Source organism: Thermobia domestica, chromosome 6 (assembly GCF_964235325.1).
Source record: "Thermobia domestica chromosome 6, izTheDome1.hap1.1, whole genome shotgun sequence".
NCBI classification, from domain to species: Eukaryota; Metazoa; Arthropoda; class Insecta; order Zygentoma; family Lepismatidae; genus Thermobia; species Thermobia domestica.
Window position 1 is genome coordinate 41,584,747 of NC_137459.1, and position 144,179 is coordinate 41,728,925.

Genomic DNA, 144,179 nt, shown 5'->3' on the forward strand with positions numbered 1-144,179 from the left:
GGGCAATTGTTCCACCATCTAACATATCCAACCCCATAAAATGTCGCATAGCCGGCCTTGGCCCTTTCGGGCTGTTGCGCCGTACGGTTTGGTATATATTATGTATATTGTAAGTTGGCACAACTTTAACAAAGAATTATTATTACTATATTATTATTATTATTATTATTATTATTATTATTATTATTATTATTATTATTAATCATAGTGAACATACAATTTGGTTCGATGCAGCTACTTAACAGTATTAAATGAAATCATAAAATAAGAATATTCTTACTTTCTTCATTCTGAGAATTTCGTTCCATTCGCTCCCAGTCTGGAACAAATATCTCAGCCACTTCTCTCCAAATTTTTATTTTTAAATCACGATTCATGTAGTTCGGATCTCTTAAATCATAAGGCATGGCCTATTTTGTATTTCGATTATAAACGCCTCTGTGTTAAACACACTAACCATGATTGGAGATGTATACAGCACACGTTTTCAAACACAACTGAAAATTTCTCTTTGTGATTACACTTGTGGTTATCTGCTTCGGGATGGAGTTCGAGCTTCGGAGATAGGAGCTCAAATTCAAGTTATATTGTTGTTTCATCTTTTGCTTATGGATTACCATGGCACCAGTTAACTGTCAATCAAGTGTATCGCGAGAAGTGTATTTTTCGAAATTTCCTTGTATTTTTGTGAATTTTCTTTTGTTGTATACACACATACTTCATAATAGCAGAGTTCCAACCTCTGCACAAAGCCTCTTCCAAGCAGCTGTTTCTTGCTACAATCCCCTTGCCTGGCAACACGTCTTTCCTTTTTTCCTTCCTTTTGACACCTTTTAAACAGCAGGCGGTCTATTGTTCCGACCCGCACCAAATACGCTCGAGCCGACGTTTTCTCAGCGATTTTATTGCTTTCGAGTTTATGTTTAGCCACCCAGATTTAAATACATGGTCAGCGTATTCCAAACATACGCATGAGCAATAAATACGCTTTGCGATCGCCTCAAATAACCGGGGTCTTAGGCTAAAGGAGACGGTGATGATGAGAAATGAATGAAATATTGGAATATAGAGAGTGGGAGGAAACGGGAGAATCCCAAGAAAACCACACACACGGTATTTGTCCATCACAAATATGAATGCACACGAGACGAGTCGAGACAGAATTTTCCTGACAAAATTTGAGTCGAGACAGCTTTTCCAATAAAGAATAATACATTTTTCTAGTCGAGACATCACTTTTACAGCACATTTTCGAGACGAGACAGCCTCATATCTTGTCTCGTGCGCATCCCTAATCACAAACCTCACTTGGCTGTCTTAATAAAGTACAAGCACAATTTACTAGTAAATTATCGAGACAATTATAGTACCAACTATTCATAGGTTTATCAATTACTTCATATTAGAAGTTTTTTTTTTTTGCGCGGGAAGTTTAGAAAGTATTAGTAAATCCATCCGATATCAGCACAACTGCGAATATTTTGCGATTACTCCGCTAGACTTCTTTTGTCGACATCTCCCATATTCAATTCGTTCTAGTCACTTATGTAACACTCATTTTACTGATAAAATATGTTCCAAGTTACAAAATTTCATGTCTTTATTTCCAGCGGCTCAAAAGTAGCTCCGTTTATCTGATCTTCATCAGCTATATTGAGTTGAGTTGATTTTGAGTTCAACGTCCCGTTCAGCAGCGAGGCTATATTAGGGGTGGACCTATTGATTAACGTGGAATCCAAACCACATGAGCTCCTGCCGGGATTCGAACCCGGCTATCCCACGCCAAAGGCGCGTACGCTAACCGTTTAGCCACGGACGTGCTCTTCAATCATATTGAACAGTTCTAAGGTGAAAAACGAGTTCGCATTTTGTGAAACAATCCTCAATACATTAATTTTTGTGCTTATACGTTTAGTGAATCAAAACAGAAATGTAATAGTAGAAAACATGTTAACGTTCTTTTTCCCACATGCAGGTTCAGTTTTATAAAATCCTGTCCTAATTTATCCTATCAATGTAAAACTGAAAAGGGTAAATCCAATTCGAAAAGAAACTGACAAAAACTGTTCTTTTGTAACTGAGAAGTCAGAAAAATAAAATATTAATTTTATGATTATTTAGTACACCAACTTATTGAAGACTAGCTGAATATAACCATTCTTCGATTTTTTTTGAAGGCCTCCACTTATTATAGGGCAGTCGCAACTTTGCCTCTGCCTATATTTTCTATCTTTACTTTTATTTTCGTGTATCTCCCTTTTTCGGCTATTATTCCTCAGCAGTTGAGGTGAGGCATATTTTTCTAGCATTTCATTTAATACTATAAACCATGCCCTTTAATGTACCTTTTTTATTATTTTTATTTTTATTATTATTATTATCTTTCTTTACAAAAGCGTACAAACCTGTAAAAGAATATTACAAATATATATAAAATAAATTAGCTTTTTTCTTCGCATGGGTCAGATAAAATATATATGTAAACAAACTGAATGAAAAAAAATATCGCTCATTTTCTACTACTTTTACATATCCCGGTAAACGCCCCTGAGACCCCTTAATTGGGATCGTACCAAGTCTTATGCGAGAGTAGTAGGAATTGGGGATGCACTGACGAACTAATATTTGAGCGAATTAAATGAACAGATTCAAATTTATATCTTTTAATATACGAATTTAATCCCCTTCTATTGGCAAATAAGTCTATTGACCTAGGATGAAAGTCATATCATACTCAGAGAGACCTTGTGTGCATACCTCTTTTCCTGTCCATACCGGGCCCACTACTTCTCCTTTCGTTGGATGTCTTTTCACTTATGATCACAAAGACGACGAACCGAGGTTCTAACCAGAATCATCCGTAGCCTTCCTGTAGTCTGGATTTTATTCAGAGGTCACTTCCTAGGTTCAATTCAGCAGTTTTCTATCATTGAACCCGGCAGTACACTAAAGAATGCGGAATCCAGACAGGGTGGTATGATCAGAACAGAGCAATGTACTCATAGAAAATACTGTAAAACTTCAATGGGTCGTTCTCTCCAAGTATGATACAAACATTCTCCCGGTGGCCATCGAATACCAACCGTATTCGAATTTCATGTATAACAAGAAAATAAAAAAAATAAAATAAAATAAAACGAATACAGAATAAGAAATATCACTACAAAGTTCAATGTTTAAGAGAGAATAAATGAAAGGAATGAATATACATGGTCTGAATATACAGTTCGCAGACGTACTATTGCTTTACAGTCTATGGAGATGTAGGAAAACTGAGTTTAAATGTTAATTTACACTGTCTTGCTGAAGCATGGCATCACTGAATTAATTTTAAAAAGAAAATATTATAATAATCACAAAGTAGTAATAATAATTATCACCGTCACCAAATATCACATAACACTGTCACACTAATGTTTCAATCACAGAGAGCAGGAATAACGTTATCTCTGTCCACTATTAAGAACACAAGGATGAGTTTAATTCTAAAAACTTCATTAGGCTAGTGGTATTCTGAAATTTCATAAATAAGTTTTTGTACCACAATTGATGTAAACCAGTCTGTGCTTTTACCAAAGGTCTTATTCACGAGCACACCGGTCGATATTAGCGCAGTATATGGTGAGTGAACACAAGACGTTATGCAGTGATGATAATTCTTAAACATGATAATCACATATAAATCCAACAAAGATATACATAGTTTCATAACTATCTATTGGGCCAAAAGGGCATCGGAGTATGCACCACAAATAGCTCTCAAAGTACACATAACTCTCACTGTTAGGCCAAATAAACTTTATGACACTTGATTAAGATGAACGAGAGAAGAAATTTCAGAGTATGCCTTATTAATTATTACTTTAGGTTCTAAATAATCTTCGTATATAGAAAGGGGTGGAGGAAGGCATGGCAATGGAGAATCTTGGTTTGATATAGGAAGAGAATCCGTTGTTGTTTTAATTACTGGCTGAGATATCGTTGGTTTAGGACGAGGTGATTGAACTGTTTTCGTTTTGCAAAAGCAACAGAGATTTCTCAAGCAAAATCGAAAAGTAGAGAGAAGCAGGAATGCAAAAAGAAGGAACAGTAGTACTGACCAAGAAATTGTGGAGGCCAAATGAGCTGGTTTGTCTAATAAAAATGCACTAGCCCTAGATATTACACAAAACGACGCCAACACACGATGAAAATTCAGCAAATAAAGGATTGCCATGGTGAGCAAAAAATTCCATATAATCAACAAAACATTTGGAGCATTAGAATGCAAATAAATAGGAATAGATTTCGGAGTTGGAACAGTTCGGTAAGGTGTGATATTTAGGTGTGGAATCTGAGATGCCCATGATTTATCATAAACAAAGGAAACATTAAAGTGAGGTGACGTTTTATAAGGTGTGTTCAGAGGGAATTGCAAATTATTTGTCCAGGCAGCGGGTAGTGAATGGATTATTTTGTGGGTAGTTGTTTGATTTAGGCCACAAGGATAAATAGAGTGTATCGTTGTGTAGGAATTCAAAATAATTTTCACATGACAAGGAACGTGAAGTATTACTACTCCAGGGTCGGTATGGGTTGGAATAGAACTGTTGCTTCCGTGCTATTGGGATAAATAAAAACAGCGGATGGAGGAGGATGAATAATCGCATAAAGATTGATATCTAGCTCGATAACATCGGTAAGGTGGGATTCATGACAGGTGTAGGAGCAAGTCTGTAAATTGTCAGCCACAAATTCAGCATAACACATTTGACTAAGACAATACGAATAACCATCATGGCGAGTCACAGTAGACGGAATTTTACATAAGCGTTCTGAATGAATCTGACAATGTTGCAAGTCTGATTCTGTAATTACAATGAATGTATTATCAGCTGACAAGGCTGCATATGCAGGGTCATAAGAAATGCGGCAAGTCATATTGTCATGTGAAAAGGGTATTGGTAAAACAGAGTATAATTTGTAATTAACATTTGCCTGTACGATAGGAACTTTCAGTTGGATATGAATAAAATCTGACACAACAGAACAATGAACCAAATCAGTCTCGTAATATAAGTCTAAGAGATCCAATGGAATAGCAAGATCAAACTGATCTACCAAAATCCTTCTACGTAAATTGCTTAAATCTTGCTTAAGAATAGATCTCAATAAAAAAAAAAAAAAAAAAAAACTCTGGATCCCCCCGAGGCTGCATTTGGAAGTCAAACCCTATGGGAGTATCAGCATTCATCTCAGCGACTGCATCAACTATGGATTTGACACAAATATCGATAATTTTGGATTATTTTTACGTTTTGATGACCCCTCATATGGCCCCCGTTCCTTAGCTGACGGGGGCTAAATTTCAAAGTAAAAGCGATCTCGAATTTCACCATTGAGTTCAGCGACTACGAAACTATGGATTTGACACTAATATCGGTCATTTCGGATTATTTTTACATGTTTCTGTAACCCCCACTTGCAGATGAGTTCCGGGTCCAACACAATGGTAGCTGAAAATCTTTGAAATCTTTGAGTTTTACGTCCCACGGTTATGCCGGTTAGGCTAAAGGAGAAGATGATGATGAGTAATGAATGAAATGGTGGAATGAAGAAAGTGGGAGGAAACGGGAGAACCCCGAGGAAACCCACGCGCACGGTGTTTGTCCACCACAAAGTTCACTTGGCGAGGGCTGGGATCGAACCCGGGACCCCAAGCAGCAGAGTTGAACTCTCTCCCACTGAGCCACCGCGGCCCCCCGCAATGGTAGCTGAATTTGTAAGTCATAGCCAATAGAAGTGTTACCACTGATCTCAGCGACCTCGTAAAATATGGATTTGACACTAATATCTATCGTTTTGGATTATTTTTCCATGTCTTGATGATCGCTCTTATGGTCCCCGTTTCTTAAGTGATGGGAGCTAAATTTCAAAGTAAACGCGATCTTGAATTTCACTATTGACCTCAGCGACCCCGAAACTATCGGTCATTTCGGATAATCTTTATATATCTCAGTAACAGCTCCCCGCAGGCGACCCCCGGCCCGCATACAAAGGCAGATGAATTTGCAAGTCATCGCTAAAGGAAGTGTCACCATTGATCTCAGCGACCGAGAAAACTATGCATTTGGCACTAATATCGGTTATTTTGGATTATTTTTACATGTCTCGGTATCCCCCCCCGGTCACCCGTGACCCGGAGCCGAATGGGGTGAATGCGATTGAAATTTCATCGTTGATCTTAGGGGCCGCGAAAACTATGAATTTGACACTAACATCGGTCTTTTTCTATTATTTTTACATTTCTGCGTACTCCTCCCCTCGGTGACTTCCTTTCCGCAACCGAATGGGAGAAATGCGATCGGAGTTTTACCATTGATCTCAGCAACCGCTAAAACTATGAATTCGACACTAATAACGGCCATTTTCAACTACTTTTACATGTCCCGGTAAACGCCCCCCACCCTGAGACCCCTTGGTTTGATTTTTTTTAAAAAGACGCTTCGTCTTGGTCTGGGGTCTCGACCAAAATACCCGTGACCAAAACTTGGTAACTCTCGGGTTACTAGTATGGTCCTCAGGCCGCACACAGACAGACAGACAGACAATCACACAAACAAAGCCTTTATTTTATGTATATTAGATTGTGTAGGGAATAAATAGTTTTACTATTTCGTAATATCAAATACTTGACTTTGAACACTACGGGTAGAAACAGAGTTGGTTATGGAAAAAAGAATCATGTGTAGCAGGTAAGTTGTAACTATACATATATCAGAAAACAGTATTTCAATCTTATGCCCATTTGGTGGCCACTCAGAACTTCACCGGGGCCACTCATAGCGGTTGAAAGTGTAGAAGAGTGTAGCAATGATGTTTGAATCAGCGTTGCCAGACGCACGGTCTTTACCATACTCATATGGTAATTTAATTATCACGTACGGTATACGATCCGACTCCTTGGTCGAATGCAATATGTACTGTCTGACGGAAATTTTGTAGCGATATTTTATTTTTATACACTTCTGTCACGTTTTCTATCTTCCAGTTACTACTGGTTCACAACTCACCGCAACTGGTTGTAGTCAATGGCGGATGTAGACCGGGTGCGGTTGGGACTAGGCCCCCCACTTTCTTGAGTAGGCAAATAATTTAAGGTATTATTTAAATATTTTTCAACGTTTATAGTAAACTTATGATATACCTGTCATAGTCTCTTTTTTGGCTGCTCCCCCCCCCGCTGAATTTTTACCTCCTAGGTCCGCCTCTGGTTGTAGTGTGGTTTTGGGCGCTCACTTCCTCTTTTATCGTTCAGTAAGTAAAATGTAGGCAGTAATGACAGTGAAAAACCGAAATAAAGTTATTAGTTCTACAGTATATGCACATGTGTTTGAGTCAGTCACTGTCCAATGTAATAAATCCACATGTGATAATTTGATACAATACCAAAACAACTTGTTTTCTATATATTTCGAACACAAACATGTGTTCAATAGAAAGTGACAACACCCTTTGGAGACTGGAGGTGATAACTTCAGGTTTAATAATTGACAAGTTGGTGCTTTTTTTTTTTTTTTTTTTTTTTGCCATTCTGCAAAACTGACATTAAATTTATATTTTAAAATAATTGTCATTATACTGTATTACATTTACTGCTTTATTGTGCATAATTTCAAAGCAATAGAATAAGCATGGCTGGAAATGGTAAAGAAATAAAAGAAAAACTAATGTACGTTTAACATGCGAATAAGAAATTTTACAGAATATGGTTATAAGGATTATAATATGGTCGATTTCTATCTTGCGTCTGTTTTTCTTTTTTGTTTGTTTGTTTTTTACATTTTGTGAGTCTGGCAACCCTGATTTGGATGTAGTTGCCAGTTCTCAAACTACCCATCTACTGTGTATTCTTACACACACACACACACACAACTGTTCTCGAGTTTACACATGACGATGCGCAGAACTAGTGCGTGGCGGTAGTCTACACTCCAGCGTCTTGCCTGTGTAGTATGTGTAGAAGCGTCGAGAGCAGCAAGCAACTTGAAGGCAGTGTGCGTCCAGCAGCGTCCAAAGTGACAACTTGAATAGTGATCGCGAGTGCAAGGATATTGCGCTAATTGGAAAGACACGGGTTACATCGAAGCAGCTGATTAGAGATGGCGAAACGGGATCCGTCAAAAGGTGAGATATTAATTTCTAATTTATTATGTTTATCTTTTTATTGAAAATTGTCTTTTCTTTTCTCTCTCGCTCGACATTAAGCTCATGAAAAATTTTAAACGATTTCTGCGGAATTTCTTTCGATACGTGTTCAGCAAGAGGAAGATGAACAGAATCCCACAGCATCTCAAATTTTTGCTATAGATTATTTATCCGAAGAATAAATAAATATATGGTTGATCTTAATAGATCATATTTAAGACATTATTGTGTTTGCATTATATACAAAATTGGGAAATTTGCTAGCGTTACGGTGTTTGTTTTCTGATCTGTAAATTCATCGATGCTAGTAATGCATGCATAAACGTTGCTCCGCAACTTAAAATCCAAGAAGGCAAATAGAATATTTCGGTATTATGTCAATATTTAGAAATATATATCGCGAATATTGTTTTCTGATATTTTTCTTCGACATCTTCCTGAATTTGAAATGAAAGTGTGGGAAAAAGCAACAGCTAGTGATTGACAAATATGTCCGCGTAAGGGAAACGGAAAATGTTGTTTTATTTATTACTAAATATGTTATCTAGACAGTGGTGTTTGGTTTATTAATGTTAGAACATAGAAGAATATGTTTAGTGCACGTTATGTTCCTAGTAACATGTGTTACATATTTAAATAAATGTGTGCGTAACGTCAGGTAATCAGCAGCATGGTTATTTCCGACTTGCGATTTTTTTTTTTTTTTTTTTGAGTAATTTTAGCTGATTGTGCAAATTTTTTCTTAGTTATTAATTAATGCATGCTAATATGTTGCTCAAAATGACGACTGCTGATTATCCAAGTAATAGTGACATGTTAATATTAATTGTTATAATTTCGATTTTCTCGTTTTTATTTGTCAATAGTTTAATGAGCTAAGCATCTTAGTAGTATGAAGTTTTTTCGTTTAACATTTGTTCCTAATGTTACCTTTTTTCGGAGTTCGTGTTGTACAGATTTATTCAGATCTGGTGTGATTAACGCATGGTGGTTAATATAATTTTCTCGTGTTTCGGGTTGAAAATTTTTGGATAAAAGTGATCGCTGATTTTCTTTTTGTTTTTTCTTCTTTTTTTAAAAATAAAGGGATTTGTTTTCGGTGACTCTTAGGGTTAGCAGAACTTTGAAATAACCCTGAAAACAGCTGGGATAGAGTGAACATAGTCTGATATGTGTCACTTTGTAGTATGACAGATTTATTTGAGCCGGTACAGAAAGTGGGGCGGTGCGCAAGTTCAAATCATGACAGGGGGTACGGTGGTTCAGTGGTAGAGCGCTTACCTCTGGTTCGTGAGGTCCCTCGTTCGATTCCTGGCAGGTAATGTTGTGGTGGACAATATCGTGTTCGTAGATTCTCTCGTGGTACTCCCGTTTCCTCCCACTCTCTCATTCTACGAATTCCATCATTCACTTGCTTTAAACATCGTGTCCCTTAGCCTAACAGGCACAATCGTAGGACATTAAACTCAAAGATCTCATTTGATTTGTTTTCAAATCATGATATACTTCCATGCTTGTCGATCATGTTTCATTACATAATTTAATAACAAAATAATGTCCGTGTGTACCGTTGAAGGATCAACTTAGGTGAAAGACTGTTATACGAATTAAATGAGGTAACGCGGAAAAACAAGATTTTCGTGCTGATGCATGCTTTGTGTGAGTCAGGGGCGGATGTAGTGGAGCCGATCGGGGCGATTTCCCCGTCCCAGAAGATGAAACTTTCTTATTTGATATAAAAGTCAAACCCATCCCAGAGTTTGAAGCTCTTAGTAGCAGTATTACAACCTATCGCCCCCCCCCCCCAGGAAGTCCGTCCTGGAACTGCCCCTGGTGCGAGTGGTCCCAGGTTCGGTCTTTCGGTGTAGTCCGGACATCAAAAGCCCATCGGGGAGCCACTTGAATTAAGTAGTCAGACTTGGTTGGTTGGTTAGAAGTGAAATCTTAAATTTTACGTCCCACGCTTATGCCGGCTAGGCTAAGGGAGACGGCGTAGATGGGAAATGAAGGAAATGGTGGAATGAAGAAAGTGGAAGGAAATGGGAGAAACCCAAGAAAACCCACGCACACGGTGTTTGTCCACCACAAAGCTGTGATGGACACCTGGTTTGGCGTGAGCTGGGATCGAACCAAGAACCACATACACGAGAGGTGAACGCTCTACCACTGAGCCAGCGCGGCTCCTTACCTAGATTGGAGTTTAGCGTCCTCTTCAACACCGAAGCTCTACGAGACATGGACAATAATTTATGGCAGAATCCAAACCATGATAATGTGTTTGAATTTTCAGGATCTCTCACAAGGAATCGAACCTGGGACTCCGTCCCAAAAAGCGCGTTAGCCAGCCACTAGAACAGGACGCTATTATTATTATTATTATTATTATAATTATTATTATTATTATTATTATTATTATTATTATTATGGAGTAGTACCATCAGTGGCGGATCCAGGGGGCGTTCTCCCCCCAGAAGAGGAAACTTTCTTATTTTATATATATAAATAAAACCCATCCCAGAGTTTAAAGCTCTTAAAAGTAGCACTAAGTAGCAGTATGACAATCCTCCCCCCCCCAGAAGTCGGTCCTGGATCCGCCCCTGAGTACCATTCTCGTCTAAAAAGCCAGATATAATTGCTTCTTTACGAGCAGATGCTTTGACCAATCATCGTCCAACCTTGGGGTACACTATCTGACCGGCCGTAGCGTTTTACCAAGAAATTTTGCTTAGTTGTTGGTGCAATAAAATAGAATCTAAAAAGCAAATTCAAAGTCCAATGCAATTGTTACTAAATTTCGGTGTCTTATTTGTTCTTCCACTGTGTAACTCGATTAGTGAGTTGTGTTTGGATTTTTTTTTTTTTTTTGGACAAAGCAATTCACATTCCGTGGGTCGGATAATCCATTAAAGTACACTCCGGCAGTTCAGTTTTAGTTGGATGACGTGTGGTCAGCACATTTGATCCCATTGCCACTTTTTCTGACATTCTAGACCAAACTTCCGTACTCAGATTCATATTTCCCTGCTGGTCTTGGTCTTGTTGCTAGCATTCACGTCATTGGGTTCTGGTGTTAAGCGCCTTGAAAATAAAATGAAATGCAATGAAAGCTTTTAGTTCAACGTCCCGCGATTTTGCTTTTAGGCTAAAGGAGAAGCATTCACGATTTAGGCAAGTGAATGATGACGGAATAGGTCCTAATTGGTGGAATGAGAATGTGAGAGAAAACTGGAGTACCTCGAGAAAATCTACGGGCATGATGTTGTTCACCACAAACTTGCTTAGCCGGGGATTGAGTCAAGGACCCCACGCACCAGAGGCAAACGCACTACCATTGAGTCACCGTTCCGCCACGGAGAACTGGATAAAGTAAAGTGATTTCCCACTATAAGAGCCACTTGAAATTTGAACACATGGCGGTGGTTCTAGTTCCACCCTAAACTGTAGGTTCATGTCTTATGTTAGCTCGATGTTGAAGATTGACGCTAAATCACAATCCAACCGTTCATACATTCAAGTAGCTCCAATATGGTTTGACTGCACTTGTTCATACCTAGAATAAAATTCGGGACCACATACATTGAAGCCACTGCCGCCAACCATTTTGCTTCTCAGGAACTCTTTTCGTACGCCACAGAAATGAGTATGGTAAATGAAAATTAAATGAAATCTTCTCAGTTTAACTTCCCACGATTATACCCTTTAGACCAATGCAGACGGTGGTTAAAGTAAGTGAATGATGGAAGAATCGATGAAATGATAATGTGTGAGGAAACGGGAGTACTCCGAAAAAAAAAAACACAGACACGATGTTATCCACCACAAAATTATTTGGCCTGGGATCGAACCAGAGGCACCCCACACTAGAGGTAAATACTCTTATCACTGAGCCACGGTGCCCCCAAAATTTAATGAGATCTACTACGTTTACGTTCTTACCTTGGAAGATACAGTAATAGTCGAAAGTAAGAGATCGTGCAAGAATTTGTGGAATGAAAATGTGGGAAAAATTAGGAAAGCGCAAAGAGATCCAACAACATCGATGTTGTCCATCACAAGCACCAGAACCAGGGGCCCTCCGTATCAGAAATGAACGCCTTTCTGCTGAGCTACCATAGTCATCCCCGAGCGTAGGAGACTGATGCAATGACTCAATAATAATACAGTAATTTCTCAAGTGAAGAAGGATCGTGGGTTCGATACAAGGCATGTGAACTTGTGATGGGAAACATCGCGTTTGTAGTGTGCTTTCCCAATCTTTTTGAGTTGTACGTCCCACGATAATTCCGACTAGGCTAAAGGAAATGGTGATAAGAAATGATATGAACTGGTGGAATGAAGAAAGTGGGAGGAAACGGAAGAACCCCGAGAAAACCCACGCATACGGTGTTTGCCCACAACAAAGCTAAGTTTGCGCAAGCTGGATCGAACCAAGGATCCCATACACCAGAGGAGAACGTTCTACCACTGAGCCATCGCGGCCCCGAGTAATGAATGCAATGGTGCAATGAATAAAGTGAGAAGAAATCGGAAATCTCTGAGAAATCTCACGACACGGTGTTTCTCCACCACAAAAGTCCACTTGGCGCGAGCTGGGATGGAACCAGGGACCCCCAAGCACCAGAGATGAATGCTCTACCACTGAGCCACCGTGGGCCTGGTTTTTTCCAAAATCGTCCCGTTTTCCATCACCTTTCTGCTCCATCAGTTCGAATATAACACTAATTTTCGTCAATTATCCATTTTCTTCAGCATAATGGCGTAACGTACCGTGCACTAATTAATATTTCATTTTTTAATTCGTGGATACGAATATCTTTTTGATGCGAGACAGCAATCGTACTTCCTTACCGACTTTTTAGTCCTCTTTGCAGTACGTGATTCCAGGTTCGATCTCCGGTGCGAAAGCATTCTTGACAGCATTACTTTGGTTCGAATTCCACCTGAAACATTAGGTTTACGTCTCATATAGCCTTTGTGTTGAAAAGAGACGCTAACAAACAAATGAACGAACGAAACAAATACTAGTATCTTTTTGTATCATAGTGTCGGTTATACCTCCAATAGGGAAAACTCAGTGCTATTTTACGAAAAAAGTTTTTCTCTTTCTCTCTTTTTTCTTTTCTTTTTTTATTTTTTTATCGGTACGTTCCAGTTTTAATGCTTTAATCGCACAAATTGCAATTGATCGAATTTTATAGTCGTTTATGTTACTGTTGAGCGTTTTGTGACTTTTGTTATGGGTGCATACGCTGGCTTGTCTTAGGGGGGCCCGCGGTGGCTCAGTGGTAGAGCGTTCACCTCGGGTGCTTGGGGACCCGGGTACGGTTCCAGCCCACGCCAAGTGAACCTTGTGGTGGACAAGCACCGTGTGCGTGGGTTTCCTCGGGGTTCTCCCGTTTTCTTCCACTTTCTTCATTCCATCATTTCATTCATTACTCATCATCACCGTCTCCTTTAGCCAAACCGGCATAACTGTGGGACGTAAAACTCAAAAGATTTTTGTCTTAGGGGCCCTGGTAGCACCCAAAATTTGCCTGTATCCCCTAGAATATGGATATTTTTCTTGGATATATCACAATTAAACACGTAGCCGAACAGGCCCCAACTAAGTCGACCCCACTGTCCTGGGTTTGATTCTCTCTAGGGATGAAGAAACATGTCTTGCCTCAGCATCGTAAAGTAATGGAAGAGCTTTCAGAATTGCGGGGTTGTGAACTCCTCTAGAAAGCCAGAAATAACGACATGGGAGCTGATGAACTGATAATGTAACACATTATTATTATTATTATTATTATTATTATTATTATTATTATTATTATTATTATTATTATTATTATTATTATTATTATTATTATTATTATTATTAAAAGAAATTTCAGAACATAGACTACTGTGATGCGCGGTAACTTGGTGAAACTCCGATCGTATTAACTTATAAAACCACCCCATTCGGCTGTGGTCAGGGGGTCACCTGTGGGGCGGGGGGTACCGAGACATGTCAAAATAATCCAAAATGGCCGATATTAGTGTCAAATCTAAAGTTTTCGCGGTCGATGATATGAATGGTGGTACTCTCACAACCGTTGAGTTCCAACTATAGCTTCCATCGGCTGGGAAGCAGGGGGTCTCAGGGGGGAGTTTGCCGAAACATGTAGAATTAGTAGAAAATGACCGATATTAGTTTCAAATCCATAGTTTTCGCGGTCACTGAGATCAATCGTATTAATTTTCAAATTCACCCGATTCGGCTGCCTGGCGGGGTCACGGGGGAGGGGGGGGGGAGGATACCGAGGCATGTAAAAGTAATCCAAAATGATCAATATTAGATTCAAATCGTTAGTTTTCGCGGTCATTAAAATGAATGGTGATAATCTAAAAGGCGTTGACTTCGAAATATAACCCTCATCGGCTGGGGCCAGAGGCGATTTTTTTTTCAAAATTCGAACCAGGGAGTTTCAGGGGGTGTTTACCGGGATGTGTAAAAATAGTAGAAAGGTATCGATATTTTTTCTTTCGTTGTTCAGTTTGTTTACATAGAGATTTTATCTGACCCTTGCGAAGAATGGGTATTTCAGCTAGTCTGGAGTAACTGAAAAAGGAAAAAGGAGATGATATTGCTATTTTTTTCATTCAATTGAACTTTAGCGTCTCTTTCAGCACCGAGGCTATTCGAGACACGTATGTACAGTTTAGAGTGAAAACCGAACCATCGTAATGCACCTCAAATTTCTATGCTTTTCGATCGGGTGTTGGTCCTAAGACCTCCTGTACCAAAGACGGGAGCGCTAGTCACTAGGCCAGCCCTCTGTCATCTGTGAGAGAGTATTAGAGGGAAAAGATATGTCTTGGTATTTTTATTCTTCATTAGATAGGCTGAAAGAGTTTTGTTCTGGCTGTTCTATCTAGCACTGAAGTAGAAGGAAAAAGAGGAAGTGAGGAGAACGAGTGAAAAAAGAAGATATTTGAGCGGAAGAAGGAATTGATTATGGTGCTAATTTATTTTTCTCGACCTTGTACTTCTTTTCCTTCCTCCTTTTCTTTCCTTCTTACAATTTGTCTCTCCCTGTCTTTCAACCACCGCCATTCTTCTTCTCCATCTTATTTTTCACTACTCTTCCTATCTCGTTTTCTTAAACACTGGTCTCGCGTAGGGTAATGCTCTCGTCTTTGGTGCAAGGAGTCCCGGATTCTATTCCCGTCTGTTCAAAAATTGTAAAATCTTTTACAGGCCACCTATTCTGAATGAGGCCTTCCTGGGATTTCCTCATTCACACAAGGCAAATGCCGGGATGGTACCTAACATATAGGCCCTAGGCCGCTTCCTTCCTCGGATAATGTGATCGCCGAAGGACGTCATCTCTCATACACGACAGGCTAATAATGTCCATAGATGCCGAAAGCTCAGAAATCTAATCCCTAATCCACTTTTTCATACACTATCTTCATTTTTATTCTCTGGATGCTCGGTTCCCGGTGGGAAATCATGTAGTTCGGATACCATGTTAATCAGTAGTTCCCGTCTCATATAGGCTCGCTGCTAAAAGGGACGTTAAACTCAAAACCAACTCAGCTCAACTCGTTGTACACAGCGACTCACTAGTACAGCGCTCAATTGTGGTGCGAGTAGCCCCAAGTTCGATTCTCGGCCATGTTACTTTCTGGTGAAGAACATCGTGTCTTTTGGTTCTCCTTAGGATTCAGCTCTTTCCTCCCAAATTCCCATTCCACCAATTCTTTTATAAGCATTCACTTTGATTAAGTACCCGTGTCTCTCAGCCTAAAGAGCATAAGTGTAGAACGTTAAACAAAAAAATGTATTTCTTGTTCTCCATTTTACTCAAAAGTACTCCGTCTCCTTGTTATTCTCTCTCTCTTTCTCTGTCCGTTTCACACACACAAACACACAACCAGAGTTTGTTATCTATCTTTTATTTTCCTTATCTTTCTCTTATTAATCTATTATTTCTCTTTTATTCCCATTCTATCGCAACGGACGAAGGGGAGAGAAAGTGCATTCCCTTTATTTTTTAAAATAAAAAGCAACAAAAGAAAAACGAAATCTTTAAGTTATACTTCCCACGATGGTGTCTTCCCGTTGTGCCTACTTCCCGTTATGCCTACAGGCCCTCCAGCACTTTGTAGAAAATATTTTTAATGATCTTATCTGTAGGCAGAACGGTAATTCCCGTTGTGCCTACTTCCCGTTCTGCCTACTCTTTCGAGACGGGGAATTCTGTGCAGGGAGGGATCTTTTCTAGGGATTTTTTCTTTAGTAATTCTAATAGATTCTGTAAGAAGAATAACTATTCCTTTAAATTTCATCATATATTTTAAATGTTATCTTACTTGCTCTTCTCAGAAAAAATGACTAGGTACAGTTTTGTTATTAGCAGCGTTATTCACGTCTACTTTAGTAGAGATGTGTTTTTTTAATACTTACAGAGAAATGGAAAATTAATTGATTCAGTTACAAGAAAATAAACTTATTTCGGTCTAATATCAAGTCTTTCACAACAAAATTTTATTCAGTTTTCCAGTAGTTCATCTCCAACATTCTAAGGCTCGCAGTACGTAATAGGTGCTACAGTTCACATCCTCAAAATATATTTGGCCATATATTAAACAAACAATGCAAGAAGATGCATAATTCGGTCTCTTTTCTTTTTCTAAAAAAAGCCTTTGTCTTCTACATCACAGATCTTTTTCCGGCATCACCTCTATATATGATCAGGTGCTTTGTCCTCTATACATGATTCTGTATTACACGCAATATGTCGTACTTATATTGTAAAAAAAGAAAAAAATGGGACCGCAATGGCTCAGGGGTAGAGCGTTCACCTCTGGTGCATGGGGTCCATGGTTCGATCCCAGCTCGAGCCAGGTGAGCTTTGTGGTGGACAAACACCGTGTGCGTTGGTTTTCTCGGTGTTCTACCGTTTTCTCCTACTTTCCACTATTTCATTCATTTCTCATCATCACCGTCTCCTTTAGCCTAGCCAGCATTACCGTAGGACGTAAAACTTGAAAATTTCATTTCATTTCATTTATACTGTCAATGTAAATACTAAATACCACATATCGTCAATATACCCAATGTAATTTAAATAAAGATCTCATAATCGTTGTTCAAAATGTAAACAGTATGCAACCACATCTATGTAAGCCATCAAGCCTATTACACGTGGTTCCAGCCTTCCTAATAATCGTAAATATCTGTGATTTTATTCTGTATGTGACCACACAAATAGCATTTTAATTTCGATTATTTTACGGTAAAAATATTCTGTGAAATGTAATGGAAATTCAGAAGGAGCCTTCTTTGCGAATTTCTCAGAGTTTTCATTCTCACCGTCGTGAGTAATCCGATTGGGTAGAGAAGCGTGATTATCTAAGCAAACTCATCACCAACAAAACGCCGAACACGTATTTCATACTTTGACCGTTTCTGATTTTGAAAACACTCCTGTGTAGACTATAAGTCATTACTAGGCACCTTGCTTATCACACTGACACTAACAAATCATATATAATAACTTTTTAACGTAATAAGTAAAAGCTTGTTGTGATTCTTATTGAAACGTTTATGTTGCGAGCGGAGCAAGCAAGAAAATTTTTATCATATCTATTTCTTTGCAAACTAACAATATTGATTTAATCGGACGCCAATACGTTTTCAGGGCGACGCGTCGTTTACTGACTTCCCATATTTTTTCTTTCTTCTTGCTTGTTCGGCGACCCCTACTATTAGCGCTCAGGGCAACAGCCCCGCTCGTTCCCCTCTAGCTACGCATCTGATAAACTACTGGAAAACCGATTAAAATTCGGTTGTGAAATGAATTGATATTAGCCCGAAGTAAGTCTGTTTCGTGTTCGTTTCAGATACAATGTCAAACGGGTTACTGGCAACTGAATCAATCAATTCGAGGAAAGAGATATGATGGAGACAAACACTCTTTTTAAAGGCCGCCTTATGCATCCTCTTGCGTTGTTTGTTTAATAGTTGGCCAGACATGTCTTGGGGATGTGAACTGTGGCATTTTTTAGTACTGCAAGTCTTAACATGCTGGAGGTAAACTACTGGAAACCCAAATAAAATTTTGTTCTGAAATTGCTTGATATTAGATCTTTTTTTTTTTTTTTTAATGTTTGTTTCACATACAATGTCTAACATTCTTGCAACTGAGTCAACCAATTTTCCATGTATGATGAAACTTGTAGAGGTGGTGGTTGTTTTTACAGAAGCTTTTAGAAATACTAAAGAAATATTCCCTACAAAAATTCCTCCCTGCACATAATTCCCCGTCTCGAAAGAGTAGGCACAACGGGAAGTAGGCACAACGGGAATTACCGTTCTGCCTAGAGATAAGATAATTAAAAATATTTTCTTTAAAGTGCTGGAGGGTCTGTAGGCAGAACGGGAAGTAGGCACAACGGGAATGAACCCCCACGATTATGTCGGCTAGGCTAAACGAGACGGTGATGATGAGAGATGAATGAAATGGTGGAATGAAGAAAATGTGTGGAAACGGGAAATACCCCGAGAGAACTCACACACACGGTGTTTGTCCACCAGAAAGTTCACATTTCGCAAGCTGGGATTGAACCAAGGACCCCGTGAACCAGAGGTGAACGCTCTACCACTGGGCCACAACGCTCCCCGAAAAAGAAGAAGGAGACTGTTCTCTCGCTCTCACTTTTGCTGTCTCTGTCTATCTGTGTTTCTAGAAAAGAAGTTAAAGAAGGTGGAGCAAAGTGGAAGGGAAAAATGAGTGAATAAGCGAGAGAAAGTCGCCTGTATTGCATCTCTTTTATTCGTAGAAAGGGAAGGAAGAAGAGGAGACAAAGAAGATATTTATGTCTTGTGCTATATTTTCTTCTCGTGGAAAGGAAACAACGGTGGGGAAGATTTGATTCGATTTTGAGATTAATGTCCCTTTCAGCAGCAAAGTTATACAGGACGTAGACCTACTAATTAACGTGGAAGCCGAAGCACATGAGCTACGGCCAGATATCGAATCTGGGTCTCCCATACCAAAGACGTGTACTAACCGCTTAGCGACGAAAAAGCTCACGGAGGGGAAGGATGTATTGTTTGAAAGCTGTCAGTTTTGAGAAGAAAAGCGCCATGTTTGCAAGAAACGATAATATGTTGCCCAGTGGAGATAAAAGGGCAGAATGACGAACAGATGTTTTTTTTATGTGAATAATGTTGCCCTTAAAATGGAATGAGACGAGAAATAAGTTTGTTTTTGTTTTTGTCTCGCAAATTTTAACATGTCTAGTCTCATTTTTCTTTTGCCTCGTCTTCCAAATTTATGTATAGTACTTGACTTCTGGAAGTAATTTTAGCAGAATTTTACATTTAGTTACAGGAAATTCAATTGTTATATAACTGTTGCATAATTTAGCATTTCTTAAAAAAAAAAGACGAAAAAGAAAGGGAAAGAAAATCTTTAAGTTTAACGTCCCACGATTATACCTGTTAGGCTAAGATAGACGATGAATAAAGCAAGTGAATAATGATGATGATGATGGAATAATTGGTGGAATGAGAATGTGGGAACTGGAGTACCCTGAGAAAACCCATGGAAAAAACACAAATTTACTTGTCTGGGTATCGAACCAGGGACCCCACGCACCAGAAGTAAACGCTCTACCACTGAGCCAGTGAGCTCTCCTAAAAGAAGACAAGAAAGAAAGATCAATAAGGATCCATAATCTGTAACTTTCGTATCTTTAAACGTCGATAAATACTTCGATTTTCGTATTTAAAGTCAGTTACCATTTTTTCTAAGTTTTTATACCATTAGTCAAGTAACACTAAAATTGTGTTTGAAATCAAACTAGTGTTACCCGAGAGACGAGAAGTGTCTCGTCTCATTGGAAAGAGTAAATGCGAGAGAACCGCGTCCGATTCATGATAGGGAAACTAAGAAGTGGGGAAGAATGAAAATTAAAATACGTATCCTTTTAACAAATAGCTTTTCCCACTCTCTCTCTCTCCCCTCCCGATATAAACAGACTGAAAAATGAAAATGAAATCTTTGAGTTTTACGTCCCACGGTTATGCCGGTTAGGCTAAAGGAGACGGTGATGATGAGAGATGAGTGAAATGGTGGAATGAAGGAAGTGGGAGGAAACGGTAGAACCCCGAGAAAACCCACGCATACGGTGTTTGCCCACAACAAAGCTAAGTTTGCGCAAGCTGGATCGAACCAAGGATCCCATACACCAGAGGAGAACGTTCTACCACTGAGCCATCGCGGCCCCGAGTAATGAATGCAATGGTGCAATGAATAAAGTGAGAAGAAATCGGAAATCTCTGAGAAATCTCACGACACGGTGTTTCTCCACCACAAATGTCCACTTGGCGCGAGCTGGGATGGAACCAGAGACCCACATGCATCAGAGATGAATGCTCTACCATTGAGCGACCGTGGCCCTGGGTTTTTCCAAAGTCGTCCCGTTTTCCATCACCTTTCTGCTCCACCAGTTCGAATATAACACTAATTTTCGTCAATTATCCATTTTCTTCAGCATAACGGCGTAACGTACGATGCACTAATTAATATTTCATTTTTTAATTCGTGGATACGAATATCTTTTTGATGCGAGACAGCAATCGTACTTCCTTACCGACTTTTTAGTCCTCTTTGCAGTACGTGATTCCAGGTTCGATCCCCGGTGCGAACATTCTTGACAGCATTACTGTGGTTCGAATTCCACCTGAAACATTAGGTTTACGTCTCATATAGCCTTTGTGTTGAAAAGAGACGCTAACAAAGAAATGAATGAACGAAAAAAAATACTAGTATCTTTTTGTATCATATTGTCGGTTATACCTCCAATAGGGAAACCTCGGTGCTATTTTACGAAAAAAAGTTTTTCTCTTTCTTCCTTTTTTTCTTTTTTTTTTATCGTTAGGTTCCAGTTTTAAAGCTTTCATCGCACAAATTGCAATTGATCGAATTTTATAGTCGTTTATGTTACTGTTGAGCGTTTTGTGATTTTTGTTATGGGTGCATACGCTGGCTTGTCTTAGGGGGGAGCCGCGGTGGCTCAGTGGTAGAGCGTTCACCTCGGGTGCTTGGGGACCCGGGTTCGATCCCAGCCCACGCCAAGTGAACTTTGTGGTGGACAAACACCGTGTACGTGGGTTTCCTCGGGGTTCTCCCGTTTCCTCCCACTTTCTTCATTCCACCATTTCATTCATTACTCATCATCACCGTCTCCTTTAGCCAAACCGGCATAACTGTGGGACGTAAAACTCAAAAGATTTTTGTCTTAGGGGCCCTGGTAGCACCCAAAATTTGCCTGTATCCCCTAGAATATGGATATTTTTCTTGGATATATCACAATTAAACACGTAGCCGAACAGGCCCCAACTAAGTCGACCCCACTGTCCTGGGTTTGATTATCTCTAGGGATGAAGAAACATGTCTTGCCTCAGCATCGTAAAGTAATGGAAGAGCTTTCAGAATTGCGGGGTTGTGAACTCCTCTAGAAAGCCAGAAATAACGACATGGGAGCTGATGAACTGATAATGTAACACATTATTATTATTATTATTATTATTATTATTATTATTATTATTATTATTATTATTATTATTATTATTATTATTATTATTATTATTATTATTAAAATAAATTTCGGAACATAAAGTACTGTGATGCGCGGTAACTTGGTGAAACTCCGATCGTATTAACTTTTAAAACCACCCCATTCGGCTGTGTCAAGGGGTCACTTACGGAGCGGGGGATACCGAGACATGTCAAAATAATCCAAAATGGCCGATATTAGTGTCAAATCCAAAGTTTTCGCGGTCGCTGATATGAATGGTGGTACTCTCGCAATCGTTGAGTTCCAAGTATAGCCTCCATCGGCTGGGAAGCAGGGGGTTTCAGGGGGCGTTTGCCGAAACATGTAGAATTAGTAGAAAATGACCGATATTAGTTTCAAATCCACGGTTTTCGCGGTCACTGAGATCAATCGTATTAATTTTCAAATTCACCCGATTCGGCTGATTGGCGGGGTCACGGGGGGAGGGGGATAGGATACCGAGGCATGTAAAAGTAATCCAAAATGACCAATATTAATTTCAAATCCTTAGTTTTCGCGGTCATTAAAATGAATGGTGATAATCTAAAAGGCGTTGACTTCGAAATACAACCCTCATCGGCTGGGGCCAGAGGCGATTTTTTTTTCAAAATTCGAACCAGGGAGTTTCAGGGTGTGTTTACCCGGATGTGTTAAAATAGTAGAAAGGTATCGATATTTTTTCTTGCGTTGTTCAGTTTGTTTACATAGAGATTTTATCTGACCCTTGCGAAGAATTGGTATTTCAGTTAGTCTGGAGTAAAATGAAAAAGGAAAAAGATGATATTTCTATCTTTTTGATTCAATTGAACTTTAGAGTCTCTTTCAGCACCGAGGCTATTCGAGACACGGATGTACAGTTTAGAGTGAAAACCAAACCATCATAATGCGCCTCAAATTTCTATGCTTTCCGATCGGGTGTTGGTCCTAAGACCTCCTGTACCAAAGACGGGAGCGCTAGTCACTAGGCCAGCCCTCTGTCATCTGTGAGAGAGTATTAGAGGGAAAAGATATGTCTTGGTATTTTTATTCTTCATTAGATAGGCTGAAAGAGTTTTGTTCTGGCTGTTCTATCTAGCACTGAAGTAGAAGGAAAAAGAGGAAGTGAGGAGAACGAGTGAAAAAAGAAGATATTTGAGCGGAAGAAGGAATTGATTATGGTGCTAATTTATTTCTCTCGACCTTGTACTTCTTTTCCTTCCTCCTTTCTTTCCTTCTTACAATCTGTCTCTCCCTGTCTTTCAACCACCACCATTCTTCTTCTCCATCTTATTTTTCACTACCCTTTCTATCTCGTTTTCTTAAACAGTGGTCCCGCATAGCGTAATAGTCTCGTCTTTTGTGCATGCAGTCCCGGATTCTATCCCCGTTGGGGACAGTCTGTTGAAAAATTGTAAAAGCTTTTACAGGCCACCTATTCTGAATGAGGTCTTCCTGGGATTTCCTCATTCACACCAGGCAAATGCCGGGATAATACCTAACATATAGGCCCCAGACGGATTCCTTCCTCGGATAATGTGATCGCCGAAGGACGTCATCCCTCATACACGACAGGCTAATAATGTCCATAGATGCCGAAAGCTCAGAAATCTAATCCCTAATCCACTTTTTCATACACTATCTTCATTTTTGTTCTCTGGATGCTGGGTTCCCGGAGGGAACTCATGTAGTTCGGATACCATGTTAATCAGTAGGTCCCGTCTCATATAGTCTCGCTGCTAAAAGGGACGTTAAACTCAAAATCAACTCAATTGAACTCGTGGTGCACAGCGACTCACTAGTACAGTGCTCAATTGTGGTGCTAGTAGTCCCTAGTTCGATTCTAGGCCATGTTACTTTGTGGTGAAGAACATCGTGTCGTTTGGTTCTTAGGATTTACCTCTTTCCTCCCACATTCGGATTCCAACAATTCTTTTATAAGCATTCACTTTGATTAAGTACCCGTGTCTCTCAGCCTAAAGAGCATAAGTGTAGAACGTTAAACAAAAAAATGTATTTCTTGTTCTCCATTTTACTCAAAAGTACTCCGTCTCCTTGTTATTCTCTCTCTCTTTCTCTGTCCGTTTCACACACACAAACACACAACCAGAGTTTGTTATCTATCTTTTATTTTCCTTATCTTTCTCTTATTAATCTATTATTTCTCTTTTATTCCCATTCTATCGCAACGGACGAAGGGGAGAGAAAATGCATTCCGTTTATTTTTTTTAAATAAAAAGCAAGAAAAGAAAAATGAAATCTTTAAGTTATACTTCCCACGATTATGCCGGCTAGGCTAAAGGAGACGGTGATGATGAGAGATGAATGAAATGGTGGAATGAAGAAAGTGGGTGAAAACGAGAAAACCCACTCACGCGGTGTTTGTCCACCACAAAGCCGTGAAGGACACCTGGTTTGGTGTGAGCTGGGATCGAACCAATAACCCCATACGCGAGAGGTGAACGCTCTACCACAGAGCCACCGCGGACCTTATTATTATTATTATTATTATTATTATTATTATTATTATTATTATTATTATTATTATTATTATGGAGTAGTACGATTCTCGTCTAGAAAGCGAGATATAATTTCTTCTTCAGGAGCAGATGCTTTGACCAATCATCGTCCAACCTTTGGATACGCCATCTGACCGGCCGTAGCGCTTTTACCAAGAAAATATGCTTAGTTGTTGGTGCCGTAAAATAGAATCTAAAAAGCAAATTTAAAGTCCAAATGCAATTGTTACTAAATTCCGTTGTCTTAGCTGTTCTTCCACTGTAGAACTCGATTAGTGAGTTTGTTTGGATTTTTTTCACAAAGCAATTCACATTCTTTGGGTCGGATAATCATGCATTATACTACACTCAGGCAGTTCAGTTTTAGTTGGATGACGTGTGGTCAGCACATTTGATCCCATTGTCACTTTTTCTGACATTCTACATGAAACTTCCGTACTCAGATTCATATTTCTCTGCTAGTCTTGTTGCTAGCATTCACGTCATTGGTTTCTGGTGTTAAGAACCTTGAAAATAAAATGAAATGAAATGAAAGCTTTTAGTTTAACGTCCCGCGGATTGACTTTTAGGCTAAAGGAGACGATGATTTAGGCAAGTGAATGATGACGGAATAGACCCTAATTGGTGGAATGAGAATTTGGAGGAAAACTGGAGTACCTCGAGAAAATCTACGGACATGATGTTGTTCACCACAAACTTACTTAGCCGGGGATTGAATCAACGACCCCATGCACTAGAGGCAAATGCACTACCATTGAGTCATCGTTCCTCCCCGGTTAACTGGATGAAGTAAAGTGATTTCCCACTATAAGAGCCACTTGAAATTTGAACACATGGCGGTGGTTCTAGTTCCACCCTAAACTGTAGGTTCATGTCTCATGTTACCTCGATGTTGAAGATTGACGCTAAATCCCAATCCAACCGTTCATACATTCAAGAAGCTCCCAACATAGTTTCACCGCACTTGTTCCTACCTAGAATAAAATTCGGAGCCACATGCGCCAAAGCCACTCGCACCAACCATTTTGCTTCTCAGGAACTCTTTTCGTACGCCACAGAAATATCATATGAGTATGGAAAACGAAAATTAAATGAAATCTTCTCAGTTTAACTTCCCACGATTATACCCTTTAGACCAATGGAGACAGTGGTTAAAGTAAGTGAATGGTGGAAGAATCGATGAAATGATAATGTGTGAGGAAACGGGAGTACTCCGAAAAAAACACAGACAAGATGTTATCCACCACAAAATTATTTGGCCGTGGATCGAACCAGGGACCCCCCACACTAGAAATAAGCACTCTTATCACTGAGCCACGGTGCCCCCAAAATTTAATGAGATCTACTACGTTTACGCTCTTACGTTGAAAGATACAGTAATAGTCGAAAGTGAGTGATCGTGGACGAATTGATGGAATGAAAATGTGGGAAAATTAGGAAAGCGCAAAGAGAGCCAACAACATCGATGTTGTCCATCAAAAGCACCAGAAACAGGGGCCCTCCGTATCAGAAATGAACGCCTTTCCGCTGAGCTACCATAGTCATCCCCGAGCGTAGGAGACTGATGCAATGACTCAATAATAATACAGTAATTTCTCAAGTGAAGAAGGATCGTGGGTTCGATACAAGGCATGTGAACTTGTGATAGAAAACATCGCGTTTGTAGTGGGCTTTCCCAATCTTTTTGAGTTGTACGTCCCACGGTTATGCCGGTTAGGCTAAAAGAGACGATAGTGATGATAAATGAATTGAAATGGTGGAATGAAGAAAGTGGGAGGAAACGGAAGAACCCCGAGTAAACCCACGCATACGGTGTTTGTCCTCAACAAAGCTAACTTTGCGCAAGCTGGGATCGAACCAAGGATCCCATACACCAGAGGAGAACGTTCTACCACTGAGCCATCACGGCCCCGAGAAATGAATGTAATGGTGCAATGAATAAAGTGAGAAGAAATCGGAAATCTCTGAGAAATCTCACGACACGGTGTTTCTCCACCACAAAAATTCCACTTGGCGCAAGCTGGGATGGAACCAGAGACCCCCATGCATCAGAGATGAATGCTCTACCATTGAGCGACCGTGGCCCTGGGTTTTTCCAAAGTCGTCTTCGTTTTCCATCACCTTTCTGCTTCACCAGTTCGAATGTAACACTAACTTTCGTCAATTATCCATTTTCTTCAGCATAATGGCGTGACATAAGATGCACTAATTAATAATTCATATATTTTTTTTTAATTTGTGCATACGAATGTTTTCCGTGCGAGACAGCAATCTTACTTTCTTACCGACTTTTCAGTTCCCTTTGCAGTACGTGATTCCAGGTTCGATCTCCGGTGCGAAAGCATTCTTGACAGCATTACTTTGGTTCGAATTCCACCTGAAACATTAGGTTTATGTCTCATATAGCCTTTGTGTTGAAAAGAGACGCTAACAAACAAATGAACGAATGAAACAAATACTAGTATCTTTTTGTATCATAGTGTCGGTTATACCTCCAATAGGGAAACCTCGGTGCTATTTTACGAGAAAAGTTTTTCTCTTTCTTTATTTTTTCTTTTTTTTATCGTTACGTTCCAGTTTTAAAGCTTTCACCGCACAAATTGCAATTGATCGAATTTTATAGTCGTTTATGTTACTGTTGAGCGTTTTGTGATTTTAGTTACGGGTGCATACGCTGGCTTGTCTTAGGGGGGGAAGGGGGGCGCGGTGGCTCAGTGGTAGAGCGTTCACCTCTGGTGTTTGGGGATCCGGGTTTGATCCCAGCCCACGCCAAGTGAACTTTGTGGTGGACAAACACCGTGTGCGTGGGTTTCATCGGGGTTCTCCCGTTTCCTCCCACTTTCTTCATTCCACCATTTCATTCATTACTCATCATCACCGTCTCCTTTAGCCTAACCGGCATAACTGTGGGACTTAAAACTCAAAGGATTTTTGTCTTAGGGGCCCTGGTAGCACCCAAAATTTGCTTGTATCTACTAGAATATGGATATTTTTCTTGGATATATCAGAATGAAACACATATCTGAACAGACCCCAACTAAGTCGACCCCAGTGTCCTGGGTTCGATTCTCTGTAGGGATGAAGAAACATCAGTCTTGTCTCAGCATCGTAAAGTAATGGAAGAGCTTTCAGAATTGCGGGGTTGTGAACTCCGGTCTAGAAAGCCAGAAATAACGACATGGGAGCTGATGAACTGATAATGTAACACATTATTTTTATTTTTATTATTATTATTATTATTATTATTATTATTATTATTATTATTATTATTATTATTATTATTATTATTATTATTATTATAAGAAATTTCGGAACATAGACTACTGTGATGCGCGGTAACTTGGTGAAACTTCGATCGTATTAACTTCTAAAACCACCCCATTCGGTTGTGATCAGGGGGTCACCTGCGGGGCGGGGGATACCGAGGCATGTCAAAATAATCCAAAATGGCCGATATTAGTGTCAAATCCAAAGTTTTCGCGGTCGCTGATATGAATGGTGATACTCTCACAATCGTTGAGTTCCAGGTATAGCCTCCATCGGCTGGGAAGCAGGAGGTCTCAGGGGGCGTTTGCCGAAACATGTAGAATTAGTAGAAAATGACCGATATTAGTTTCAAATCCATAGTTTTCGCGGTCACTGAGATCAATCGTATTAATTTTCAAATTCACCCGATTCGGCTGCCTGGCGAGGTCATTGGTGGGGGTGGAGGCAGGATACCAAGGCATGTAAAAGTAATCCAAAATGACCAATATTAATTTCAAATCCTTAGTTTTCGCGGTCATTAAAATGAATGGTGATAATCTAAAAGGCGTTGACTTCGAAATACAACCCTCATCGGCTGGGGCCTGAGGCGATTTTTTTTGAAAATTCGAACCAGGGAGTTTCAGGGGGTGTTTACCGGGATGTGTTAAAATAGTAGAAAGGTATCGATATTTTTTCTTGCGTTGTTCAGTTTGTTTACATAGAGATTTTATCTGACCCTTGCGAAGAATTGGTATTTCAGTTAGTCTGGAGTAAAATGAAAAAGGAAAAAGGAGATGATATTGCTATCTTTTTGATTCGATTGAACTTTAGAGTCTCTTTCAGCACCGAGGCTATGCGAGACACGGATGTACAGTTTAGAGTGAAAACTGAACCATCATAATGCGCTCAAATTTCCATGCTTTCCGATCGGGTGTTGGTCCTAAGACCTCCTGCACCAAAGACGGGAGCGCTAGTCACTAGCCCAGCCCTCTGTCATCTGTGAGAGAGTATTACAGGGAAAAGATATGTCTTGCTATTTTTATTCTTCATTTGAGAGGCTGAAAGCGTTTTGTTCTAGCTGTTCAATCTAGCACTAAGGTTAGAAGGAAAAATAGGAAGTGAGGAGAACGACTGAAAAAAGAAGATATTTGAGCAAGAAGAAGGAATTAATTATGGTGCTAATTTACTCTTCTTGACCTTGTACTTCTTTTCCTTCCTCCTTTCTTTCCTTCTTACAATCTGTCTCTCCCTGTCTCTCAACCACCACCATTCTTCTTCTCCATCATATTTTTCACTACCCTTTCTATCTCGTTTTCTTAAACAGTGGTCCCGCATAGCGTAATGGTCTCGTCTTTGGTGCATGCAGTCCCGGATTCTATCCCCGTTGGGGACAGTCTGTTGAAAAATTGTAAAAGCTTTTACAGGCCACCTATTCTGAATGAGGTCTTCCTGGGATTTCCTCATTCACACCAGGCAAATGCCGGGATAGTACCTAACATATAGGCCCCAGACGGATTCCTTCCTCGGATAATGTGATCGCCGAAGGACGTCATCCCTCATACACGACAGGCTAATAATGTCCATAGATGCCGAAAGCTCAGAAATCTAATCCCTAATCCACTTTTTCATACACTATCTTCATTTTTGTTCTCTGGATGCTCGGTTCCCGGCGGGAACTCATGTAGTTCGGGTACCATGTTAATCAGTAAGTCCCGTCTCATATAGTCTCGCTGCTAAAAGGGACGTTAAACTCAAAATCAACTCAACAACTCGTGGCGCACAGTGGTTCACTAGTACAGCGCTCAATTGTGGCGCGAGTAGTCCCTAGTTCGATTCTCGGCCATCGTGAAGAACATCGTGTCTTTTGGTTCTCCTTAGGATTCACCTCTTTCCTCCCACATTCTCATTCCAATAATTCTTTTATAAGCATTCACTTTGATTAACTACCCGTGTCTCTTAGCCTAAAGTGCATAAGTGTAGAACGTTAAACATACATACATATATATATATATATATATATATATATATATATATATATATATATATATATATATATATATATATATATATATATATATATAGAGAGAGAGAGAGAGAGAGAGAGGCCTACAGTGGCGGATCCAGGATATGATCAAGGGAGGGGCTAAACCATAATTTGCGGTTTTACCCAGTGTAAAGCTGAATTGAAGCCCATTTTATCCAGTGTAAACCTGAGCGTCAAGGAAGGGGGCTCCCTTAGCCCCCCTTAGATCCGCCCTTGTATATATAGACATATTTTAATGCGTTTCTTGTTCTCCATTTTACTCAAAGTACTCCGTCTCCTTTTTATTCTCTGTCCCTTTCACACACACACACACACAACTATAGTTTATTATCTATCTTTTATCTTCTTTCTCTTTCTCTTATCTGTCTATTATTTATCTTTTATTCCTAATACTTCCCACCCTATCACAAGGGACAAAGGGGAGAGAAAGTGCATTCCCATTATTTTTTTTTTTAAAAAAAAGAAAAAAACAAGAGAAGAAAAACGAAATCTTTAAGTTATACGGTACTTCCCACGGTTATGCCGGCTAGGGTAAAGGAGACGGTGATGATGAGAGATGAATGAAATAGTGGAATGAAGAAAGTGGGTAGAAACGAGAAAACCCCGAAAGTACTCACACACACGGTGTTTGTCCACCAGAAAGTTCACATTTCGCAAGCTGGGATTGAACCAAGGACCCCATGAACCAGAGGTGAACACTTTACCATTGGGCCACCACGGCCCCGAGAAAGAAGAAGGATACTCTCGCTCTCGCTTTTGCTGTCTGTCTATCTGTTTCTAGGAAAGGAGTTAAAGAAGGCGGAGCAAAGTATAAGGAAAAAATGAGTGAATAAGCGAGAGAAAGTCGCCTGTATTGCATCTCTTTAATTCGTAGAAAGGGAAGGAAGAAGAGGAGACAAAGAAGATATTTATGTCTTGTGCTCTATTTTCTTCTCGTGGAAAGGAAACAACGGAGGGGAAGATTTGATTTGATTTTGAGATTAATGTCCCTTTCAGCAGCAAGGTTATATAGGACGTAGACCTACTAATTAACGTGGAAGCCGAAGCACATGAGCTCCGACCAGATATCGAACCTGGGTCTCCCATACCAAAGACGTGTACTAACCGCATAGCCACGAAAAAGCTCACGGAGGGGAAGGATGTATTCTTTGAAAGCTGTCAGTTTTGAGAAGAAAAACGCGATGTTTGCAAGAAACGATAATATGTTTCCCAATGGAGATAAAAGGGCAGAATGACGAACAGATGTTTCTTTAATGTGAATAGTGCCATTAATGTGAATAATAATGAAACGGAATGAGACGAGAAATAAGTTTGTTTTTGTTTTTGTCTCGCAAATTTTAACATGTCTAGTCTCATTTTTCTTTTGCCTCGTCTTCCAAATTTATGTATAATACTTGACTTCTGGAAGTAATTTTAGCAGAATTTTACATTTAGTTACAGGAAATTAAATTGTTATATAACTGTTGCATAATTCAGCATTTCTTTTTAAAAAAAGAGGAAAAAGAAAAGAAAAGAAAATCTTTAAGCTTAGCGTCCCACGATTATACCCGTTAAGCTAAGGGAGACGATGAATAAAGCAAGTAAATGATGATAGAAGAATTGGTGGAATGATAATGTGGAGAAAACCCATGGAAAAAACACAAATTTACTTGACTGGGTATCGAACCAGGGACCCCACGCACCAGAAGTAAACGCTCTACCACTGAGCTAGTGAGCTCTCCTAAAAGGAAGACAAGAAAGAAAGATCAATAAGGATACATAATCTGTAATTTTCGTATCTTTAAACGTCGATAAATACTTCGATATTGTATTTAAAGTCAGTTTACCATTTTTCTCTAAGTTTTTATACCATTAGTCAAGTAACAGTAAAATTGTGTTTGAAATCAAACTAGTGTTGCCCCAAGAGACGAGAAGTGTCTCGTCTCATTGGAAACAGTAAATGCGAGAGAATCGCGTCCGATTCATGATAGGGAAACTAAGAAGTGGGGAAGAATGAAAATTAAAATACGTATCCTTTTAACAAATAGCTTTTCCCACTCTCTCTCTCTCCCCTCCCGATATAAACAGACTGAGTATCTACAACACTGTGAGGAACTTCACTAACTCCTTCTTTAATTTCTGCCTTACGACAGGACGGTTAAATCTGTCATTGTTTCCTTAGATATTTTTTATCCTAACTTTCTGTCCTTAGTTTGATTGTGATTGAAGAATCAAGGACACTGTATATCCTATAGGCTCAATCGAAACTATCCGATTGGGACCAAATGTGGCACGTTGATAAACCATGGCCTCAGAGTGCAGTGGGTCACGATTTATGAGTGGGTCAGTGGGTCGTGGGTCAAAAAACGTTACCCACTGCAACCCACCACCCACTGTGATCCGCTCTGAACCACTACAACCCACCTACCCACTCTGCTCAGTCCATTGTAGACAACATCTTCCGGACACTGGTGAATTTGTTTACGTTTTAATTTCGAGGCTACCATTTTCCTTTCTTTTTCATTTGTTCCTATTTACTTATCAGAAATGGGTATATCTAACAGTGTAAGTGAAAAGGATATTGGTATTTGTAAATGTAATAGTAGCAATAGGACACTTGGCTTTCGAGACATCCGTGTCGAATTTTACACTTTCTTCCCTTTAGATTGACCTACTTGACCTTGATTAGAAACTTTCAAATTCCATCCTATTTTCCACTGAAAAATATCTGTAATTCAACAAGGAAATAATTATATATGATAATTAAATTGCTGTTCATCGTAATATAGCCCATGATAAATACTTTACCATTGTATATCGTAAAGGTCAGATCCACCATTATTGTAACAGAGCGGTGCTTAAGCGATTGACGATAGAAATTGATACTCGAATTAGTGATAATTTCACAGCCTTGTTTTATTCAAGTGTACACTCTTTATTCAGTTGAGGCGATCGTGGATCACAGTTGATGACGATTGGTTTTGATGCGTCAGAATGGACCATGGTGTGTTACAGTGGATGGTGGATCAGTGGGTTATGGGTCAAGTTTCATTGACCCACAACATCTCTGCTATGCAAGCATGTGAAACATGGTATGCAGATTTCAGGTTTGTGGGATGAATGATAATGTGGAAGGAAACGGGAGAATCCCGAGAAAATCCACAGACACGATGGTATCCATCACAAACTTACTTGACCAGAGATCGAACCAGGGACCAGAGGTAAGCACTCTACCACTGATCCACCGTACACCCCGAGAGAGGAGGAGGAGAAAACAGGAGGAAACCAGTTAAGAATGCTCCAGGAGCATTGTCAGAACGAACTTTAAAAGAATGGAGAGATGAAGCGGGAAGGATAAGTGTCATTGTTCCTAGATGTAAAAGTAAATCTTCTTATCTACACCTTGCTCTGTTTCTCGCAAAATTTTTCAAAATATCATTTCTCTATGACTTACAGTTTCCGAGATATGGCTCTTTAAATATCTAGAAATTCGAACCTTTTTTGGTCAATATCTGGCGAACAGTTAAGCAGTAGCCACCGGTTACTATTTGGCACCAAGATGTTTACCATCCTTTTACATATTGATGAACACCAATATGATCTATCCATGTCTTACGGTTCCCGAGATATGGCTCCTTAAATCTCTGGAAATCGGCCATTGTTTGGCTAATATCTCGGGAAACGGTAAGAGTGAAGCGAAAAATTTAATAACTTTCTCCGATAGTTTTTTTTTATGCTCTATCGAATGTAGGGTTCAAAATTGAAAAAAAATCCCAAATAACAGACAGACAGACGGGCAGACAGACAGACATAGAGAATTCAGTAAAGAACTTGTTAAGTTCGTTGAAAAGAGGAGAAAAAAAATCGTGTAGAATATTGAGTTTTCTGGAGTGACCACATAAAAGCATTGCGAAGTGCAACAGTGCAGGGACGGCCTTAAGCAGAATGGATAGTTGCTCCGAATCGGAACCCATGCCTAAAGGTAGCTCTGCACTAGAGTATAAAATACTATCGACTTGTCAAGTACCAATAAGACATGTAAATTGGCTTGGAAGCCAAAGCCGACAAAAATTGCCCATTTGGGCCAAGCACCGCCTAACATCGTCTCTGCTTTCATGCATACTGAATATGCTTTCGGTCGGAATAGAAATAGGAATTAGTTTTCTGTGCTTTCGGCATCTACGGTCATGTTAGCTCGTCACGTATGAGGTATGGCGTCCCTCAGCGACCACACTATCCGAGGAAAGGGAAGGAAGGAAGTGGCCTGTGATCTGTATGTTAGGTACCATACCGGCATTTGCCTGGTGTGCATGAAGAAAATCTCACTCGGAATGGCTTTACACTTTTTCGACCGACTGTCCTTATCGGGAATCAAACCTGGAACAGCTCTTACCAAAGGCGAGGGCACTCGCGTGTATACTGGGTGGGATCACCATAATATGCTTTCTGTGGGGGACAAACAACAACCTCATTCTCTCGTATAATACCGTTGTGTGATACGTCCAGCAACTTTCAGCGCTGTTTTCTGGAAGGATGTTTTCTTTCCCTCTTTTTTCTGTTATTGCATCAATATTTTACAGAAATATCGCTTTCACCCCCCCCCTTCCCAAATTTCTCTTGATGTAATTTCGTATTTGGTTACATTACATGCAGTCAAAAAGTTCGCAATTGCGATGTGTACTTTTTTTCACTTTATCTTGCAGTGTAAAAAAAAAAGGTATTGAGATTTTTTTTTTTTTTTAGTTGTCCTCGGACAAAGAGGAGAAAAAGGGTATCCCAGAACAGGGCGACAAGAACCCTTCTGCTTCCCATCTGAAATGGAGACAAGGAGAGAAGGATAATAACAATGTTCTCACTAATTATCCAAGATAGAGTACTGAGGAGAGAAGTATGCTTTTCCACTTTCCGTCATTCATTTGATTCTTTAAAAGAATCTCCAACTCATATGACCTTGATTTTCTTGTTTTTTTTTTTTTGTAAGTTTAGCGTCCCTTATCAGTACCGAGGCTATATAACTCATAAACGCACAATTTAATGTGAAATCCGAATCAGTGTAATGCGTCTAACATTTTCAAGTCTCTCTCACTGGGAATCGAATCCAGGTCCGCATGCACCAAAGATGAAATGAAATGAAATTATTGAGTTTTACGTCCCACGGTTATGCCGGTTAGGCTAAAGGAGACGGTGATGATGAGAGATGAAGGAAATGGTGGAATGAAGAAAGTGGGAGGAAACGGGAGTACCCCGAGAAAACCCACGCACACGGTGTTTGTCCACCACAAAGTTCAATTGGCGGGAGCAGGGTTTGAAGCCGGGACCCCAAGCACCAGAGGTGAACGCTCTACCACTGAGCCACCGCGGCCCCTTGCACCAAAGATGTATGCGCTAGTCACTAGACCAGCAGGGAGAGCTCATCCGATGTGGAGCAAATTCGGCAGCGCGAAACGACAAAATTTTCCCGAAAAGTGCCATTCACCATATAACTAAAATAGAATCCGATTTGAGGGGACAAGTTGGCTCAGTGGAAGAGCGCTTACCTCTGGTGCATGGGGTCCCTAGTTCCATCCTCGGTCACGTAAGTTTGCGTTGGACAACATCGTATCCGTGGGTAGGTACTCCCATTTCCTCGCACATTCTCACTCCACTAATTCTTCCATAATCATTCACTTCCTTAGCCTAAAGGACATAATCGTGGGACGTTAAACTGAAAAATGGCATTACATTTCATTGTCCGATTTGACTAAACCTGATATGTTAGACATTGGCGAGCTCAATATTCGTATGAAAAAATATTGTGAGGGCACGGTGGCTCAATGCTAGAGCGCTCACCACTGGTGTGAGGGGTCCCTGATTAATCCCAAGACATGTCAGTCTATGGTACAAACATCGTGTCCATAGATTTTTATAGGATTTCCCCGTTTCCTCCCACATATTCATTCTTCAGATTCCTTTCATAATCCGGGACACGCTGGCAGAATGGTAGAAAGAATACCTCTGGAGCATGGGATCCTCTTTTCGATTCCCGTCTAAGTAAGTTTTTGGTGGACAACACGGTGTCCATGGCTTTTCATGAGGTATTCCCGTTTCCTCCCACTGTTTCATTCCACCGAATTTTCGATTATCATTTACTTATCTCAGTCATCCATCTCCTTTAGCCTAAATCGCATAATCGTGGAACGTTAAACTGAAAGAGTTCAGGGGGGCGCGGTGGCCCAGTGGTAGAGCGTTCACCTCCGGTGCTTGGGTCCCTGTTTCGATCCCAGCTCGCGCCGTGTGGACTTTGTGGTGGACAAACACCGAGCTCGTGGGTTTTCTCGGGGTTCTCCCGTTTCCTCCCACTTTCATCATTCCACCATTTCATTCATCTCTCATCATCACCGTCTCCTTTAGCCTAACCGGCATAAGCGTGGGACGTAAAACTTAAAGATTGAAAGAGTTCACTTCATTTTCTTTATTTTCATAATCATTCACTCTTGTTAATCGTCTGCCTCCTGTAGTGTATATGGTATAAACACGGGACATTTCATGTCGTGAAATATTACAGCGTGTATGTCTTTAGTCCCTGAGTTACGCGTCATCAAAGTTGAAATTGTGTTTACAACAGATTGGTGCTAAAAATCATTGAACGACGACTCTTTTTTGCATTAAGAAATCTTACTACTTTCTTGTTTCTCCCCTTTTTTCTTAGAAAGCAAAATAATTAAGGGATTTGGTTCTGTCCGTTCTTGTGTCCGTCCGTCCGGTCCGGAAGACGAAAAGTTTCTAGAACCGTTCGATGCAGCACCAACGATTTTGTCCACGATGTAGAGGGTAAATAATTATGAACCGAGTTCATTGGTGGAGGTGATCTCTTCTATTTCCGGTTTTAACGTTGATCACTACAGAGTTGAGTTGAGTTGAGTTTGAGTTTAGCGTCCCTTTCAAGCACAAAGGCTATATGAGACGTGGACCTACTGATCAACGTGGAATCCGATCCACATGAGCTTCCGCCAGGAATCGAACCCGAGAGTCCCAAGCCAAAGGCGCGTACGATAATCGCGTAGGCCTTGATTACGTATTTAATCTCAATCCTTAACTCTCTCTACTAGTTAAGTGATAGAAATATACCACAACTTCCGGTTTCAGTTATGACTTACATAGAGTAAAAAAAAAAAAAAAACTTAACAGATAGCGTTAAGTGTTTTTCTGAGGGGAGGGCAGGAAAAGGTTTCACATTTTAATAATATATACTATCATCTCTCTGAACCTTCTATTCAAACCAGAAGTAGCAGAAATCTCCCACTTTTAGCTTAAACTTTTATTGCTATAGAGTAGCTAAAAGTGGTTATAGATAGCGGGGAGTGATTTTTCTGCAGCCAATTAAGCGAAATCAGTGTCCCAAATATATACTCCATCTCTAATCTCTCTACTAAAACAGGAAGTAGTAGTAATCTAGTACGACTTCCAGTTTCAGCAATAATTGAGAATACCAATTAAACCAAACTCCATTACGTGGTCGGTGGCTCAGTGGTACAGCGTTCACCTCTGGTGCTTGGGGTTCCGGGTTCGATCCCACTCCCGCCAAGTGAACTTTGTGGTGGACAAACACCGTGTGCGTAGGTTTTCTCGGAGTACTCCCGTTTCCTCCCACTTTCTTCATTCCACCATTTCATTAATTACTCATCATCACCGTCTCCTTCAGCCTAACCGGCATATCCGTGGGACGTAAAACTCAAAGATTTCATTTCATTTTTTCTATAACGTGGTGTACACGAGACACTGCCAGTTATTTTTGCCCCTCTACACTAAAGTATATGGGGAAAAAATAAAGAATTAATTTTTCACTAGTGCATAAAAATTTGTCCTTCATATATTTTTTTTTTTTCGCAGCAAATCTTAATTATAAGTAAGAGGGTCATCTAGAAAATATAGTCCGTTATACAAAATAAAAAAAAAAAACTATTTATTGAAAACAAACAATTCTGTTACATACCTGAAGCTTCCCTCACTTCTTTGCGTAATCACCACTTGAAGTCAAACATTTATCGTATATGTTCATGAGCTCCCGAATTCCCATGTGTTACATACCGTTACTCTTCTGCCGCCAGTTCATTAATCTAGCTGGCCACTGCATCCAAACAAAAGATCGCTCGCACATTGTTTAGATTGTGACTGCTGATAAGACATAGGTGTCAAACATCACCCTAGAGAGCAAGCGCCGGTAACTTGAGTGACATCATCCCTCATCACCCGAAAAAAAAAAAAAAAAAAAAAATTCAGACTCTCTCAAAATTAATAGGTAATGGGAACCGTCTTTTGGGATCATAAAGGGGTTCTTTTGGTGCATTTCATGCCAAAAGACACTACAATCAATGCAAATTGTTATTGTGAAACACTAAGAAAACTACGGCGAGCTACCCTAAATAGGAGTTGAAGAGTGTAGTGATCACCTGACTTAATGAACTGCCGGTAGAAGAGCAAAGATATGCGAATTCTTTTGCTTGTGACCAGATGCGTCAAATGTTTAAATGTTGGAGCTGATTATGTAGAGAAATGAAGGAAGCTGCAGGTTTGTAACAGAATTTTTTTTTCAATAAATTTTGTGTTTTTCATTTTGTATAAATAAACGGTCTTTGTTTTCTGGATGATCCTCGTACATTCTACATTTAGAATATAACTACTGAAGCCTCTCCTCATTGACTTTGTTATGAAAGTTTTAACTTAGTAACTTGCAAATCAAACGTCTCTACATTATAGTATTTCATATGCGCACTACCTAATCAAAGTCTACCACTATACCGAGCAGTGAAGATTTCAGATGATTTCCTCTGGAGGGGAGAGAGGGATTTCAATACAAAGGGATAAGCTTACTTCTGAGAAAGTACTGGTAACACGCTGTACACGATCGGAGATATACTCTGGGAAGAAATTATCCCTTTGCCACCCTCTGAAATCCGTAATACCAAATATGGTCAAAACCAGATAAGTCAGAAAATGAAAATTAAATAATATCTTTCAGTTTAACGTTCCAAGATTATGCTGTTAAGGCTAAGGGAGACGGATGATTAAGGCAACTGAATGATGATGGAAGAATTGGTAAAATGAGAATGTGGGAGGAAACGGGAGTTCTCCGAGAAAACCCAGAGACACGATGTTGTTACTTGGTCGGGGATCGAACCAGGAACCTCACACAGCAGAGGTAAGCGCTCTACCACTGAGCCACCGTGCCCCTCCAGATAAGTGAAAATCATGCAAGATATACAGTATATCATACTGTCCATATCATTGATCAAAAAACTTAAAAAGGTTGAATTATCTGTCTATGTGTCTCTTATTTGCGATTTTTTTTTTTAACTTTTGAGCCCTCCATTCGATAGAGCATTAAAAACTATCTGAGAAAGTGATAGAATATTTCGCGTCACTCTTACCGTTCCCGAGATATTGGCCAAAAATAGCCGATTTCCGGAGATTTAAGGATTCTCGGGAACAATAAGTTATAGAGACATGATATTGGTGTGTTTGGTGCCTCTTGGATGGTGAATATTTTGGTACCAAATAGTAACCAGTGGCCACTGTCCAACTGTCTACTGGCCAGCTGGCCATCGTTCCCCAGATATTCTTCATCATATTGTTCAAAGTTCGAATTTCGGGAGATTTAAGGAGCCATATCTCGGGAATCGTAAGTCATAGAGAGATGACATTTTACGAATTTTTGCAAGAAACAGAAGGCGTGGATAAAAAGATTTATTTTTTCACGTAGGAACAATCACAGTTATCTTTCCTACTCCATCTCCCAATTCTTTTTAACTACTTTCTGGCAGTGCTCTTGGAGCATTCTCAATTTTTTTTTTTTTTTTTTTTTTTTAGAAAGAGTAAATGAAGAATGCAAATGAATAATCTTGGTTCTTGATGTAGTTGTTTTGTCGAAATTTAGCGTCCTGCTCCAGCACTGAGGCTATACGACACCTGAATCTACAGTTTAAGGTGGAATCCAAACCAGCGTACCTGAAAGACCAAACATTGTCCCCATCAGCATCGACGACCTTCTGCCAACATTCTGGAAGGCCATAGTTCCATCGCGGTAGAACTTGGTGGGCCGTGAACAGAAGAGGATATCAAGTGCATTTTGCACCTCTACTAGGGATTTGAACTGGCGTCCTATCAGGTGATTGTCCAAGGAATGGAACAGGTGATAATCGGACGGTGTAATATCCAGGGAGTATGGCGGATGCAATAATGTTTCCCATCCAAGGCGTAGAATGGTGTCCTGGATCATCCTATCCACGTGGGGATTAGCGTTGTCCTCTAAGGGGAAGACCCCTTTGCGATTCAGAAGTGCTGGCTCCAGAGTTTTCAGTTTTCTTGAACACGGTTCAACCTCTGACAGTACACAGTTACATTGATGCTCTGACCAGCTGGTAGCAGTTCCCGATGCATGATGCCTCGAGCAGTCCGTTAAACACTCAGGAGAAGCTTCTTCTGGTACAGTGCTGGTTTCGGCTGTTTTGGATCCGGTTCATGGGATGCTAACCAATGATGACGGCGCCGTGGAGCTTCGTACAGAACCCACTTCTCATCACATGTCAACACCCTGTCCACAAATGGTTTCTTCCTGAGACGAGACAGCAAAGAAATACAGCTGTCTACTCGCGTTGCCTTCTGGCCCGGAGTCAAACCATGTGGGACCCACCGACCCAACTTGTAGTGCTTCCCAAGTTGATGGAGATGCTGCCGAATGGTTTATTCAATCACACTGAATTCTAGTTCCAATTCCTCACATATCTGGCCACTGTTTGCCTCAATTGCTGCCTGAAAAGGGACGGCGCCAGAAACGCTTGATGGGGTGGGCGGTAAGAGGAGGACCTAGTTGCTGGGTGGGCGGACAATGAAAATGAGAACTGGGCAATGTAGACATGTTTTTGACAATAATTAAGTTTCATTTTTATACTCATTAGTTAGCTAAGGCTCAGACCGAAATAAGGGAGGAACAAGGATATGGAAAACAGCTGTCTTGGCCTTATAGAAGGTACAATTCTGGCATTCGGCTGGTGGGACTGAAGAAATGCAGAACTTAGGATGGGCTGTGGGAGTTCGTGGCTATATGCTCGACCTACCGAATTCAGCGTGGCACACACTATCTCAATTTCCAGTTTTTTTAAAACAATAATAATGGTGTGCCTGTGTAGTCGAAGTTCAAGACAGCTTTACCTCCTCTCCCTCCAAGAATGCACATAAATGCATAGTAATAAAAGAAGGTTCAAACAACATAGACTCTACCTTTCGTTAATAACATAAAATACACAATAAGTAGGTAAAGTAAAACCAGATTTCTTGACGTGATCTCTATATACAACAGCAAAGACTTACGTTACTAAAAGAATAGGGAAATTCGACAGCATGATTGTTTGATCATAGCTTATACAGATGTGTTTGAAACTGAAATTCAAGTTAGAAAAAAATATAAGTTGGATAAAGAAGTAAATAGCAATTAACAAAACATCATCATGATCAACAGAAAGAACAATGTATTTTAACCCTTAAACGGCCAACGTGAGTCCAATGGACTCATCGCGTATAATTTTTATCCAGGTGCAATTTATTTCTTGCTCAATAGATGTCTCTTTATAGATATGCTATCGGTAGGTAATGCAAAGTGTGAATACAATTTGGAACTTAAAAAATATACATTCGGGTAGGTTTTACAAATAGATTTTTAATTTCGTAACATAAAAGGCCAACATGAGTCCAATGGACTCATGACTAAATTGCTTCATTTATTTGGGTTCCCAGTGGTAATATAGGTAATTGTCTTTAAATTAGTAATTATATGGCACATTTGTATCAGTTGATTCTTGTTGTGGTACAGGTTGTGGAACTGTTAGTGTATGTTAGTGCTAACGAAGGTCCAGAAATGGCTGCTTTTTCAAATATTGTATAAGTAAATCGACAGTTGTTGGGGATGAAGACGAAGACATTATGTGCAGTGAACTTGAAGATAGCGGAAGTGATTGGGAAAGTGAAGCATTAAAAGTTTCTGATACGATTAGTAATTCTGAGATTGAAGATGTTGGAAATCGGTGCCAAAGTAATGAAAAGATTTTATATGCAAAAGGACGGAACCACATGATATTCTAAACCTCCTTGACCACAGAAGACAAAGTCTCAGAACATCATCAGGGGGGAGTAAATAAGGTTTCTTTTTCCAAATAAAATAATCGAAGATCTTTTAGAAGCTCTATTATTATTTATTCAAGACGTGTTCGGTATACCCATGAAGAAGCAACATGCAGAATCAGTGTAGGCCGGTCGATGAGAGAATTGAAGTATTTACTTCGACCTTTGTATACTACTGGTCGTCTCAAAGCCAAAGATCTGAACATAGAACTGCTATGGGAGAAAAAGTATGGACCACGAAGATTTCGCGGTGCGATGAGTAAAGTATTTGCGCATATTTATCCAACTTGATGACAAAACAACAACAAGTGACAGAAAAAATAAAGATAAACTGGCGTCAATACGTGAAGTTTGGGAAAGAATGAACCAATGCTTGAAAAGCCACTATGATCCTGGGGAAAATTTGAATGTTGACGAACAGCTTGTTCCATTCGCAGGTAGATGTCTATTTACGGAATAAATGCCGTTGAAACCAGGTAGGTGTGGGATGAAGGTATGATGAATAGCAGATTCCAAAACACACTATCCTTTTGTATGGTACGCCTTACGTTAGGAAAGAAAATAACAACCAAAAACTTTGGACAAAATGTGGTCTTGTATTTGGCGGAGTATTACTCTGGGAGTAAAAAAATATCACATGCGACAATTATTTCACATATTTTGATCTCGCCAACACATTGCTTTGCAATGGTCTTGCACTAGGGGGAACAGTGAAAAACAAAAGACGTTCGTTCCACCCGAATTCTTACCAAACTGAAGGAAGGAAAAGACCAATTGGTCCATAAATATTCATGGCAAAGAAATACTAATATATGACCATTTATTTTTTATGAAAATGATTGATGTATGCGCTGTTGCAGCCTATTCGTCTGGAGTACATTACATCCTGATCGGAAGACTTCCAAAAACGATATTCTTACTTCAATAGCAGAAAGTCTCATCCAGCCACATATTGGCAATAGACGTGCTGTAGGTCTTGACAAATCAATCCAGTCTGTGGCTGCCGAGTTCAAAAATAGTGATATAGGTTAATGCATGTTGCCAATATAAGGTTGGAGAAAGAAAAAAGAGAAGATTTTTTACTTGTGTGATGCGCGAAAAGGACAATTGCAAAGGCAAACATGCAGGACCTACCAAAAACATGTGTGTTCTGAAGATTAGGTTGTTCTTAGATACTGCAAAAATGTAAATCAACAAACAAGTAAAACGAAGCATGTTCTTCAGTAGTTCCAGGAAATTACGAGAATATTCCAAACCAACAATTGAAGTCAACAAAGTAAGCTTTTCAGGAGACGATATTTTATGTGAGTTTCCATCATTCTATTTCTGTGAAAGAAAAGTAATCTACATACGAGTAAAAGAAAATTTTAATTCTCTACGTTTCGTAAGATAACGGTGAAATTATCATCCATAACAAAAGTTTTACAAGTGAATGTAGGTATGAGTCACAAAATAACTTCAGAGAATGCTGTTGACTAAGGACATTTTGGTCAATAACTCAGTTTTCTTTTGCCTACAACTAATTTGATTTATGTAGTTTTGTCATGAAGCCTGTTCAATATACGAAGTTGCTGAAGAGGAACTTAATAGAACCAATATCTCAAAATTCACAAAGGGGGCGCGGTGGCTCAGTGATAGAGCGTTCACCTCCAGTGCTTGGGGTCCCTTGTTCGATCTCAGCTTGCGACGTGTGGACTTTGTGGTGGACAAACACCGTGCTTGTGAGTTTTCTCGGGGTTCTCCCGTTTCCTCCCACTTTCTTCATTCCACCATTTCACTCATCTCTCATCATCACCGTCTCCTTTAGCCTAACCGGCATAAGCGTGGGACGGAAAACTTAAAGATTTCATTTTATTTTTTTTTTCAAAATTGACTCAGACACTTTTGGAATCCTCCCCTTCAATTGCATTACTTATATAGTTTCTAATAACTTACAGTACTTTGAGAAAAGCGTTTCTTGAAAATCTAGTAGTTAGCAAAAGTTGTTTCTACTAAAATTTATAATTACACTAGCTTTTAAACAATACGAGAAGAAGAGGAATAATTTTAAGAAGAAAAATACAAGAAAAATAATTTTAATTTCCACGAAAATTTTACATCAGATGGCAACACTGACGAGCTTGAAAACACTATAAGAATACCTAGTTGTTATACTTGCATGTTCCGTCGGAAAAACTTAAAATCTTATACGAAATTACACTCAATAACAAAATATAAAATCTGATAATCAAATTTCAACAGTGTGAGACCATTGGACTCACCTTGGCTGTTTATGTTAGGAAAATAGGTTGGCCGTTGTAGGGTTAAACTATAAAGGGCTGATCACATGGTACGAACAAGCTTACAATAAACTTTTATACCTGTACATAAATGAAGAGCATTTTTCATTACTAGCATGTTGCACTAGCACATGCGTCGATTTTTATGTCCAGCATCGAATGCGTTTACCACATCCTCTACAGCAATATTCATTACAAGTTTTCTTTCTACTGAGAGGAAACAAGATTGCTTAGGCGACCGTTTGCCATTCGATTTCTTGGATATGTTTTAACCCGTCTAAGACACGAGAAAGAACGCTAACATGGTGAACTAAATGCAGGAATGGTGACAAGAATTACGGCTAATTTGTGAATTTCATGAAAGCAATTATGAAACCATCCATTATTTCAGTAAACTTGAGAAACGGAGGCAATTTTGCATTGCTTTTCCTCCTCATAACGTTTCAAACTTTTCGGGAGAAGTTTCAGTTCCACCTCTACACTATCGACATCACATCTCTAATGACGTGCAAGTGGTTCAATTTTCTCAAATGAGAGGAAGTGTACACTTTTAGGGTGAAGACTGCTTATCCCACTGCTTATAGATAGGAATGGGCACGAGCGAGTTCTTTGAAACTCGACTCGGATTCAAACATATATCTTTCAGCTCGACTCGAAAAATTTCCTTCAACTCGACTCGAATTTGTTTCGAGTTTCGAGTCGAGTCGAGCCAAAACGAGCCAAATCTTGTGTGTAGTTCTAAATACTCTCTTCAAGTATCCTACATAGACAACATAATTCTTATCAATGATACTGCTTCTACTACAACTTCTTCTTCTTCTTCTTCTTCTTCTTCTTATTATTATTATTATTATTATTATTATTATTATTATTATTATTATTATTATTATTATTATTATTACAGTATTATTATTTTTACACCATGTTGTAAACATGAAAGATGGGCGGTTTGTATCTGAATACTAAAAACTAGTTGACTGCCTCGGTAGTCCTAAAGTCTAAGAGACAAGGACATCGTTCACAAGGTTCCTGGTTTATATTCCGGAGGATGGTGATGATGGGAGGGTGATGACGTTTATAGGACCCACCAAATTAATTGCCAAGACATAAACTACATTCCCAGAGAAAGTGCATTCCTTGGCATCTCTTGACCCAGAAGCTGGTAGACCTCGAATCAGTTTAATTTCCTGCGTAATGATTGAAAACAGTATAGTATTATACAATGAAAATTCTCTTCGGTGCGAGCATACCCAAAGGAGGGGAAAGGGACTCATGGCCCTACCCACCTGAACCAACGAAAACTACTAATCACTGCTTCTATCCATTAATTCTTCAAGATAGCTTACAAGAAACTTATCAAGTTGGAAATTTACCCTTGACTATACAAGAATTTAGTTACGTAATAGTCTTCTTCACAGCCGAACCAAGAATTTCTGTAAACGAGGGCCCAGATACAAGAAGACCCATTGAGCCAGATATACAGTCACTTCAATAAAAGCGACATCTGACTGCTAGCGAACAAACAAACTCAATCCATTTGATCATGTTGCATTATTTGTGCCGACTCTAATTGCAATTGGTTTAAATGGGTCGGCTCACGGCTTGTTCACCACAGAGCCGAGCTCAGAAAAAACGTTAACATGTCATGTCTACTGAGCCAATGACTCACCTCAAGCGAGCCGGCTCGAGCTGATGGCTCACTAGAGCCGAACCGAACTGAGCTGATGGCTCATCCCAACCAAGACGGCTCGAGCCATTGCTTAATTAAGCTGAGTCGTTTTCTCATCCCCCCCCAAACCGGCTTAAGCTACAGACTGAATTGAGGCGAGCCGATGGATCATCCCAACCGAGACGAATCGAGCTGTTCTCTCAATTGAATCGAGCTGAGCCGGTTAACATCACTGCCTGGGTTGGACTTCTGCTTGGGCTCAAAAATTCGACAGTACAGGTCTCAGTCTTGATAGTAATAACTACAATATTTACTTATATTGGTGCTCACGACATTTGAGACTGTCTCGTTGTAAAAATCTATTATTGTCTCGCTATCGAGACGAGTCGCGAGCAATGTTCACTCTCGTGAGCAACATTAAAAGTAATCCACATTACTACTTATATTTCTCATGGCTTTCTCTTTCCAGTCTAGTCAGGTCATGATATCAAAACGAGCTAAAACGAGCTGAATGAGCGAGCCATGTATCAAACTCGACTCGACTCGAAACTCGACCTCAAAACAGTGACTCGACTCGAGAAAATTACCTTTGACTCGACTCGCAACTCGACTCGAATTCGAATCGAGTTTCGAGTCGAGTCGAGTTTTAGCTCGACTCGTGCCCATCCCTACTTATAGAATACCTGTATTTTCTGCAAAACGCCTATTCATGCATTTCTGCAAGTATTTTGTCATGTATAGGAAGAAATATCCTAAGTCTGTAGTCTTCTTGGGATTGGATATTTTCTTCCTCAACCGACATTTGCTCAGTCATAATATACTGACGTAAATGATTGGGCAGTGATCGTGTTCTAGATATTGGACCCATTAGAGACTTACCGTTATTTTCAGCAAGACTCAAAGACTCATTCCAATTTTTTTCGAACTCCTCGACTCTGTTTCGAATTTCAGTAAAATAATCCACTACGCTCTTCGTAACTAAAAGAGCATCAGCCAGTGTGCTCTCCTTGTTTTGTAGATAATCTGACAATCTTTTCAACTTTCCAAGAAAAAGTGTGAACAAGTTGAGATGGAACACAAGCTGAAAATTCACTTCACTCAATAGACGTCAATAGAAGAACGACTGCGATTTTCATTACTTATCTCAGAAAGTGTTAGAATAACTGCCCTAAATGTTATCTTCATAGCCGCACAAGCTGCAACCTAAGATAAACGGGTAAAAAATATTTTGTTAGTGGTTCCGAAGATACTTAATGCCATACTATATATTGAATACTATGAGAATATCCCGTAGAAACACGCCCTTACGGATCAGAGTAGAACAAAGAGAACTTGAAGAGGTCGATAATTTCAACTATCTGGGAAGTATTTTGACGAGAGACGCTTACTGCACCAAAGAGATCAGGTCAAGAATTGCCATAGCTAAAGAAGCGTTCAACAAGAGAAGATCACTCTTAACTAGCAGGCTCAATATTGGACTTAGAAGAAGTTGGTCAAGTGCTATGGTGCATTGGACTGTATGGTTCAGAGACTTGGACATTACAGAAGTTAGAGAAGAAATATTTAGAGAGCTTCGAAATGTGGTGTTGGAGGAAGATGGATAAGACAAAATGGACAGAGGAGCAACAAACGAAGATGTTTTAAAACGGATAGGAGAGAAGATGAAACTTTTAGCCAGAATCCTTCGTAGCAAGGCCAATTAGATTAGACACATCTTGCGAAGAAATTGTCTTCTCCACACCGCCATAGAAGAAAAGATGGAAGGAAAGCGAGGAATAGAAAGAAGGAGAACACAGCTGTTGGGTGATTTGAAAGGTTGGAGAAAATATTAGGAGTTAAAAGACGAAGCTGAAGATCGAGAAAAGTGGAAGAAACATTTCCTGGCCGTAATTTAAAAATTGGAAATAAAAATAAAAAATCCTCATTAGTCCCAGTACCTGCCGAAAGGCAGAATACTTAATAATAATAATAATTGAATACCATAAGAAGATAGTACATTAGAAGCCGTCATTTTCTGTGTAGTATCATTGACGACACCTCAGTAATATACAAAAGACGCGATGACCCATTAGTAGAAGGTCATTATGATGATGCATTGTCCTGTTCGAGGGTCGATCTTTGGCCCGAAGGTCCCTGGGCAAAGTGAACCCATGATGGCTTGCCATAGCCTTCCATGTAATGATGATAACGTCCTAATAACTGGAACTAGAGTAGGATCCAAATCACTTGTGTTCCCACTGGGAATCGAATCCAGGGCTCACTGGGCACACTGGAAGGTCAATAGGAGTAACATTATTTCGCATGTGTTTATTTTCATGGTAACTGTGAGGGCAAAATGTGGAAGAGTAATAATCTTCGATAACTACAGCAGGAAGCGCGCGTTAATCCGAATATTTGTTTGAGCTGTTTGGGTTATTAAATTGTTTGGCGTAAAAAGGGAGTACTCAAAAGCCACAAAGCCAGTTACAAACGAATATTTGTCAAGGTTTAGTTGTAATCTAAAACATGTACAGTGCCGTATATGTAATTAAGCATTCAAAAGTCATTTGAAACAGTCTTGTATTCAAGAAAAGTAACCTGATCTAGTCCAATAATTCACAACTGTTTCTATTTGAGCAACCAGTCTAAAAATATCAACCCCGCCGGTTAAATGTTATTCGGACAAGCGCAGGTTTCGGATTACGGTGGGTTTGGATTAACACAAGCATCCTGTACTGCTAATGGAGAAACAAAATACGGAAATGTGTAATTAAATAAGCTCGAATAAAAGCAAGTCACTTATACTCATGACCAATAAAACAAGCTACCAATCATGTTTACACCATGATGGTGTAAACATGATTGGTAGCTTGTTTTATTGGTAAATGCGTTTAGTAAATACAGTACTTGAACGGTTTGGATGAAGGGAAATTTAGTCCGGAAAAGGGAAATTCTGAAGCTTGTGAAGGGAAAACGGCTCTGAAGGAATTGGCATCACTGACACCATCCGAGGGGAAACAATATTAGCAATTTTAGCCGTGCTAACTTTATTGGTCTACAGCAATTTGCGAATTATCTGGAATGATGGGGAAATCCCCCTTTAAAACTAGATACACCATGTAAGTTTTATTTTTTTCGTGTTATTTCTCCTGGAGTAAAAACTGGAATTAGAAAGGAAGGTTTACATGGATTGTGATGTCAAATAACGGAATTCAAGGAATAATAAACACATATTCCTCCTATCAGTATATTTGAGGAGGGGCGGGGGAGACATTTTAGTTTTCTTTCGTAAAAGGAACTTTACTAACTCACTCACTCTATGACCTATGGAACCCGGAGGTACAATGCCGCGTTCACAAAACCTCTCCACTGACTTCTACCTTAGCTAACTGCATCCAGTTTCTACTTTGTAAAATGAAATGAAATCTTTGAGTTTTACGTCCCACGGTTATGCCGGTTAGGCTAAAGGAGACGGTGATGATGAGTAATGAATGAAATGGTGGAATGAAGAAAGTGGGAGGAAACGGAAGAACCCCGAGAAAACCCACGCACACGGTGTTTGTCCACCACAAAGTTCACTTGGCGGGGGCGGGGATCGAACCCGAGACTCCAAGCACCAGAGGTGAACGCTCTAGCACTGAGCCACCGCGGCCCCTTTCTACTTTGTATTCCAATCTCTGCGAGATCCATCTTAATATTATCCTCCCATCTGCGCCTAGGTCTTCCTAATGGTCGTTTTCCGATTGGTCTTCCAGTCAAGACTTTGAAAGCGTTTCTACTTTCTTCCATTCTAGCTACATGACCCGCCCACCTAAGCTTCCTAGACTTGACGACCCTAACAATGCTGGGTATAAATTATGTAGTTCCTCGTTATGAAGTTTCCGCCATTCCCCATTCCGGTTCCTCTTGGATATAAATATTCGTCTCAGGATCTTGTTCTCAAATACTTTCAGTTATGTTCTTCCCTCTGAGTAAGCGACCATGTTTCGCAACCATACAGAACAACAGGCATGATTATTGTTTTATATATTTTAAGCTTCAAATTCCTCGACAGAATTCGCGACGACAAGAGATTTTGAGCCGAATAGTAACACGAATTCCCTGCTTTATTTGACATTTAATTTCTTCGTGAATATGATTTTCCTCTGTTAATGCTGATCCTAGATATTTGAAACTATCCACTTTATCAAAAGTATTATATAATATTTTAACGCGTCCATAATTTGCTGTATTCCGGTCCCGACGCACTTCCATGTATTTAGTTTTCACTGCATTTACTTCTAAACCCATGTCCCTGCAAGCGTTTAATAAGATCTCTGCATTTCTTTCTATTGTTCTCCTATCATCCCCTATTAAATTTATATCATCAGCATATGCCATAACCTGGTGAATACCGTTCAACTGTAGGCCCTGGTTGCTATCTTTGATTTTCCTTATAGCGTATTCCAGAGCGAAGTTAAATAATAATGGCAACAACGCATCTCCTTGTTTCAGGCCATTTTCGACGTGAAAGCTCGTGGATAAAATTTTCCTACCCGGACTTTACTTTGGGATTCATTTAAACATATCTTAATTAATCTAATTAGCTTTCTCGGTATTCCAAGTTCTGTAAGAACGTTGTATAATGTTTCTCTCCTAACCGAGTCGTACGCCTTTCTAAAGTCAATAAATAGTTGATGTACCGGGGTATTGTATTCCCAATTTTTTTTCGAGTATTTAGCGAATGGTAAATATTTGGTCGATAGTTGATCGATTTCGTCTAAATCCACACTGATAACCTCCAATAATTGTGTCTACGTATGGGGTCAATCTTGCTAATAGAATATTTGAAAGGATTTTATAGGATGTTGACAGAAGAGAAATGCCCCGATAATTATTACAATCAGTTTTGTCGCTTTTCTTGTGAATTGGAACAATGATTGATGCTTTCCACTCTTGTGGCAATTCTTCCTTTTTCCAGATAAGGTGGATGAGTTTGTGTATCTTGTTCCACAAATTTTGCCTTCCAATTAACTCAGCCGGAATTTCATCTACACCCGGAGATTTGTGTTTCTTTAATTTCTTTATAGCTGTTTCTACCTCTATTCGGTTGGGTTCTGGAATATACGGTTCTGTGGTGTGTATCTCCTTTTCTCCACATACACTAGTTTTTGGTTGCGTGTTAAGCAAATCGTCAAAGAAATCTTTCCATCTATTTAAGATGCTATCCGTATCAGTGAGAACTGTACCGTCAGATTTTTTTAATATTTAAACACGAGGTTGACAGCCTTTCTTAAATTCGCTGATCCATTTATACATGTCCCGGATGTTTTAATTTTTACTCTTATCTTCAATTTCCTTAATTTTAGCTTTCAAAAAATCGCGTTTCTTTGTTAAAAGGAACTTTACAGTAACAACAATACTAATAATACATAAAACAATAAAAATCACGTATATGTCAATAACTGAAATTCAAGTAGATATTAAGTAACAAAAATTTTTTTTTATGTCTGCGGCAATTACGAGTGACTTTTTTTTTTTTTTACATTTTCTTCCAACCCTACCAAATTGGTTTAAATGGCTTCGTAGTTCACGATGTCCTGGAATTTAAAGCCTGCGTAACTTAAAGGTTAATCACGACTTTTGGCATCATTATATTGCTACAAGTATCTGTCTTAAAATCATTGTTCATTGCAGAGTTAAACAGAGTCCTAGAACCTTTTACATTACAATCCAAAGTAATGGCTATTGCCTTTGAAGTACAGGATGTCACCTTCATTACTCTACTTCTGTTGGGGTGGGCGGATGGGTGGCCGAGGCCATCCATCGGGTGGGCAGTCGCCCACCCTTGCCCACCACTAATGCCGTCCCTGTACTTGAAGATCTTCATTTTGTACATGTGTTGGTCTTCCGGCACGTGGTGCGTCTTCGAGTGTTTCGTCACCGTCCTTATACTTGTCAAACAATCTTTGCACTGTCCGCGTAGACACGACACCCTCATCAAAGGCCTGGTATATCTTACGCCCCGCTGCAGCGGCGTTTGACTCCAGTTTGAACTCATACAGTATACACGCCCTTATGACGCTCTGTAGAGCTCCCATGTTCACTGTGTCCTTACGCACGTTCACGGTGTAACTGAACTGCCACAACCAGGTAGTATGTTGAATATACCCACACCAACAACTGATCTTCACCTTATCTCCATTCACATTCAACTCACGGTGTGAGGAACATAGACCACCACAAAAGTGACAAAACTTTCTTGGTTACTTTTATATATGTAATATTATGGTAATCAAACTTTTGATTCCCGAGTTATTGACCAACAAAGTTAGGTTTGACCATTAAATATCAAAAGAATTTCCGTCGATATAACGCATATTATCAACATAAATCATTTAATCGTGACTTAAATTTGTGCAGTTATAGACTTTAACTCGTTTAGCATACATGGTTAATATTATGAAGTATGGGCTTTTGGTTCTCAAAATATTGTCCAGGAAATTTGGGATTGAACTTAGTAAAATCATTAAGAAATTTCATTATCTAAAAGGCGTTAAACTCATCCGATATTAGCCAAAGTTGATATGGTCATAGACTTTGACGAGCCTGGTACGCGTGCGAACTCAGCACGAAATATTGTGATGTACAGAACTTTGGTTCTCGGTTCTACAGGGATATAAATTAGAAATAATAATTATCAAAGGTAAACAATGTAAAATTTATATTTTACAGAATTTTAAAATATAATTATTTACTAATAGTAATTATTGATGCGTTATGGACAATATATTTTATAATGTAAAAAAAGATTAACAAATTACCAAAAAGAAGGTTCCTGTATACACTGATCGTTATAATATCAAGCAACTCTTAATAAATTTATTTTAGCAAAATATGAAACATAAAGTGATTTTATGTACTGATAATGATTCTAAAGACTTTTCACTAAGATCTCCCATTAATTTCTCTTATTTTTTTTATAACTAACTAACTCAGTATCAAAAACAATTTGGTTGCTTTCAAAAATAGGCAATTTAATATTAACAAAATACTATTGAATGGTTTGTGTGTTCTAAAGATGTTTTATATACGGTAGGACAGAGAACTAAGTATCTGACTATATAATAATCTCATCAAACGAGAATTCAATTTTTAAACAGGAGGGTCTATTAGTTTTTGTATTAGTTTTTACTGCTACTAATTTCAGTAGAAGAATACTACTAAAACGAAATATTTAAGTTCGGCGTCCCTTTTCAGTATCGAGCGAGACTATACAAGACGTGGACCTACATTTTAAAGTGGAATCCGAACCACCGTAACATGTGCAATGCTTTCCCCACTAGAGACCCTGTGCATCAAAGGAATACGCGCTAGCCACTAGACCAGTGGACAGGGCTTGAAATCTTTTCTTGGGATTATGAAATTATATATTTAAAAGAAACGTTTGTCGCTTCCTAGTATCTCTCTCGCTCTATGAGAATAAATATCATCGGAGATCTAGTAAGTATTTTTCACTTTCGGTTGCATTAAACTTAGAAATGGAAACTTCCATTGTGGCACAGAATCCATATCAAAAACTGCTTCCAGCTATCGTTTTTTTTTTCTTTACTATGAAACTGGGAATTGTAGTTTCTCACCATTTCCGGTTTACATAGAGGGATAGAGATCGATATGACAATCTTCGAATCCTGGATTCATATAAGAAAAATTATCTCCTAATCTCTTATCATTTTTGCTTTATGGTGATTACTATTGAAATTAGAAGTGGTGGTAAAATTCTACCACAGGATAAAACTTGAAGATAGTCTATTCCCAAGGTACTGAATTCATGCTTCTCCCTAACTATTACCATGCTTGCTCTATGGTGTTCAATACTGAAGCCGGGAGTTGTGATACATTTCTCGCACTTTCTGTTTTAGTAGAGAAACAAATGAGTTTCGTTTCACAGTGTAAAACTACAGTAGACTTCCACTCTATGCAAATTGAATACTCAAAATTTCCAGTACAACAAGTAGCACAACTAAAACTCCTGGTTGAAAATAAATTAATAAGATCAAAGATAGAATCTGTTCCTTGGGTGCTGAATGTGTATCAAAAAGCCATTATTAGCTATCACTTATCGTTTTTGTTCTGTGACGATAAAGATTGAAACCAGGAATGGCTAATTTGAACCACTTCCGGCTGGAATAGAGGGTTAAGGGAGGAGATGAAATCTATTCTTAGGACGCTGAATCGATTGTAGAAAACCTCTTATCGATATCTTTTATAACGAATATAAGTATTGAAACCGAAAGTAGTAGGGTCTAGTCAATTTCAAGAATTTCCGGTTTCAGACGAGTGGTGCAGGTTATGGTGATATGTTCTCTTAAAACCCTGAATCGATTGCAGAAAAATTGCTTGTCGCTATCTATTACAAGTTTTGTTTTATCGCGACATGTGTTAAAACCGGAAATGGTTAATTTGAACACTTTCGGAACAAATAGAGGGTTAAAGGAGAAAGTGGATTGTATTCTTGGGACGCTGGATTGATTGCAAAAAGCTGTTTTACGCTTATGCCGGTTAGGCTAAAGGAGACGGTGATGATGAGAGATGAGTGAAAATGGTGGAATGAAGAAAGTGGGAGGAAACGGGAGAACCCTATAAGATTATCTATACGTATGCATAGTATACTGTAGTTTGTACGGCTTAACAAATGAAATGAACTGTTTGTTTTACGAAAATTATCCGTTTTCCGCTTCTCGGCAAAGTTTCCATTTTTCGCTGCTTCGAAAAATTTTTTTGTTTTCCGTTTTCTCGAAAAATTTTTCGTTTTTCGTTTTTTTTTTTGAAAAATTTTTCGTTTTCCATTTTTCGAAAAAATGTGGCCATCCCTAGTAAGCAAAATAATTTCTCTGCACGTCCCACAGCTTCCTTCTGCTAGGTTTCTCTTCGAAATGAAGGAACGAAGTATACCAAAACCTAGACAGGAAAAAAAAAAAAAAAACAGAGTAGTGTTTATAAAGTACATAAATTCCCTGTTCGAAGTGTATTTTCCAATACCCAGTAGAGATTCACAGATCTGGTGTGATGTTCGCAAAGAAGAAGATATGGTAGCTGGTAGTGATCCCACATAACCTACATCGATGTCTGAAACATGTTACACAGAGTACCCAAAAATCATATAGTGCTCACATTATTATACGGGTAACCATCTCGAATTGCAACACAAACAGCTTTTCCTATATGTTCATACAGATGTTGGATGTCTCTCTAGAGCAGCGTTTCTCAACCTTTTTCAATTTGCGGCACACTATAGGTGTAACTTGAATTCTCGCGGCACACCCATATATATATATATATATATATATATATATATATATATATATATATATATATATATATATATATATTGTAAATATATAGGACTCGGGTTTTTAAAAATACACTTTCTCTTTCGAAAACTGTATCTAACCTTTAACTAAAAGGGAAGATCACTAAATAACGAATAAATAAACAATCTCCTATACTTTTAAAGCACAAATGTAGGTAATTTGTATGCATATTTGCTTTGTTGAATTTATTGAATGATATGTTAAAATTTCAAGTTACGAAATAGTCTGCAACAATAAAGAAGCAATAATGGTCATGACAAAGATAAATACGTTTTCCAACATTAAAAATGTACAGAAAAGTAACATAGTATGAAACTTAAAATTGTAGATTTATAGTAGAGGTTCATAGTAATGTGAAATACAAATATACATTTTCCCCTATGTCTTGCAATTTGATTCCTATAGAATTAATAATTTGTTTCGATTTCCTCGCGGCACACCAGCGGCCCATTCGCGGCACACCGGTTGGGAAACGCTGCTCTAGAGTGTGTTATTCTACAGTCGCTGTGAATATTGGTGCAGCTAGGCAATGGCCATTTCAGAGCTCATCTAGCTGTCAGGTTCCTCTCATCATATCCCACACGTGTTCGATAGGGCTTAAGTGCAGAGAGTAGCAGTAGAGCACGCCAGGTTCACCTGACTGTATGGGGATGCGTGTTATCCTGGTAGAAGATAATATCCTCAACGATTTATGCCCGTTTGGCCTTTTCCCGTTTCGCCTTATGCCCTCAAAATATATTTTGACAGACAACCAATAAGAATGTTATCTTAAGGCGGAACAGGAATTCCCGTTTGGCCTTTTCCTGTTTCGCCTTAAAACATACAACGAAATTATCACTCCGTATCTGTAACAAAGAGGAATTTTTTTTATTCTCAACTACAACCTCTCTTCTATTTCAGACAAATTAAACTCAAATATCTTACAAGAACATAAATTTTATTATAACACTCAAAATAGTATATCAAGTTTCTATGTGTGGATATAATGTGAAACAGGATCAATATATGAAATTGCATCAATTTCACTGTTCTTAAGTCTAAAATAAGCAAGCATTAAAGTATTAACCACATACGTAGAATTAAATATATAACTAACAATAAAAGCATAACGTATAATTTAAAATGCTATTATACTTGATCAAGGTACATTTCTTATCTTATTATAATTTCTTATTTCTTATTTGAGGAACAAATATAAAGGTAACCAAGAAAGTTCTGTCGTTTTTTCACCCAACACCTTCAAACATTGATATGTCACCTAAGACGTACCTGTACCCCATCAGCATAGACGACCTTCTGCCAACTTTCTGGAAGGCCATGGATTTCATCGCGGTAGAACTTGGTGCGCCGTGAAGCGAAGAAGGTATCAAGTCATTTGGCACCTCTATTAGGGATTTGAACTCGCGTCCTCTAAGGTGATTGTCCAAGGAATGGAACGGGTGATAATCGGACGGTGTAATGTCCGGAGAGTGTGGCAGATGCAATAGTGTTTCCCACCCAGGGCGTACAATGATGTCCCAAGTCATCCTAGCGACGTGGGATTTAGCGTTGTCCTGTAACAAAAATACCTCTTTGTGATTCAGAAGTGCTGGCTCCGGTGTTTTGAGTTTTTCTTGAACACGGCTCAACTGCTGACAGTACATAGTTGCTATGATGTTCTGACCAACTGGTAGCAGTTCCCGATAAAAGATGCAGCGGGTAGTTTACCAAACACATAGTACGATCTTATTTTGGTGCAGTGCTGGTTTCGGCTGTTTTGGAACCGGTTCATGGGATGCTAACCAATGATGACGGCGTCGTAGAGCTTCGTACAGAACCTACTTCTCATTACATGTCAATATTCTGTCCAGAAATGGCTTCTTCCTCAGACGAGACAACAAAGAAGCATAGATGTCTGCTCGCGTTGCCTTCTGTCCCGGAGTCAAATCATGTGGGACCCATCGACCTAACTTGTAGTGCTTCCCAAATTGATGGAGGTGCTTCCGAATGGTTTCTCCACTCACACTGAATTGTAGTCTCAGTTCCTCATATGTCTGGCCACTGTTCGCCTCAATTTCTGCCTGAAGATCTTCATTTTCTACATGTATTGGTCTTCCGCCACGTGGTGTGTCTTCGAGCGTTTTGTCACAGTCCTTACACTTGTTAAATCACCGCTGCACTGTTCGCGTAGCTACTACACCCTCACCAAAGGCCTGGCATATCTATCGCCCCGCTGCAGAGGCGTTTGATCCCAGTTTGAACTCGTACAGAACACACGTCCTTATGACGCTGTGTGGAGGTCCCATGTTCACTCTGTCCTTACACGAGTTCACGGTGTAATTTAACTGCCACAACTAGGTAGTATGTTGAATATTTCCACACCAACAACTGACCTTTACCTTATCTCTATTCGCATTCAACTCACGGTGTGAAGGCCAATTGAACACAGACCGTCACAAAAAGCGACAGAACTTTCTTGTTTACCTTTATACATGGCTCCGAGAGCAATTGCTTCAGTGTATACTATACAGTATGTTTGTAGAAGACACAGGTAGTCCGTCGAAGCCGTATTTACGGTATATTTACTCTTATGTTTATTTCTGTGTATTTGTTGAGCTAACATTTTATTAAAAGTCTTTGCTAAACTATTGGCCAAAATATTCATAACATAATCATACCTCACTTACTTTGAATTAAAGTTTAATTAAACTTTTTTAAAACATTAACGAAAATAATACATTACTCTCAATACTTAGTTTGATTATACGATGAATATTCAAACGTGAATATTACTAGCCTTACAAATGTTTTGCCAAATGAGACTAAATTTCCCTATCATAATCTGAAAATTCCCTTCTCTGGTGTAAGGCGAAACGGAGAAAGGCCAAAGGGGAATTTCCGTTTCACCTTACAATCAAATTAACATACGCTATCTTAACATCATAGCCTGAAGTCATGAAAACAGGCATAAGGCGAAACGGGAAGACACTATCCTCAACAGTGTCCAGATAATATCAGTATTAATTATGTCATAAATGTATGGCACATGGTTCATATTCCCGTGAATGACGACAAGAGGCAAGATATGTGGCTTATCGCCCCCATAATATAATACATAGTTTTGGTCCTGTGCGGCAAGTGCAAGCACACGCTGGAATTTCCCTCCTATATACACAACTACGAGCACGCAGATCTATACTGTGCTAAGGACAGAAACAATTATATTCCCTAAACACTACCATTCCCCGTTCTTCTCCCTGTTGCAGTCTGAGTCAACATACCCAATGACGTTATTGGGGATGAACAGATTCGTGATGTGATTTTAATAGAGGAATGCAGGAATGTAATCTGCCTCCAATATTTGGTTGTTTAGTATTCGTTTGCTCACATGGAATCACGATGGCTCTGATTGTACTATAGTAGTTGCCGTCGTGTTAGTTTATGCAGCCTTAGCGATCGATATGTCCAGGTGTTCCCTTGTGTGTTGCAGAGGCAGTGAGGACCCATCTGTTGTGGAAACCCTTTGCCCTTCATAACCTACACTACTATTGGACCCAAGACATTTTACAATCCTTGAAGCTGCAGTTCTGCTGCACTACTATTCGACCCCTCGTACTCCAGTAAATAGCCAAGCTCTAAATCATTGAATTGCATAAGTTTTTTTTTTTGCGTTATACTGGCATTGTAGACTGTGATCCATATACGGTAGATTTTCACACAAAACCAAACTTGTTGTGTTGTTTGACGACCTTCAAACTACTACCACTATTCCTGTAGATACCACTGCTTGCCTTTCCTCCGCGGTATCTGGTGTGCTGGGACCTTCGAGTTGTGCCCTCTATACCCACATATGCAAGTTTCGTTCAAATTGTAGAGTGTATGTACAACTGTGAGAAAAATAAATGACGCGTCTCTTTATTTTGAAGTTTTTCGAAAATATCTCTGTTTTCTTTATATGTTCGAAATTTCGGAAGGTTTCCCCAGCAGGAAACGTTAATAACAAGCCCGTTTTTAATATTTGTGTTAGATATTAGCTTAAAATAAATAAATTAGAAGCAAAAAACATTAAATCGACCGAAATTACGAGAATTACCAACTCTGATAAAGTGGGAAATTTTGAAGAACGCGAGGGAATTCTGCAGTTCAACACGAAGCAACGACATCTATGTCATTGAGAGAAATGTGGATTAGATCTACAAAAGAAAATTTTAAGGAAATATTTCTAATATGTTTTATTACATACATTATCTGCGAACTCCAAATATATGAATCTATACTAAGTATCACCGTATAGATAGAGCAAAAAGTGGAAATTACCGATGGAAAAGGACGAATTGGCAGCACGATCGTAATGTAAAATCGTCTTTACCGTAGAACAGGTTTAGTTGACGTAAGAAAGCAAATAGCTCAGTTAGTTAAAGCAACAAGCCTGTAAACCTCATGTAGCTGGTTCGAAACCCATACAAGTGCAATTGTCACTTTTATTACTATGGTTATTTTATTTATTTTTTTATGTGGGAAAGAATCAAATTGTAACATATGTGTAAAACTCATGACGATACCAAAAAAAGAAAAAAGTGTCGTTGTCGCACTTGCATTAGTGTCCCTAATTTTTGTTTGCTAACAGTTACGTAATTATTTCCCCTGTGCTCGCTGCTCACTACATGCTCACTGGTGCACAACGAATATTTTCCAGTAAATGTTAATTCCAATTTGGAGAATTTTATAAAGTTTCACAATGTTTATCACTAGATAGTCTTCTATCTACTTTTTTGGACACTTTGATAACAGATTCCCCTATTAAATGTTTAATTTTCCTTATATATATTTAATTACGGAAAAGTTTTACAATGTATTTGTTTCAAATTGAAATTGTTTTGAATTTACCACATGAGGTAACTAGCCCGAAGGAGGAGAACTCAAGTAACTGATATTCTACGTAAAAGCAACCTATTGTGGAATGATGATGCTTCTTACCTCCAGCACATAATCTTTACGTTAGAGAGTCAGAAAGAAAAATGCTGTTTTTTCCTCCCCTATGACCACTCATCTTAAAGCTCTACATGTAATGATTCGTGTCACATAATTTCGGCTCTCCAAAGACATTCATATTTAATAATAATAGTAATAATAATAATAATAATTATTATTATTATTATTATTATTATTATTCCTGAACATGCCACCCTTACATAATGTAGTAACCTTAGACATCTTAGTTTAAAGTGCTTTCCTTAGTAATAATTTGAACAACCACATAACAAAATTTAAAATTAGGATGGGCACAACGTTTTATTTCCCCCCTCTATTTTCAGCATCTTCCAAAAGAAAGTATTTAATTTCTGACAAGCAGGGCAGACAAAACGAATAAGAAATATATTTAGAACATCCTTTCCTCCGTGAGTGGAATATCACGTAGCATTTTTTATTCTACCGAAGATGGCTCTAGGCGGTTATTGTTATGTAACAAAAGAAATACGTAATATATTTATAGCGCACCTTGGCTGTAATATTACCGCTTCTTTATTTGTTCTAGGGCGCCCAACACAACCAAGGGTGACAAAAAGAATAGGAAAAGTGTCTAAAGATTACAAAACACTTTATATTTTGTCAGAAGCATGGCAGTGTATACACAGCATTGCTTTCGTTAACAAGTGTTTCACCCTTGAATGACTTATAAAATTAGCCAGAATAACTTTTTGCCGATCGTTGCTCTAGAGGGATTTGTCCAGGATGGTTTGGTGTCGGGCTAATAACGATGAGTATGTTTATTTACAACACCGTTAAAGAAATAGCAAACTTTCTGAAAGGAACATACTTAGGAAACATCAGATCCTCCTTATACTTAGCCACAGCCCCCGTTTCCACGCTGATGGTTGAATTTCTGAAACAGTTATTAAATTACGTTCGAAGCATTGGCCTAAATAGCGCCCCCCACAACCCTGTAGCGCGGGCCGCACAAGCTGCAATCCAAAAAAATATATAGAAAGTACGCAGGGGTGTATCACGCCAAATTTTCACCTGGGCAAAGTAACTTTTTGGCGCGCTCCCACCTAGTACTAGCCTATATTTTACATTCTATCCTAGTGTTTTTAATAGTTTAAACCCATTTTTCAAAAAGACATTCATTACCTAGGAAAACTTCACAAAGAATATGGCCTGCTATAAACAATACGAACACCGCCCCCCAGCTTGGTCTAGTGGCTAGCACGCCTGCCCTCTGTGGTCCCGGGTCCAATTCCCGGTGGGTTACTGTTGAACGATAAACGTGGTTCGGATTTCACTATAATCAGTATCCACATCTCCTTTGGCAATTAAGGCATAACCGTGGAACGCTAAACTCAAGCAAAGAAACAAACAATACTTACTCCCCATCCACTCTTTATTCTACATGCCATCTCTCCATTTGTCGATACAGTCCCCTTAGTGCTATGAAACTCTCTTCTTCCATGGTGAAATGGAAAAAGATTATGTAATTGCTGCTACTTTACAAGAATATAAACCAAAAAAGTCAGTAGGAAACAAATTATAAAATTTACTTTTTGAGGCTCGTTTTGGCGCCCCTCTGACTGGCGCCCCGAGAAGTCGCCCGGATTGCCCGGCCCTTGGTCCGCCCCTGAAAGTATGGATGCATAACTAAGGGCTGCGGACGTGAGGTTAACCTTCATGTTATGCCAATGGTTTGACGTGTTTGAAATGTTCAGTAACTGATCGGTTAGTGAAATAATTTCGACGGTTACTGATATTTAAAGTTTAGCTAAGACAAAGTTACCTAACCAAATACATTTGATAGCGCGATGTTACAATTTGATTTTTCCTCACATAAAAAAAGAGAAAAACAATAGTAATAAAAACCCTTACTCGTATTAGGCTCGAACTAACAACCTAATTCGTACAGACTAGTTGCTCTGACCATCTGAGTTTCGATTTCTTACGCGAAAGAAGTCTGTTATATTGCGAGGCATGCTTTTTATTATGATCGTGCTGTTAATTTATTCTTTCGATAGGTAATTTCCACTGTTTGCTTTATCTATATAAATAAATGTATAGATTCATATATTAAGAGTCTTTGGGTAACGTGTATAATAATTTCGCGACAAATATACTTGCTTAAATGTATTGTATGCTATGATTTGCCCTGACTGTCTGTTCATATGGTGGTTGTAAAACACACGTCAAAACTGTTCGAAGTAATACGAACACGGCTTAAGAACAGGGACTGAACTGAGTTACCACTCGATTGATCTTGAGGGCAAAAAACACCAAAGGGTAGCTATAAACGAAAGTTCAGCATGCATTTCTGTGGAGCTCTGTTCAGTATCACGGTTCTCTGACAAACACGTTTGTTATTAGGAGTATATTTTACAAACCTAACCTTTCGATAGAGCGCAATGGCAGAGAACCAAAGTAAAGGAATTCTTGCCCTTATTAAGGTGGGGTACCACCATGTGCAATAAAAATGTCGCGTCTCCTTGAAGTGATACTTTATCGAAAATAGCGCGTTTTCCTTTATATATTCGAAGTTTCTGAGGGTTCCAAAATGAGAAAACATTACTGGCAAACAAGGACGCATTTAGGGGTGGGTTCAGGGGCTCCGAACCCCCTCTGAAATCCCAACTTTTCTGTAAATTTAACCTAATTTTGGGGGTTATTTTCAAAAATTTTATTATAATTTATCCTAATATTGATGTCGGACCCCCCAGATAGATTTGGACCCCTCCCGAAATAAATTCCTGCATACGTGCCTGCTGACAAATATATTCGTTAAATAATAAAGTAAAATACCTAATTAAGGAGCAAAAAGCTTCAACACGGTCTAAATTTTGTCCACTGCCAATATTGTTAGAAGGGATATTAATAGCAAAAACTCCTAGTCAATGCTGAACCTTGGAACTTCATCCCGAACACAAGCATATTTTCGAGACACACTAAGGCCTAGCCAGAAGGCATTGTAAGCGTGTTACGTTTGGCAACATCGCATGGAAACAAATCAATGCTGAATTGCATTCTAACCCGTTCCTACTACTATTACTACTAATAATACTACTTTTACTACTAACTTTTGCTATGGATCTGTATAATTCAAGGGCAAACTTATTTTAATGAAAATTTTAAAAAATAATCGTTAAATCACTTTTTGAATATTATTTTTAATCTTTTTTAACGAAAGAAGTGTTATAAACTTTTTTTAAAAAAATAATAAATATAACTCTACGTAGGCAGGGTTTGAACCCACGCGAAACCCAATCTTCCTTACTAGCATGTTGCGCTAGCTCACTCAGCTACAAGAGCCGACAGCATTTGATGTTTACTTTGTGCTATATTTAGGCCATGACTCGCGATGTCACCAATAGGATCACGATATAGACGTCATTATTTTTCCTATATTGCAGAGTCCCCCGAGATTTGATCATTGTCTACTCGGACTGGAATTGTCATTTGGAACAAACACTTTAATATAAAGCCAAAAATTCCTTTAAAATAGACGAAAACTTTGAAAGTTTTAAGAATTTTAATAGTTTTGCCTTTTCCCATAAGGGAGTCAAAGCCTCTACACCGAAGAGCCCACCGAGATTTGATCATTGACCACTCGGACTGAAATTCTCATTTGGAACCAAAACTTTAATATGAAGTAAATAATTAAACTTTTACATCAATTTGAACTGACTGGGTTCCGGTTAACCACACTATTATGTTTAGTTTAGTCAAGTGGTAATTTGTGACAGCTTCACATCATCAAAAGAATCCTTCACTTCACCGCCCCCCCCAGGACTCCGTGCTGGATCAGCCATTAGAATCAATAGACACTTTTCCTATTCTTTTTGTCACCCTTGGTTGTGTAGGAGCTCCCTCGAACAAATAAAGAAGCGGTAATATTACAATCAAGGGGCTCTATGTATTAGGTATCTCTTTAGTTACCTACCCCTAACCGCACAGGGCGATCTTCGGTAGAATAAAAAATTCTGGTGTGGGAGACCCGGGTTCGATTCCCGGTGGGAGCTCATGTGGTTCGGATTCCACGTTAATCAGTAGGTCCACGTCTCATATAGCCTCGCTGCTGAACGGGACGTTAAACTCAAAATCAACTCAACTCAATAAAAAATGCTACGTGATATTCCAATCATGAAGGGGGAGAGGATAATATATTTCTTATTCATTTTGTCTGCCCTGCTTATCAGAAATTACGTAACGTTGTCCTTGTCTGTTGGGCTACTGAAATGAGAGGGGCAAAAAAACGTCGTGCCGCCTCCCACATGGTGGCTCAAATTATTACTAAAGAAAGCATTTTAAACTAAGATGTCTAAGGTTACTACATTAGGTAAGGATGGCATATTCAGGAATATTATTATTATTATTATTATTATTATTATTATTATTATTATTATTATTATATGAATATCTTTGGAGCACCGAAATTGTGTAAGAACCATGGTATGTAGAGGTTTAAGATGGGTGGTCATAGGGGAGGAAAAACCAGGATTTTTCTCCATCTGACTCTCTAACGTAAAGATTATGTGCTGGAGGTAAGAAGCATCATCATTCCACAATAGATTGCTTTTACGTAGAATATAAGCTACTGCAGTTCTGCTCCTTCGGGCTAGTTACCTCATGTGGTAAATTCAAAACAATTTCAATTTAAAACAAATACATTGTAAAACTTTTCCGTAATTAAATATATATAAGGAAAATTAAACATTTAATAGGGAAATCTGTTATCAAAGTGTCCAAAAAAGTAGATAGAAGACTATCTAGTGATAAACATTGTGAAACTTTATAAAATTCTCCAAATTGGAATTAACATTTACTGGAAAATATTCGTTATGCACCAGTGAGCATGTAGTGAGCAGTGAGCACATGGGAAATAATTACGTAACTGTTAGCAAACAAAAATTAGGGACACTAATGCAAGTGCGACAACGACACTTTTTTCTTTTTTTGGTATCGTCATGAGTTTTACACATATGTTACAATTTGATTCTTTCCCACATAAAAAATAAATAAAATAACAATAGTAATAAAAGTGACAATTGCACTTGTATGGGTTTCGAACCAGCTACCTGAAGTTTACAGGCTTTTTGCTTTAACTAACTGAGCTATTTGCTGTCTTACGTCAACTAAACCTGTTCTACGGTAAAGACGATTTTACACTACGATCGTGCTGCCAATTCGTCCTTTTCCATCGGTAATTTCCACTTTTTGCTCTATCTATACGGTGATACTTAGTATAGATTCATATATTTGGAGTTCGCAGATAATGTATGTAATAAAACATATTAGAAATATTTCCTTAAAATTTTCTTTTGTAGATCTAATCCACATTTCTCTCAATGACATAGATGTCGTTGCTTCGTGTTGAACTGCAGAATTCCCTCGCGTTCTTGAAAATTTCCCACTTTATCAGAGTTGGTAATTCCTCTAATTTCAGTCGATTTAATGTTTTTCTCTTCTAATTTATTTATTTTAAGCTAATATCTAACAGAAATATTAAAAACGGGTTTGTTATTAACGCTTCCTGCTGGGGAAACCTTCTGAAATTTCGAACATATAAAGAAAACGGAGATATTTTCGAAAAACTTCAAAATAAAGAGACGCGTCATTTATTTTGCTCATAGTAGTACGTGATGTTCTTATATGCATTTCCACCAGTGGAGTAATGCTGAGTTTAGAAAATTAGCGTCATAACTCTGTTTCCAGCTTCGTTTCCAAATGCTGCTTATACCTTATGCCCACTAGATGATCATTTCCTATGGTGAGCCTGCTGAGAAAGTTCCAATCTTAACATCTTTTTCCTGTTTGATATAATACAGCCAGTTTCATATGTTGATATTAAGAAAATGGCATTAACATGCTAGCAAATTTTCCGCATAATATTGTGTGTAGCTATATAAATACAATGTTTATCAGAAAAGAAGTTGCATCATATGTTAATACAGTGGTCAATTTTTCTGGCTATACGGCAGGAACTTCCCTTTGAATTTAAAAACTTTACTTTACAATATGGCCTTTAACTGTACTTTAAAATGAACAGAATGGCATATTATGTGTATACCCCCATAGATCCTGTATGGTCCTGTATGTAGGACCCCCATGGTTCCTTGTTCCCATTATTATTATTATTATTGTATAAGTCACATCATTCACTTCCGTTACTAGTTGTTCAATTATTTTTCTATATATTACAGGTTTTGAATGGCAATTTGACTCGAGTGAAGATGAATTAAGTGACTCATCATCATCTTCATCAACTTCGTCGTCCGAGTCATCTTCGTCGTCATCGGACACATCCACGTCTAGTAGTTCAGACGATTCATTGATTAGATATAACAAGTCATCTGCTCCTACAACTGTCACGGAAAATGAAGAAGATCGTAAGGATACATCATCAGAAACACAACCTGATTCAGCAAAAAGCTTAGAAGTGCAATCTAAGACATCGAAAGAGCAAGGTGAAGAGACAGTGTCACTGGAACATCTTGAAAAGAAACCTGAGGCTCCAGAACAAATAGAAAAAGCAGAACCATTCGAAGAAATTATAGAAGAATCAGTGTCATGGAAAGATATGAGATGGGAACCGAGTTCTCCAGAAAAGGTAGAAGAAATATCGGAGTCAAGTAAACAACGAGAGAGTCGAGAGTCAAATGAAGAACCAGAAGAGCAACCGAAGTCGCCAGTAGAGCTACCGATGTCCCAGATACAGGAAGCAGAGTTAGAAGAAGGATTAAAGAAGGGAGATAAGCCATCGGAAGACGTAGAGGAAGAAAAGATGAAGTTGCCAAAACAATCAGATGAGGTGGAAGAGGCTCAAGCTAATGAATATACAAAGTACCGAGAAGAAGAATTAAGGAAGAAGGATGAGCCATCGGAAGACGTAGAGGGAGAAAACATGAAGTCGCAAAAACAATCAGATGAGGTGGAAGAGCCTCAAGGTGATGAATATACAAAGTCGCGAGAAGAATTAAGGAAGAAGGATGAGCCATCGGAAGACGTAGAGGAAGAAAAGATGAAGTCGCCGAAACAATCAGATAAGGTGGAAAAGGCCCAATGTGATGAATATACAAAGTCACGGAAAGAAGAATTAAAAAAAGGAGATAAGCCATCGGAAGATGTAGAGGGAGAAAAAATGAAGTCGCCAAAACAATCAGATGAGGCGGAAGAGGCTGAAGGTGATAAACATACAAAGTCGCGAGAAGAACCAGAACAACAATCAGAATCACCAGAAGAGATAACAGCGTCATTTAGAAAACTGAAAGTAAAAGAAGACTCGGAAGATGTTGAAGAAGAGAAGCTGAAGCCACAGGAAAAGCTAGAATTTCCGAAAGGAGCAGAACAAATATCAGAGTTGCCAAAAGAAGTTAAGAAGACGTTGCTGTCACCAAAAGTACAAGAAGAAATATCAGAGCTAACTAAAGTTTTGGAACAAGAACCTGTTTCACACGAAACGAAGGATTTAGCGAAACCCGAACAACAAATGATAGAGAAGGAGGAAAAGCAGCCCAAAAGTAAGTCACCACATTGTACGCCAACTAGAACAACGGAGGAGGAAAACAGAACCCAAGAAGAGAAAGCTGCATCAAAGGCAGGAGAACAGAAAGACATTTTAGCGACGCCAAAAGTAGCAACAAAACCAGGAAAAGGTGACAAGAGATTCAAGACCATGCGATCTATTGAAGATGATGTTAGAATTGGTGCCAAACTGCAAGTAAGTTCTTCACAGCACCATAACGATGTTGAAACAATACCTTCAACATCATCATCTTTATATTCTCCGGTCTCAAACATAAGTGTAAGCGAATTTGATAAATCAGAATCATCTCCTACAGATGACAGTTCAACTACATTCCAAGAAGATGAAAAGAGTTCAGATGAACTCAAGGCCAGAAAAGAGCCATATACCGAGTCTGCGTTTGATGGTGCTGGCTCTAAGCATCATCGTACATGCGCAGATGAGTCAACTATATCTGAGCGAGAAGTGCTTGTGTGCTCTGAAAAACTCCCAGAAAGTCCAGAAGAAAGGTGGCCCGTTGATATCTTGGAAAGGATAAAATATAGTATTGAAGAACAGCCAAGTTTCGAGCAAATAGAAACATGTGAAGTTGATTCTGAACAAGATATATATCAGAGACAATATGAGGGAGAAGATCAAACAAAAATGTTTCAAGAAAACAGTCCTATGAATAGGGAAGAGGCAGATCGCAACACTGAATCAGAAGAACATGTTACGGATAAACAAAAGGATGCTCCACCAGCGGAACAAGAAAAAGCGAAAATATTGTCTCTAGAAGATGAGCAAAAACATCTCTCTGAAGTTCATGCTTCGGATGGAGAAAAGGATACATCAGTATTGGAGGAAGAAGCACCTCGAGAATTACTTGTTCAAGATCAAGGACACGACGAAGGGTATGATTCCACAGTTGCAGCACAAGATAATGAAATAGTCTCAAACGATCAGAGAAAAACTGATGATTTAGAGAAAGCAGATGATCAACAAAACACAAAGCAGGAACAAAGTTCCACACAAGCTTCCTTTCAGAAATCTGATGATAATAATTTGCTTCGCTTAGCAAGGGCAGCAGAGGTAGTGCATATGGGCAGCAAGACCCCAAGAGGAGAGAAAAGGAGGGCAACTTCTCAAGCTGAGGGAGAAAATCAAAGGTTAGTATCAATTTTGCCGTAACTAGACCTAAAATAAATTAGTTTGCTTAATGGTTTGGATATGTAGTGTCGTAACGGCGGCTTGTGAGGGAAGGCACATTAATAAAAATTACAGTTTTATCTGCAAGTTAAGGGAAGGAAACTTACCTAATGCTATAATTCTTAAGATAGTTATCATCTTAGATAAGTCTTTGTCACTGATGTACCTTCCCTCGGGAGTCACCACTGCCAGTACTTAAATCTTTGTATTTTTACATTTGCTGCTCTGACGTTTTAATTTATTGATTTCATTCACCACTGGCAGTACGTAAATCTTTAATTTGTGTTTTTATAGTTGCAGCTCTCACGTTTTAATTTATTGATTTTATTCACCACTGGCAGTACGTAAATCTTTAATTTGTGATTTTACAGATAGGCTCTGACGATTTAATCTATTGATTTCATTCACCACTGGCGGTACCTAAATCTTTAATTTGTGTTTTTACAGTTGCAGCTCTCACATTTTAATTTATTGATTTTATTCACCACTGGCAGTACGTAAATCTTTAATTTGTATTTCTACAGTTAGGCTCTGATGATTTAATTTACTGATTTCATTCTCCACTGGCGGTACCAAATCTTTAATTTATGTTTTGACAGGTGCAGCTCTCACGTTTTAATTTATTAATTTTATTCACCACTGGCATTAGGTAAATATTTAAGGTGAATTTCCTAAGAAACAGAGTTGTTCAAAATTAACGTTTAAAGATAGACAACCCAAATGCCTTTTCTGTGTTTCCGGATGCATACCATTCAGCCCATACGAAGAACAGGCACTTCTAGTGTGTGAGTGTAAAGGCTTGACTATCGCTAATATTTGGCAGCACGTTTTCCCCATCTTTCCATTGTATGTTGTATCCAGGGATGGACTGGCCATAATCAAGTACCGGCCCGATGGCCGCTGCGCCCTCCTCACACAAGTGCCTTTGCGCCCTCCTCGGGAGGGGCTAAGACTCGTCTTAGTCTAGGGAAGAAGCACAGTTTCCTCTCTGAACACATTTTTTTTTTAAAAAAAAACAAGGCTACATAATTATTTTATAAATTCGCTACCCTTTGACCAGCTAGGGCTCCACCCCAGACCCTGGTATTTGCTCGGCTTGCGGCCTCGCTCTTTCTGTTTTCGGCGTGGGAATGCTATTAATGATATTAGATTTACCCCTAAATATATAGATTTGAATCTAATATAGGTCATTTTGGACGATTTTTACATATCACTCTTACCAACCCTACGCTCCGCATCCAAATCCCAGTATTTGCTCGGCCTGCGGCCTCGCTCTTTCTGTTTTTGGCTTTGGGAATGTCATTATAATTATCTTAGGGACCCTGAAATTTATAGATTTGACTCTAATATCGGTCATTTTGGATGATTTTTATATATCATCCCTCCCACCCCACTGCTCCGCCCCCAAATCCCATCTTTACTCGGCCTACGGCCTTGCCTTTTCTGTTTTAGGCTTTGTTGGTACTATTAATAATCTCAGTGACTTCGAAATATATTGATTTGACTTTAATCTCAGACATTTTTACATCTCTCCCTCCCACTCCCGCCGTTAGGGGCGCTAGTGGCCTTATATACCAAGGCTGTTTTATGTTACACTATAACCTATATGTTTCCAAAATTTCGTTAAAATTATTTTTCTCGTTCTTACGTTATACCATTAAAACCATTCCTACTGTTATAACCCCCATTTAAATAGCATTGGGTTCAAGTTTCCACCCCCCCTCTGCAAAGGGGAGAGTTGGGGGTTGCTAACCCCGACAGTGTTGATTATCTGGTACCAAAGAATATTTATGCCAAATTTGCTCAAAATCGGTTGAACCGTCTAGGAGGAGATGTGGAACATAATCATACATACATACAAACGTACATACATACATACAAACATACAGTGGCATTTATAATATAGTAGATAGATTATTGTACGTATATATGCACATTGAAAAAGTATACGTATACAAAATTATATGATGCCCAAATATATAATGTATATAGAATATAATACTTGCAAAATCTGTACTATGACTTAGGACAAGTGAGAATGCTGCAAAAACTGTATACTGTTTGTGATTAACATGCACATCAAATGGCTTGAAGGGCGGTCACGAATCAAAGAATGATTTGAAAATGATATGTTGTGACTTATGAAGAAACTTTCTAATATATTAATAGACTTTGATACGCTTGGTAAGTACATTATTAAGTATAATGTAGTATTGTTATTTTCGCTGTGGAGTGCAAAGGTTCACGTTAGTTAATGATTAAGAGGGGTCAAGTGCTGAACGAGCTCATCAACTTCAGAAAATTGACCCTTGACCGGAGAAATAATGGGTTTGTGGAGAAGAAGAAGTGAAATTAGGAAATGAAATAATTTCAGTGGAGAAATATATTGTAATTGTTGGTTTTAAGTGGTGTTTCATGGAACTTGGGAACTAGAATCCAATTCCAAAGTCAGACATGATGCAATGTCTCTCATTCAAAAGTTGTGCTCATTGTGGCTAGATGTTTTTATTGATTTGTCAGCACATCACACCTTTATCAGACTACTTGAAAACAAAAAAATTGACTATGTCCAAGCATGGCACCTGATGTCCTCAACTCAAAATAAGTTGAAAGAAGCTAAATCCTGTTCGGCGTAAGCTCTAAACTGCGATAAACAAAGCCACGTGAAACTAAATCTCCCTGATTTGCTGTTGTCCTACCGACGCTTTTACTCCTCTGCAAAATAGTTCATATGATTTGATTATTAGTTTTACTATGAAGCTCCATATAAAACTGCTACATTATTATAAATGATAAAAATATAATACGGATTATCTAATAATGCTGCAATCAAGTGCGGCTAATGAAACAATAGAAATAAACACTAAGCATGCGCAGTAATTATGGCGGCAATTCAACTGTGGACGCGTGTTCTGGTTTCAAGCCTGAAAGACGGCTGTCATGAATCCCGGTTCCGTGAGTGTTGTGGTGAAACATCAACAAGATAAACTTTTACTCACTAAGCAACAATTATTTACCAGCGAAATTCAAATATTTTTTTTAAAATCTTTCCAGTTTTTTCTTTCTTTTCTGCTGCTGGAAGTATCTGAACAACACGAGACAGTATTGTCAAAATGCACGTGTATAATTTGCTCCTCCCCGTGGGAAGTGGGGGTGATACATCACTAGCCAATCGTATTTGTGACAAGCGGAAGAATACAAATATTTTGTTTATCAGAGTTTAGAGCTTGTCTACAAAGCAGTAGAACACTTTGCAACAGAAATGTCAAACAGTATTGAAAGACTCATTACATATGTTCCTAGTCTAGAACAAATTATAGAAACAGAAATGCCTGAGGTAAGATGTAGAAAAAGAAAGAAAATGGCAGGGGAATCAGCTTCTGATGAAGTAATTGAAGACAGTAAATACAGATTTGAAGTAACCGTTTTCAACTGTGTTCTTGACCAAATTTCTAACAACATGCAGGAACGATTTGCTGAAAATCAAAGCTTATACTTAGATTTCGAGTGTTTTGATCCTAAGAAGTTCAAGAGTTTAAGTCTGGCTTCGTTGTCACTGAAAAGAATCACTGAATTAATTCCTGATTGTGAAGAGGGAAAACTTAAAGAAGAGCTTCTTTCGTTTTCATCAATGTGGGAAGAGTTTTATGAGAACCAAGAAAAGAATCAAGGAGCTGTTGAGGTTCGTACGATTGAAGATTTGATTGAAGAGGACAAGTTTTCTGAAGATTTCATGGAGGATGAGGAGGAATATTTGGGTCCGACTGACGATATTGTAAATTTAAGGTCTATAAAATGTGATGGAGTGAAGTGCAATTCTTGCTTTAAGTGCGTCTTCGATGTAATTTTGCAGTACAATATGTACTCAAGACTCTACACAGAATTATTCAAAGTTTATAAGTATCTCCTTACATTACCGGCAACACAAGTGTTCTGTGAGCGAGCATTTTCAAAGCTCAGTTACATTAAAACAAGACTCTGTTTAAGACTTACAGATGAACATCTGGAATCATTGTTCTTGATGAACTCAAAGAGACATTCGGACCAAAATAGACAACAATCTTATTATTGACAAAATATGTGAGAAAAGCAAGGAGATGCGAAGGCTCCTTCAAGCATAAAGCAGTGATTTTACTTTCATTTTCCAGTTTTATTTTTGAATTTCTTTTTTCGCTAGGTAGGTATATAATTCTAAATTTACTTTTGTTAATTTGTAGTAAATGTTTCATGTATACTTCTTATCAACGGTTTTAAAAATAGATGAAAAATAAATTAGTGTTATGATGAACATAGCTTTAAAAGGACAGAAGTATGAAAAATAGCATAAGCCCCAAACTTAACTCAAATCTTCAGTTATAATTAGGCTGTTAACAAATGTAGCCGAAGAATTTAAACAACTGTTGTGATTTTTGTAGTCTCAGTTAGTGTGCAGATTTATATAGACCTAATATATTTTGTACTTGAAGTCTCTTTGTTTATGAAAATATTGAGTTTGTATAATCGTGATTAACTGCAATAGCTACTTAATCTTCTGTTGTTTTTTGTGTACTAATTTTTCGGGGGAAGCCTCCCGGACTTTCTTTTATTAGGAGGGGATATTCCATAGAAGTGAAAGCCTCAGGTGGACGGCGCCCTCCCAGGGTATGTGACCGCGCCCTTTTTACATAGCCAGTCCACCCGTGGTTGTATCCAGGGACAATATTCAAAATAATTCAATCAAATTCAAGAGATAAATGTATCCCAACTTCTTAAGTGCTGTCATCTGTTGGTTAATATCGTTTCTTCAAACTCACCTTAGTAAAGAAAGTAACTTATCATGATAAATTTGATACTTACGTGAAAAAAATTATAAGCAAGCACAAAAATAATTTAGCAAAGTTGAGTTGGTTTTTGTTTATCAGTAACTTTTCAATTCTGAATGTTTTATGTTAATATAGCCCTATTTTTTGTTTGCTTTTCCTAAGACAAATCGTGTGTTACTTGTAATTTCCTTACCACATATTTATCTTTCTTCTCAAGTACCACCATTTTCCGGTAAAATGTTGATTTATTTTTGTGTTATTCTCAATCCGTGCCAGAAAATAGATTCCGTAGTAGCATTTTAAAGATATGTGGTTGATCAGAATTGAAAGTGAAATGAAGTATTTGACGTCCCACGGTTTATTTATTGAAGAGTACAACAGGTATTTAGCACCCAATTACAGTATTCTGTATAGTATTCTAAAGTGGTTCAACAGTTCATCTCTCAAATCGTTTGCAGACATACTACAAATTTCTAAACTTTTATTTACCTTGCTATACCTTTTATAAGAAGCACATATTCGCCACATAGGCGACTTCATTAGTACATTCCTCCTGGCTTTCTGACACAAAAAGAAATCAGTGTTTGCTAGTCTTGTTCTTAAAAGAAGGAACCTGAAGTATAATCATATTTGTTAGTTCTGAAGAGTCTTACAGCGTTGTTAATAATTTTGAATAAAAATAATACATCAAGGGGGTTCAATTTTTCCTTTTTTTTTCCTCCTTTGCTCAAGGGGTTCAAAATAAGAATTTGCTTCTAGGGTAGCACCTGATTCAAATTTGGAGTAGTGACCTGTCTGTTTATAAGTGAGATATCGTAAGAATTTAGTCTGTGTCATCTCTATCAGTTTTGTGTAGGTAACATGATTCTTGTTCCATATTTGACTGGCATATTCTAATTTTAACCGCACGAAAGATATGTACAATGTCTTGCATCGCTGGCGGATTTTAATAATAATAATGAAATATTATTTAATAGTTCGCGCTGGAAGGAAACGGGGAAACATCACCCACACATGTGTGATCTTATCCACCACGAACTCACCTTTGGTGCGTCAGTCCTGTGGATCAATCTCCGTCCGCTCCAAGTGAGCTTTATTGTGGAAAAATACCACAGACATTGGATTTCTCAAGTTTCTTCTACGTTCTTCATTCCACAATTTTGTCATTTTCATCACCACCGCCTCCTTCAGTCTCGGAGTATAAACGTGTGGCCAAGTACGGCCAAACAAAAAAGTACATAAATATATTTGAAATGAAATGAAAATGAAATCTTTAAGTTTTACGTCCAATGATTATGCCGGCTAGGCTAAAAGAGACGGTGATTATGAGAAATGAATAGAATGGTGGAATGAAGAAAGTTTGAGGAAACGGAAGGACCCCGTGAAAATCCACGCACACGGTGTTTGTCCACCACAAAGCTCACTTGACGCGAGCTGGGATCAAACCAGGGACCCCGTGCACCAGAGGTGAACGCTCTAGTAAATATACCTGTGAAGGGTCTTACAAATATATATTTGTAAGACCTGTCACAGGTATTTTTACATTTCATATTTCAAAATGTATAATTGTTGATAGGTGGTACAGAGACGCACAAATGTTATTATATTTTCTTTATGACATTATTAAAATATTATTATTAAAGTTACTATTATCATCTATCATTATTATCATTATCGTCATCCTGATGAATCCATTGCTGGATAAAGGTGTCTCCAATTATTCTTGACAACAATCTATTTTAGGCAATTCTTTCCCGCATGGGTTTCCTCGGGATCCTCCCGTTTCCGCCCACTTTCTTCATTCCATCATTTCATTCTTTCTCATCATCACTGTCTCCCTTAGCCTTAGTAGACAAAAACGTGGGACGTTAAACTAGATATTTCATTTCACAGCTTGAGATAAAAAATATAGTTAAACATTGTTCACGTTAAGGCACAACAGAAAAGAAAACTTCGATTGTTCAGATGTAAACAAATTGAAGAACTAGCCCACACAGCCACTCACACAACTTCTTAGTGTACACGCTACTCTAATCAATTATGGTTCACATTTACAACGAGTTTTTTTTTTTTTTTTTTTTTTTTGTGAGATATCATTAGTCGTATATGACTTAATCTCTTGTCTCTTTTCAACTTTTCTTTTCGAAAAATAAACTCCTAGGCTTAACCGCTGGACATGTTATTTATTTGTTCAAGCGCCTTAATATATATAATATTTTTAGTGTTTTTTTTAAAAAAACTATATATATATATATATATATATATATATATATATATATATATTAATATTTGGTTTCATACTTTCATCAACAGAAAGAGAGTACTAAGGTCTGCAACAAAGAGGAGGGCAAGCGAAAGTCCAGCCACAGAAGCTGCCATAGACAAGAAAACAAAGCAGGACAACGGTAAGATCATTATCTTACTTTTTCTTTTTAAGTTCTCTAAAGTAACCATTTGAGCAATTCTACACTATATGCAAAAATAAGCAAAAATATAAAAGAAAAAACTTTTCCCTCATTTTTTTTTTTAAACTGGGAACGGAGTCAGGTATGGTTATCGAGTAAACAACCCTGATATTATTTCCGTTTAATACTTTGAACACGTTCTTGTTCGGAGCATCGTGAGTCAAATATACGCACCAAAGTGAGACCTGACTCCTAGTGGATTACCTTTTCACGAAATTGAGACGTTTGGTTAAGAGAGGGAGGGAGGGAGGGATATATATAGGGAGGGAGAAAAAGAGAGAGAATGTTTTAAGTAAAACAATGTCGAATTGAAAACCAAACAAAATCTCCCAGTTTAACGTCCCACGATTATGCCCTCTATGCTAAGTCAGAAATATGGTTAAGGTAAGTGAATATGATGATGGAAAAATTGTTGGAATGAGACTGTGGGAAAATACCCGATGAGCACGATGTTGTCCACCCAGGGTTTGAAAAAACCCGGGTTTTTCTGAAAGAGCCCAACCCACCTGGGCCCATATGGGTTTTTTCGGGTATATTCGGGTTTAATTGGTTTTTTTCGGGTTTAACTGGGTTTTTTTCGAAATATTTCAATGTCTTTGGGGTAAAAGTAATAAAATGTGATTTATATTTCAAGATTATCATTGTCACAAGTTGCAACAATTTTGTATTCACTGCTAATTTTTTAAATGGCCGCCATTTTGAAATTTTTCGTTGGATCGCCGCCAAAATGTATATAGCTAATTTAGAGTGTTTCGTGCTCGTACTCTGAAAATTTCAACTTAAAAAACCAAAATTGCGCTTTGTAACGTGGATACCTGCTATTTTGAAAGAAATGGCAGCCATTTTGAAATTTTACGTTGGTATGCCACCAAAATCTATACAGGAAATTTAGTGTCTCGTGCTTGTACCCTGAAAATTTAAATTTACGATGAGACCGAAAGTTTAAATGTAGTATGTATGTATGTATGTATGTATGTATGATACAGGCAGACAAACGAACAAATGTATATTGAATCATCCCAGTAGCCTCAGTGCAGGGCCGTAACTTGTGGGGGGCAGGGAGCAACTGCCCTCAAGGAAGCTCCCCGCCGTTCGAGGGGGGGGGGCACTTCAAGACAAAATTTTCTTACTCTACATACGATACGATCATGAATTTATAAATGAAGCATCAAGCAGGTTCAAAAGCAGCACACAAAAGGTAAATACAACAAAAATGAGTCGTGGGCCCTTTTCAGTTAAAAGTCTGTACTATAAGGAGCCCTAGAAATAATATTTATTCGTATGGCTTTGAAATTTGTCAATATTGTTCCCTTAATTAATTTGTCATGTATGGAACGGGCTCAGGGGCGTAACTAACGGCCCCGCAGACCTTGCCTTGCGGGAGGGCCCACAGGCTCCGAAAGACCCATAAAGAGTAAAGGGAAGATGGAAAGAGGGGGCCCAAGAATTAGTAAAACAACTTTTTCTAGGAGGTCAAAATACACGTATTAATGCTTGATCTCCAGAAAAAATCTAAGCTACGGCACTGCCTCAGTGACGTACGCCAAATATGAACACCAAATATATTAATTTAAAACAAAAATATAATTCATATTTATAAAATATATGTTTCAAAATGTGTTATACGATATAAATATTTCCCAGCGTAAAATAAATGGTTTTATTGTTGAAGTTCACTTCCGATACTTTGTGCGTTCAATTACGAGAATTTCCCGAGCACTTGTTGCAAGACGGTTCTTTCTAGAAAATTAGTTTAAAACAATTAACGAAGATATAATTCATATTTTATAAAGTAAATGTTTAAAATTAAATATTTTCCATCGTAAAATAAATAGTTTTATTGTTGAATTATTCAGTTCCGATGCTTTGTGCGTTCAATTGCGGAAATTTCCCGAGTACTTCTTTTGCGACTTTTTTGTTTTCTTCGAAAATGCAGTAGTACGCAAGTTTCAATTCAGCACTTCAAATAGTAAGCGTTACGTAGTTCTCGGAACTCTGAACATTAAGCTTCTTAAATTTGACATGAATTTTTAGGTTATTGCTGGTGTTGATTCTACAGAATGTTTATTCGAAGAGTAGCAACAAATAACTGAATTAAACTTGTTGTTGTAAAACCAAATTTTACTGAAGAATACTTGTGTTACCATCAAAGGTAATCAAAAATAATACCAATAGTTTTACGAATGCACTACAAATTAATTGGTAGTACCGGCACCTATGGCCTTAAACCCGTCAAACGTATGAGGGATAACGTCCCTCGGCGTCGCCGAGCACACTATTCACGGAAAGTATTTTCTAAAATGTAAAACCATATTTTACTTCAAATAGGCTATAAGCATAATCCATACATTAATTTGTTCTATAATTATTTCAGGCTAAGGTAAGGTTATTATTATTATTATTATTCATTCAGTGCATTCAGAACCTTATAAAGGTCTTATGTTGAATATTGTTGTATACCTTAACATGAAAGCATCTAATTCGCCCAAAGAAAGTCTAAAAATCTGATAACATTCACTTTCAATCTGATCACCTTAGTTGTACCAATAATACACTAACAAAAAGCTCAAAAACCCAGGTGGGTTTTAAGGCGGGTTTTTTCAGGTGGGTCCAACCCGAAAAAACCCGGTGGTTTTTTTGGGTTGGGCCCACTTGGGCAAACCCTGTGTCCACCACAAAATTACTTAGCGGGGTATTGAACCAGGAACCCCACACCCACCACAGGTAACCGCTCTACCACTGAACCACCGTGCCCCTTTTCCTACTTAGAGTTGACAGGAGAAAATGTATGACAACATAGGTATGCTTAGTATGCTACCTCGTATGGAATAGCTGAAAAGAGGAAAACGGAAATCATATTCAGTTGTACTACTCAGAGAATCCAGAAATCTATTATTTGTCTTCAGTACATAGTGCCTTGAAAAGAAGTGTCCGGTATAGCAAGAAAAAGCAAATAAAATATCTCCCAAATTAGCTAACCAAATTGAGACAACTTCATTAACGGAAACATACGATACGACTGGTATATTCTTCTTCCTTCTCTCCTCAACCATAGGTTGGTGGGAAACATGGAAATTTTAAAACGTTTCTCTCTCTTGGGAGAGCTGTTTTATACTTCGATAAGGCCTCTTCTTCGTAACTGCATCTACATATTCTATCCTTGGACTTCCGTTTCCTGGTTTTTCTTCTGTCTTTCCCTGTGTATTTCGATGTAGAAATTCAATAAATCTACGGATAAAATCGAATATATTTTAATGTTTCGTTGTAGCAGTTGGGACACTATCATTTAAAAAATTTGTATTGCTTTAGTTGTATTACTACATTTGTATTTTCTTCTTGAATATTAACTGTTTTCCTAATTTGACCGCGGTAGCTCAGCGGTAGAGCATTGATATCTGGTGCATGGGGTCCCAGATCACGCCAAGCGAACTTTGTGGTGGACAAACACCGTGTGCGTGGGTTTCGTTGGGGTCCTCCCGTTTCCTCCCACTTTATTCATTCTACTATTGCATTCATTGCTCACCATCACCGTCCCCTTTAGCTTAACCGGCATAATTGTGGGTCGTAAAACTAAAAGACTTCATTTTCATTTTTTTGTTTTCACAATTTGCATATGGTTATGTCGTATAACACAGTATATTGCCACGTTTCTAAACTAACATTAGAAATAAAATTAAATAATACTGGTGGCAGATATGACTTGTGATAAAAAAAAAATAATACGGTGCATAATTTTATTAAAAGCAAAGTAATAATCTTACATGGAATTTGATGTGATCTCTTCAAAGTACTGTCCTTGACTAGCACTGCACTGTTTCCAACGTTGAATTTATGACTGGAAGCATTTCTGGAAGGCTTTTTTTTTTTTTTTTTTTTTTTTTTGAATGGCGCTCAGTTGCTCTGTCGTGGCCCTCTCAGTGACAGGAATGGTGTCAAAACGTTTCCCTTTAAGCACGGTTTTACTTTTCGGGAAGGTCCAGAAGTCGCATGATTTTATATCTGGAGAGTACAGGGAATGTGGACAGATATAATTTTTTTCGGCCAAAATCTCCCAGATCAAAAGCAAAATGTGGCACGGAAGGTGGTGTAGAAGGAGGCCATTCGTCCATTTCAATCAGCGGTTAATATGCTTTTTAAGGATTCAAACGAGATGTTTAGTTCTTCGGAAAGCTCTCGAATAGCCATTCGCCTGTTTCAACAAATCATTTGTGCCACTTTTTGCACGTTTTCATCTGTTTATTGACGTCAAAGGACGTCTCAATCGTTGCTCGTTTTCAACCGACTGCTTGCCGCTTTTGAATCGTTCGGAGCACTTTTACACAGTATTCAATGCAATTGCTTCATTGTTATACACTGATTTTGACATTTCGTGAGCTTCTTTGACAGTTTTTTTTTTTTTTTCAGCTTAGAACAAAACTTAATATTGGCGCGCGACAGACACTCTTAACACGTCCTCAGTCTTCTGCCCCTGGAAGCCAAGTAACATGTCACAACTCGTTCAAACTCGACACTGACTGTACCAAAGGTTTAGTCTACTGGGCTTACTAGTTGAAATGGATGCAACGTCGATAGATGGCGCTGTGCAACTACATTCACCGCATTTTTTGATCATACCTTGTACATTGCTTTAGTTACATTCATAATTTCTTTTCATACTTCTGTTAGGTTTATATCTATTCATACAGGCAATTTCAATTAAGCACAAGCACTAAAGCTTTGTATACAGCGAACATAGACAAAGTTGTAGAGGCCAGTAGACATCGCCTCGTAATAAACTAATGTTGGTCCATGATTGCTAATTTAATTTCAGAGACGCTGAAATTATAGACGTAAAATCAAGTGGTTCTGAAAGTAACTGCAATTGTTGGGGAAATAATTACTATTAAATTACCCTGAAATTTAAATATCCCTTTGTGTCAAGATCTGAATAAGATTGAAAATGTGCTACAAAGTCAGGGAAAGATATTAGGTAGAACAAGAAGACATCGTTTGTGGGTTATTTAATAAAGAATTATGAAGGAAGATTCGTTTATATTGTACGGAGTGAAACAGTGGATATGACGATAGATCGATGAAATATTACTTTTCTTTTGACACCAAAGCATTCAAAAGGTTGATAAGGAGAGGTATGGAATAAAACTTAGTTGGGTGGTGTTGACATGTAAAGAATAGTTGAGAAGAAACGATCAATACTGTAAAAAGGGTAAAAGAAACGCATTATATGATACCGTTATTTCTGAAGAAACTAAGGTGCTAAGAATGGGATAGAAAATAAGGTACAAGGATATAAAGAGAATTGAAGAAAATTACAGCTGATGGATAATATTAAAAAAAAAAAAAAAGATCATTTTGTTTCAATTTAGTATTGTAATATGAGTTTTATCGTACATGTAACTCTCAAATTTTGTTAGTTTTGGCCAAACGCTTATGATACTATGACTGAAATATTTCTTTTATCTTTCAGAGCCGAAAAGGGATATCTCAGAAGAAAGATCAGAATATCGTGAGGAGCAGCCGTCAACTTCACGTGGGTGTTATTCCTCTGATACTCCAGGATGTTCCAAATCTCGCAGTTACAGATCATCTCGTTACAGGTCGAAGCCACGTTCACAATCTGAAAGCTTGAGCTGTCTTGAAAATTTACGGTAAGGATTTTTTCTTTCAATTTACAGATGGTTCTCTATAGGACGTTCTATATAGTAATATAGTGCATGTAGTATAGGTTCTATACGGTAATACGAGTTTAACGTCTCGTTCAATATCGAGGCTATTGAAATGTGGCTCTATAGCAATAGTAGTCATTACTAGACTTCGGATTTTTGCATATTTGCATGTTTTTTTTCCTGATGTGATATTGATATGCTCTTTAAATAGAAATTCGTTTCAGGTGTTTTGGAGCAAAATAGCAGAGTTTTATAGGGCATATATGTGCATATTTTGGAGGTTAGTGCATGTTTATGTCGTTAATGCATATAAATGCATATTTAAAGAAACAACCAAATTGAAAATTTTAAACGTCCAACAACTTTCCTCATAAATGGAATTTCAAGTTTTTAATATAGACACAAGATCTTGAAATGGTTCATTGTTGTTGGTTTAGAATATCTTCCAAGGACATGTGAAAGGAGAATAAGAAAGGGGTGAGTGATTTATCCTCCCGGTATGATGCATAACTGTCACCTTTTTGGAAGAAGATATAAATAACGATGTCAAATCACCTACAATAAAATTTCCACGTCGCACATCTCGTAAATTGTGTGGTCCTGTGACAGTATAAGAATATTAAAAGAAAAATATCCATTTAGTTGTAGTGCGACATCTTCAAATTTGAATTTTAACTACCTAAGAATGTTGTCCCATTTTTAGTCTTAGTCTTAGTCTTATTAAGTCTTATTTTACATGGCGAATGTACCATTGAAATAAACGAGGGAGGGCCATTTTAAAATTTCGGCCACCTCGATCACCTGTAGTGCGAGATCTTTAAATTCAAATTTTAATTAGCTCAGAATTGTGTCGAACTTTTGAACATTTCTGTACCACCAAGAATAAGTTCTATACCACTGAAATAAACCAGGGACGGTCATTTAAAAATTTGGCCACTTGGATCATCTGTAGTGACACATTTTCAAATCTAAATGTCATCTATGTTGGTGTTACAAACAATCTAAAAAAAAGGGGGGGAGAATTCGAAGCTAGTTAGAATTCAAATTTAAAGATGTCACACTGATGCTGATCGAAGTGGCAAACATTTTAAAATGGTCCTCCTTTCTTAATATGAATGGTACAAATTTTTTAGATGGTACAAAAATGTACGGAAATTGGACAAAATTCTGAACAATTAAAATTCGAATTTGAAGACGTCGCTCAATGTGGCCAAGTTTTGAAATGACCCTCTCTCGTTTATTTTAATGGTACAAAACATTTTGTTTGTGGTACATGAATGAGCAAAAATCTAACAAAAATTTTAAGCTTACTAAAATTCAAGTTTGAAGATGTCGCATTACAGGTGATCGAAGTGATCAAATTTTGAAATGCCCTCCCTCGTTCATTGGAATGGAACAAAATTTTTTCTTGGGTGGACAAAAATGGACGTAAATTGGTTTATTTTGTTTATTATTAAGCATAGATCTATCTTCGTTAACTCTAGAACATTTAACGGAAATTTTTGCGAGTCCTGTTCAATTTTGCTGGGCACGTTTTATTATATGCTTTTAAGGCGAAAATGCTTATTTCTTTCTCTGAGTATATTTATTCTTCATTCACAGATACTCGGCGCATTCTTTTTTATTTGTACACACACTCACAGACACACACACACACACACACACATATATATATATATATATATATATAAGGAGACGTATTTTAATTTCACATACTGACCGTGAGCTGTTTGAACTCGAAGAAACGAAATGTTTTCAAGAAGCCTTGGACGCTTGCGGAGCTGAAAACTTTAAAAGCGAACTAGCGTTTATCAATACTCGTTTCAGTTCAATTTCAAAGATAATAAAGAGATTAGAAGAGTGATAATTAGGACTTTGCAGTGCATTTGAGATGTTTGATTCAATAACGAAACAGACGCCACCAAGACCAATCGGACAAGCATTTCTTCGAAACTCACATTCAATAGACGCGAAAAATCCAGGAATAAATTCTTGTTTAATGTAAATAAAGTGTTCCTGGGAACAATGACGCAAGAATTTCAGATTTATCGGCAAGTAACATTGCTTTTTGGAAATACTGTCCCTAAACGACCCGTGACACGGAAGGAACTTTTCGATCTACAGTAATGTTTTAACCGACAAATGCAGGTTTTTGTCAGAAAACACCGGAAACTACACAGTTGTGTATTGTAGCATGAATGCATCATAGTTATACACCAAGTATACAGGTATGTAGTTCAAGTAATACAACCTTTTTCTCTAAAGATAATAAAATTCCTAATTTAACTTTAGTTTTTGATTGGTGCATATTTACAATTTTTAGTGCATATCTGCATATTTTCAGTGCATATTTTCGTGATTTTTAGCGCATATTTGCATGCATATTTTGCCGTTTTTCAGTGCATATCGATCCGAAGTCTAGTCATTACCAACTAAATGCTCTATGACGTCACAGTTTTCCGTTCTCATTCACAGTAAATCACACGAAGAGAGCAAAGAGCAGATAAGAAACCTGGAGTAAATAGAAACCATGGTGAGAGGACATCAAGAACATCGATGGCAGAATCGATAATTTAGCAGATACATCACTTTTCCATAGTTCCTCTTTTCCATACAACTCTAACCCATATCTAGCACATTTTTCTACCTTTGCCCCTCCTCTTCTTTGCTCTTCCTGTTTCTCCTAGACGTTACTCCAAGCTTAAAAGTGTGTTCCTACGTCATACAACAGCCACTTGGAAATGGTTTATTTTTCACACACAACTCAGATGCACAACGATTATGTGGACAGTGATGTGCATTTTCTAAGTACTTCATGGAAGAATTGTACAGATGGCACTAGTGTGAATCTCACTTTACTTTAAAAATAGTGATAGTTCTGAAAATAATTTTAGGTTCTGTAAATATGCTTCTTAATGTTTTGGAACAGTTAAACTTTAAAGAAAATTTTTTAAAAATCCAGTTCATAATATTAATTAGTAGCCGTTATTGCTTTGCTTCTACACTAGTACCATCTGTACGACAATTCTAGCAAATATTTGAATCCTGTATATGGCTGTCCAAACACACATTGTTCATTTGGGTTATCTGTGCTGGTCTATATCTTATTTGTAACATAACTCACTGGGTTTTCAGTGTCAATGAAGGGCAATTATTATCATATGATCCCAGAGAGAGAGAGAGAGAGAGAGAGAGAGAAACAAAATATTGTTATTGATCACCTTTTTTATGCAAAAAGACAGAATGAACTTTAAGAACGATATTAAATGCTAGACACACTTAAGATGTGTAATAAATCACAAATAAGTAAAGTACTATCAATAAGAGGTAAATTTGGACACGATGTTTCATTTAGGACACCAACGCGTGTGTGTGTTTGTATGTTTGTTTGTATGTTCTATCATAACTCTGAAACTCATTGAGTTTGTTAGTACACATATGATTTACATTTTGATTGACGATCCAACAATCCCTGCATAGCAATGTGAGAGGTTGCCCCATCTTGTTGAAACATTACACAGTATAACTTTTCAATTCATTGACTTTCAATCATGTGGGAGTACATTATGTTGTTAATGGTGTTTTCCGCGAAAAAAAAAAAAAAGGATCCCAAAATCTTGTTCTTTATCACTCCGCGCCAAACATTTATAGCTGAGGACGTTTGTGGTTTCCTGTTGTAAAAGTGTAAATATATTTTTGTTTGCATTTTGCTGTACTGAATACCGTACAAAAATTTAAAGTCTATAATTATTAACAAATTTAAGAAAAAAAAAAAGCTTTATCCAAACAACTTTTTAAGAGGTATACTAATTTCATGTAAGTGTAGTCATATGTGTGGTTCGACTTGTTTTGAGTTTAGCGCCTCATTCAATGTAAAGGCTATGTGAAATGTGGACCTAAAATTTAACGTGTGATTCGAACCACATCAAGTTCCACCGGAAATCGAAAATCAGTCCCTCACGCCGAAGACAAGCGCGCTAACAATTTATTCAGAATGAGCTATGCAGCAGTTTCTGTGCGACTATTGTAAAATGAAGGTTAAAACAATTCTGAATGAAACATTTTATTTTTTTCAGTTCGAGATCAAGCACAGGCTACGAAGGGAAGTATATGACTTGGGACAGCAGCAGTTCTTCCACAACGGAGGAGGAAGATACACAGGATGCTGACTGTAAGTTAGATTGACAGTTCTATCAAAGATAGTCGTAAACTTATACTGGTGTCAAATGTCATTTTTCTGACTTTAATTATCATATTCTCTCTGTGTAATTCACGATTCTTAATTTTTTTTTAAAAAAATCAAAATTAGGGGTATCATTTACACACACACACACACAATGTATTTGTGCTACAATCAGTTAAGCGAGACTGGCTAGTAGGTTGTTGATACTTTTTAAAAAAGGATGTATAGCAATACATTGCTGGTTATTGTAATCTGTTTTCATACAAGTAAGATTTGAAAGTGCTTCTTATTCTAGTTGCGGCTTACTTAGTTGAATTCTTTTTCTGAAATCATAGGTAAGAATTACGCAGGGTCTTTCAAAAAAAAAAAAAAAAAAAAAAAAAAAAAAAAAAAAAAACACGAAAACGTTTAGGAGGTAAGTTCTGACACCAAGATAAGACAAAAAGTATAGGCCAACCTGGGTACACAAACGCTTCCTTTCCGAGTTACAGGCTTCCGAAAATATGAAAAAATGAACTTAAAGGTCCATAGCTCCAAAACTATGGGACCTAAAATAGTCAGGTCAAGACTTCACTTAGGAACTAGTATGTGCCCTATCCAAAAATACACGTTTCAGAACCCTAAGGTACTCACGCAACAATTTTTATAGAGGGAGTTTGGCTACCGGCATGTAATACGCAGTAATCACAAATTACCTCTATAAAAGTTGTTGCAGAAGTATTGCAGGATTCTGAAACTTGGATATTTGGATGGAGCAAATACTAGTTCCTAAATCAAGTCTTGACCCACTATTGTAGGTCCCATAGTTTTGGAGCTATGGACCTTTAAAGTTCATTTTTTTTTCATATTTTCTGCAGCCTGTAACTCTGAAAGGAAGCATTTATGCACCCAAGTTGGTCTATACTTTTCGTCTTATCTTGGTGTCAGGAATCACTTCCCAAACGTTGTCGGGGTTGTTTTGAAACACCCTGTATACGCGACATCCTTTGGCATCCTCGGTCAAGCTAGTTTGTGGTGAATAGCATCGTGTCCGTGGGTTTTCTCACGTTATTCCTGTTTCCTTCCACATTCTCATTCCACCATTTTTTCCATCATCATTTACTTGCCTTAATCACTCGTCTTCCTTAGCCTAAAGGGCATAATCGTGGGACGTTAAATTGAAAGATTTCATTTCATTTTTCATTCTTTAGCATGAAGTTTAACGAAAGAGAGACTGACCAAAGCTTAAAACCCACTTTATTTTAAATTATAATTTGTAACTGTTTCGGATATCTAGCATATCCTTCTTCAGACACTATCGAAAATAAATGATATGCTAGATGTCCGAAACAGTTACAAATTATAATTTAAAATAAAGTGGGTTTTAAGCTTTGGTCAGTGCCTCTTTTGTTAAAATAATCAATCCAAAACCATGAATAGTCTTACTAATGAAGTTTAACTAGTAATGATTTTTTTTCGACATCTGATGGTAAGAAGCCACATTATCACGAGATTGTTTTTGTTTGTTTGTTTGTCCTGTAATGTTTGCTTTGCTTATTAAAGGGAGACAATTATGGTAGGTTCATTCCCGTTTGGTCTATTCCCGTTTCGCCTATGGACCTTCCAACAATATATATCATTATCGTAGTCTATCTTAAGTCCGTTTGGCCTAAACCCGTTGTAACTACATTCACTCGACGAGGGATATTTAGTGTCTGAGGGATTGTTTTCACAAAGATTTATGAGCAAGTTTACTTCTCAACATCAGCAACAGCTCTGAAGTGGTTGACTGTGATTCTACGCAAATACATTCCGTGCCACTAGTAGCTGCAAAGGTCACCATTTCAAAAATGCTCTTTTTGAAATGGTTTTCCTTGAAAATGTTAATTTTACCTTTCAGATATACTTTATAGCAGCTAAAAACAATCGTGTAAATAGATTCATTAAAATCCAGTATTCAACGTAAACAAAACCAGGAATAAGTAGGGAAAGTGGGTCTACACTTGTAGCCAAGAACAACGATTCTTAGGATTCGTATAATACTTACAAATATAATTTACAATATAACCTTTATAATATGCTGTACTACATCATCATTTATAATATGCAATGCTTACAAGTATCTTTACACCAGCAAATTTTAAGTTTCCAAATGTTAGCAGTATAAAACTGCATCTACATACTGTATTAAGTCAATTTCTCCTGATTAAAATCTAGATTCTTACATATTGATGCGATTATCAACACGTTTACATTTTAACTTTTTTTTTTTTTTTTTTTTTTTTTTTTTTGTCTTCGGCTTGTGTCCAACTTCAAGAAGCTGCATAAATCTTCCGTTTTCATCTTCCTCTTGCTCCAGTAACTGAAGAAGAGTATATACATTCGGATGCTCATTAGTTATTTTGCGGTTCAATTTTAAATGCCATCTTTCAACGGCATTGTTGGTCCGTGTTGACAATAGTAAATGAATTCTGATATGTGATTGGTGGAATTGGCTGTAGTTAGTTACTCAATCACAAGTAAGGAATGCATCCTTGGCTGTCCCTTCATATTAAATGTTTTCATTTGTTATTTCATAGTGTCTGAAGAAGCCAATCGGTTAGTTGACGAAACTGTTACACAACTGTGTTTCTTGATTAAATAATTACTTTGGTCAGTTAATTGGTTGTAATTTTAGAGATCTCTAAGAGTTTCTTTATACTTTATAATGTCTAATGTTCTATTTTTTTATAAACTAACGGAACAATTTTAAAAGGCCAGAGATTAGCTATTCAAGATGAGTTTCTCGAACTTTACAAGGCAGGTTGGTACTCCCGTAGATTTAGAATTTAGGATTTAGATTTCTGGGCTTTCGGCATCTAAGGCCATTTAACGTTTGAGGGATTACGTCAATCGGCGAGCACACTATCCGGTGAAAGTGAAGGAAGAAAGGATTGGGGAAGAAAGGAAGCGGCCTGGGACCTATATATTAGGTACCACCCCGGCATTTGCCTAGTGTGAATGAGGAAAACCTCATTCAGGGTGGCTGGCCTGGAAGAGCATTTTACTCTTTTTCGACTGAGTGTCCCCACTGGGAATCGAACCCGGGACCACTCGCACCGAAGGCGAGAGCGTTAGCGACTACGCTACTCGGGGTCACCTCGGTGCTCCCGTGGTTCTGAGAGATGAATCATTATACCCTCCAACTGCCCTGCTGAGAAAATTTGCACACACATTCCCTCAGACACTAAATATCCCTCGTCGAGTGAGCATAGGCGAAACGTGAATATGCTAAACGGTAATACTTGTTTCACTTACATATATGATGAGATTGAAATAATGATGTAAATTGCTGGAAGGTCTATATGCGAAACGGGAATAGGTCAAACGGGAAGATACCTTAGTTTCCGCATTGTGTGTGTGTGTGCGGGGGAAGAGGGTATTCCATGTTTCATTGATGCATTTTAGGTCATCTTTTTATAAGTCCACACAGCACTTAGAACATAGCTAATCAATTGTAACATAATTTACGTTATTTTACTATTCATTAGCTACGATTAGCATAACATTATGTTACTCGAATTAATGCTTAACACGTAAAATGTATGTGCCTTTGTTTTAAATATCAATTAGTTTTTCTTTCGAAAGATCGCAAGATTATCGCTCTCTAGCAAATCTATCGAAAAAAAGAGACAGAATTCAAAAATTCGTTTTGTTTCAACAGTCATCGAATTGATATATCAAATTCGTGATTTCAATGAATTTTTAAATTTTATGGCCCTAGAAATGCTCAATGCCTGTTCGTCCCAATGCATATGACTATGCCTAGAAAACGTACCGTTCAACGTATCCGGATCAAATTTTAAACTTAATATATTTTTTTTTGTAACATTCTCCATGGACTTTTAAAATTACTCTCCGCAAATTAGGGCAGTTTATTGGAGTGTAAACACAAAAGAATGCGATTCTCTCGGAAATATCTCTAATTATTTTCTTCACATTTAATAAATATTTCATTAATAGCACTAAAATACAACATAAACCATTTTTCAGGAAAATATCCACAAGGGGTAGTTTACTCTTCGATCATTATTTTTTTCGGCCATTGTTTAAAGTTCTCTACTAACTCTACGACAAAGTATAAACAGTGGTCGAAGTGAGACGGTATGCGATGGTATGCCATACTGCCTCTAATTTTTCAGCGATGAAGGCATATTACCTCTGTTTTTTCAGCGATGAAGGCATATTACCTCTGTTTTTTCAGCGATGAAGGCATACTACCTCTGTTTTTTCAGCGATGAAGGCATACTACCTCTGGTTTTTCAGCGATGAAGGCATACTACCTCTGGTTTTTCAGCGATGAAGGCATATTACCTCTGTTTTTTCAGCGATGAAGGCATACTACCTCTGGTTTTTCAGCGATGAAGGCATACTACCTCTGGTTTTTCAGTGATCATGATGTACCGTTACTGGACAGTAGATGCTAAATATCTTTAATATAAATCCATTTTTATACGTAGTAATTGACGAATAACTTGGCACATAAAAAGATTTTATTTCTTATGTAGAAATAATTTTTAAGTTGACAACATAGATATTTTGTTATTTTTTCCTATCTTTTATTTCTAAAATGTGATGTCTTCAAAGAAGTTCATCTAGTTTTTATTTTGATGTGTCATATTGAGTTTTTTTTTACTTTCTTATGTGTGTGTGTGTCTTGCCTTAATGCGTATGTCGTGTTTTGAGCATCGGCGAATTTAGGGGTTGTTTGCTGTGGAGGGCGGATATTCCGGGAGTTTGGAATACCTCTCAGTCAAGCAGGGGCTCCGGGAGTTTTGCCACAGGAAATTGTTTTTATAGAAACTCGGTTTTTGAGAATTTTCGTGTACGACAACATAAGGGGATATTTTTTAATAAAAAAGTTCAGAAAGTTGTTGGCGGAGGATGAAAGTCTCTCCATGCCCCTCACGTAACTACAGAGAAGCTCTTCAATGCCTTTGAATCATTATATAAATAAAAATGCAATCTTTTAGTCAACATACCCTCACTGTATTTCAACATTTAGGTAGCCGGTATGTCGAGTCAAAATCGTTAATAAAACATACCGCCTCTGCGTTTTTTCCACTTCGAACACTGGATTTCTCAAGAAAAAATCAACAATCGGTGATTTACTATTGAAGATGAGATTTACTCGGAGAAACTTTTCCGAAAACGCCTATTATAATTTTGTTCATTTTTCGTAAATTAATATTTCCGTACTAACTGTAGCATAACATGATTCAAGTTAAGAAGGGAGGGCAATAAAGCTTATTGCGGTGACTCGCACCTTTTTGACTTTGTGATTAAGAACTTCTGGTATTTTCCTAGCTTGATTTTTTGTGTATGTATATATCGTCCCTCTCGAGACAATAGGGCGTATCTCATTTTCTTAACTTTCCAGGAGGCAAGTTTAAACTTTTTCTCAGTATTTATTCTATCGTCTTCTTTGAAAATTTAGTTTGATCTCCTTCATGTCAGGTATGTAACTTACGAGATCAAATTAAAGTTTGACAGAACACGATAAAATAGACTTATGATAACATCTTTAAACTTCTTTCCTGGAAAAGTCGAAAAAATGAGATATTCCCCTTTGTTTCGAGAGGGACGATATGAGAACAACTATTGTCGGTATGCAGTAAAATATACCTCTATTCTTGAGAAGTATACCTATACCGATATTTCCCAACCATCCATCTAAAAGTTCAATCCCTGCACATACTATACCTATAGTAGTTTTTTGGTAGACAATACGATACAATACAGATAGGTCACATTTTGAAATGAAATGAAAAATGAAATCTAAGGATTTTACGTCCCACAATTATGAGGTCACATTTTGACTCTACTTAATATGTTAAGTCGGATTTTCTTTTATGCATCAGCAGCTTGCATTACCGCATATTCACACATTTCCATCTATTTTCTTGGTATCTTTTCTGATGATCAGGATCGTCAGTTCAAGCACAGAAATAATAAATTTCAATCATGACGCGGAAGTATTGCGGTATGCAATAAACTGAATCTATCAAATGTGCTCTGTAAACCACTTGTGTAAATCTTCCATTAAAATGTGAATTTAATGTTTCTGAAACTTACAAGAAAAGTAAGTTAGGCATAAGAATATGCATTGGGTATTGGAAACAATTGAAAATTATTAAATAATTTTAATTATTTCCAGTGCAAATACTATCAATCTAACACTATAGAGCTCTAACAAGTACATGACTTAGAGCAATACTTTTTTTTCTTGTTTTGTAGATTATTCTAACTGTTGAAATTTTGTTTACATTTAGTCCATCTCGATATACAATCCTTCTCGTTGTGCCTAGTATGTCTATATGATATTTCAATTGTAGTCTGTAATACAGCTACATCAACAGTTTGCACAGCTTCACATATCCTTCTCCAAAGTGTTACAAGATCTGAGGCATGGATTTGGTAGACACACACACAATTATTTATGTACTCTGAAAAGAAAAGAAATTCCTAGTTTTATGTTCCACTTTTATGCCCTTTAGGCCATTTAGGTTAAAAATAACTAATGTAAGTGAACAATTATCAAATAACCGGAAGAATGAGAATGTGGGAGGAAACAGTGGGACCTCTAGAAAACCCACAGACACGATGATGTTCACCAAAAACTTACATGACCTTTGAACGAACCAGGGACCTCTTGCATCGGATGTGAGCGCTCTATTACTCAGACATCGTGTCCCCTAAAACGACCAAACGAAAATACTCAAGTGGTGATATCGGGTGACCAGACAGGCTAGGCAATTGGTCTGCCACGACCTATACATTTCTCAGAGAAATGTCAATTCAGAAGTTTCCGAGTCCAATCCAGTGTGGAACAGCTCTTATCTTGTTAGAATATTATAGTTAGTTGCAACTTCCATATCTGAGAACGTATATACTTCTAAATCATGTTAGTCCTCCCCGCTGGTCTAGTGGTTATAGCGTGCCTGTGGTGCAAGAAATCCCGGTTCGATTCCTGGTGGAAGGGTCTTAAAACTTGAACGCATTACGTTGGTTCGAATTCAACCTTAAACAATAGATTCACGTCTCATAAAGCCTCAATGCTGAAAGGGACACTAAACACCAACAAACCAACTAATTTTAAATAACGTCGCTGTATTTTGTCTTGGTAATATTCTAATTTGCAAAGAGGCATTTAGTGTCATTTCAGATTTTTCTGGGCGGGGGGAGGAAGCGCAAGATGGTCTACCAACGTAACAGATTCACATTTTTTATTAATATATTAGCATACAATTTACTAAAAAGTATATACTAAAAATATAGCCCTGCTCCTCTCCTTTATTGCTCTATCTGTTTCTCTTTATTGCTGTTATGGACGAAAAGCTGAGCTTCGACGTCATATATCTGAAAATTGGAAATAACTTGTGTATTAGGTGTATTTGTCTGAAAAGGCAGACAGAAGTACTCGAGGTTACTTTTAGATGATGTGCAAAGGTTAGAACATCTGCTGTGGGTTGATTCCAGGCCTTGCTTATGTCTTACGATTTCACCGCTATCTATCCGAAGAAAGAGTGAAAATTCAGGACAAGGAAGAACAAAGTCATCCTACCATTTAATCACTGATTAGGACGATTTGTGGTAGGCTCACTCCCATTACTCACAACTGAAATCCATCAACCAGTTATATCTACTGGTGGAGGGAGGTCCTCTAGCGAGGGGGAGTGTGCCATCATACTCAGTGTTGGCATTAAATCGTTTAAGGCAGCCGTGTGCAACAGCCGGCCCGCGGGCCATTTGCGGCCCGCCTAACCCTGTCTTCCGGCCCGCTGGTCAGTTATTGAAAACAATAAATATTATATATATATATATATATATTTTTTTTTTTTTTTTACCAAATTTGTTAATAGTGAACTTGAAAATTTCCATCGATCACACAGAAGCGTAACATGGTAACTCCCTAAAGACAAGCACTTGGCAAGTGCAGGTACTTGGGGGAAATTTCCCTCGGTATAAGGATTGCTAGATGTACCGACAAAGTTCTAAATACCTTATTCTGCTCCTCTTTAGTGAGTAAATGTTTTGGTTACCAGTAACTCAGTTGTTTTGTGGTATTGTGATGTAAATTACGATGAACATGTTCCATCATTTAATACTATACTATTCAATTGTCGAAAAAATTATATACCTACAGTGAGGCCCGCGATGCCACTTAGTGCTCTGTGATTGGCCCGCCCTCTGTTCCAAGTTGCACACCCCTGGTTTAAGGCAAGCTCACTTGTAGGCGTCTCAGCATCACGATGCAGTGCATCCCACTGTTTACAATCAGCAGAATCTCATCAAATCCGGGAGCTTTCTGAAACTAGGAAGAGGTTTGAGTTTCGAACCTGCCTGCTCCATATTACGCAGACTTACCAGGTAGCGCACGTACCTTATTGGACACTTTGCTCATTTGGGAGTAGGACAACGTTCTTCTTCCCTGGGTAGAGACAATAAACGACCAATCCTTCATTTCTGTCATAGATAAAGTAAAATTATGATAAAAGAAAATATGGGAACAGATTGAGGTAGGGATCAATAAACGAACAGATCTCTTTGTATTTAGTACTTTCACAGTTTTATTCAAAGAAAATACTTTTTTTTTTTTGCTTATTTCTTACATGTATTTAATTTTATGATTATTACGGTTTTTGGCTATTACAATTTTTGGCAACATGTATTATTTTCTTCTTTTTTGAAATATTCTTTGTTGTTCCTTTGTCAGTTAAATTAATTCATCGACCATTGAGAAGCAGTGAGGCGAGAGCATATTTTGGTAGTTCCTAGTTTGATTTTTGTCCTTATTTGTTTCATTTTGTTCTCTTTTTCTTTTTTTTTTGTTTTGTTTTGCTATTGTTTAATTTTTAAAGAAAGCAAAAATTATCAACATCCATTTCTAGGTGAGACTTCAGAGAAGACAGAACCCAAGGTAGATTCAGGGGAGGGAGATGAACCACAACCGGAGAGGTATTTATTATTACCTGCGATTAGTATTAAAAAATAACTTGCTAATAATTTTCGAAACATATGCTTTATAAAGTCACATCAAATTTTAAATTTGGCAAACTCCTCTCTGATTAGCTAGAAGCTTGAACGGTTGGCATTCACGTAAATTGGCGAATGATAAAGCAGCAACACGGGCTTGATCTAAGCCAATCAGATTATTCTTCAAACAGATTTCGTTCAGACATAAATAGAACTTTAGCATGTGCCGTTCAACAGTCTATTTTTAATTATTATTACTGAAATGTTTTGTTGTTTAATTTGTTTATATTGTATAACATTTTGATTCCGAGGAGTAACTTAGGTAAAGACTAATCATATCTAGGCTAAAGCTGGGACGGAATGTCTTGCAAATATTGTTGTGAAATGTCAAGTATGAAATGCAAAACTATTCAATGCTTTGTCTAGAACTCTGCAGGGTTTCTTTAAGTTTAGAAAATGTAACTAAAAGAAAAGTAATTAGTATACAGAGTGAGCCATTTATCTTGATATGCACATGCAACTTTTGAACTAATGGACAAATATTGCTGAAATTTTGTAGCATGCAAACATCGATAGGGGGACTTGTTTCCCATATTCTGTGATACCACAAAATTAATATTGTTGCCAAACCCAACGTATCTTTACATTTTTCAAATGGCACTATGCCAGGTTATTACAAATCTCAAATTTGCACGTAAAACAAAAACCTACAACGCCGCCTTTTTATGTAGTGTTGCAAACTAAGAACTCTGTAATATCATAAGCATAAAAGAACAAAAAAATCTGGATTCTATCTCAGTAATGACTAGGGTTGCCAAGCCTGAAAAGTAAAATTACCGGCCAGTTGGCAACCCTAGTAATGACACAAGTGAGACGGACTGGATAATCCACATCCAAAATACCTTAATGATGAATACTTTGGTCATTATACGACGTATTTTGAACAACTAGAAACAATAAACGGCTTTGTGATCTTCACACCTATCTTCAATTTGACGAGGTACTTATCTAACAAGGAACCCCTTGAGAGCGAGATAGCAAGTGCAATCTATAGTAAGGCTCATTTGAAAGTGTAGTGTGAACAATGATGACAGGAAAAATATTAGCTGCTAATGACTTACCATGTTCATCAGGAGGACGACAGAAAATACGTTTCCGGAAGGTGCAGAGATCAACATTCTATGGGATATATGCATTACATTTCACAAAATGGACATCGTCGACATTCAAGAAATGTTCAAAACAAACCATTAACTTTGCACCATGAACATCGAATGAAAAATGACGCGCCAGAGTAATCACAATGTTCGCACCATCAAGATTGAAGGCGAACTCCTTGGGAGTTACAAACCATTCAGGGCATTCAGCTAGGTATCCACTCTTAAAGAATGCATACAAAATCATATTTGTGTAGCAGGTGCCATCACATTCCATCAATTCTCCCCGTTATATCAATATGATTCTATATGCATTCTTTAAAAGTGGATACTTAGCTGAACATCCTGAACGGTTTTTAACTCCCAAGAAGTTCGCCTTGATGGTGCAAACATTTTGAACACTGTGGCGCGTCATTTTTCACTCGGTGTTCATGGTGCAAGTTAGTGGTTTGTTTTTAACATTTTCTGATGTCGACGATGTCTATTTTGTGAAGTGTAATACATATATTCCATAGAAGGTTGATCTCTGCGCCTCCCGGACACGTATTTTCTGTCGCCCCCCTGATGCACATGGTTAGTCATTAGCAGCTAATATTTTTCGTGTCATCATTGTTCACACTACACTTTCAAATGAGCCTTACTAGAGATTGCACTTGCGCCCTCGCACTCAAGGTGTTCCTTGTAAGCAGTTTTTCGAAATAAAACCTTTTTTTTAAAAAGTCGAATTTTTGTTCGTATCTATTCTTAATCTGTCATATCATGATCACAGTGTTAGGCACTCAAGTACATTGCCTCGCCTGTCTCATTTGCGTTATTACTGCTGTAGAGGCAACTAAAATTTGGATGTTTGTGATACTGTCGCATCCTTAGTTTGCAACATTGTATAATGTAAATAGCACTGAAAGTTTTCGTTTGACATGCTGATTTGAAATATGTACTAACCTGATGTGTCGTCGTTTAAAAAACGAAAACAAAAAAAAAATGTTGAGTTGGTAACACTGTTAACCTTGCAGTATCACAGCGTTGTTTATACTGACATTTGCATAGTAAATAATTTCAACGATTTTTTTCCTCTAGTTCAATAGTTACAAGGACGAATCGTGATATGGTCCTGAATGGTCCATCCTGTATATTTGTATACCAACGTTTAGTCAAGAAATTAAGCTAAAATACTATTTTTGTTAGATATGTTGTGTCATGTCCAGGCAAGACTTGAATGATAAGGAATGGACGGTTTGGGTACAAAACCTCGCGGACCAAAACCTCGCCTGGCGAAAACCTCGCGGCCCAAAATCTCGCCGGGCCGAAACCTCGCCTGGCCAAAACCTCGCCGCCCAAAACCTCGCGGGCCAAAATCTCGCCTGGCCAAAACCTCGCCGCCCAAAACGTCGCGGGCCAAAATCTCGCGGGGCAAAACCTCGCCTGGCCAAAACCTCGCCACCCAAAATCTCGCCGGGCCAAAACCTCCTCTTCCAAAACCTCGCGCCCCAAAATATCGCCATACCCAAAAACTTGCCTGACCAAAATGTAAATGTTCCAACAGATTATAAGGATGACGGTATAAAAGACGCTGTTTCAGTAGAAGTATCACGGGTATTTGACCAAGTCCCGCGATACCATATGGAAATTCTATTTCTGTATTAGAGGGTTTCAATGTGAATGTAGGGCGACAGGATGTTTTTAAACTGGTTATGGGGAAAGAAAGTCTGCATAAGGAAAGTAATGACAACTAACGGGGTTAGTTTCATGAACTTTGGAACATCCAAAAACTTAAAATTTTAACAAAAATGTAATATTTATGAAAGTATGAAATGATATATAAGTTTTTACGACGTCCCTTGATTATGTCCTGTAGGTTAAAGGAGACGTAGATGACCAGGATGAAGGAAATGATCGAATAAAGAAAGTAGGAGGAAACGGGAATAACCCGAGAAAGCCCACGCACACGATGTTTTGTATATTCTTCTTCTTCTTCTTCTTCTTCTTATTATTATTATTATTATTATTATTATTATTATTATTATTATTATTATTATTATTATTATTATTATTATTATTATTATTATTATTATTATTTGTAATGTGGAATTGCATATTAAGAAACTCATTGGGTAAATTTTAAAGAAAAGTTTCATTCGCGGCGAGGTTTTGGGTGGCGAGATTTTGGCCACGCGAGGTTTTGGCCCGGCGAGATTTTGGGCAGCGAGGTTTTGGGAACGCGAGGTTTTGGCCAGGCGAGATTTTGTCCCGCGAGGTTTTGGCCACGCGAAGTTTTGGGCGGCGAGATTTTGGCCACGCGAGGTTTTGGCCCGGCGAGATTTTGTCCTGCGAGGTTTTGGCCTTCGAGATTTTGGGCGGCGATGTTTCGACCGCGAGATTTTGTCCGTATCCCGGAATGGACACAACGTTTCAGCCTGCAAGTCAGACGACACACCACACTAATACACCATACCAACTCGTTCATCTAGGCTGACGGATACGTGTGCCAACGTGTTGCAGAAATACAGAAATAATGTATTTAGCAATTTTGTTAGGGATTACGGCTTGAAACTTCACCCAATGGCTAAATGATCAAATGTTGTTACCCAGTCGAAATTCATGTTATTCATCGTCTTAATCATCATAGGTATTCTGCCATTATTGGCAGGTCACTTGCTGCAACTGAGAAGTTCCCACCCTCCACACTCTTCCGCTAACCTCTCCGTCTTCACTTACGATTTCTCTGTTTTTATATCGTCCTTGAGTCTTTCGCCCTCTCCCTCTCTTTCCTGCACCATACCCTCCAGAACGTCGCTCATGAGACAGTTCCTTCTTATCCAATGTCCCAATCAGTTCCTCTTCATCTTCTTAATAATATCTAAAATTGTTATTTTCTCCCCTACCATTTCTAATACCCTCTTATTCATTTTCCGCTCCACTCATCTAATTCTCTCCATTCTTCTCCACACCCACATTTCGAAAACTTCGAATCGTTTTTCATCATTTTGGTCATGTTTCTGACCCATAGAGCACAATTCTTTACAGGAAACACTTTATCAATCTTTTTCACAACCCTTTATTCTAGGTCCCACAAAATAGTATGTTCTTCCTCCTAAAGGTTTGTTTCGCCATTCCTATCCTTGCTTTTATTTCACGTTCACACTTCATGTCATCATTAATAACCCAGATATCGAAAACTAGTCACCTGTTCTATTTTCTTCCCTGCTGCTTCTATATTTGACACCGACCCCTTCATTCCAATCATCATTACTTTTATCTTTCTAACATTTATTTTCATCCCATATTCTTCACAGTCCTTCCTCACGTTTTGTAACATCTTATTGATTTTCCCTTCAGATTGTAGAACAAGCACCACATCATCTGCAAACCGCAAACTTTTTTTTGTCTACTAGTTTAGTTTAAAAGTTACAAGAGCAAATCATGATAAATGGTCCTCCCTGTATTAATACCAACGTGCATTTTAGTGGCATTATCGTACTTGTAACATTTATTTTTGTGCGAAACCCACCAAATTACAGAGCATCACTAATATACCTGACACAGTAAAATATCTTTAAGAAGAAGAAGAAGAAGAAGAACCAATTTCCTACTTCGGATTCTAAATCCAAAACAAATCAACGTTTAACGTCTAGCTGCTGTTATACAAGGAATTGGAAGTGTTTCACGAATGCTGAAGATACTATTTGAAGCTGCCCAATAATGCCATTGTTCGAAATAATGTATTTGCTAATTTTGTGTACGATTACACCCATTGTAGTGCACGGAACTTTTATGGGAGGACAGAGCTTGTTTCTAGTTTAGTTATGTATGGTAAACCCATTGGCTCCCATCGCGATTATTTACAACTTTCTATAACAGAGTATAATACGCCAAGTACTTCGTTAATTCTATCACAATATAGAATCAACCTCGACGCCCAAAATTTTACCCGTCAGCGTCAAGGGCGCCGATCCCCCTCATGTGGTCCCCCTCATTGTATTTATGAATATACAATATTTGGCATTACTTAAATGCGATTTGTCTTAAAATCCTCATATATATTCCTTCTGCATCTGAATGGGCCCTTAAATTTACAGAGAAATCGGCGCCCTTTCTCAGTGTGATCAAACCAAGTACGAAAAGTACACGCAGGAACTATTTAGTTGATTATGTAAGGCGGTTAAGTAAATGTTAATAAAAGCATATTTATTTGTTTATTAATATCATGCAGTGAGACTTACAGTATACGTACTATTGTGTGGTTAGTATGTCCATCCGTCCGTTACTCCGCACGACAAATCTTGAACAGTTGCCAATTCTTTAATTCTATTTTTTTCTTTACAATAGATAGCGATTACTTCGACCCTATTTGCTAATAGAGTTAATCTGTTAACAGATTAACGGATAACGGCGAGTTTAACGACAGTAGGACGTGTATCTCGGCTGGTTCTTTAATGAAATCAATCCGTTAAAGGATTAACGGATAACGGAGACTTTTAATAATGCTTACCTATAGCCCATATACCGTACATGTAAGCGATTTTTATAAAATTTTGTTTCCTGGCAACAGATAGCTAGAGCAATCATCTCGGTTGAGTTTGTTAATGTAGTCAATCCGTTAATGTATTAACGGATAACGGCGTCTATCTGTAGCCCATATCCCATACATATAGGCCAATTTTTTAATTATTTTCGCCACACATAGCTAGAGCAATTACCTCTACCGAGTTCGTTAATAACGGATTACGTTAATAACATGCTAACGGCTAATGGAAATTTTAACGATGGCTATTTATTTCCATAACCCATACATGTAAGCGAAATTTGGAATAAATCCGTTACCATACTAACGGATAATGGCGATTTTAACGTTCTATATTCCGTGCATGTAAGAATAGTTTTTAATTCCGTTTTTTCACAACAAATAGCTAAAGCAAAGCTTGGTCCAGTTCGTTAATGGAACTTATCCGTTAACATATTAACGAGTAACGGCAAATTTAACAATGTCTATCTTTATTTCATATCCTATACATATAAGCGAAGTTTTGAATTCTGTTTTTCGCAACAGAATTATTTCGGACGAGTCATTAATGAAGACCATTCACTAACGGGTAACGGTGAATATTTTATGCATGGAAATAGCTCTCGTGATCCTCTTTACTGTCTTACCAGAATTTATTTCAAAGGTAACTTTCTGTGTTAACAGACACTGTTAACATACGTGCACTGTTTAATGTGAGTCTGCGTAACGTGGATTTCGACTGGGCAAAAACCGTTCAGTGACGTAACTAGGAAGACAAACGGGGCTTTGCCCCTGGCGCTGGATAGGGAGGGCGCAAAATTTGGCAAATATTTGGGGGGAGCGTTTTGGTTTGGTTGGTCATATGGGCGCTGAGGCGAGTTCTCGCCCCGGGCGACAACTGGCGTATTTGAGTCGATGATCGTTGATTATTTAACCATTGAGTGAAGTTTCAAGGTGTAATCCCTAACAACATTTCTAAATACATTATTTCTGTATTTCTGAACCCATTGACACACGTATCCTTCAGCCTAGACGAACGAGTTGGCAGGGTGTATTTGTGTGGTGTGTCGTATGCCTTGTGGGCTGAAACGCTGTGTCCATTTCTTGTTATTCAAGTGTCTTACCTGGACATGACACAACATATCTAACAAAAATAGTATTTTAGTGTAATTTCTTGATTGGAGTCCCTTTTCATCACTAGAGGTTATGTATGATAGAACCTACTAATTAAAGTGGGATCAGAACCACTCTAACCGAATATTTGACGTCATAGCCTTCAATCAAGCTGCATATGTGTCTTTACCATTTTTCTTAACAAAATAACAAAAGAAGTGATCTCACGTAGCTTAATTGAATCAACTACTTCGTCCCTGGCAAGCCACATTTAGTTAGCACTATACTGATTTTATACTTATGTAACATTACGAGGAGTGCTCAACAATTATTGTCTCTGACATAGAAGATCTGTCATTTTAACACATAGTCTCTCTTACTGTAATACACTTCTCTCACTTATGTTCTACAGCACGAATACCAGTTCAAAAAAAAAAAAAAAAAACTTGGCTTGGCTGTGCTAGAGGCCATTCTTCGACAACTTGCATAACATGCTTATCGTTAGCAAACTTTGTCGCTCATAGGTTCTGCTTAAACTTGGAGAACAGGTGAAAGTCACTTGGGGAAAGATCTGGAGAGTAGGGAGGGTGCTCAAGTATTTGAAAGCCAACATCATCAATAGCGGCGGCGATAAGAGTATTTCTGTGAGCAGGAGGATTGTCCTGCAGCAGCAGCACTTTCCTGTGTAGATTTCCTCTGGGTTTCTCCTTGATTGCCCCCCTAACTTTTGAAATCAAAATGGATAATAGTAACCTGTAATTGTCTTTACCCCTGGAGATAGTCAATGAACAGTACGCCCTTAGTATCCCAAAAATATGGTGGCCATAAACTTCCCAGCTTATGGCATTGTCTTGAATTTCTTGCGGGCCGGAGAACCATGGTGTCTCTGTTGCTTGGACTCTTTATCGTAATGATGTACCCAGATTTCATTAACGGTCACACATCTAGCAAGAAAGTTGCCCGAGTGTTTCTTAAACAAGGTCAAACTTGTCTCTGAACAACAGACTCGTTCACGCTTTTCATCACTGGCTAACATGCGTGGTACCCATCGGACCGATACCTTGTGCACCTTCAAGTGTTGGTGTAAAATTGTGTCTATTGAACCGAGTGTCAAGCTACTAACCTAAGCTAACCTCCGCGCAGTAAGTCGTCTGTCAGCTATTATCAGTAGGGGCGGCTTTAGAATTTTAATTTTGGGTAGGTCCATTTCCTTGCTTATGGATTCATATACAGAGTTGATTGATTAATGGCTACTCTCACAATAGTGGCTGATGCTATTTGTTAGATAATTACCTACCATTAATATAAATAGTGGCAAATATATTTACTCTTTATTTAGTAAATCCTTTAGCGTTTATATATATATATTTTTTTTTTTCAAAAATTTTGGGTCTACCCAGTCTACCCGCTAAAGCCACCACTGTTTATCAGGTCGCGAACCATGTTAATGTTTTCTGGAGTGCACACTGTTACGGACGGTCCTGCACCTGATGCATGTTCACAGCTCTTCCTGCCGTAACGTAAGTCACGTGACCAGTTCTTGATGATTTGGTATGTAGGGGCACCATCACCTAATATATTCACCATGTCTTCGTGAATCTCCTTGGGTGTTAATCCCTTCCTCTGGAGGTACTTAATGAAGGCTCTTTGTTCAGATTTGTCCATTTTCGCAATCATCCCTCACTTTGATCTGAATAACAAAGCAGACCATTAACATTGTACACCCGGTATGACTGAAACTTTGTCTTTAAGAGTCTTCATCCCGGCGAAATTAAAATACCGCTAATTTTACAGTAATTATGTGATATCTTCAAATAGATAAAAGATAATCGAAATGTGGAAAAAGAGCGCCCTAGACAATATTATTTTACATGAGAAACCGGTATCACGACTCACTTATCTGCTTTCGATTTCGAGCTATTTTGAAAATCGGCATTTATTTTCGCGTTTCTAAACAGCTGAAAACGGAAAGTCGCTAGGTGACTTGTGATAACGGTACCTCACGCAAAATAATATTGTGTAGAGCGCTCTTGTTCCATATTTCAATTATCTTTTATCTATTTGAAGATATCACATAATTACTGTAAAATTAGCGGTATTTTAATTTCGCCGGGATGAACACTCTTTAACATTCAAAGGATACAATATGCTGTATGTGCCATTTCAACTATTTCGGATAAAGCCTTCTATATCAGAGACAATGATTGCTGAACACCCCTCGTATTATGCGTATTAACACACCATTTTTTTTTCATTATAGTCCCCCTTCCCCAGATCCTGTCTTTCAGCAACAACAGGAAGACGAGAGCGCTCCTATCTTCGAGAGCCCCCTTTCTCCACCGATGGAGTGCACTGTTTCACCTCCGCCTCCGGAGCACTGGGACCAATACCCAAGCGATGATGCAGACTATCCACCGACTCCAGATTCGTGTAAGGAATACATTCCACTACTACAACTATATCTGACTTGGCCTATTTCTTGCCTCTTTCAGCTTATCAAGTACAACAGACAATTTTCATCGTTATCACTAGGGCCCGGATTTTTATGTGCTAAAAAACTGTAAAATATTTATTTTTTATGTGCTAGAAATGAAAAAAAATATTTGCTATAAATTAAAAAAAACATTTAACAAAAAATAACAAGGAAATGTATGGGAAAACGCCCAACATAAGAAAAATAAATACCACTACTCACCAATAGCTCCCATTCATCAAATGTCGAAATTCCATGGGTATTGCAGTGAATAACTAACGTCTTTTCCAAATTGTCCATCGTAAAGTCATGCCTATTGTCACGGAATAATTCTTTATATTGAGAAAAGGAACATTCTACATCACACGATGTTAACCTAGCGTATTTGAAAAGGGGTATATCACGAATATTCATACCAACTTCACTTGTGTTTTGGCCTTCCCATACTTTGGATATTATATATAGGGTTTTATCCAATGTTTTTCTCAATCAAATCCTTAAATTCTTTTTCTTACGACTTCATCTTTCGAAGCAGAAAGAACATTCAGCTTTCTTTCAACGCACTCTACTTCTTTACCTAAAGTACTCAATAAATTTCTCGTAGTTTCTAGTTTCTTTATAGAGTGAGTCAAGAAACCGAAATTGGGAGGTATGAAAGCCAAGTCACATTTCAAGCTACTGTCACTTACTAAAAGGATGAACTATCGTCTGGGTTTAATTTAGTTAGTACAGATGCAAATGCTTCAAAATGATCCGCATAATATAGTACTGCATTAAGCCAGGTATCCCACCGCGTGATTACGGGTGTTGTAGGAAGTGAAAGATCGGGATTTGTTTATTTGAAAAGTTCAATTCTAGTTTGCGGTTTTGCGAAAATGTTTTCTCATTTGATTTGTCCACTTTAGGATAAAGGGTTCGGATTTTATTTTCACACAATCGATGTAGAGCATGTACGACACATGTCATGTGAATCATGTTAGGGTAGCATATAGAAAGAGCTGTACCAGCTTTCTTCATATAAGGAGCACCATCAGTCAAAAAAAGCAAAACATTGTCGTATTTCACACCATTCGGCCACAAAATGTGCAAAAATTCATCGGACAGCCTGGCAATTGTCACGTGATCCATAACTGAAAGTTCTTTAAAGGCTAGCAGTGCTGTGCTTAGGATTGCTTCCGTTTCACCTACGGTTTTACATAAAAATTCGGGCCTTTGTTATTACATTGTAAACTCGTGAAGCGTACACAGGAGTTTCCATTGATCTATACAGGGCGTAACTTAATTAATGTAACAAACGACGGGAAGTGGTTCCTTGACGCTGAGATAAGCGTAAAAGGTCCTATGGACATATAGCATAGTAGGCATATTAGCAGAGTTAAGGAGAGCCGAAACCGTAGGAACAGTAAGTTCGAAGTGGTAGATATAGAAAAGCTTAGATCAATATAAGAAAACAATAAGCTTAGTCATAGCGGTCTAGAAAGTCTAGAAGTGGCGCTGGTGTTCGATACGTAATTACCTGGATCACACATACAGGTGACATCAAGACCCTACAGTATAGGAGTGTGGTCATTGTGCTTCAACTGTTGAATAGGACAAGTGGCAGTGCTCGACTAAGACATGGTGCGTTATTTAAACCGCGAACAGATCGACGTACTATTCATGTGTAGATGGCAATGGGCGTAAAGAAGCACGACTGTATAAGGCGCGTTTTCCTAACAGACCCAGCCATTATACAGGATGGTTGCAGCAATTTGTCAGCGCGTGTGTGAAAGAAGGACCGTACTACCTGCCCATATAGATGATGGTCGACCCCGTCGTGTACGAACTCTGTTATTGACGAACGTGTGTTGAAAGCTGTAGACAATAAGTCAGATACGAGCTCGAAGAAACTTAGCTGTGAAATGCGTGTTACTCACATGACTGTGTGGCGTGTGTTATTTGAAAATACCTTATACCCATATCAACTGCAAAGGGTACAAGGATGACAGAAGCGGATGTTTAACCACGTGAAGCATTCTGCCATCCATTACCATCATGCTGTTTCAGGTATCAATACTGTTCACTGACGAGGCCACGTTGGGAAGGGATAGTATCAACAACATGCATAACACACATACCTGCATATGTCCATGGTACGGTTGTCACTCATCATCAACACCAATTTTGACCCAATATATGGTGTGGTACTGTACATGATCAACTGATCGGCCCACACACGCTACTCCGAATACTGAATGGAGCACAGTATTTGACCTTCCTGCAGGATATACTCCCCAACTTATTAGATCGGGGTGCAGGTCCAGTGCATTGGCCTGCCCGGTCTCTGGACCAGAAGTCACTGGATTTTTATCTGTGGAGACACATTAAAAGTGTGGTGTATGCTACTCTTGTCAACCATGTCAACGACTTGGAACAGCGTATTCATAACGTCTGTGCAATTGTTCGCCATAGCTCAGATATTTTCAAACAGGTTCTTTAATCCATGATCCGCAGTTGTCATGCATGCATTGCTATCCATGGCAGGCACTTTGAACACCTCCCTTCATTTGTTAACCGACAAACGTTCTTCCGTGTGTCTCGATATCTGCCGCATCGATCTTACTATTCCCACGTTTTCAGTCCTTGTTAACTCTACCAATATACCCAATATGCTATATGTTTCTAGGACCTTTCTTTGCTTATCTCGGTGTCAGGAATCGCCTCCCGGTTTTTGTTAACTTAATTAAGTTACACCCTGTATATTGGTAAACTATGAATATGACTAAAACACCCACTCACTGAGGAAACAAACAATAAATGAACTAATATACGAACACTGTCGTTGAGGAGTCTGAAATACCTCAATCGGCTAACGTCGGCATGACTTTGTTTCAGTATTTTGTCTTTATCTTCTTCTTTGTGTTGTTGTTGTTGATTCCTTATGACATCTCTTTCTATGATGTTTTGAACTTACTTTTACAATTTTACTAATTGTGCGTTGTATTACTTACAAATTAGATTAAGTTTTAGTAGAAGAAGTGTATTTTGCCAACCTGAGATTCGTGCGGATTCCAATAATTTCAATATTACCATATAGTGCAAAAAAGAGAAACAACGCAATTTTATTTATTACCTTCCATGTATTGGTAGCCTACATATCAAATTCTTCGCATCCAGTGTTGAATTTACTTTTTCCCAAATAGGGCTTCCGAAATTTCATGGAGGCATCTGAAAAACCCAGAGGTGTTAGCCTGTATCCCAGAAGGGTAAGGTCGGATCGAACAAATCATAGTCTGACAGTGCAAGACCCAGGCTATACGGTGGATGCTTTGAAACCTTCCAGCCAAGTTCTCTCAATTTCTGACGGGTTGTTAAAACATATACGGTGGTATAAGGATACGCTTTCTGTTTACTAGTTCCGGCCCTTTCTTTTGACTTGTTAAGTACAATCGCGTTCGTTGTCGACAGTACAGGTCCGACTCTATCGTCCTGCTCGGCGCAAGCAGCTCATGAAGCATGATTTCTTTCCACCAAAAGCATAGCACTACCTTCCTGGGTGTGAGTATGGGCTTTGCCACTGATTATGGAACTTCACTTCGCCCACAATCTTTTTCGGACATTGTTGTTGTAGGTTCTATATATATACGGTTCATCACTTGTGATCAACCGTTTCAAAATTGGCTAAAGTTCGTCACATTTGAGTAGAGATTATTAGATGGACATCCGACAGAGTAAATGTTTTTGATTCATCCCCATCCCGTAAACGTCACTAACACTTACTGGCACACTTGCCGGTAAATGTCGATCATCGATATAACAACACGTCGAAGGATTGCCGCTAGTGTGCCATTGGCGGCAGGGTTTCGTCGAGTGAAAACAGATGTCTAGAGTTCGAATGTTCAAGTTACCACCGCGTAGCAGAGGGAACTTCATTTTGCTCCGTGCTCCTTCGATTCGTCGCGGAGAATCAAGAAGGAACTAACAGGAACTATCGCTAGTCATGTGCATGCGGTTATTATTGTATAGTATGTTTTCGTGACGCATCGCTCCTAAAATGAGCTCCGGGAGTCAAGTATCTCATCTTGAAGTGAAAAATCTTGAGATGAGTGTGTATAATTGTATGAATTTTGATGGTAACTGTCGCCGATCATTAGAAAGTGAATATGGGATAATTGAGAAAAAAAGTAAATAGACGCGCATCATTTTGTTATAAAATTACATGGTGAAGCATTTTCTCTGATCACGAGCGGTTATGGTCGAATATACACGGTTAAAGGAAGTCTCTTATTAGCCAAATTAAAAAGACCTCAAAGATTTAACCCTCTACAAGCCGCGGCGAACTCAGAACACACGGCTAGTGATCATAAGGTTGGTGGTTCGTGTCCACCCCGGAGTACTATTTTTCTTTTTTATGGTATTTTTTTATTCACCTTAATGTAAACAAATCGCGCATGTAGGAGATTTAACATATTTTGGAGGAATAATTTTTTATGATTGATTGGCGTTTCGTCGCGTCTCTGTCGCTGGTGGTATAATTATTGAAAACAGAAGTGGGACCATCACGGATCGTCGTTGCGGGGGCGCCAATGTTTGGCGAGATGTCTCTAGTTGCTCATCGGTGGTCCACTGACGCTTACGGCATAGGGATATTATGTAATCCCCAAACGTCGCGATTTTCTTCTTTTTTCTTTTTCTTTTTTTTAGGCATCTTCCTCGAAATAGTTTAACACTATTTGGTTATTGATATTTAAGTCGTTGGCTATCTCATGACTGGTACGCTTGCTCAGCTTTTTCTTTTTCAGAATATCATTAACTTTTTCTCTGATTGGTTACCCATTGAAAATCTAAATTTCAAAAAAACGAAAGTGACTGAACTATCTTTTAGGTGTTGCTTTTGATAACGTATCTTGCCCATAAACAGCACAAATTTCTTGGCAGGTCTGCTCTGCATTTGTTCCTTTATTTAAAAAAATAGTAAACTGTTTTGCGGCAAGTTTGCTTGTCTTCATTGGGCAGTACCTTATGTCTAATTATGAGAATTTACACATTTTTTTTTTTCATATCTACTAGTTTCAACCATCTGGTATCAAATGGCGTTGGGCTTCATCCACTGTAACTTCTATACCCTAACGTAAGATTCAAGACATTTGGCCACCTCCGGCAAAAAAGAGATTACCTGATACACTTTTAAGGTTGCCTGACAAGACAATGACCGTATTAAATAATAAAAAAATAAAATTCACAAGAATTTATTGCATATCAAGCACAATATAATTGAGTAACGAAGCAATATGAATACAGTATATAAGCTACAGAGAGTTGTTATCGTTTACCTTGAAAACAGTGCAATATTTAACGATTTTTTACTGGCAACCGATAAGAAGCACATTAACAGTATGTATATTTAGATTTGAGCATTCATATTTGTTTAACCGGAAATTAGTTGGGCAAACTAAAATAAAAAGTTGAATATAAACAATTAGAACTATTAGTTAAGTGCAGTCTTAAGCTACATCGTACAGCGAGCCGAAGGCTTGGGTGGAACAACTAGTACTCGGAAATCAGCAATTAATTTTACGCATCACAAAGGTCTACTTATTAATAAATACCACCTTTTTTAAAGGAGTAATTGTATTTGTATTAGCAACATCCTCCCCTCCAAACCATGTCTCTGTACATAATTATCAATAAATACGAAATAATATATAAATGGGTCTAGGTCAAAACCCCCACAGCCAAAACCCCCACATTCAAGAAATGTCAAAACACCCACACAAACGGTCATAACCCCCACACAAATGGACAAATCTCCCAAACGCACGAACGGTCAAAACCCCCACAGCCAAAACCCCCACACTCAAGAAATGTCAAAACGCCCACACGATCGGTCAAAACCCCCACACAAATGGACAAAACAGCCACACATAGCAACGGTCATAATCTCCACATAAATGGACAAAACTCCCACAAAATCGGACAAATCCCCCACACTCTGAAATGATCGTCATTTCACGTCTTTGTTGCGGCTCTTTATGACGCCCAAGAAGAATACTTGCAACATCAGTTTAAGTGGAATAAAAAATGTTATTAAAAAGTACTAGGGCAATACATGAGTATGGGGGTTTTGTCAATTTGTGTGGCAGTTGTGACTATTTCTGCATGTGGGAGTTTTGTCCATTTGTGTGGGGGTTTTGTCCATTTATGTGGGGATTGTGACCGTTGCTATGTGTGGCTGTTTTGTCCATTTGTGTGGGAGTTATGACCGTTGGAGGTTATGACCGACTACCAGTGTGGGGGTTTTGGCTGTGGGGATTATGACCGTTCGTGTATTTGGGAGATTTGTCCATTTGTGTGGGGGTTATGACCGATCGTGTGGGCGTTTTGACATTTCTTGAGTGTGGGGATTTTGGCTGTGGGGGTTTTGACCGTTCGTGCGTTTGGGAGATTTGTCCATTTGTGTGGGGGTTATGACCGTTTGTGTGGGCGTTTTGACATTTCTTGAGTGTGGAGGTTTTGGCTGTGGGGGTTTTGACCGGTTCCCATATAAATATCGTATTTAGAAAAGATTCAAGACTCATTGCCGTATTTTCAAACTAATTAATTGGTGCGGAAGTAGTCACTAACATATAACCTTCATCTTGAATGTACATTGTCTATGAGACACGTCGCTGACTGCATCGAAGCGATGTGTTTGCAAATTCACAAACACATTTCAATAAAAATATAACTTTGTGTGCAGCAGCTGTATTGACGTTTGACCTTCAACGCCGACAAACCTGCTATAAGCAACGCTGCCAAATCTATGATATTGAAGTCAGTTTGAGCCGACATGCTTAGCGAGACGAAACTTCACCATGCTAGTATGTAGCAATATTCGTTTGTGACGAGAGGTTTAAATGAATGAATTAATTATAAATGAAATGTCTAGTTTCACGTCCACAGTTATGCATGGAGGCTAAGGGAGACGAAGGCAATGGTAGTAAATTAAGTGGTGTAATGAAAAAGCAGGAGAAAACGGAAGAACCCCAAGAAAATCCACGCACACGGGGTTTGTCTACCACATAGCCTACTATCTGGAAGCTGTAATCAAACCAGCGACCCAACGTACCAGGGGTGAGAGTTCTACTATTACTTACTCCAGTATAACACCGTAAGTTTGCTAATAGTGCATCATAAATGCATCAGTTCACCCCAAACGTCATTTCGACTGCCGCGTAATATAACTCACTGTATGACTTGGGGAACACAAGGTTCATCATTCCAGAAACACGCTTGCCGCTAGATCTTACCCATGTCAAGCTTCAGAATTGTTACTAAGATCTTTCTTTCATTAGCTACCATTTTACTTTCATTTCCATCTCTTCCTGGAAACTTTTTCCCATTATTTTCACATCCGGTTAATAATTCTCAAGTTAGCAGCATGTTTTGTATATCTTACGTGTTTCTATTTTATTATCGGCGTGATGTACGATGACTGTCTGTACTATTAAGTATTGTATTGTAATTTTTTAAATAGACATTTTCCTCAAAACTTTATTTGAGATGACACTCAATCTTTGTTACTCCACGTTAGCGCGTAACTTACACACCTATATAATATACTGGGGTTATTATTATTATTATTATTATTATTATTATTATTATTATTATTATTATTATTATTATTATTATTATTATTAGTAGTAGTAGTAGTAGTAGTAGTAGTAGTAGTAGTAGTAGTAGTAGTACTTGTATATGCTATCGAAGTTTGATTACTTTACAAAAAAAGAATGACACTGAGAATATTTCTGCTTTATGCCTCTAAAAACTAAACTTTTTTTTTTTTTTTTTTTTTTTTTTTGCTATTTTTGATTTTGAACGGTAGCTCTTTTGCAATGATTTGTATGTAATTATTTCTTTCTTTTACAGCATCCGAGGATTGAGAACACGGTTAATTATGTTATATGCTTCTTCAAAGAAGATCAACATCTCGGTCGAGAAAAAAAAAATAATCTTGAAGAAATAACTTTCTCTAAAGTCTTTTATGATATATTCTTTTTTAAATATTGTTTTATTTTCAAACATATTTTATAATCAAATATATTAACAAAAATAAATTAAAAGACATATTTAAAGAAAGAATATGTCAAAGTTAGTTACTCAGTATTAGTATTTTGTAACTACATGAGATTTTTGGTATTTTACATTTCAAGAGGTTTGCTTAGTGCCTTCACTATATATTGAGTGCCATTATTACAATACTAATATGTCTTCCACTACAAGATCAGGGATTTTGCTTTAAAAATAGAAATTATTGTCATTTTGTATATTTGTATAGAGGAATATTAGCAGTTATTTCAAAAAAAGAAAATATTAAAGAAAAAACACAAAAAACAAAACAAAAATGGAAAAATACAAAAAAAAAAGTTTTAAATAAGAAGTCAGTTAGAGAAAAGGCAAACATTCCAAAAATATTGCGTGATTTGGTATTCTGGGTAGTGAAGATATTTCTTTTAACACACACTCTAAATATTTGGTATTATTACTACACTTGTGCCTTACAAGCAACTGTTTGTTTTCCATGTCAAAATTTGCTATTTTGCTATTATAAAATTAGGTATTTTTTATATTTTATGTGATCGTGAATTGCTAAAAACTTTTGTTGCCAAAAAGTAAATAACTTTTTATCATGCTTAAGAGTCAAGATTCCAGTATGATCATTCGTTAAGTATTGTACTGCTTAGATTCATTTGATATAAGAGTTCAGTAAATTAAATTTGATTTTCATTCCAATGTTTGCGATTTGGCTTTTTAAAATAAAGAATACTTATATATATATATATATATATATATATATATATTGTTATTTAATTTTGTATGCTTATATATAGTGTTAGGAATTGGCGTTCTACAAAAAGTTATTAAGAAGCATATTTTATAATGAAAGTTCCACAGAATAAGATTACTATCGTGAACGTTCCTTAAACAGTACGTTGTTTTATATAATTATTAGAGTTAAATGTTTTTTCTTTGTTTGTTTGGAAAATTTGCAATTTTTTCATTTTTTTTAAAAAAAAATAATGTATGTTTTTCATTTTTATATGTTTGTATATATTGCTAGGATTTTTTGTTACTTATAAAAATTAAGAAATGTGCTTTAAGATTGAAGTATTGTGAAACAATGTTTCTTGTGTGAATGTTTCTTATGTACTTTGTGCTTTCAGTATTATACATAGAAAAGCACTTTAAAGTAGGAATTTTTGTTACTTGTAAAAATTAAGGCATGTGCTTTAAGATTGAAGTATTGTGAAACAATGTTTCTTATGTACTTTGTGCTTTCAGTATTATACATAGAAAAGCACTTTAAAGTAGGAATTTTTGTTACTTGTAAAAATTAAGGCATGTGCTTTAAGATTGAAGTATTGTGAAACAATGTTTCTTGTGTGAATGTTTCTTATGTACTTTGTGCTTTCAGTATTATACATAGAAAAGCACTTTAAAGTAGGAATTTTTGTTACTTGTAAAAATTAAGGCATGTGCTTTAAGATGGAAGTATTGTGAAACAAGGTTTCTTGTGTGAATGTTTCTTATGTACTTTGTGCTTTCAGTATTATACATAGAAAAGCACTTTAAAGTAGAATTTTTGTTACTTGTAAAAATTAAGGCATGTTCTTTAAGATTGAAGTATTGTGAAACAATGTTTCTTATATACTTTGTGCTTTCAGTATTATACATAGAAAAGCACTTTAAAGTAGGAATTTTTGTTACTTGTAAAATTTAAGGCATGTGCTTTAAGATTGAAGTATTGTGAAACAAGGTTTCTTGTGTTAATGTTTCTTAAGTACTTTGCGTTTTCAGTATTAGCCGTAAGAATAACATCTAAAAGCATCTGCTTATCAAGAACACTACTTAATTATTACCATTATTAGCATTGGATGATGTACGTTGCTTTCTGTTTTCATTCAAAATTTTCTCTTTTGTTTTAGATTGGGCTAATTGGCATATGTATAATCTGTGTATCAAAAATGTATGTAATAAAAGGTTTTAAAAAAAGGTTAAATTGGTCTAATTTTAAATTTCAATAAAGCTAGTGTTGTTTACATGACCTTGGTAAAATCAAATGTATTTCAGGAAAACTACATTCATACATTTCGGGTAATAAGAGCAAGAACCAACTGAACAAAAACTGTTTTGGTGGAAATGCATTTTAAACTTTTCCCCCATAAGATTGAACTTAACAAAGCGTTCCTCAATCAATTAGCTATTAATATTTTTTTAAAAACAATATTACTTTATTATTGCTTGTTGAATAATGATGGACTTAGTAGGACTTGATGGACTTAGTAGGAGTTCAGGAAGTTAGGTGGGAAGGAAATGGATCTGAGAATTCCGGAAATTTTACGTTCTTTTACGGGGAAGGAAATAAAAATCACCAGTTAGGAACAGGGTTTTTCGTTCACAAACGAATATTACCAGCAATTAAACGGGTTGAATTTGTTACTGACAGACTTTCTTTTATTACTCTTAAGGGACGGTGGTGTGATATTATTGTTTTAAATGTACATGCTCCAACTGAAGATAAGGATGACGATATAAAAGACAGTTTTTACGAAGAAGTGGAACGGATATTTGACCAACTCCCGCGATACCATATGAAGATTCTATTAGGGGATTTCAATGCGAAGGTAGGACGAGAGGATATTTTCAAACCGATTATAGGGAATGAAAGTTTGCATAAGGAAAGTAATGACAACGGTGTTAGACTCGTGAACTTTGCAACATCCAAAAACCTAATCGTGAAGAGTACAAAATTCCCACATCGCGACGTTCATAAATACACTTGGACATCACCAGACGGAAAAACACATAATCAAATTGATCACGTTTTAGTAGATAGAAGAAGACAATCTAGCATAATTGACGTCCGGTCGTTTAGAGGGGCTGATTGTGACACTGATCACTACCTGGTAGCAGCGATAATACGGGAGAGATTATCGTTGAATAAAGGTAATACTCAATGTCCGAAAACGGAGAGATTTAATTTAAAGAAATTAGAAGAGAGCCAGGTAAGAGAGGAATACCAGATTGAAGTTTCGAATAGATTCTCGGTTTTAGAAGACTCGGAGTGCACTAGTGTTGAGGATACTTGGATTGAAATTAGAGATAGCATTAAAAGTTCAGCAATAGAAAAATTGGGACACGCGGAAATACGTAGGAACAAACCATGGTTCGACCAAGAATGCATTAAACTAGCAGAGAAGAGAAAACAGGCAAAATTACGGTGGCTACAAAATCCGAATGAAATAACTACACAAAATTTCGCAGATATCAGGCGGGAAACTTCCAAAACTTTTAGAACAAAGAAACGGGATTTTTTGAAAGCTAAAATTAAGGAACTTGAAGATAATAGTAAAAATAAAAATATTCGGGACATGTATAAGGGGATCAGCGAATTTAAGAAAGGCTATCAACCTCGTGCTTATATATTAAAGAAATCTGACGGAACAGTTCTCACTGATACGGATAGCCTCTTAAATAGATGGAAAGATTTCTTTAACGATTTGCTGAACACGCAGCCAAAAACTAATGTGCGTGGAGAAAAGGAGATACACACCGCAGAACCGTATATTCCAGAACCCAATCGAATAGAAGTGGAAGCCGCTATAAAGAAATTAAAGAAACACAAATCTCCGGGTGTTGATGAAATTCCGGCTGAGTTAATTTTAGCTGGAGGCGAAAAATTGTGGAACAAGATACACAAACTCATTCTCCTTATCTGGAACAAGGAAGAATTGCCACAAGAGTGGAAAGAGTCAATCATTGTTCCAATTCACAAGAAAGGCGACAAAACTGACTGTAATAATTATCGAGGCATTTCTCTTCTGTCAACATCCTATAAAATCCTTTCAAATATTCTGTTAGCAAGATTGACCCCATACGCAGATGAAATTATTGGAGATTATCAGTGCGGATTTAGACGAAATCGATCAACTATCGACCAAATATTTACCATTCGCCAAATACTCGAAAAGAAGTGGGAATATAATACCCCGGTACATCAACTATTTATTGATTTCAGAAAGGCTTACGACTCGGTTAGGAGAGAAACATTATACAACGTTGTTACAGAGCTTGGAATACCGAGAAAGCTAATTAGATTAATTAAGATATGTTTAAGTGAATCCCAAAGTAAAGTCCGGGTAGGAAAATTTTTGTCCACGAGCTTCCACGTCGAAAATGGCCTGAAACAAGGAGATGCGTTGTCGCCATTATTATTTAACTTTGTGCTGGAATATGCCATAAGGAAAATTAAAGATAGCAACCAGGGCCTAGAGTTGAACGGCATTCACCAGGTTATGGCATATGCTGATGATGTAAATTTAATAGGGGATGATAGGAGAACAGTAGAAATAAATGCAGAGATCTTATTAAACGCTTGCAGGGACATGGGTTTAGAAGTAAATGCTGAGAAAACTAAATACATGGAAGTGCGTCGGGACCGTAATACGGCAAATTGTGGAGGCGTTAAAATATTAAATAATACTTTTGATAAAGTTGATACTTTCAAATATTTAGGATCAATATTAACAGACGAAAATCATATTCACGAAGAAATTAAATGTCGACTAAAAGCAGGGAATTCGTGTTACTATTCGGTTCAAAATCTCTTGTCGTCGCGAATTCTGTCGAGGAATTTGAAGCTTAAAATATATAAAACGATAATCATGCCTGTTGTTCTGTATGGTTGCGAAACATGGTCGCTTACTCTGAGGGAAGAACATAGACTGAAAGTATTTGAGAACAGGATCCTGAGAAGAATATTCGGACCCAAGAGGAACGAGAATGGGGAATGGCGGAAGCTTCATAACGAGGAACTACATAGTCTATACGGTTTACCCAACATTGTTAGGGTCGTCAAGTCTAGGAGGCTTAGGTGGGCAGGTCATGTAGCTAGAATGGAAGAAAGTAGAAACGCTTTCAAAGTCTTGACTGGTAGACCCATAGGAAAACGACCATTAGGAAGACCTAGGCGCAGATGGGAGGATAATATTAAGATGGATCTCGCAGAGATAGGAATACAAAGTAGAAACTGGATCCAATTAGCTAAGGATAGAAGTCAGTGGAGAGCTTTTGTGAACGCGGCACTGAACCTCCGGGTTCCATAGGCCATAGAGTTAGTTAGTTAGTTAGTTAGTTATTGCTTGTTGAATTTTCTGTTTTTATTCCTTTAGATAGATAAGAGCAAAATGACCCGATGTTGAATTCGCTCTTACTACCCAAAATGCCTGAAATTGTACGAGTACAAATTGATCTAGAGTAAAATTGATATTTTGTCCAGACTAATGTATGACTGAAAGTTAAATGTTACAACATGTTCAGCATTTTGTGTGTTTAAAGTTTACAGGACAAGATTAAAATGTGTTTGTTGTCATGAATAGTGTTGTAGCATGATAACACACTTCGTATTGCATCAAATTCATAAAAGCGTTGGAGTGATGAGGTATCTACCCTATACATCCAATTTAAGTGCAACATATTCTGATTTTTTCGAAACTATTGAAGATTGCGATGTTTACTAGTATTGCACAGGCATTCAAAGGAACTTGAAGACTTTTCTCCAAGGGGTACGTAATTGAGGGTCATTTCGCAAAACTTGCTTTCTGCAAAATATATATTTTGGAGGTAAGAACATGGTCAATACGCCAAAAATGGTGAAAACTGACTGGAAGTTTTCGACATGTGGGTGTGGAGAAGAACGGTGAGAATTAGTTGGATCGAGCGGAAAACGAATGAGAGGGTGTTAAAATTGGTGATGGAGAAAATAATAGTTTTAGATATTATTAACAAGAGGAAGAGAAACTGGTTGGGACTTTGGCTAAGAAGGAACTGTATCATGAGGGACGTACAAGAGGGTATGGTATCAGGAAAGAGAGGGAGGGGAAGGACGATATCTAAACAGAAAATCGTACGTGAATATGAAGAGGTTAAAGGAAGACTGTGGAGCATAGAAGCTTCTCAGTTGCGGCAAGTGATCTACCAATAATGGCAGAATACTTATGATAATGATGATGATGATATATACATATATAGTAATAATTTCTTTACATACGAACGTTCTTTACGTGGTCATGTAGATACTTCTTACAAAAAATAATTTTCTTCCACGTTTGTGATATGCTGAAATTTGGAATTTATCTTGTAATCTCCTCTTGAATATTTTAACCTCCTCTTCTCCTGGAAATGCGTTTCCAGAAACCAAGTTTTGCGAAAACGGTCCTCAATTCAGGGGCGTCATTTAGGGAGGGCAGGAGGGGCAATTGCCCCTCCCCCTAAGCGTTTAAGAAATACATATACTTTAATCGATTGTCTACTAATATACTAGTACAAAATGTGAAAGTCTTATGACGGTGGTGCTCCTGCTTCCATCATTCAAAGTCTGAAATGACGTCCCTGCCTCAATTGCACCTCGACAGGAAAAGCTTTACGAGCAGTGAAACGTCTTTCTTTCTGACTGTTACTCTGCTTTCCATTTTATGATTATTCATCGAATTTAATTTAAAAACATTGTTTTAATCTAATCTAATATAAATAAAATAAAGAGTTTGTTGGTGTGTTTGTCTGTCTGTCTGTGTGCGACCTGGGGAGCAGACGAGTGGACCGAAAGTTACCAAATAATGGTCACGGGTACCTTTGTCCAGGCCCCAGATGAAGACGAAGCACTTTTTCAAATTTCGAACCAGGGGTGTCTCAGGTGGGGGCGTTTACTGGGACCAGACAAGTTGGCCGAGAGTTACCAAATAATGGTCACGGATACCTTGGTCTAGGCCTCAGATCAAGGATGAAGCGTTTTTGTCAAAATTGGAACCAGGGGGTCTCAGGGAGATGTTTAGCGGGACATGTAAAAGCAGTAGAGAAAATGACCGATATTAGTGTCGCATTCATAGTTCTCGCGTTCGCTGAGATCAATGGTGAAACTCCAATCGCGTTAACTTCCAAATTCAACCTATTCGTCTGCGAGCCGGGGGTTATAGTAAGGGGGGGGATACGGAGACATGTAAAAGTAATCCAAAATGACCGATATTAGTGTCAAATCCATAGTTTTCGCGGCTGCTAAAATGAATGATGTTACTCCCACAGGCATTCACTTTCAAATACAGCCCCCATGCAAAGATTGGGTATATTCAGCTAGTCAGTAATAAAATGACATTTGAAAAAGAAATAGGCTGAAATATAGTGAAATTAAGTTATTGAGAAAGTATTAAGGTATCTACTATATATTTAATCTGTCAAATTATGCACTTTTGTTATTTCCAAATATTGAATACAATCGATGCGTTTGGTTTTATTTTATTGATGGCAACATGGCTGATTCCTGTTATACCAGCCATACACTGACGTATTTTTCCGCCGTAGCCATAAAATTTCATGCGCTAGTCTTGTTAGCAGCTGTCAATACGTTAGTGTATGGGACCTGGCGTACGTTTACGTACCGAATTTTTATACGCTGGAAAAGTCTGGCTGCTTTTAACTTCCAGCGTAAATACGGCGCGTAAAAACGGCTCAGATGAAAGGGTTTTCGAGCAGCAGGTGGTCTCTTGCCCTTTCCACGGCCTCCTCCCTGGTCTGGTCTTATTGTTTTCAGAAGAGAAAACCTGTTCTTCTGTTGTCCTCGCTAATCGTTGCTGAGGTTTGCTGGTAGACTCACCAGAAATCATCATTCCAATCTAGTTTCAGTCTTTCCATACAAGATATGATTTCGGCTAAACTAATATTTCCTATTGCACAAAACGAAATATTATTTCCTAATTAAAATTCATAATTAATTTTGAGTGCACAGAGAAAAAGGTATTTAAATCCAATAGTTCCTAATCTGAATTCGCAAATTATGAGAGCTCCTCCGTGGCTATATAGTCAGCGTACGCGTTCTCTATGCGGGGCGCCCTGTTCGATTCCAGGCGGGAGCTCGTGCGGTTCGGGTTCTACTTCTCATATAGGCTTGCTAAACTTATCGAGCCTGATGCCTTTCGACTAGGAATTTAAGATTTAATTTAATATTTGGACATTAGTTTTTTTTTTTTTCACACAGGTAAAGGCGCATATAAAGATGAAGTCACACCTTCAGAGTTACCCATGTTGTGATACTGAAATGAAATCTTTGAGTTTAACTTCCCACGATTATGCCCTTTAGACTAAAGAATACAATAATTAAGGCAAGTGAATGATGATGAGAGAGTTGGTGGAATGAAATGTGGGAGGAAACGAGAGTACCCTAAAAAAACCCACGGACATGATGTTGGCCACACAGACTTTTTTGCACGGGGATTGAACCAGAGACTCCACGCACCAGAGATAAGTGCTTTAGCACTGAGCCGCTGTGACCCTCTGTTGTGATATTTTTTTTTAAGTATGACTGTCAATAGCATTTGACGAATTCTTGCCGAATTGAAAATTATCTATAAATCATATGTTGCTCCCACTATTGAGTATTGTTCTCCTATCTGGTCTATGGCCTGCTCTACTCATTTAAAAAATTAAATTCCGTAATTAATTTCTTTTTAGCCATTGTATCCTACCGAGCACCTCACCTCCGAACACTTCCAAAAAATAACGTTTTAAAATCCCTCAATATCAAACCTCCCCTAGTGAGAAACAAAATTTCTGAACTAATATTTTTGCAAAAAATTGTAAATCGCCATATATCATATGAACAGTTGTTAAGTCAGATCAATTTTCGCGTACCCGCTAGAACAACACGGTCTAGTGATCTCTCTTATACTCGAGTGGCAAGAGTTAATATTGTCCAAATGTCCCTTCTAAACCGAATTGTCAGTACCTATAATCAGTTACCAGAAACTGTAGACGTTTTTTCAAGTGAGTATACTTTCAGATCATCTACAAATAAGCTATTTTTGTCATGTCGCTGTTGTCTTGTACCATCTTGACCTCAAATTGTTATTAAATTATCAAATTGTTAAAATGTTTCAGAGTAAAATGGTCTAGTGCTGTATCTGTAAGTTTAAATAGTAGTAATGCTGACCTTGAACAAGATACTATCCGATATTTCCCTGATAACACGGAGCAAATAATTGAGTTTGAATATCGAAATTCGATGACGATTCTTGCCATTTTGACAATGTGCTGCTTGTTATTTTAAGTACTTTCTCAACTTTACAAGAATTTATAGCGAAATAGGTTCAGAAAGTAACTATTTTTTCACGCGATCTTGACATTACTCGTAAAAAAAGAACTAATAAAGCACGAGATATAATGTTTCTTTCTTCGTATATTGTTCCAAACCTCAGTTTGTGCAAATATTTAAATCTAATAATAATCCTATTTCACCATTAATGCTTATATACTAAGTCAAATAGCAAATCGTTGTACAGCTTTTTTTTCTTTGTGTGGTTGCTTCCCAGCCGTAAAAGTTCTGGTTCAATTTGAGGTACCGGCCATGTTGAATATTTTTCAACATTGTATTATATCTCATCAAGATGGAGATATGTTTACGAACACTTACCTGAAAAGTACAATAGATGTAAGCCTAAAAGAGATCATAACTAAGACCAGAATTGAAAATTACACCCATTTACAGGAAATACACTCATATTTTCTAAATTTATATTAACTTATTAAAGCATTTCTCAATCTCAGTGTTGGGAGTACTATCAAATCTTCCTAGATAAATGTCAACTTAAGATATATTGCCACAAAATATTATGTAATACTCAATACTTGTCATTTAAATAATTTATTTCACGAACAACTCAATCGTTTTACTATGTTTGTAAATAGTATATGCATCATTATTAGGAGAATTGACATAATTGACGCAATCTGCTACTTAATAGTGTATATTTTTCATAGACATTACATATTGAACATAGTAGAAACTCATCTTCAAGACTGCTTCGTGTGGATGTTTCCATATTGCAGGCTATTAATTAAACATTTAATTATGAAATATGAACTATCACCTAAGGCGTTTTTTAGAAATTCGAAATAAATTCTCCCTCAAGAGTAAATTACCCGTTGCGGATCTTTTCAGGAAAAATTAGTCATGTCATATTGTCCGGTTATTAATAAACCATTTATTTATCAATTACGAACAAAATTAACTGACTCATGTTTGAGAAAATATCTCGAAAAAACTCACAAGGAAGAGAAAACTAACCTTTTTGTATTTTTACCACAGAAATAACTTATGCCAGATAATAAAAGTGGTAATGAAATATTGATGTACGAGAAGAATCGTTAGTCATTTTCGATAAAATCGCGTTTGTCTTTTTATTTTAATCTATCAGTGAACTTCATTTATTTTGGGGGATAGGAAGAACATTCGAAAACCTTCCCTTGGAAATCTGATAAAACTTTAAGTTTAGAAACTTATCACTCGAATTTAAAGAAAATTATCCGATGTTGAGTTCGCATTTCTTCCAATAGCAGATGTGCATCGATTAATACAAGTGACTTCGTAGGAAGAACTGGAACTGCTGGACTATTTTGATAGCACTTACGTGTCAAACACGTATCGCCGTATTAAAGCTCGGTCTGGGAATATTTGTTTGCGTAATGTGCCCCGTCTATATCCCCCAGACAATTGGAACGTTCACCAGGCTGCCTTTAGCAGCAATTCTAGGATAATTAATATTTGTGAATTGTGGAACTAGAAGTTTCATCATCTAGTAGGAAGTCCCACGCAACTATTTGGAAGCTTATTCATGAAATTCAACAAGTTGAAGCAACGGTTTCAGCTGTGCTTCATCAAGATGCTGTGTGGCAACCACCCAAACAGCAAACTAGAAGAGTGTTTCAGATTTTTTAGAAATGGCTCTAGTCTTTGTGCTTAACGTATAACACTGGAACTAAATGTTTAAAAAAAAATTGCTTGTTGTTTCCTATAATGTTATGAATAGTAGAAAATGAACATGCAAACCATTTATTGCATTAATACAAGTTAGACCCTATATTTCGTTTGCTAATTTTCTGTTTCTGAAATTTTAATATTGCCAAAACTTAATATTTGTAAATAGTGATATATAAATCCATTACTGGCCCATTTTGCCTGTGCTTTTAACATTTGCTGAAACTGACATTATGTTATTTTACTGCTGTTTGTTCTTGCTTCGAGTATCCGAAACTTTGATTTTCCAGAGTCGAACACTAACTGAATTGTTTTCCAACTTTGATTAAGATAAGGTCAGCTGTTTCGGTCGTTTACTTTGTCTCTACTTAGTTCAACAAAGGTGAAAAAATGACCATGACAAAATTCCCTGCATGCTAATATATTGGTGACAAAATTACAAGTGACGAAATTACTATGTCGAAATTTCTTGTGACGAAATAACCTACATGCTAATATTTTGGTGACAAAATTACCGGTGATGAAAATTCCGGTGATGAAATTACCCAAGTCCGTTAACACCCAACCTTTCAATAAATAAATATTTAACTGATTTTTAACAACTAGATAAAAACTAAATGGCAAGATAAACTTTGAAATAAAAAAAAGGTAGGTGGAAGCAGCGGGGAGGATCCCTTCAACTTACAAAAGCCGAGGTAACAAGAATCAAACTATTTCTAAAGAATGGGGCTGGACAGCGGCTTAGCGAGCGTTACAAGATGAGGGGGGGGGGATTAAACTTGAAGTTGCCAAGTCTTGATAAAAAAAAAATTGCCACACTTACCAACCCTGTGGAAAACTTTACAGCAACCTTATTTTCATATTCGTCCCATTCCATGCCCCATCTGAGATACGAATACGAATAACCCTCCGGTTTCGAGTCCAATTTCACAGCTCAATTCAGGATCATTATCATCACCCATGATGCACAACTGTTAATTTGACAACTCATGGTTATCATAGTTTAGGTAGTCCCCGCCAGCCAATCCTTACGAGAAGTGCGCAGAGCTTTTTTTTCTGTCCTCCAGTCTCCTCCCACTTCGATATCATGATTTCGCATTCTGATGAAAAGTATTAAATACCGGCAGGAAAAATACTAATATTTAACCTCCCTTTTAGGCGCCCCACCAGTCACGCGCGCGGGGCACGTGAATTGCTTTCTTCCCCAAAGTTGCGGCCCTGTGAGCTACATAACATGCAATGGTTACGTAATGCTTTGACTTATAAATACGTACTATAAAGAAAGGAAGAAGTTCAATTTTTGTTTAATTTTCCGAAAGAAGCAACTACGGGATTAAAAATAAGGTAGGAATGACAACTCATCTATATGAAAATGAAGTGAAAGACACGCCGGTCTATGCTTTCACCCAGCAGACGTATTGTTCGGCCCTCCAGAATGTGATTTTTGGAATCATGCACTTAGGTTTACAAAATGACTCGACTCATCCATTGTAGCTTCCCCCCATCGAACGCCTGAGAAACCTACTGTGCCCCCCCCCAGTGCCGTGCCATGGAAATCAGCGCCTGGGGTGAGAGTATACGATGGCGCCCACGTACAATATGAGTGAGGTCGATAGACCAATCGCGAAGCGCCACCATGGTTGGCGCGAAGCGTAAAAAAATTTTCAAAACTAAACCTTGCTTTTCCTTGATTTTGAGTACTTTTTATTTCTTTTTTCCTTCCATTTAATATATGTGCGCATATATTTTCCTCGGGGCGAGAGTACACGATGGCGCCCCCGTACATATGAGTGAGATCGACATACCAACCGCGAAGCGCCACCATGGTTGACGGGAAGCGTAAGAAAATTTTCAGAAATAAACCCTGATTTTCCTTGATTTTAAGCAATTTTTGTTACTTTTTCCCTTCCATTTTATATATGTGCACATATAATTTCATAACATGACTAACATTATAGGACCACCTCCTAAAGCAGAAAGAGGATTTAAATACATACTAGTAATATTCCTCTAATTTTTCATTTCTTTCTTTTTTCTTTCGTTCTCTTCTTTTTCTTTCCCAATTTTGCGTCCCCTTACTTCGGCGCCCGAGGCTGTTGCCCCGCTCTCCCCCTTATACAAGGCACTGGCTATACCATTCCCAAAACACAATTTTGTTCAGTTCTCCCTACTCGAAAAGTCCTGTGAATAGAAAGTCTTACTGCAAAACAGAACTGAAATAAAAAGTTTATACTAACCAGTCACTGCCTTGTTCTTGTTTTATTAATATCAATTCTTATTAGTTTTATTAATCTCCACAATATGCCTGTTGTCTTGTATACGCTCTTGTATCAAATGCTTTTGTTTCCAATATAACTGCCACCGAAAAGCCCTTCTATCTGTCTTTGTTTTAATTTCGTACGCCACCTCTATTGTGCTTTTGTCAGTGCAATTTCTCGATTTTTTTATTGAAGATTCTTCAAAATGTTTAGGAATATCAAATGAACAAAAGTGAAGTGTGATCACTTGCAACAAGTAAAGGAGCTTTAAACGAATATATCAATTTATTTCAAGATAGGAAACTACACAAAATTTATGCCAAATCTATAAAAGAACTGATAAGTCACAGGAACTGGGTATCTAAGAAAATGTTAAACCAAATAAGTCAATTGAATAAAACGGCATTCTTCAAGTTGCCAACTAGGTATTTTAATTTGCCAACTTGTCAAGAAATTGGTAATTTTGAGGGGGGAGGCTCCCCCCTTAACGACGCCCCTGGGGCTGGAGGTAGTTGTATCTTGCCTATTTTTGAGCTGTGCATAACGTAATAAAATTTGGTATCCCGTAAGGGGATAATTTATTCTATTTGTTACTATTATATTCTTCGTTAATTTTGTAAGAAAAAAAAAACGAAAGCTGCAACCATTAATAAATCATATTTTCTTTAAATTGAATTTATCATTCAGTAGCCCACTTTTTAACCACCAAAGTCAACAGTTTAAAACATTGTATAACAAAAAAAATCAATCAATTATTCAACTATCGGAACACTCCGTTACTCCCTTATTCTTTGTACTGCAGTTCCAAACAATAGGCTTATTTCGGAAGGTAAGAGGAAATCACACATCAAGCTCGTTCAGATTGTATTAAATCATCATTGTGTCTGTTTAGAAATTTAAATGTTTGCAATTTACATCGTAAAAAATTGAGTATAACTTTTTCCCTGTCCTGTGTCCTCCTCCTTCGAAGTACGATTTATATAAATATTTAGTGATCTCAGATCACTAAGTACAATGATCTAAGATTGTATCAAAAATAGGCCAAATGGATTGAGCTGCTTGGACGTAATATAGATAAATGTGAATTTTTAATCCTCTTCGGCGTGGCTCCCACTCTGTTTCTTCTATGCTTTCTTTTTATTCTTTTACTTAACAACACAATGTTTATAGCATCTGCACTTAAAACCATGGCCTCAGATAGATCCATCTTGTTCAAGCAACTTGAGTAAACTGGAAAACTACCATGTGCTCAAACAACAGGCAAGAGGAAGAGCGAAAAATGACCGCTTCTTTTTCTTCTTTTACGCGCCTATTTTTACGTTAGGTGTATGGGCCAACTTACGGACCGAAATTTCCGACATCATTTTACGGACCGAAAATGCGCGCTGAAAATACGCTAGTGTATGTTGGCCTTTACAGTTGTACGTGCCAATTCTCAGCACATAGGCTATAAGAAAACTATTTCACAGAATCCGAACTATGTAACTGAGCACAAAGAATATATAACTTGACTCTTGTCAAAACATGTCTGGTAACGCTTATCATATTGGCCAAGAGAGAGAGAGAGAGAAGTTATTTATTTATGCGTATACGTCTAGCATTATAAATACATTTTATTCCTAACTAGCGTCAATTAGACGCTTCGCTGAGTTAAAATATGAAAAATTAGTATTTTTTTCCATTAGCTAATATATATCTTCCCCGTCCTCCTCCCCGAAATTGCGGGGCTGAATTTGGATTTAAAAGGCATCACAAGTGTCACTGTTCATCTCAGCGATCCCGAAAACTATGGATTCGGCCACTAATATAGGTTATTTTCGTTCATTTTTATATATCTCCCCCTTCCCCAAGTTTCGGTGCTGAATTTGAATTTAAACGGCATCGAAAGTGTCACTGTTCATCTCATGGACCCCAAACACTATGGATTCGACACTAATATTGGTCATTTTTGATTATATATACATCCCCTCTCTCCCTCTGGTACGTTTTGCCGTCAAAGTAAAATAATAAAAAGGGCTCCAAGCCCAAACCTCATCTATGTTGAAAATTTAATCCAGATCGAGCGGGTGTTTGAAGATCAGAAAAGTTGTTGCTTTCATTGTTATTGACATAGATACGGCTGCATATGCCATTTTAGTTTACATGGAGATTATGTTACATGTTTACACAGAAAGAACAAATTTCACACCATATATGTGGAATATTCGATTGCTCAAGGTTATCCTGCCTTTACACTAAAGATTAATTGAAAGGAAGTGATTATTGAAGATTTTGTGGAATGAGCATGCGAGGAGAAGGAAATTGGAACGATCTCGGGAAAAACCAAGAATTACAAAGTTGATCAACACAAACATTTTACTACATGCTCTGGGAGCGAAGCACATCATCACACCAGAGGTGAGTACTGTATCATTGGTCCTACCATGATCTTAACGCGGCGAAAGTTATAAATATACTATTTATATGTATACACAGTCTTGTTATTTAAAAGGCTTGGTCACCCACTTATCTTTTAAAAGGTTTATTTTCACCAAAGTAAATACAACTTTTTATCAATAAAGCTTTGAACAGGAGTATGAAAGAGTGGAACTCTTAGTTTGTTAAAAATTACACTATGAGTGGGTATGCAAAGCTTTTCTAAGTGAAGTAAGTGGCCAGTTTTGTTCTTTTTTTGCCTTTTTGTCTTTTTTAGACTTCAAACTTACGCTATGCATAAATGTCGGAGGTCTTATATATTTTGAGTTTAACGCCCCGTTCAGCAGCGAGGCTATATGAGACATGGACCTACTGATTAACGTATTATCCGAACCACATGAACTCCCGCCGGGAATGGAACCTGAGTTTCCTACGCCAAAGGCACGTACGCCAACCGCTTAGTCACGTAGAAGCTCGGGAGGTATTATAGAACGGCTTTGTCCGTCCGTCTGTGGACAGCTCTCTGAAAAAAAAAAAAAAAAACGGTAAGAGTTCATGTGGTTCTGATGCCGAGGAGCGATTACCTGCAATCGATCCAGTGTCTCAAGAGTAGGTTCCATCTACTTCGTTAGCCCTCTATTCAAACCGGAAGTGGTTCAAATTATCCATTTCCGGCTTCAAGGTCTATCACCAGAGAATAAAAACACTGGCAAATATCTCTTTAATAAACCTGGCATATGGCAAAATACATTTTCTTTTGGAAAAACCTACAAGAAGTAGTTTTCTTTTGGGGTTGAGGTTTCTTTAAGCGAAATTTTCTCAAAACGTCTTAGCCTATAATTCTGTCCCTATTTCACAAAAAAAGGTTTCAGAAGTTCAGTGCAGTGGCTTGTACCTTCTGTTCAATGCAACCGATGTTGGCCAACAAAGGCAATTTTCATAGTATTATGAAATAGGATTTTCCTAATGAGCTACGTAGAAACAAAAGCATTTGAAAGGTATTGAACAATTAGCACAATTTAATTAAATTTAAACAGCTTCTTAAAGTTTAAAATTGACCACAAAATGAAAATATAATTCTATTAGGAGAATATAAAACATGCCTACCTGGAGAAGACAAAGTCATCTGGAACTTTTATAAGAAAAAAGGGATACTCCAACAACTAGATCAGCAGAATAAATGAAATGCTGCTGCTGACAAAACATGTGAATTTCTGAAAACAAGAAACTTTGATTTGATTTTAGTTTAGCTTTCCTTTCAGCAGCGAGGCTGTGTGATACGTAGTTCTTCAACTTAATGTGGTGGGATCCAAACCACATGAGCTGTCACCAGGAATCGAACACAGGTTCCTCACGCCAAAGGCATACACTAACCGCTTAGCCACGAGGGAGCTTTGAAAACAAGAAACAACTAAATCCATCCCTCCTCCGGAGATGCAAGGAATCGTCAAGTCGATAAGGTCACTAGACTTCATATAAACAAATGTTTCAGTCATTAGGAAATTGTAAATATGTATACATAACCCATCTTTTAAATACAGGCTTACCTCAGATGCGGTAGTAGATCTTCCCCTCATGGCTATTTAGAGAGCGCACGCGCCTTCGGCGTAGAGACCCGGCGGGAGATCATGTTGTTTGGATTTCACTTTAAGTTGTATGTTCATGTTTCATTGATAGTGTCGCTGCTGAACGGGACGTTAAACTCAATTCCAATTCAAAATTCTGATGAAGGAATGGAGAAGAGGATGAAAATGATACCGGCTGTGTGGCGGAATTAGTTGATGCGCTACCGAGTGTGATGTTAATACATCCATTCAGAGGGCGTAGCATCGTCAGCACCCCAATAAACTATGGTACTAGAGCATAGTAAGGACGGCATATTACCTTATAGCAGTGTTTCTTAAAGTGTAGGTCGCGGGCCGGTTTTTTGGTGGGTCAGGTAAGAAATTCTACCTTTTAATTATGAAAATCTTATTTTGATCCAGAATCATATGCTGTGAAGTACTATTCAGAAAATGAAAATTCGAAGTGTTTGTTAATGAGGTGAGGAGTAAGTAACTACTTAAAGCCTGGCCCTGTTGTATAGTCAGTAGAGATGCTGATTTAGGCTGGAAAGAGAGCAAATAAATCAAAATCTGTCACTGGATAAAGCATTGCGTCGTGAGTAGTGTTAACTCTGTATTACGTTTCTATGGAAACACTTTAATCCTCTCTGCAGATCCGTATAATTTTATTTTTTTTTTATTTTATTTATTTAACAATCACCAGATACAGCTCAGAGGTCATTTTATACTGCATATCTAACATCAACAATAACAATGGAAAGGATTTGGGAGGGTATCGGCCAGGGCCTGTTTAGTAATTACCATCCTGGCATTTGCCTGGTAGGACTGAGGAAAACCCTGGAAAACTCCAGTCAAGATTGTCGGCAGCGCTCTACCACTTGAGCTACTCCGTTCGACTATAATTTGATATGATACAATTATTGAAAAAGAATGTTAATGTGTATTTGAATAAAAGCAGGTGGGCCATAAAATATTTTTTTTATTATTTAATGTGGGTCGCAGCAACAACAAGTTTGAGAACCAGTGCCTTATAGTATTTGTTGAAGAATACTGAGTAAAATAACATAATGTGTGATAATACAACAAATGCTACATTATACATAATTAATCTTAGTGTAACTCGCTGCAACACATGTAAGTTTGAAAATTGTTGGAGAATGAAATAGCGCAGAAGTTATTATTTAGGCTTATTGCGTTCATGGAAACGAAAAGACAATAACTATATCAATTTTAAATTACATAGTACAATTACTCACTCAGAGAACTTATAAAGTACAGTTTAAGACAATATTTTTTATACTTTGTTCAAACTAGATAACTTGAAAGACCATTAACTATTATTAATATATTTGAAGTAAATACTATCAAGTCCATGACATATAATTCTTAGTTTTAATTAACTGAAATGGTGTGAAAATTAAAGCTTGTTTTCGAAAGGTTAACAATTAACTTTAGACATTCTCTAACTTTTAAAGTGATGCATGGTGGTATAAGTTTCAAGGCAGATAATTTGTTTCTGAGCGAATACATCTTTTGAAATAATTTTAAAAATTATATCAAGATTTTCGAGACATTCGAGACGAGACGAGGTTTTTCATGGACCGTCTCGAATCTCTCGTATCTCGACTCGAATATTCGAGTCGAGATAGACATTTGTCTCGCCTCGTCTCGAATTCAACAAAGCATTTCTCGACTCGAATCGCAATTTGTTTCCGTCTTGTAGTGTTTTGAGACATATCTTCTCTTATGTGTACCCTACTCCTGCTACCCGAAGCTTATTCTAGGGTAGAAGACTGTAAAACGTCTAAAGCGCTGGTTTGCCTAAAACGGAAGAAATTCAAACAAACACCATCAGTTCACAAAGTTATAACAACTTTGTTTTGAGACCAAAAGAGTGTGATTCTTGTGATATACTTGGAGGCAGGAAGAACAATTACAGCACATGTGCGTTAGAAAACACTGAATAATCTGCGAAGTGCCATGCTAAATTAGCAAAGGAGAATGCTAGGCTGTAGAAATAGTCTGATCCATGACAACAACCGCCCACACAGAGCTTCTCGTACTTGTTGAGACAATTCAAAGATTTTGATTGGAAGTATTCAATCATCCCCTTTACAGCCCCGACCTTGCCTCCAGTGATTTCTTTCTTTTCCTTCACCTGAAAAAGTTGTTTGCATCGAAGCATTTCACGGACAGTAAAATAGTCAAGACATCAGCTCTGAACTGGGTGCATTCTCGTGCGGCACATTTTTACGTAGAAAGTAGTATATATGAAAGCTTGTGCAAGCTAGCAGAAATGTTTGAAGGTTCATGGTGATTCCATAGAAAAATAGCAGTTATGTATGTATTTTTATATCAGCCACAATAAATTCTCTCCTTTTATTTTCTTTTTTTTCCTTTTTTTTTTTAATTCGGCCTTGAGCGCCTCGTAAGATGTGACCATTTGTTAATCACAGAATAGCAATATGTATCTCATATCACAACTTCCATATGGTTGCCAAGACAAAGTCTTCCTTCAACATCTACCATACAAGTTTTTCATTACAATCTTATGACCTCAAAATGACATTGTTAAAAACGTAAAGATTTGTCTGACTTTTTTTTTTCTCACCAAGTTAACTTGTGTCTTTTCCTTGAATACAAATATAACATTTGAACGAATTCAATACGAATCACACAGAGGGTTCACGCAACATTTGGCAGCTGTGACAACGTGTCTGCCGTTTCTATTAATCGGAAAATTTACTATATAATAAAAAGTATGCATTTGGAAGATCATAAAATTCACATGTGAGACACTTCACAAGATGCATCAGAATATTGTCAAATTTTTGCATTTTTAGTTTAATGTCCCACAATTATACTCCGAGGCTAGGAAGACAGTGATAATCTATCTATTAAAATGCTACAGTACCAATTAAGAGTGACCGAGCTCTAACCTATAACCTTAGATTTCAAACCTTTGATTTACGGTTATTTGTGATTCCACGTTTATAACAAAAACAAATATTTTTATAAGAGTGTACTTTAAATAAATTACTTAGAGATCTTTTTCACAAAGTTTATCCTTTTAAATTATTGTTCAAAGCCTTTTAATAAGCCTTTTCTGAAATAAATGCAAGTGAATTGTGCTGTCATCTTTGGAGTTCTTTTAGACTACATTTATATGTTTGTGGCCAACCCTTTCAACAATGAGATCTCGGAAACTAAAGGCTCTAGAAAGATGATGTTTTCACTGATCGATTGCAAATTTTGCGTAGATTGTGCAGTTCTAATTGAATTAAAAAAAAAAACATGATCGTTATTTCTTTATTACATTTTTACGGGTACACTGGATGTGTTGAAGTTAAAAAAAAAAAAAAAAAACTAAAACATCATACCCTACCTATTATACATTCCAACATCATATAATGGTATATAGGGGCTGCATATCTCTCAGGGGTTTGTTTCATGGCCAAATTATAATGAAAAACAAAGGATAACCATTTCTCCATCTAAGTTGAATCTTTATTGTTTGAAGTGTTTCGCCCAATGGACACCATATATCACTGACATTATAATTGATTGTATGTGTAATGTATTAGCTTATTTTAAAATGTATAAAACGATAATCATGCCTGTTGTTCTGTATGGTTGCGAAATATAGTCTCTTGCTAGGAACGAAGAACATAGATTGAAAGTATTTGAGAACAAGATCCTGAGACGAATATTCGGATCCAAGAGAAACGGGAATAGGGAATAGCGGAATCTTCATAACGAGGAACGACATAATTTATACGGTTTATCCAACAGTGTTAGGGGTCATCAAATGTATGAGGCTCGGGTGGGCAAGTCATGTAGCCAGGATGGAAGAAAGAACGAACGCTTTCAAAATCTTAACTGGAAGACCAGCCGGAAAACGACCATTAGGAAGACCTAGGAGGAGATGGGAGGACAATATTAAGATGGATCTCGCAAAAATAGGAATACAAAGTAGAAACTGGATCCAATTCGCTAAGGATAGAGGTCAGTGGAGAGCTTTTGTGAACGCGGCAATGAACCTCCGGGTTCCATAGGTCATAGAGTTACTTAGCTTATGTATTTGCTTATTACATATTACATGCAAGAAGAAAGAAGACACAGATCATACATGATTAAAAACTGCAACCGGAAGTAGGCTCAAATCTTGCAAATGGTACGAGATATTGAAAAAGCAATCGAAAAAATCTCCCCTTTACGGTATCTCTTGCCGATTTTTACCAAGATTTCTTTCACTTGTGTCTGCAAAGGGACATGTACAGATGTGAGGAATAACAAGGAGATTCATACTCATATATGAATGATGCGCTGTGGAAAGAGCGCAGGTTCAGCTAGTCTATATATTAAAATGCTAGATTTATAAAGTTTATATGTTTGTCTTCAATTCTTTCGACACTGAGATCTCGAAAACCACAAGTACTAGAACCGTGCCGTTCTTGCTGGTCGATCCCAAATTTTCTGTAGATCGTCCAGTTCTAATTCAATATTTAACAAACATGGCCGTTATTTCTTTTTTTTTACATTTTTTTAGGAGTACACTGGAAGTGTTGATTTTTTTTTTTAAAGTAGAGCATCATATCCTACGAGTTATACATTCGAAGAAAACATAGTTGTATATTTCTCAGGCGTCTGTTTCATGGTCACATGATAGTGAAAAACGAAGGATAACATTTCTCCAGTCTAAGATGAATCTTTATTGTTTGGGGTGTTTTGTTCAATGAACACTATACAGTGCTTGTCAAAAGTTCCGGAACGGCTAAATATCTTGGTTAGAATGCGTTTTCCTGAAAATTTGAAAGATACAAAAGCTGCAGGATATCAACAGACCTATCGACAACTCGCGCCCGTCAAAATGTGTGATTTTTCCATCTGTGATTTTTCAAATTAGAGCCCCCATTTTTAATTCCAAATTCATTATCTACGGAACAAACTAAATCAGAATATGTGGCGCTCAAAGCTGTAGGATGTGAATATTAGGCCCTACAGGGCCGGAAAAGCTATTAGGGTGGGTTCTGTGAAAAGTTCTGGAACTTTTAAACACCTCGATTAGAATACGTTTTTCTGAAAATTTCAAACATACAAAAGTTGCAGGTATCAATATAACTATCGGAAGCCCCTGCCTTTCAAAATGTGTGCGGCCCTGTGTAGGCCCCACGGGTCCCATCTGTGATTTTTCAAATGAGAGCCCCCCATTTTTATTCCAAATTCGATATCTAAGGAACAAAGTAAATGAGAATATGTAGTACTCAAAGCTTAAGGTGTAAATACCAGGCCCTACAGGGCCGGAAAGACTAGTACGGTGAGTAGTTTAAAAAGTTCCGGAAGAGCTAAATACCCCGATTACATTGTGTTTTTCTGAAAACTTGAAATATACAAAATTTGCAGGACATCAACAGATCTATCGGAAGCCCGTGCCTGTCAAAATATGTGCGGCCCTGTTTGGGCTATGGGCACGAGACCCAACTATGATTTTTTTTTTTAATGAGAGCTCTCATTTTCTTAAATTCCAAATTCGGTATCTACAGAACAAACTAAATCATAATATGTACTGCTCAGAGCTGTAGGATGTGAGTACCAGGCCCTACATTGCCGGAAAGACTATTAATGTGAGTAGTGTGAGAAGTTTCGGAAGGGCTAAACATCTCGGTTATTATGCGTTTTTCTGAAAACTTCTAAGTTACAAAAGTTGCTTGAAAATCAACATGATTGTTGGGCTGGTAGGAAAATGAAAATGTTTAGACCCTTTGGGCAACAGGGAACCGAACTGTTATTTTGCAAGTAGGTGCCCCTGTACCAACAAGGTGGATGTGTGTTATAGGTCATAAGAATGTTCTGCAAAATCGATGTATTAAAACAAAATTAGTGTAATTGTGGTGTATGATTGTTAAAGAGAATAGAGTACAGACAGGCACACAGTAAGAATAAAGGTTTAAAAGAATTCAAGTGTTTATTTACGTAATTATTGGTGTCTTCACCTCTGAATAGTTTCTTCAATTGCATTCTATTATGCACAATGAATTTAGCCGAAACAGAAAGAGTTACTATTCTGATGATGAGACGTTATGGTGATAGGGTGGTAGAGTAAGGCCATAGAATGGCCACCTGGGTCTCCTGATCGATCTCCGCTTGACGTTGTATACTGGGTATATCTGAAAAGCAAAGCGTATGAACAGAAATCTGATAATATTGAACAACTGAAGGAAAGCATAGTAAATATTTCAAGCTAAATTACATCAGATATGTTAGCTGCAGTTATGGATGAGTTTTATTTACGTCTGAGTTATTGTCAGATCGCAGAAGTACATCAATTCGAACGCTTAATTAAATGCAAAAACGTTTTCTCAAATGCAAACACAACATTTGCAACAGAGAAAATTTGGAGTCGAAAAATACTAAGGGAGTGACGAACCTTGGGGTCCCTGTCTCTGCAGTGATATCTTGTAGAGTACATAACAGGCTGCACGTAGACACAGCCAACAGGATATGAGGTGCATTTTACAGGAACAATATTGTTGATCCCCTTAGAATTTCTTCCCACTTAGGCTTGCATAGCAACTCATTCTGCAGTTGTTAGACATAACAGGATTTTGCAACATCGAATTCATTTCTGACAACCCCAGTAGCCAATGTTCCATAATCACCTTGTACTGCAGAGCCCTACATATAAGTACATATACTTTAATACTATAATACTTTCCTAGCATCGGAATCTACTATGATTACTAGGGACTAGCAGTTAATAAAGCAAACTTTGGGATTTGTATGGCCTCTATACACTGTTAAAAATGTGTACACGTTGTTACGAAATGTCACGTCAGTAAAGTTTCGCATAAGTATTGGTATTACATGTTTTCATTTACATGAAGGAACATAGCAGAGAGTTGTATTGATCCAGTTCTCAGTTTTATACGTGTGCAGAGTGCGAAAACTGTTTCTTATCGTAGCCGTCGATGCAATTCTGATCTAGTATTTGCTGCTGCCATCGTGATTACTCATTATTTTTACAGGATTTGAAAATATTTTTCAGTGAATGGCAAATTCGATCTCTAGATAGCATTTGCACATATGATTAAAATGTGACTTAAGTCGTGTGCATAATGCAGTTTATGTTCTCGGAGTTCAGACAACGCACTTCCTAGCTTCAATACTGTTTGGATCTGAAATTCTCTGTTTGGAAATGTAGTGAAATCAATAGGACTCTGCACTGAGAAAAAGAATTGTAGGTGGCGTACTTAAAAAGATAGGTTACATGCGTAATTCCTGTAGTTTTTGGACAACGTACAACAGACGTATAACTGAAAACGCATGTTTTATAATACTTTCTGTATAAGTGTTCCATCTATACGTACTTGCCGTGTGAAACAATGTAGGCGGTGAGGGTCTCACATACAAATTGACGTATATAACATATAGCTGACGAAGGTAACGTAAGTATATGCATGTAATATACGGAAAACTGTTAGATGTCAGACATCCTGCAACGAAGTGATGTAACATCTAAGGGTAGTGCCTATGTAGCATACGGATGACGTATGCTCCGTACTGATTTCTATAGTAAGCAAGAGGATACCGTATATTTGTACAATATACTGTGTCCGGAGGACGGATTTTTCTCTGTGTGGACTTGCAATTTATCAACTCAAGTTCAAACCTTATTCAAAGTTGTCGTATTCCTTTCTCTTTCTCCCAGTATTCCTGAAAACTAAATGCTGGCTGTATTTTTTTTTTTAACCAAGTTACTGGAAATGCCCAGAAAGCTATAGTTGCTTTGCATTTTACAGGCAAGTTTCAGAGTGGTGTCCTATACCAACCACGTAGTATCTACCTTCATGACCTACGAATTTACTTATCAGTACGTTTCGCGGGATTCCATTTAACAAATTCAGAATCCTGGGACATTTCATCATTAACCCACTTTTGAACACTTTGGGACACATCGTCCAAAACAAAACAGAACTGAGCACGACAGTATATTCACATATTTTCTTGCAGAACAATTTCCAGTGAAAACTGTAGGCTGTAGGGCCTGGGACAAGCTTTGAGCACTACATATTCTTATTTAGTTTGTTACGTAGATATCGAATTTGGAATTAAAAATGAGTTTTCTCATTTGAAAAATCACAGATGGGCCCGTGGGGTCCACACAGGGACGCACAAGTTTTGAAAGGCACGGCACCCGATAGCTCTATTGATATCCTGACACTTTTGTATCTCTCAAATTTTCAGAGAAACACATTCTAACCAAGATATTTATCCGTTCCGGAACTTTTGACAAGAACTATACAGGGTGCAAAATTGTTTGAAAATGGTGGGGGGAAGAAGTTTGGCGATCCACAATAATGCCTCACTGTGCTTCACACGAAGTGAGAGCTCCAAAAAGTTGAAATATTCATGGATTATTATTATTATTATTATTATTATTATTATTATTATTATTATTATTATTATTATTATTATTATTATTATTATTATTATTATTATTATTATTATTATAAATGTTTAAACTAGTCGTTATTGTTATTTAAAACACTTTAATAATGTTAATTATTCATTTAACTTAAATTAATGCGCTTATCTACTGCATTTAATATATACTTCGATGCGTATGGTCTAGGGTTAGGCTCCCGTGGGAGCACAGTCCTCTTGTGTTTACTATCATATTGAAGACTGCATTCGCGAAAATAGCGGAATGAGATCTATAAGTGAGAAATAATAGCGCCTGAGAACTGATGTGCTAACCAAGCATTAGACCTACGAAGCTGAAGCGCTCCCTGGCCAGCCATAGATCCCCACGAGCTGTAGAGTCAGAGTATAGTTATTATTATTATTTATGAAAATACCGTTTCTTTGCTAAGTATTTAGTGTTTCAGTTTAGTCGCTCAGATATCAGGTCACCTATGTAAGTCTAAATAATACTAACCGTGTGACGTAAAACTCAAAGATTTCATTTCTAAATAATACTATGTATCTATATTGTATTATTAGCAAGAATATATTATAAATAACATATGATTTCAATATAAATACTTGCACAACGAAAATCCGCGTTGCCTCAGTGGTTTAGAGCGCTCATCTCATGTGCGTGGGATCCCTGGCTGGATCCTAGCTCGCGGCAAATTCTGCTTGTGGTATACAAACACTGTGTGTGTGAGTTTTCTCGGGGTCTTCCCGTTTCCTTCCACTTTCTTAATCCACCATTAGCATCTATCTCATCATGACCGTCTTCCTTAGCCTTGGTGGATATTCGTAGGACGTTAAACTTTAAAAAATGAAAGCACAAACACTATAATACGATTGATTTGGTGATTTTAGTTTAGCGTCCCTTTTCAGCGGCGAAGGTATGAGATGTGGATCTACAGTTTAAGGTGGCATTTGAATCACCATAATCGTTCAAATTTTTGTAAGGCGCTCCCACCAGGAATCGAACCCGGAACCCCGTACACCAAAGATAATGCGCACATGCTTAGCACTAGACCAGCGGGGAGACCCACACTAATAGTAGTATTGAATGATTGTGTTGCTCTATTTATAGACCTAAAAAATAGTTTGCAATACAGTATCTTACCTTAGAGAAAAATTTTAAGATGAAACTTCTCTTCACTTTCTTTCCGTGTGTAACGAGAATCGGACAAGTGATGGCCGGACAAAACCCACTTATCAGCAGCAGTAACAGCATCCCATAATTTTAAAGGAGATCCATTGAGTTTAATTGTCAATAGAGATTGCAAGGTACTCGCCAACATACGGTTTCTTTCGGAACTTTTATTATTATGAGCAACTCCAAATCCACGTTCACAGGCAGCAGTTGATAATGGTACAGAGCGAACTTTTCGCGTTAAGGTTTTAAGAGCTGGAAAATCATTTAAAGACTTAGAACTTGATTTGTACTCTCTCCATTCTGACACTGCAATATCAGGATTCAATCCCAACAATTGAGCTGCTTTATATACGTCTACGTTACCGTATAAACCACTCATGCTATTACGATCTTTATTTTTAAACACTGAAAAACACTTTAGCACATCATTAGAAGGAAACCTTCTTTCCACTTCTTTCTACTAAACCCTGGATTACCTGCCCCCTTATTTGATCGAACTCACTATCATCACTCCCTATATCAGACGCTTGTCTGCAGTGCACTAAATACTTTTCTTTACAAAGACTTAGGTAGACATCATCTTTCACATCATTTCTCTCAGAACTTGAATTGTAGATTGATTTTTTTTCTCTATTTCGTTGTACGAAACTGCTTCCTTTTGCATCGTTTTGTTAATATTAGACAGAATGGACGCAATATCCAGAAGAAAACCTAGCAATAGAATGTTCTTTTTCTCCGACAGTTTTTTTGTAAATACCACTCAGTTTAGAGCGGTCTCTGCTGAAATGGTCAGTATTTTCACACTCCAGAAGTGGGAATTGCATTATAGAAGAAAAATCTGTAAAGACTGCCAATAATGCGTCTCTCTCACTTGAAATCCAACGTATGTGAAACTTTTTTTTTTCAGCAGTCCTGCGGCATTTGTGACTGTCGCGATACTTTTAAGCTTTGCAGCTGCAGATGGCTTACTGAACACTTTGTAAAGTTCGTCTAACAAACATTCAAAGTTATGAACAGCATTCACAACACCAAAAACTCTTTCAGAAACAAGATCCATTCGGTGTGCCATGCAGTGTACGCTAATTAGACACGGGTTGATATTCCTTCTAATTCGAGCGGCAACACCTTCATTTCTCCCAGTAAACACTGCAGCTCCGTCTGAACCAAATCCTACAAGCTTTTCTTTAAGATTTAAAATATCTATGCCATCTTCGGAAAACGCTTGAATAATTTTCTCTTCAAGGGATTTTGCATCGGCATTTTCTACGGGCACTAATTTATAAAAACAACAACAAGGGTTATCTTCTTCGTCCACATATGTCACATATAACAGCAAGTGCTTATCCGCAAACCTGTCTGTAGATTCGTCCACTAAAATTGAAAAACAATCTGTTTGCTTGAGAAATTTTACCAATTTTCCACGCAACTGATCAGCAATAAAACATGCCATAGTTGCCGCAGTTTTATCCGTATGATGATGTGTTCCCATATCAATGCCATTTTCGATCTGTAAGTTTATTAGTTCGGGGTGGTCGCGGAAACTCCAATCTCTTTTTGCCTCCGCATAAACTGAACGTAACACTCTGACGGTTGTTTCCAGCTTTTCTTTCTGTTTTTTTATACACAGTTCTCGAGCAATTTCTGAACACTTCCGAAAATTATGTCTTTTACAAATTAATTCCTGCTGCAAACACTGAGAATGCACCACACTTTTTTCGTGCTTATATATTGCATCAAGATTCTTTTTCTTACTCTTTTTTGACACACCCTTATTTGCCCAAGGTAAGTCATGGTTGGAAGTCCCTACACTTTTGGATACTAGATGGGAATGCTGCACACAAACACTACACAACATAACATCTTCACCACTGTCTTCATGATTTGTAAATATCAGCCACGAGCGGTCCTTTTTCCAAGATGTTGAAAAATTGGTCCATACAACTTCAGACGTATCACTTATTGATTTTGACGTTAATATAGGTGGCGTGTAATCACTAAAATGAGACTGACTTGGTAGTTGCTCCTGAGGAAGGGATGTATCTACCTCCACAATGTTCGATGATTCCAAGTCTATTTTACGCACCTTGTCACTTGTTCCACTATTTTCACTCTCAGTCCTCTTATCGTCACATCTGGTGAATTGTTCCGCGATCTTCGGATTCGTTTTAAAAAAATTAGTAATTAAGCCCGATTTTCCGAATACACCGCTTTTTGCTCGCTTCATAGTTACACGATATTTTCTATTTATGAAAAGAAAGACACTAACATCCGAACGAGTTGAAGCAATTCTTGTAACTGAATTTTATTTTACATTCTGCATTCTTCAACTAAAACGAGAGAACGACAAACCTTTGTTTTTAAGTCCCTCCCTTCGTCGCCAGTCCTCAAAAGTGACCATAGCAAAGGGAGGAAGGAAACCTGTCACATATAAGTTATTTCCAAGAATTTTCGGAAGGACACTTGACCCAAACTGCTCCCCTGCGTCCATTTAAAGATGGGTAGCCAGTTATTCTGCTCTGGACAATGCGATACTTCCCGCTGGTAAAGCCCGTTTGTCAATGTAGTGCCAGAAAGAGACGTTATTTAATGTTTTTCCAAATTGTAAACAAAGTATATTGCATAGAAAGGGATCTAAATGGTCCGTGGACTTTCCCTCGTTTTGTCAATGTGTTTTCCTTATCCGTATCACAACACACTTTTTCTCTTTCTTGAATATGCATCCAAAATTTTCCGAGGCTGCTTGATGGTGTGTATTTATAAAAAAAAGAAAAAATGCTAGTAAGAGACCCCTAATTGCTAGAAAGACACCCCTTACAGCCTATAAGGAAGTTAAACCTGTTTTATACATACATTACTGATTTATTTTAGCATTATTTAGAAGCTATGAGCATGAAGATTTTTTATTTTTATTTATTCATATATGACATTTGCTTTCCATCTCTCCCTCTAGTCTAATGGCTAGCATGCGCGCTTTTGATGCACATGGTCCTGAGTTCTAGTTAGAGTTACTCCTTTCCAGCACTGAGGTTATATAAGACATGGACCCACAGTTTCACGAATCATTTGTACACAAAACAGGCAGTAAACTCATTCTGACCTCATCAGCTTTTATTTTGATTTTACTTTTTTTCTCACACTTTCTGTCTCGAATATATTTTGAGTAGTAGTTCTGAAACCACTTTAAACATTAGGTACCGTCCTATTCAGCCTGGGCGCTGCAAAGGAACACTAAATACGAATCAATCCAAACAAATAACACAGTACATTACTGAGATATAAATCTCTCTGTAATAATTTTTAATTAATCTATTGTGAATAAGCTACTTATTGGCAGAGATTTTGAGAGAGGAGAGACGCTCCAGTATAGAATAAGAAAAGCATTATGCTAAGGAACGGCTGTTTCTGTTATGTATTGTTTCACTATATAATATTAGAATTAATATTCATAATTTGATTTCAGTTTTGTGTTTATCCTTAAATTAGGGTCTATATTTCTGATTCTCTTTTCTCTCAGCAGGCGCTCCGGCACAGATACATTTGGCACTATAACCCTGCTTATTGGGAATAAAGTTTATTGTGGCCTGTGTTAATTGTGCCTTCTGATCAACATCAATTAAAACATGATTCCGAGTTGAGCAGATAATTTCAAATTCAGAATATTTCAAAAGGAGGATCGGGGATATTATAACTCAAATACAGTAATCAGTTTTACAGCAAAACCAGAGCACTGGCACAGCAACTGAAAATGTGGCCCTTGAACTCCGATTGAAAATTATAGCAATAGAATAGTAAGCAGCGGCGCAAATTTGTCTTCAACATTGGGGGGGGGGGGCGGGTAGGACCGTTCTCGTAATCTTTTCTTTTTCTTTTCTTTTCTTTCTTTCTTTCTTTCCTTTTTTATGCGATGTTCAAAATATTTATAAAGTTGAAAAACAATGCTGTGGTGGATCAGGGGAGCAGAGTTGTATTCAACATTGGGAAGTGGGCAGATTTGAGGCTTATTCTCGGGGGAAGTGAGACTCATGTTACGTTAGATTAATCTGATTTCTGAGGTAAACCTGTTTTATATTATATATTAGGCTATTTAGATGAAGTTGCAGTCGGACAGAAACCATTTCTTCCCATAAAACATATTTCAAATCGGATTATTGGGGGAACAGTCGTCCCCAGTTCCATGATTGAGGGTACATGTCCCCCTCATCCCCCGTCGTGCCAGTGATAATAAGTACTGCATAAATAGTAACAACTGGCTTACCAAACAAAGAAAAAAAAGTTCTATAATAGACGCAAATGTCAAAACTTTTGGTAAACGTTTAAGTCTATTTTGAAACAAAGATCGACTAATATATCTTAATAATAAATGTGTGCAATACATTCTAACAATAAAAACGGAAAATTACTTGTAATTAGCACTGTAGAAAGGAAGCAGAATTGAAGTAACAATGAAATCCGAAATTTTAAACTGCAAATCGAACAACAATAAAATTTGATACAATATTTCACGATTTGAAACATGTGAAAAGCTGCATATCAACGTCACGCACAGAATGTGAACGCTCTACCACTGAGCCACCGTGCCCTCTATACTATATTAGTAATTTTGTAACTGTTTGTTCCTAGTAAAGGTAACAATTACTATTTTCATTTAGATATTTTTTTTAATGAAAGGAAACAACTGTAGAAAAAAAAACAGGAAAAAGAACACGCCCTATAACAGCAAGAAAACTGTCAGCTTCCTCTCAACCATCCTCATCGACTCTCCTCTGACCAGTCATAAATAAGCCCCCATACTGAGTTTGGTGACATCCTTTACCACCTACGGTGTGTCGACATTGGACAAACATTGTACATAAAGAAAGTGAATGAACTTTTCTCTTGGATAGGGTCTTCATCTCGTCACAACGGAAAAACCGAAAAAGTTTACCTTATCCTTTGGAACTAAACTACTTTTTTTTTTTTTTTTTTTAAATCAAGAAGTCTTGCACTTGTGCCTGTAAAGGGACATGTACAGGTGTTGTGAGGAATTACAAGGAGATTCATGCTCTTATGTGAATAATGCGCTGTGTAGAGAGCGCAGGTTCAGCTAGTCTATATATTAAAATGCTAGGTTTATATGTTTGTCTACACAGAAAAGTTTATCTGTTTGTCTCGAATCCTTTCGACCATGAGATCTCGAAAACCACAAGTGCTAGAAACGTGCCGTTTTCACTGGTCGATTTCAAATTTTGTGTGTCCAGTTTTAGTCCAGTCCAGTTTTATTTGAATATTAAAAAAAAACATGGCAGTTATTTCTTTTACACTTACATTTTAAAGGGGAGCACTTTAAGTGTTGAATTAAAAAAAAAAATCATCATATCCTATGGGTTATATATTCCAACAAAACACTGTTGTATAATGGGGTTGCATATCTTTCAGGCGTTTGTTTCATGGACAAATTATAATAAAAAACGAAGGATAATCATTTCTCCAGTCTAAGATGAATCTTTATTGTTTGGT

At 37.7% G+C, this 144,179-nt stretch overlaps 1 protein-coding gene across 2 annotated transcripts; it reads left to right on the plus strand.

The window, feature by feature from the left end:
- The first annotated feature begins 8,020 nt into the window (after window positions 1-8,020).
- LOC145687961 (uncharacterized) lies at window positions 8,021-112,762 on the plus strand. Of its 2 annotated transcripts, XM_081761568.1 has the most exons (8): window positions 8,021-8,166; window positions 66,149-68,618; window positions 75,774-75,865; window positions 81,390-81,570; window positions 85,665-85,759; window positions 94,681-94,747; window positions 103,797-103,966; window positions 111,897-112,762. In XM_081761568.1, the coding sequence occupies exons 1-8, from the start codon at window positions 8,142-8,144 to the stop codon at window positions 111,908-111,910; spliced, it is 3,114 nt and encodes a 1,037-aa protein (XP_081617694.1). In that variant the 5' UTR covers window positions 8,021-8,141; the 3' UTR covers window positions 111,911-112,762. The 2 variants fall into 2 exon arrangements, with proteins under 2 accessions (XP_081617694.1, XP_081617695.1); XM_081761569.1 differs by lacking the exons at window positions 94,681-94,747; window positions 103,797-103,966.
- The last annotated feature ends 31,417 nt before the right edge of the window (window positions 112,763-144,179 follow it).

Bases quoted from the DNA above. Each gene is read 5' to 3' on its own strand.
- LOC145687961 (XM_081761568.1), top strand. From the start codon at position 8,142: ATGGCGAAACGGGATCCGTCAAAAG. The intron at 85,760-94,680 runs GTAAGTTAGATT...ATCCATTTCTAG, and splicing joins AGATACACAGGATGCTGACT to GTGAGACTTCAGAGAAGACA. The intron at 94,748-103,796 runs GTATTTATTATT...TTTTCATTATAG, and splicing joins GATGAACCACAACCGGAGAG to TCCCCCTTCCCCAGATCCTG.